Source organism: Rhinolophus hipposideros (assembly GCF_964194185.1).
Source record: "Rhinolophus hipposideros genome assembly, chromosome: 1".
NCBI classification, from domain to species: domain Eukaryota; kingdom Metazoa; phylum Chordata; class Mammalia; order Chiroptera; family Rhinolophidae; genus Rhinolophus; species Rhinolophus hipposideros.
The window spans coordinates 31,909,366-32,053,544 of NC_138047.1; the positions used below are offsets into that span (position 1 = coordinate 31,909,366).

General features: G+C 35.7%; 1 protein-coding gene across 1 annotated transcript; it reads left to right on the forward strand.

Annotated features, from left to right (window-relative positions):
• Positions 1-34,208: 34,208 nt before the first annotated feature.
• On the forward strand, positions 34,209-103,288 carry GABRA4 (gamma-aminobutyric acid type A receptor subunit alpha4). The gene is made up of 9 exons (XM_081062297.1): positions 34,209-34,763; positions 35,143-35,261; positions 50,672-50,739; positions 51,838-52,058; positions 52,256-52,338; positions 55,784-55,927; positions 57,580-57,732; positions 63,704-63,963; positions 100,598-103,288. Exons 1-9 carry the CDS (start codon positions 34,678-34,680, stop codon positions 101,126-101,128), a joined length of 1,665 nt encoding a protein of 554 aa, XP_080918423.1. The 5' UTR covers positions 34,209-34,677; the 3' UTR covers positions 101,129-103,288.
• The last annotated feature ends 40,891 nt before the right edge of the window (positions 103,289-144,179 follow it).

Sequence of the window (144,179 nt, forward strand, 5' to 3'; positions counted from 1 at the left end):
AAAGACAGCATAGAGTCCCTTTCCAAATGGAATTTGTCAATTGATCCATTTATTGTAGTTTGCAAATTGCCAACCTTGCTAGCCAAATTCAATTCACGTAAGAAGTATTTAGTTTGGTGTTTACTATGTTTGTTTACCTTATATAGCTTTTATTGAGATGTATGTTTTCCAGTTGACCATAAATCTCAAAAATTATGTTTGAATAACAACCAGGATTTTAATTAACAGTTTCTGATAAAGAACCAATATTTTAATTAGAATTAAGGAAGACTATCGCTGACTTTGTATACTTGAATTCGAATGTTTAGCATGTCCCAATTCAAATCAATTTCACTGAATTTGGCTTTTAAATCATGCCTTCCACTTACATGGAAAGATATTACAAGAAGTCATAATATATTCATTGTCACATCTATTATTGGGATACTATCATGGGTAAAGCCCATGGTATCACTCAGTATCTTATATGTAAAGACCTGTGGGAGAAAATTTTTTCCCAGACCCTAGGACTCTGAAAATTGTTTCATTTCCTGAATAGCTTATATCTTATGGTCAATAGAAATCATAAAATTCATTAATTTCCTTATATGTTTTGGTCACTGGGAATCTTAGATGTATAGGTACAATTCAGTTTTAACTATTATATAACATCTTAATGACCTGCATTTTGATATGTTACATTTCTCCCTGATGCCTTGCAATTCTAAATTTAATTTTCCTTTGTCACACTTTACTTATTTAAAAACAGTTATGTTGCACTGAATATATATAATGTGTAAGCTGTCTTGGATAATTTTAGCCACTAATTAGGAAATAAGTAAATTTAAAATAATAAAAAAAAAAGTAAATAACTGATTTTTTTTTTTTTAATCATCAGATCCAGACACAGTGTGGGGCTTTTATCGCTTGAAAAAGTCAACACTTACTTCCTCTGTGAAGTTGCTTATTTCTTTCCCAAACTAATCCTCTTAATTAAGACCTTCTCTCCTTTAAGGTTCAAGTCAATTTCCATTTTTTGTTAAAGCTGCCCCTGAGAGCCATTAGTCACACCTAGTCCTATTTATTATCTTCTGATAACTTTTGGGGGGACCAAAACAGTATCATAAAATTTATCATCCAATTAGGATGAAAGTGTCTTAAGATAAAAATACCTTACAATACATATTCTTAGTGAAGATTCTTATTGTTTAGAATATAGAGCAAGCAGCTTTAATTGTTGCTTAATTGGGATCAAACTTGAAAATGATAGTTTCACTTCCAAATTAGTCCTGCTTATTTATTTATTCTTATAAATATTGAATTCAAGCAAATAATGTACAAGCTAAAGCTGTCAGAGACACTATGTAACTTTAATGTAGATGGCACACTTTAAGGGGAGGACTAATAGAGATTCCATTAAAACAAAATAATAAATATTTCAATTCATAGTTTAAGAATATAACTAAAGTTCATCTCCATTCAGTCTTGCTTTTATTTATTGAACATCTATTATTTGCCTAGCAAGTATGAAACTCTGCAGTCATAATTAGTCCATTATTATCTGTCCTCAAGTTGGCTTAAAATCTTATGTGAATGGATATATGAGGTTGGATATGTGTGAAAGAAAGTTGATAATAATTATTTGGAAGTACTATAAAGCAGCTTCCTTACCATAACTAAAGAATAAATAAATGCCCACCTTAACTCTATCCTCCAGTCCCCAGAAACCTCAGGACAAAAAAGTAAGCATATTGTCAAATTAATATTTCAAATTAGTGAATAAATCACAAGTTTTCCAATAAATAATACGAAAATTATCTCTTTGGAAAATAATAGTGTACGAGTATAAGCATTTCCTTATACTTTTCACTAAAATAAGTTTCAGCTGAGCTAAAAACTTAAAGATAAAAAATGAAATCATAGAAATAATAGAAAGATACATACAATATAATCATTCAACATGTAGTAAATGAATATTGAACATCTTTTCTCTTTGATATATGCTGGCCAAAGAAGAAAAATTCAAGGAAAATATTGATAGATATGAATACATAATTGTAAAGTTATTTTTAAAATATATACTTAAAAAGTAATTAATTGTTATACTTAGGAGTCACTACCATTAAAGTATGAATATTCAACATTTTACCAAAGGTGGGACATTACAATGAGATAATTAAAAATGGAGGAAAAAAGAGAGGAGATCCAAGATGGCAGAATAAACACTGTGCTTGCCTCATCTCATGAAAAAATCAAAATTACAATTAAATCATAGAATAATCTACCTGGAGAACCATCTGAAGTTTAGCTGAACAGAAATTTTATAACTAAGGATATAAGAAGAACCACATTGAGATGGGTAGAGGGTGGTGATGTGAAACGGGCTGGTCCCACAGCCCTGTATGGCAGTTGAAAACTGGGAGAGGTATCTTGGCCACGGAGGTCCCGCAGCAAAAGAGCTAGGGACCCCAACCCCCACACCATGTTCCCTGTTATGGAGACTGGTGCCAGGAAGAGGAGCCCCCACAACTTCTGGCTGTGAAAAACAGTGAGCATTCTGAACATTTGGTGGGAAGGAAGGCATGGGAAACACAGACGTTATCTTAAAGGGCCCAAGCAGGAACTCACCTGGGCTCCGGTGGAGAAACTGTTACTCTGAGGAAGTTGGAGACATATGGGGAGAGACTGAGTTGTATAATCAGCGAGGACTAGAGGGACAGTCCTCATTTACCTTGTGTGGGCTTCTCCTCCCATACAGCCGGCAGATGTGTGCCATTTTTCTTGTGTTGAGCCCGCCCCCCACTGGCCAAATCTGAACCTGATTGGCCTCATGAGCTCTGCAGCTCCTTTCTGCTGACTCACTGAATCCCGGCTTCACCCAACTTGCTTACCACACTAGGCTTTATCAGTGGCTGAATCTTATGGGAGCTGGCAGATGGCAGCTGGCCTCAGCTGGCTTTTTGTGGAGCTACCCCAGACCCGGTACTGGTGGAGCCATCCTTGGTTTGCTGTGCTGCCTCTCTCATGCCTCCGGCTATAGCACAGGCAACGGCCAACTGCGGATTGCATTGTAGCTCCGACCAGGTAGTCTCGAGCCAGTCACAGGCAGTGGCTGACCTGGGCCTGAACCTGAGCACCTCCCAAAAGGCCCCAGAAATAACATACTTGGAGGTTGCCTTCAGATCACAGCAGAGTACCACCCAAATAGACCCACAAGAGGCACACAAAAACGATGATCTCATCAGACACCAGAATACACGGGTGAATCCCACTCCATGGGGTAAGCCCCCTGCACAGCAGCCCTGAGGCTGTGGACATGGCCAAATCCCACAGCCAGTCAGCCTGAGGGTCAATACCAGCCACAGACATGCCAATAGCAATCAAGGCTCTACTATAACAGGAGGGCACTACAACCCACACAAGGGACACACCTGGAGCACATGGCTCAGGTGACCAGGGAGACCCACTGGGCTCCACAGGACACCTACTACTTAAGGCCACCTGCAAGACTGAGAGACATAGCAGCCCTACCTAATACACAAAAACATATACAGAGAGGCAGTCAAAATGAGGAAACAAAGAAATAGGTCCCAAATGAAAGAACAGGAGAAAACTCCCAAAAAAGAATCAAGCAACATACCAGAGACAGAATTCAAAACAACGGTTATAAAGATGCTCAAGGAATGTAGTGAGAACTTCAACAAAGAGATAGCAAACATTAAAAAGAACATAAAAAAGAACCAGTCAGAAGTGAAGAATACAATAACTGAAATGCAGAATGCACTAGAAGGAATCACTAGCTGATTAGATGAAGCAGAAGATCAAATCAGTGATTTGGAAGACAAGGTAGTATAAACCATAAATTGGAACAGCAAAAAGTAAAAAAAGAATAAAAAAAAAAATGAGAATAGTTTAAGAGACCTCTGAGACACCATCAAGAGTAACAACATTCATATCACAGGGATACCTGAAGAAGAAGACAGAAAGCAAGGGATTCAGAACCTATTTGAAGAAACAATGACTGAAAACTTTCCTAACTTGGCAAAGGAAATAGATATACATGTCCAGGAAGCACAGAGAGTCCCAAACAAGATGAACCTAAACAGGCCCACACCAAGACACATTAAAGCTTGAATGTCTAAGGTTAAAGACAAAGAGAGAATCTTAAAAACAGTAAGAGAAAGACAACTAGTAACTTGTAAGTGAGCTCCCATAAGATTGTCAGCTGATTTTTCAACAGAAACTCTGCAGGCCAGAAGGGACTAGCATAAAATATTCAACACGATGAAAAGTAAGGACCTACCACCAACAATATTCTACCCAGCAAGGCTATCATTTGAAATCAAAGGACAGGTAAAGAGCTTCCCAGGCAAGGAAAAGGTAAAGCAGTTCATCGTTACCAAACCACTATTACAAGGAATGTTGGAAGGACTTATTTAGGATGGAAAAAAATATATCAAAATAATGAATAATAAAATGGCAATGGATACATATCTACAAACAATTACTTTCAATGTAAATGGAATAAATGCTCCAATCAAAAGACGTAAGGAGGTTGGATAGATAAGAAAACAAAACCCTTACGTAAGCTGCCTACAAGAGACTCAGTTCAGGTTGAAAGACACACACAGACAGAAAGTAAACGGATGGGAAAAGATATTTCATGAAAATAGAAAAGAAAAAACACACAAAAAACTCTGGGGTAGCAATACTTATAACACAAAAAATACACTTTAAAACAAAGGCTATAAGAAGAGACAATAAAGGACCCAGTAATCCCACTTCAGGGTATTTATTAAAAAAAAAATGCTTCTCTGAGGGGACGAGTGCATCCATATGTTCATTGCAGCATTGGTTACAATGGCCAAGATGTGGAGGTAGCCTTGGAGTCTGTTGATGGATGAACGGATAAAGAGTATGTGGTACATACGTACAATGGAATATTGCTGGGCCAGGGAAAGGAATGCATTCTTGCCATGTGTGGCAGCATGGATCGATCTGGAGGGAATTGTGCTGAGTAGAATATGTCAGTCAGAGAACGACAGTTGCAATGAGATTTCACTTATATGTGGAATCTAAAGAACAAGATAAACAAACAAAAGAGAAACAATCTCATAGATACAGAGAACATTTTGATGGTTGCCAGATGGGAGGGGATTGGAGGTGTGGGTGAAAAAAAAGAAAGGGATTAAGAAGTACAAATTGGTTGTTACAAAGTAATCATTGGTATGTAGGGTATAACATAAGGAATATAGTCAATAATATTGTAATAACTATGTATGGTGTTAGAAGAATACTAGATTTTTTAGGGTGATAGATGGGAGAGGGTTGGGGGCAGGGTGGAAAAGGTAAAGGGAGTAAGTACAAACTGATAGTTACAAAGTAGTCATGGGGATGTAGAGTAAAGCATAGGGAATATAGTCAATAATATGGTAATAACTATGTATAGTGCCAGGTGAGTAGTGGACTAGTCAGGGGGAATCATTTCTTAAATTATACAAATGCCTGATTACTATGTTGTACACCTGAAATTAATATAAAAATATTGAATGTCTACTGTAATTTAAAAATTTAAAAAGGGGGCAAAAGTGAAGGGGAATAAGAAGTCCAAATTTGCAAGTATAAAACAACTAAGTCACGGGGATGTACTATACAGCACAGGGAATATAATCAATAATATTGTGATAGTGTGATACCGTGTCAAATGGTTGCTGGACTTATCATGGTGATCACTTCTTTAGGTATGTAAATGTTGAATAACTAGGGTGTACAACTGAAACTAATATAATGTTGTATGTTAGCTATATTTAATAATCTTTTTAAAATACGGGGGAGAAAGAATAGAAAAAGGAAAGAACTAAACTTTCCTTGTTTCTGTAGTTAGTTTGTCTAGAAAGAAAATATAGCATCTCCAAACATATAAGAAAATAACAAGAGAGATAAACCAGCTTGCTGGATTCAAGATCAAACAACATATGGATATATGTTAGTAGTATTCCTATACATAGCAGTTACCAATAAAAAATTTAGTTCTGTTTTACAGATGAAGTAACTGAGACATAAAAAGTTCATAGGGAAACTTATTCCCTTACAATAATAGCAAAACCTCAAACATACCTAAGAATAACTGAAAAAGGGATGTGCAAGTGTTTTATAGAGAATCTATGTAATATTATTGAAGGACATAAAATAAGACCTAGATAAATGGAAAATGTACTATATTTGTGGCTGGGAAGTCTCTGTATTATCATCATGATAATTCTATACACTATAAGAAATATGATCAATTTCAAACAGAATTCCTACATCTGTAGTGGAAATTAAGAAACCAATCCTAAAATTCAAATACATAAACATTGTGAAATGCTTAATGTGATCAAATTAATTAACACGTCCATCACCTCACAGTTACCATTTGTGTATATGTGTGATGAGAACACTTAAGATCTACTCTCAGCAAATTTCAAGTATATAATACAATATTATTAACTAAAATCATCATGCTGTGCATTAGATCTAAAAACTTATTCATCTTATAACTGGTCAAAATACAAATTTTCGTTCATAACATGATATATTTTTATCAAAATCACTGTTAGTCAAGTTTGAATTTTGGTAAGGTAGTCAGACTATTATTACCTTTTAAAATATTTATATATCCTTTGTTGTGCTTTCACACTTTATTTTGTGGATTAAGTGCTGTATTAGTTTATTGATTATAAAAATCTTGTGTAAATCTGATTTTACAGTAAATCTACCAATTAAGTACTTGTGGGGACAAAACCCCCAAAAAGCAGTTTCCAGGCTCTCGGCCTCACATAGAAAGGTGCTGGCTCGGGTAGTAAATGGCCATCAACTGTGATCAGATGCCAGCAGCTGTGGCTAGTTGGCCGTCAGCTGTAACCCGTAGGCCATTGGCCACTAATATAACAGCTGTGGCTACGCTAGCAGGAAAAGGAATGGGGGCTAGCAAGAGGATGGTGGCTGGCAAGCACGGACTGCTGTTAGGCAGATTATGTAGATCCTGCTTCCTGTGTCTCCAGCCCAGCCGCCAGCGAGAATATATTGGTTTGACTCCCCTACTTATGGCTCCATGGGTGTTCCTTTTTGGCCTTACCGTGTCCTGCGTTCTTGGGCGGGGAGAGGGAGCTGAGACCCTGCACGACAAATGGCGCAGCGAGCAGGGTCCCCTGCGTGACACATGGCGTAGTCGGCAGGATACGGTGCTGGCCAAAGCTTTCCGAAGGGCAGTGGAGCAGTTTGTGCGTATGAAAGCTCAGTCTGAGGAAGACCAGGAGGAGCAGCTGCCGGAGAGCTCGATTCCCGTGGAGGGGTGGAAAGAGGTGGATGGTTCCCCAACCAGCAGAGGCCGGAGAAAGCGGAGAAAGTGAAGGTTGTTGCCGCCCTGTGGGCTGGGAACTGCTTGCTGAGGCAGCCCGGATGCGGGACTTGTCCCAGGAGGAAATGCAGGCTGAGTCCTCCGTGGGAGATGAGGGCGAGGTCAAGGTCATCCCTCACCCCCAGGACAGCCCTGACGAATGACTATGGACTATGGGGAATTGCCTTCTATCCCTGATTTAATGAACGCTTGACTGTTTGGGAACATACCACCATGTAGTGGGACTGGTTAGATGTTTGCTTTTGTGTCTTGACTGGCCACCATTGATAATATGTAAGCACCTTGATGTGAGCCACTGTTGTTCCAGCACAGTACCCCGAGAGGCCCAGAGAGAGAGTGGCAGTGCCCTGAGAGCCCTGGCTGTGTCCAGGAAGTCTGGCTGTGCCCAGAGAGAGTGGCAGTGCCCTGAGAGGCCCTGGCTGTGTCCAGGAAGTCTGGCTGTGTCCAGAGAGAGTGGCAGTGCCCTGAGGCCCTGGCTGTGTCCAGGAAGTCTGGTTGTGTCCAGAGAGAGTGGCAGTGCCCTGAGAGGCCCTGGCTGAGTCCAGGAAGTCTGGCTGTGTCCAGAGAGAGTGGCAGTGCCCTGAGAAACTCTGGCTGTGCCCGGGGAGACAGGTGGTACCCTAAGAAGCCCAGGAAGTCTGGCTGTGACCAGAAGTACTGTGGTGGTCCCCTGAGAAACCTGGCTGTGCCCGGGGAGACAGGTGGTACCCTAAGAAGCCCAGGATGTCTGGCTGTGCCCAGAAGTACTGGTGGTGCCCTGAGAAACCCTGGCTGTGCCCAGAGAGCCTGGCTGTGTTCAGGATAGTGCATTCACCTCCAGGCTCCTTGCACAGGGCCCCTCGCAGAAGACGCTTGTCGCGTAGATTGTGAGGCGAGACCCTGTAGGGGTGGAGTGTGGGGACAAAACCCCCAAAAAGCAGTTTCCAGGCTCTCGGCCTCACATAGAAAGGTGCTGGCTCGGGTAGTAAATGGCCATCAACTGTGATCAGATGCCAGCAGCTGTGGCTAGTTGGCCGTCAGCTGTAACCCGTAGGCCATTGGCCACTAATATAACAGCTGTGGCTACGCTAGCAGGAAAAGGAATGGGGGCTAGCAAGAGGATGGTGGCTGGCAAGCACGGACTGCTGTTAGGCAGATTATGTAGATCCTGCTTCCTGTGTCTCCAGCCCAGCCGCCAGCGAGAATATATTGGTTTGACTCCCCTACTTATGGCTCCATGGGTGTTCCTTTTTGGCCTTACCGTGTCCTGCGTTCTTGGGCGGGGAGAGGGAGCTGAGACCCTGCACGACAAATGGCGCAGCGAGCAGGGTCCCCTGCGTGACAGTACTATTTTTATCTGCTTATGGAAATGGTCTCACTTCGTTTTTTGCATATGATTTATTCTCTACGGGTTTATTGTTTTCTTTGAAAACATGTCTTGTGTTTCAGGCTATAAAATAAAAATAAAATAAAAGACAGTTAATTGACATATGTTTAGCTGCTAATATAAAAAATGTTGTGTTTTTCTTTTACTTTGTATTTTTTAGCTCTTCTGATTTGTATATTATAATGTGGACTTTTGAGGCTAAAATTTATATCATGTACTATGGCCATGTATATTTTTACCTCTTTTTATTTTTACTTTTTAATTATAATGCTATAACATTTTTATAAATTGTTATCTTAAATAAATTCATATTTTATTATTTTCTATATACTTCTTTTGAACTTCTCAAATTACTGTTTCTAGTATTTCTACTATTTCTAATATTTGGTGGTTATAAGGGCATTCTATTGTCTTAAGGAGAATTCTACCTAGATAAATATATAATTTCTCCTTTTAAAAATATATACCTATCTTATTTTATTAAGAGACATTTCCAGTTATTCCTTTTATTAAAAATACTAATATTACATTAGTAAGAATAGTTAACATTGTATAGGCTTATTATTTAGCAATACTTTTAGAAACACTTAACATATTTAGTGCTTATAATACCTTATGAAGTAATGATGCTATAATTAGTTCTGTTTTACAGATGAAGTAACTGAGAGATAGAAAGTTCATTAATTTATCGAAGGTCAAACAATTAAATGATAGAGACAAAATTCAAATTCAGGTAGTCTAATGACAGTCTATATTCTTTAACAGTCCATTATTAATTATGAAAATATCTTACCTTTATAAGATACTTTTCTAACCTCTATTGAGGTAATTGTATGATTTTTGCAAAGTCTCTTACGTAATTAGAAGCATTTAGGATTTATCCTGTATAATGAGTCATTTACATTTTTAAAAGAAGCCAGAATTAGAGAATTTTTTTTTAAAAAAAGCACTACAGACCTAAGCTCCCAAAGCAGAATCTTATCAAGGGTCACTCTGAAAACCGGAAGTGCTTTTAGTATTGTGACCTCTGGCTGACAAATGTGGTGCTGTGGGTAGGAGAAAATCAGAGAGAATGGTTATTAAGGTTGTAACCAGTGAGATACTGCTTTAGACTGTCTTTAAAAGTGTTGCCATTCATACCTCTGTAAATCTGTAGAGATTGTAATATGTTTTTTTTTTCAGTAGAAACTATGTACCCTTTTCATTTTACTTGTTTCTTAGGCTAAATTTTTAGTGCCTGTGGAAAGGTGCTGGCTTAGGTAGTAGATGGCCATCAGCTGTGACTAGTTAGCCGTTAGCCACTGATATAACTGCCATGGCTACGTTGGTGGGCTGGATGGCAGAGAAGCGGACTGTGGATTGCTGATCGTGTGGCTCCTGCTCCTGTATTTCCAACTCAGCCATCAGCAAGAATATAGTGCTATGAACCCCCTATCCATGGCTCTGTGGGTGTTCCTTTTTGGCCTTATCATATCCTGCATTCTTGTGTGGGGAGCGGGACCAGAGACCCTGCATGATAAGAACTTTCCATCTTAACCAGAAGTCAGGGAAGACTCCTTAAAAGAGTTGATATTTCCTGATAGACCTTGAATTCACAGAGCTAAGAACTTGGAGGAGTTAGGGTAGGTGGAAACACAACCAAAGGCTTCACATTATGCAGCCGATGGAGATAAAGAAAATGGTAGTATTTCAGAGAGAGCTGGATATACTCCTTGCAGTGGTGAAAGGAATGGGATGATGGGAGGAGGATAGAAAGCGAGTAAGATGAGGAGAAGAATACTCATATGTCCCAACTCATAACTAAATGAGAACCAGTCTAGAAAAAGATAGATTTGATTGGTAAATAAAACTTTTTTTCCGCTTCTGCCTTATATTAAATACATACTTACTATTACTAAGTAGAGATCAAGACATTACTAACCTATTATTTTTATTTTGTTGTCACTGAAATTCTTTCAATTATTTTAAGAGGAATTTGAAGGAAAGTTTGGAAAACCTAGACGTTTGGACTAATTAGTTAAATGATATACTAACAGTGTAATTTATTAATAAAAAATACTGTAATAATTTTCTTAGTAAAGAAATTAAATTTATAAAGCCATCCTCCCTGTTGGAGGTAAAACCTAAATCATCCAACGTTTTAAGCAGCAAAATATTTTCTTCAATCATAAAGTCACTTATATATATATTAAAGCTGAATGGGAATGGGGTGAAATATTTGAAAATTGCAAGCCTCCTTCCCTTCCTAAAATCAGAAATGTAGTAATTATACACATGAACAATTCTAATATGGATTTAAGAAATCAAATACTGTTTTATATGGAGATTTTATATATATAATATTATATATGTATATATGTATATATGTTATACATGTACATATATAATATTATACATATACAGATAATCAAAGGTAGCATATCTTTAAGGTAAATCAAAATCATGAAGCAAAAGGAATAAATTCCACAGATAGAAAACTAAATCCTCATAGAAAGTAAGACTATTTTAAAGCAAGTATAATAGCTTGTTTAAGAACATACAGAATACCCAATAAAAAGAACAAACTGTTAGGCAAAAACAAGTCAATAACAATGACAAAAGAACAACAACAACAAAAAGAAAACAAAACTGGGATTCTTGGAAATTGAAATATAATTGCAAATTTTAAGATAAAATTTGATACATGAATTGAATGACACAAATAAAAATTTTATTAGTGAGCCAGATGATAGAATCAAGTAATTATTAAGATTGCATCGCAAAAGACAAAATAGTCATTGAAAAGAGATCTAGAAATTTCATGAGAAAAGAAAAAGGAGGGGAGCAAATAATAAAAGAAATAGCAATGTCCCAGAAATGACAAAAGTTATTAGTTTTAACATTGAACAAGCTCACTGAATGTGAAACAGCATTAATTAGTCACATTATGGTGAATTTCCAAAACATCTTGGATAAAGAAAAAAAAATCCAAAATTCTTTTGAGAAAAATAAATCATGTTATCTACATAGAAAAGAGAATAGTATGTCATTCTTACAGCAAATTTAGTACCAGAAATTCTTTTTGAAAAGAGAAAAACAAACAGAAGTTTATTAACCTGTGCATCAGAAATTCTTACCAGCAAATTTAGTACCAGAAAGCAATGAAGCAATGTTTTTAAAATTCTGAGTGAAAATGACTTTGAAATGCTAATTCTATACTCTCAGAAACCAGCTTTCAGTTGTGTTGGCAATATAAAGTTATTAAAGGGCTGAGAATGGTTTGCTCTCCCCACAGATCCTTTCAGCAAGATTTACCTAAGGATTACTACAGCAAAACAGAACATCAATGCAAGAAAGAGGAAATTGATACACAAACTGAAGTGATAAGCAGATAAGCTAGTAAAACAAATTATTCTCTAATTTTTGTATTAAATGTAGTGAAATTGAAAGAATTTCAGAAATTATTCTGAAGGGATAGACAAAACGTACATAAGTTAAACATTATGAATTAGAGTAGATGAGGTGAGGTTGACGGGTTATAATGAAACAGGAAGGAGGAGATACTTTGAATAAGCCATACTTCTTAAGTAGAAATTATGAATTAAAAACAAAAGCTATGGTTTACTTGGTGCTTCCTATTTGCCAAGCACTGTTTTGAGTTTTTATTAAACATTAAGCCATTTATATGTAACATTTCTAAACACTGGTAATATTGTATTCATTTTTCAGATATTTTAAAAGAAGAAGTGGAAAAGACAACTTGCTATTGGCCACACAGGTTAGATGTGACAGATTCAGGGTTCAAGCTCACAAAGTCAACATCTAAAGCCAGTTTAATTAACCACTATGCTACCCTGCTTCTGAGAGAGAAAAGCTGGAGCATAGAAAGTGACCTCTCCAAGTGTTGGTTAACAGATAATGGAGAAATTCCCCAAGAAGACAAGACATAACTGGCATAATAGTTGAGTAATAACAGGGTGAAACACTTGAGAGAAGACCACACATGATTAGAGATCTCCACACCTGTAGAGGAGCCAACAATACAGCCATACTTGTGGGCTGCCATGACTGCCTTCCATTTCCATTTCCAATTTCATGATATTTGCTATTCTTAATGGTTCAGCATGTCCTGTGTCCCCACATAGCCAAGTATTGTGGCTGAGATTTCTGTGTTCTTTACCAGCACATGCATTCTTATAATAAAACCACTAAATTGAAGCTCTGTAAGGAAAAAAGAAAAAAATTTTTCTTTAACTCACCAATGCATATTCCTTATCTATTAGGTTGGTGCAAAAGTAATTGCAGTTTAAAAGGTTAAAAATAATTGCAAAAACCGCAGTTACTTTTGTACCAAACTAATATAATTATATTGGGCACAAAAATAGATATGCAAAGCATATTTGTTGAATTATTGGATAAATACATTAATACATTCAGCAATATTTATTGAATGTCTAATATGAACTAGGCACTATTCTAAATATTGAGCATACAGCTACAAACAAAACAGATAAAAATCCATTCTTGCTACCATGGAGTTTATATTCTAGTGAGGGAGCTGGACCATAAGCAAGGCAAATGCGTAAAGTATACACTATACTTAGTGGCAGGAGAATAAGAAGGCAAATAAGCAATGGAAATAGGAATCTGGGGAAGGATGTTCATTAAAACTTTAGAAAGAGTGGTCAGGGAAGACCTCATTGAAAAGGTGACATTTGAATAAAGGGCTATGGAGAGTGATGGAGTGAGCCATTTGGATCGAGTGAGGGAGACCATTGCCAACAGAAAACAGCAAGTGTGTATATACAGAAGCAGGAATGCGTCCAGTATGTTTAAGGAGACCAGTGAGGCTAGAGCAGAGTGAGAGAGAAAAAACAGCAGACGAGTTCGAAAGTTTCAGAATTTATCCTGAGTAAGATGAAAAGCCAGGGTGAGGATTTGATATGGTGAATAACATGATTGGACTTGCTTTTTAACCAAATCACTCTGATCCAAAATACAGACTGGCAGAGGGTAAGGATGGAAGGAGTTAGGTCACTAACCCAGGTGGAAAGTGAAGTAGTAAAGATGATGAGCAGAGGTCATTTTCTGGTTGTATTTTGAAGCCAGAGTTAATAGAGCTCTCTAACAGATTGGATATGGGGTGGGAGTGAGGGAAGGAAGAATTAGGGATGACTCTGAAGTCTCTGAGCTGAGCAGACGGAAAAGGTGCCGTTGTCGGAGATGGCAAGAATGTAGAGAAACAGTTTGGGAAAGGGGGTTTGTGTTGTCAGTCCGTTTTGGACATGCTAAATTGGATATATATGGATAATTCCATTTCAAGAAAGAGGTTTTGGCCAGAGATATAAAGTTGAAAGCCATTGGCATGTAGATGGTATTTGTTATGGACTTAATCGTATGTTCCCCAAATTTCATATGTTGAAGCCCTACCCTCAGTATGACTGTATGTGGAGATTGGCCCCTTAAGGAGGTAATTAATGCTAAATGAGGTTATAAGGGTGGAGCCCTGATCCAGTATGACTGGTGTCCTTATAAAAAGAGGATGAGACCCAGGAGCACTTGCACACAGAGCAAAGGTCACGTGCGGGTACAGCAAGAACAGGGCCATCTACAAGCCAAGGAGAAAGCCTGCAGGACCTTATTTTCTCACAGTTCTGGAAGCTGACATTTTGATCTTGGACTTCCAGATTCCAGAGCTAAGAGAAAATGAATTTCTATTGTTTAAGCCACCCAGTCTGGCATTTTGTTGTGGAAGCCCTCATAAACTAATACAGTATTTAATGTCATGAACTGCATAATTTCACCAATGTTATAAGTATAGGTAGAAAATGAAAGCAATTTAATGTGCCCTGGGGCTTTTCAACCTTTTGAGGTTGGGTATATAGAAAGGGACTAGAAAAAGAGACCAAGAAGGAAAAATAAGGAGAAAGAAAACCAAGGGAGAAAAATGTACTAAAAAAGAAAGGAAATGATCAACTGTATTGATTACTGGTAATAGGTCAACCAATCTGAGGACACAATGAGTCTTCCATTAGTCAGATGAGAAAGGTATTATTCTTTTGAAAACTAGTGAATTTATTTTTTTTTCCAAGTCAAGTCGTTGTCCTTTCAATCTTAGTTGTGGAGGGTGACATTCAGCTTCAAGTTGTTGTCCTTTCAGTTTTAGTTGTGGAGGGCGCAGCTCAGCTCCAGGTCCAGTTGCTGTTGCTAGTTGCAGGGGGCGGAGCCCACCATCCCTTGCAGGAGTGGAGGAATCAAACTGGGAACCTTGTGGTTGAGAGCCCACTGGCCCATGTGGGAATAGAACCAGCAGTCTTCAGAGTTGGGAGCACGAAGCTCCAACCACCTGAGCCACCAGGCCGGCCAAGTTTTAACTTTTTATCGGTATATTTCACTTAGTTGATTAATAGAAATATCACATAGATGATTTTTCTCTCTTTTATGTGTGATTTTTGATTTAGGATAAGATACAACTTTTAAGTGTTTCAGAGACAAGGGAGATGTAAGGATTATATTCGCCCATAGGTGCATTTCATAGGTCAAATCCAGTGGAAGGTAGTGGAGCCGAGTAGGGTAAAAAAAAGTGGAGAGTAAATAATTCCCCTTCAAGGTGTGCAATGGTGTGGGCGGTGGACAAAACAACAACAACAACAACAACAACAACAAAAAACAGTTTAGATCTTCGGTAATATCACATTATTTTGTTGTGGCATTTGTTTTATTGCAAGGAACTAGCAATACTAAAAATTCAACAATTGATTAGACAAAAAAATAATTTGTTGATGAAGAAAAGGCAGCTTACATTTCTAACAGGAGAAACTGAATGAAAACATGAATAAACAACAGGGAAAGTCATAAGAGACTCAATTTTGGAAGAGAAAAGTCAATAATTGAACTCTGAACTTAAACAAAAATTAATTACTTGAGTTCTGAGAGAGGATAACCTGTTATACTAACCTAATTTTGAACCTCTCCTTAGCAATCTGTGGACGAAAAAGCACAATCCAAAGGCTCCATAACAGTAAATATAACAGTGTGCAAAATTTTGATTGACAGATCAGTACATGCTATTTATAAAATAATTATGATGAGGGCATTAAGCCATTAAGAAGTTAAGTATTATGTTTTCCTTTAAAATTTATATCATGGTAAACAAGTACATATTGCTTTTATAATTTAAAAAATGAATAAAGAATACTTAAAATGGAAAAAAGAAGTCAAGTATCTTGCCAATATTCTGCAGTTAGTGATCAGACAAAAGCCTGTGTGTATGTGTATATAAAATAAATCATTAGATTTTGAAACTTTTTGTTTTTTGTTGTTTATAGTTTCTCTTTCCTATTTTATCTATTTCTGTTTCCAGTTGTTTCTTATTTCTTTCTTTGGGGTTAGCCCTTAGGTGGCTTCCTAAAGTAGCTGTCACAGTACAATTCTCCTAGAGGTCTATCTCATATTTTCTCAGGATTTCTCTGAAGTTATACTGCATGCAGTATTCAGTCAATTTTTAATCTTCCCAGTAATTTAAGTAAATATGTGAATAATACAATCATCAGCTAAGCATCATTGAAGGTGTGTATAATGTCACATGGTTGTCAGAGTCATAATACTTTTCCCTGACAGTTGTTATATCAAAAGCATGTTGCAAACACTCCTTTAAGGTTATTAAACGTTAACAGCAGCAGGAAATTTAACAATCTGACCCAACACTCTCATTTTAAGGTGAGAATCAGTGAGATACATAGAAACTATATGGTGTGTAGAAGGACAGACGTCTAGTAAAAGTAATTTCAGATCAGTTAACTCCAAATATCTCTCTTTCAAATAACTCATTATCCCTTTCTGCACTAAAAAAATGAAAGAATAACATTAATTCTGACATTCTCAATCTTTGCTTTTAAAATAGCCCATCTTATTTACTACAAGTTAAATTTTCTAATAACAGCATGAGGAGGATTTTAGCACCTAGTTTGAAAACTGATTCTAGTCTCATTTCAACCAAGGAACATCATTTTGTTCATTACATAGCCTGCATAATAGAAATTTTGTCACCTAGGGGACAGTAAAGAACATTTCTGGATTTGATTTTTCTATTCTTCAGAAACTAAGCAATTTTATAATTCACTAAAATGTGAATTATATCACTTTAGTAATCAACTCGAATGATTATAGTTTTTCCAAAAAACTCTATTAACTTATTATTAAAGAGCTAGAACATTTTTAATGATGGGAAAGAAAAAGTAATCAAAATAATGGGCTTGATTTTTTTTTTCCTTCAATACCCAAGAATATGAATTTTTATACGGCAAAGAGTGAGGCGTTTTTAAAGAATCTTTGATTTTTGCAACCTGATTTATATTTTACCCCTGGGGACATAAGGAAACACAAATCTATCTCTTACTGTTATTATTTCTATTGTTTTTTTCCTTCATTGAACCCCCTCCTCCATTACAATGTACTTGGTATATAATACTGAACAGCTCTGATTTTCTGTATAAACGGAAGCAAGCCTTTTAGTTGCTGGATTCTGTTTCTACCATGCTTCTCTGCCCATCTCATCCTTGGGAATGTCAAGGTGTAATTTTCTCTAATATTCCAGTTGCTGCAGAATTTGGTTAAAACCTCTATTTGAACATTTTCCCCATAGTCCTATAGTTAGCTGGATATATACACGATGTGGTCTGACAATTAAGTTTGCAAACTTGTTGCAATAATTTTGCTAACATTTTTTGATATCAGAGGAGTTATTCATTACGAATATATACCAACTAGACAGTTAACCAAGTTTACTATTTGGAAGTGCTGAAAGGCTGCGTGAAAAAGTTAGACCACCTGATCTTTTTGCCAACAATTCATGGCTCTTGCATCACAACAACGCACCAGCTGACATGGCACTGTCTGTGAGGGAATGTTTAGCCAGTAAACAAATCACTGTATTGGAACACCCTCCCTACTCACCTGATCTGGCTCCCAATGACTTCTTTCTTTACCTGAAGATAAAGGAAATATTGAAAGGTCTTTAACTGAAGATAAAGGAAATATTGAAAGGAAATATTTGATGACGTTCAGGACATCAAGGGTAATATGATGACAGCACTGATGGCCATTCCAGAAAAAGAGTTTCAAAATTGCTTTGAAGGGTGGACTAGGCACTGGCATCGGTGCATAGCTTCCCAAGGGAAGTACTTCAAAGGTGACTGTAGTGATATTCAGCAATGAGGTGTGTAGCACTTTTTCTAGGATAAGTTTGTTAACTTATTTGTCATACCTTTGCATTTTCCCTGCTAGGTTGTGTCCTCTTCTAGGAATAATATCTGTGACTGTATATAGCAAAAATCCTGGTACATTGTAGGAGATGAAAAAAACCAAAAAACATTTTGAATAAATGAAGAGTGGAGTGAATAAAGATACACAAAGGCTGTATGAATTAGTAGAAAAACTTTGATGTATTTTCCCATTAGTCAGAGAGTAAACATATTGCAAAACCAGCCCCTGTGTATGCATTGCTTATGTAGTACAGTGATGAACAGCAAACTAATCTCTACAAATTAAAGCAGACAATTAATGGCAACCCTTTCTAATCAATGCTATGAAATCATTTGTTGTTTTTTCATCTTAGTTAGTGTGATGGTGTAAAATGTTCTGAGCAGTAGAATGTCAACAGAAATATCATGAGTTCCTTTTTGGCCAAGATGGTTAAATCCTGATGTACTTTCCCTTCTTTTCATCTTTCTTTCTCTCCAGCAAGGCTAGGAGGACAGGAGTCTGAGTGGAGCATGGGAGGCAAGAAACTTGTATCTTGGTACATTGATACATTGATTCCTGAGTCAGCACCTCTAGGAATTCTAAGGATTTACCTGAATCAATGACATTGGGCCTTACATGAGGGAGAAATAAGCTTTTATCTAATTTTACTGATTGTTGCTTGTTGTAGAAACATAAAAATGTATAAAGATGAGTAATCTCAAAAACATAAAGTTAATATAAAAAGCAAATTGCATGATGATGCTATATATAAAAATATTAAAAGCATGTTACATAATGTTATTTAGTTTGAACACAGAATAATATATAAATATGCATGAAAAGAGAATGACCAAATTCAATATGATGGTTACTTTTAAAAATAGAAAGACAGTTGTGGTAGCATACTCAGGAAGTTTCAACTATATCTGTAAAGTTTTGCTTTTATTAAATTCTGAATCAATTTTGACAGATTTAGAATTTTACAAGTTTATTAAATTTATAATTTAATAAAGCTAAGTGTGGAGCATGTGGATATTTGTTATACCATTCTGTTTCTTTCTCCCCTGTAATTTGAAACATTAAAAATATCAACATTTAATGATTGGGAGGACTTTAGATAGAAGTCTATAAATCATGAATAGTTGGGGAGAACATTTAGATATATTCGTCAAATATGAAAACTAGATTTAAGCACAAATCATAAAACTTGAAAAAGGGAAGTTTTTTTCTCTTTAGAGAGAAGTGCATTTTACTTAGAGAGTATAAACATATGAGCTGCCCCAGAGTTGGAACAGTTTGAAAGAGACAAAGAGAAGCATGGATTAGTCATATTCATAAACCCCATCACAAGTTATTGGAACATACTCACCGTGGAGAGCAGGTATGCGTGTCCACAAGCCAATCTCCCTGGGAACAGTCTGGCCCATGTCTGGTACGTTATCTGCTTTCCATAAAGCATGACTATTTGGCCCCACTTACGACCTCACGCTCATCCATTTCTGCACCTGGTTTTTAGCCCCAGGCAAGCAGTACAAAATGTAGATGTCCTTGGCTCAGCCCCACATCCGTCTTGCTGCCAGTTTTCGTAGTATTTGCTGCCCAAGCAGTTCACAGCTGGGCTTAGTGTCTTTTGCAGCCCCCTCATCCTAAAGCAGGATCACAGTAGCAGTGTCACTGTGTGTCTGCAGGCAAGCAGGAAAGAAGTACTGTGATCATACAGTGGAGTTCTTTCCTGCTCCAGCAATGACAACGCGAGGTCTTTCTTTGACAAAATGGTTTTGGTTAGCAAACTGGCCCAGTCTTGTGAGCTGCAAGAAGAGTACATTTCTGCCCTTGCCTGTCAGAATCTTGCAAGTTTATATAGAGGACTTAGCAGGGTTTAGTCACCCTATTCCATCCAGAAAGTCTCAGCACCTTACTCTCTCAAGCCTATGTCCTTGAAATAGCTCCTAATATTATTGGTGGGCCTATACACCAATATATATAGTGTATATGGTGGGCCTTGGTACATTCCAAGGACAGGGAAAGGGGTGAGGAGCCTCCTAAAGCTTGATTCTACCCTAGCTCATGGGACAACTGGCAGTCACATCCTCTCCGCGACCTCCTCCAACAGATTGCAAAGTCTTTAAAGGTTGTCTCTGGGCCACTAGCCTCCGCTGTTGCTAACACTCCCCACTCAGTTGCACTTTCTTTCAAGATCAAGGTACTCCATCCACCATTGAAATTGCAAATTGTCTAATGCCCTCATTTTTCACATGGACTATAACTTATACCGAAGTGCTAACTCCTTAATGTTTTAACACTTCTAAGTTTTTTTTCTAGGTTTTTTACCTCAAGCTGTAGAAAGACTTTCTCTCCATCAGTGGCAATGAGTTAGAAAAAAAGTTTCAGGCTCAAAAATCTAATGTGTTAGTTATTAATATAGCTAACACTTTGTTAGGGCTCACTATGTTCCAGGCACTCTTCGAATTGTTTTAACATATATTCAACACATTTAATTCCTATAAACAATTCTATAAAATGGGCACTACCATTGACCTTACTTTGCAAATAATAAAAATGAAGCCCAGAGTAGAAAAGCAATGTTCCCAAGGAGAAACAGCTAAAAAATGTGGGAGCCAGGATTACATTAGGTGAGAGACAATAATATTCCAGCTTTGGGGAGAAAGACACAGGAACTTTGCTGCATTATAATTATAATATGGTGATGGTATAATAATCTCACAACAATAAATGGTGTCAGGGAAATGAGCCAACATTTCAATTGATCATGTTTACTTACAGTGACAAAATAGGTGCTTACCATATTGCCTTCATTAGTATGTGACACAATCAATACCATGAAACCTATATAATTTTATTAGCCAATGTCACCCCAACAAATGTAATAGAAAATATAAAGGATCATTTTAAAAGTTCTTTCTGCTCTAATCATTTGTGGTTAGTTTTTTGGCTATATTTTATTACAGCTGTTAACATGATCATCTGATTATGTATTAAACATTAAAAGAAGAAGAAGAAGAAGGAGAATAAGAAGGAGGAGAAAGAAGGGGAGGAAGAGGAGGAAAAAGGAAAGACTGTTTCTAATGGCCATTGTTCAGGTTCTTAGTTTTGAGCCCTATTATTCAGCTGATTGTGAGCTGACTTGTGAGTCCTCATACCTGTTGTCCACTTCAGAAGTGGACTCTATTGATGATTCCGGTCTGGAAACAACAGTATGTATTCAGATGTGAGGCAGATGGTAAAGTGGGAAGGGCTAAGAATAGCCCAATTGGCAGGAATGATGTGGCAAAGCCTAGAAGACAATGGGCAGTGGAAGTAAGCTTTGAGGCTGACATAGAAAGAAAGACTCCCAGATACTGGGAGGAGTACATGGAGATCAGGGAGTGTAAACAACAAATTTGTCTTAGTGATGACTGATACCAAATATCTTAGTGAAATCTAACATCAAGGACAGTGTGCTCAGACAGATGATCAGGGCACATCCTGGTGAGGATGAAGAGCAAGAAGCAGTCAAGGGCCCAAGTTGACATACCACAAGTTGTACCAGGAAACCTATAAAAATGAGAACTCTAATCCAGGAATTTGGAAATTATGCATAAGGGGATTTCACACCCTGCGCAAAGAGCATAACATCAGGATTCAGGTTCAGGTCTAAGCTATCAATGAGACTGAGTGTCAGGGAATAAGGCAGAACTGGGGAGCAAGTTCACAATCATATAAACTGGAAGGGTAAGTTGCACTCTAGTCCCAGAGCGTTTTGATGGAACTGCTTAAATAAATCCTGGCTTTGATATTGTTTCAAATGAGAAATTTTTGACCTCATCAATGCTTCCAGACCTAAGCATTCCTTTTTCTTCTAGTTCATCATGAGAGACCAGAAGTAATTGATTTTGGTAGTAGCCATCATATGCCAATGCAGTTCCTGCTATGTTGCCTTGCTACTTATCAAAGGGTGGTCAAGACTTTGTGCACCACTCAGCGAGAAAGCTTCCTTGAATATGCACCAAAGCTAAGACTGGCTGGGAATCTGGAATGGAATTTCCATCTTTATCCAGAGGTTAGCATAAGCCTGGTTGAAATATCACCTGTGGCAGGAAAATAATTCTTAGTTTATCTACAAGTGCTTGAGCAGCCCATCCAAATTTCTCATTGTGAGAACTGTTTGGCAAAGTCTTTTTAAAAACAGCTTTTAAGGTACAAACATTCATGTTTTAAAAATGCATGGAATTTGGATAAAATGTACAGTTGCTTACCAAATAGGAACCATCACTTCTCCTTTTTTTGCTTTCTTTTTCATCCAGCCTAGAGACCACTGAATGTTTTTGGCTCACTTGTCCTTATCTAAAGGACCAGCCTTGAAACCCTCCAACTTATATCACTTCAACCAATTAACTTCTACTTCTATAATCAAATTCTAGAACACCACTGGAGACATCCACAATTACATAGATTGGTATGCTTCCTGGCATATGACCTCTGACACCATCTGGATCCTCAGGGCCACCCACCTTATATGCCTCTTCTCAATCGTCTTAACCATAGCTTGTATAATTGGACCCATTAAATCTCAAATTGTATTTTTTTCTTCTTGAAAGAGTTTAAATTGATACTGTTTTGAACAGAGATATTTTAAGCTTAGTAGATGTCATTGATTAATAATGTTGAAATAATTTTAGGTGTTATTCCTAAAATTATATAAATAAACCTATTGAGTAAGGATATTATAATAGTGGTATTTTAAAAAGTCCAGATGTAAGGAAAACTAATTTATTTTTCCCAGATGATAGTTAATACCGGAAGTTTAAAAGTTGGCATTCTTTAGCTTGTACGTAGGCTTTCTTTTCCTATTTCCTTGTGCAATCTCATCTATTCACATGACTTTACCACTTATAATCTCAAATGTACACTTCATGTCCAGAACACTGTGTTGAAATAAAGTGACTACAACACCTCCGTTGGTTGTCTTGTTATCTTTATCCCCAATTTCCTGCCCTCAGACCTCCTGTGTTCTGTAGTAAATGGCACTATATCCCAGCATTTAACTCAGATAAAACCTAGGAGTCATTTCTTGTCAAAAAATACCAACAGTGTCTATCTTGCCACCTAAATATTTCTCTAATCTTTTCACTTTTTTTAAAAAAATCCCCACTGCCACTATTCCAGTTCAGGCAACCATCGTCACCTGTAATATTGTAAGGTTTGTTAACTGGCCCCTGCCTCTAAGATGTAGATTTACTCCAAACTATTTTTCTCTCAGTCTCACTTCCCTCACCCCACCATCACCACAGCTACAACCAGAATGACCTTTTTAAAATGCAAACTTAATTACATCAGTCCTCAGGTATATCCTTAATGTTCTCCCAATGCTGTTAGGATACAAATGCCTTAGTAGGGTTTAAGCCTCCCTCTGACCTAAATCCCACCTGTCTCTTTGACCTCTGTTCCATCTCTCTCAACTTTTCTCCATTCTTTAGAAGGACTTTATGGTTATCTATTTGTTATTAACTTCTACCTTAATTTCACCATGGTCAAAGAACACACTTGGTATGATTTCAATCCGTTGACATTTGTTTTCATTTGCTTTATACCCCAGCATGTGGTCAACTTGGGATAATGTTCCATGCCATTTGAAAAGAATATATACTCTGCAGTTGTTAGGTACAGCATTCCCCTATATTTTTTAGAGTATGTTAAAATCATCTACACATTTACAACATATTTTGTCTGATTTTGCCATTAGTTTTTGAGAAGGTGTGTTAAAAGCTTCCACTATGATTTTAGATCTTAGTTTTGTCAATGTTTTCTATAGTGTTTTTTTAGCTATTAATTGAAGTATAAACAAATTCAGAATTATTACATTATTCTAAAAGGTTCACATCTTTTTCAATATGCAACATTTACCTTTATCTCTAATAATGCTTCATGTAGATACAATTTACTTTATTTGATACTAATATAGTGACAACATGGGTTATACTTCACCTTAAAATTCTGTGTCTTTGCATTTAAAGTTAGTCTCTTTGAAGTGACATATACTTGAGCTTTATTTTCTTATTCAGTTTGACAATCTCTGTCTTTTAATTGTCATGTTTGCTTTTATATTTAATGTAACTATTGCATATTTGTGTTTAAATGGGTCATCTTACTACATTGACTATTTGTCCCATTTACTCTATATTTCTGTTGGGTTCACACATGGCAGAATTTTGTGTTACAAGCAAAGTCATATAAGTTGATAATGACAAATTAATTATAGAATCTTACGCCAACCCAACATATGTTTTTCAATGCTTTGTCACTTGGCACAATTATTTTATTGTTTATAAAATAGTCCCTTATTTTATAAACAGTTTGCCTACATAATACTTTATCATAATTCAAGTCATTGTAATCAAAGAAAGTGAAACAATTTGATTTTGGAGTGATTTTGTATTCATGATGTAAGACAAACTAGAGATATAATAGATGTACCAGACCCATAAAAATAAAGAGTTTTATCTTTATGATTATTATAAGGTAATCCTTTTAGATTTTTTCTTTTTTTTTTTTTTTTGTTATTGCCAACTATAGGAATATATACTCTGGAATAATGAAATAATATAATATGCTAAATATCTTTCCCAAGAGCCAGACTCTTTCAGTATAATGCAATGAGGGCTCTGTCTGTGAGCATTAGGCAGCCTTATGAAATTTTTGAAAGACAATCCCAACCTAAAATCAAAGTCTATGGTCATAATTCAATACGGAAGAGGAAAGGAAAAACACATTTTTCATCATAATTCTGTTGTAAACAACACAATTGAAGGGATTCCATTCTCAAAGAACATCAAAATGAGTACAAAAAAGAAGTTTAATTATGTCAAGCAAAGGGAAAACAAAACGAAATACTGCTTCTTTATTAGAAGACTTGAAAAAACATAGTATCAAACACCCCCCCCCCAAATACTTCAAAGTTTCAAGTAAATTAAAAACAGAACAATAGGAAAGAAAAAAAAGGGGAGAGGGAAGAAAACCTTTATATTCATTAAAAAGGGGCTAAAATGCTGAGTGTTCGCTGTAAATAAGACTGAATAAAGGGCAAGTTAAATGAAGATATTTAATGAAGTGAAGCTTCATATGTTGCAGCTTGCCTCTTATTTTCAGACTTCTGTGAAGAGTCATAGCAAAGCCATTTTTGCCCTGTTTTGTTTTTTTTTCATTAAAGTTTCTTGGGGTGACAGTTGTTAGTAAAGCTACATATATTTCAGGTGTACAATTCTGTATTACATCATCTACAAACACATTGTGTGTTCACCACCCAGAGTCAGTTCTCCTTCCATCACCATATATTTGATCCCCTTTATGCTCTTCTACTATCTCCCCTCCCCCTTACCCTCTGATAACCACTAAACTATTGTCTATGTCTATGAGTTTTTGTTTCTTTATTTGTTTGTCTTGTTCCTCTGTTGCTTTCAGTTGCCCAGTTTTAAAGAACTTGCAGAGGGAGAAGTAATGGTTTCAGTGACTGAAAAAAGGGGGGACATTTTTAGTGCTTGTATCCTCAGAAAGTTTTTAAAAGCTGACTATAAGTTAAGATAGACCATTGATAGTCTCTACAAATACGGAGATGTTTGCACTGCTTTACTATTTCCTCTTGAATTCCTATTCCTTTTAGCATCAAATGGTTTATTTTCAGATACTGTGCTCAAACCTCAAGTTTGTGACATTTTCAGCATTCGCTGAAATTTAAAAGCTAACCGAGCGGTTATTTCTTTACCAAGAACCACTTTTTCTTTTTTCCCCCTCTTAATAACTTCAGGAGACTACCTGCGGGTGGGACATTACGCTGGGAACCACAAAGCCATATTGTGTTTGGCCTCAGCCAGACCTGCCTTTGGCTTAGTCTCTCTCTAGCTAAGTGACTGGCTCTGCCTGCTCTCTGGCTTCTCAGCACCCACTATTTATATTTATGCCTTAGCATAAATTACAAATCGCTACATGCCAGCAACCCATGGGAAATGCCAAAACTATGGAAACTATAAATGTTAAGGCTGCAAATGCCAAAAGCATTTTTTCCCCCCTGAAGTATAATTTCTAAAGCTGAAAAAGCTGGATTGATATAGCATCAAATACACATTCGCAGAAGATAACTGGTTCTGGATTTTAACCAACATATCCTATTAAAAATGAATTTCAAAAGACTGTATCATCTGTTTTTATAGTGATATCCACGGGTTTGGCCTCACACATAAGTGGAATAAACGGTTAAAAAAACAAGGTGTGTTTGGAGCATCTCAAAAGCTTCTCACTCAGCCCTAAAGTATAACCAAAGATGCTTAATAACCAAAGATGCTAGAAATTATATCAGAGTATATTCTTTTTGGAAAAAGTGTTAATAATGATGTCCCATCACTCACTGTGTTCAGAATCTTAACGTGCACGCCTTGTATCTGCTTAGGGTAAATTTCTAGAACTGCTGGCACAAAATTCAAGCACTTAAAAATTTAAACATATTCTCATATTGCACTATAACATAATGAATGAGTTCCTAATTCGCTTGTAAATAAGTGTAGGCTGGGTCATGAATCAACCAGAAGATTCAAATCCCTAAAAGGGCATTTCATTTTTAGATTCAAAATCCAATGACCTAGAACTAAGTTTTCTCTTAAAATAAATTAGGGATTAAATTAGCAGAATGAAAAGCTCACTGATGAAGTGTCAGAAGACAGGGATTCAAATCCTGATTCTGGTAGTTATTAGCTGTAGAAACTTGAGGAAGTCATATATTCTTTCTGAGCCTCAGTCTCATACTTAAAATTATGTAGGAAAACTAGGTGATTTCTCTGGTTCTACTGGGGCTTTGCGATTCTATGATGGAAGAGGTCACTGAACATTTAATGTCTCCAAAAGGTCACTGAACATTTAATTTCTCCAAAATCTAACTCATTGTTTCAGTCTGTTAAGCCTAAAATGTGAGAGGTTTCCTGTTATTTAAATTTCCTAAGTGCAATAAATTTCCTGGATTTATTCCTTACATAAATATATATTAAATGCTTAGAACTTGGGTCTTAAAAGAATAAATAAGGCACTATCCCTGACCTTGAGAAACTCAGTCAAAAAAAAGCCCTATGCAAATTATCTGCAGACATTACAACAATAGTTTATTTAAACTAAAATTTAAAAGATAAATTAATACTTGCCAGGTAGGTAAAGTGGAAAAGGGTGTTTCTTTGGCAAACAGCATGTGAAGATACATAGATGACTGAAAGACTTAATAAATTCAGAGAAATGGTTACATATAATTTATCACTAAAAGAAAAAAAATTGTTATGGTGTGTGTGTGTGTGTGTGTGTGTGTGTGTGTGTATGTGTGTGTGTGTGTTGTAAAACAAACAGGTACGATGTAGACGTCAAGCTATTCAGAAATTCAGGCATTTATCAGACATTCAATTTTTGTCTATTGTGAATTGTTCCCGATAAGCACTTTTCATTGTATAATTCTTTATTGCAAAGAAAGTCCCAAATTCTTCTTTGGTTTTTACCCTCACACATTTTTTATTTAATCAATAATAACAAAGTTCTTCTCTGTGTTCTTCAGTATGACATTCAGTTCCTTTAACTCTCTTTTAAAATAATGGTTAATGCCACTCCATGCAGTAGCCACCAGATGGTAATGAAGAGCAGTCTGGCTTCGTGGTCTTTTGAGGATCGAGTACATCACCATTGTTATCATGTTGATTCTGCACAGGTTTGCATGGAAAATTTAATTCCAAATGCTGTGTAGGTTGGATGGCAGGCTGGTCTACACCTGTAATACTTGATTATGTACTTTGTGTGAATCTGAAATGGGAATCTGTATTGAGATTTTTAAAATATTGAAAAAAAAAACATATAAATACCAGCAATCTGCTTTTCTTTTAAGGTTTTTGTTATGTAAATAACTTGAAGGGCTAAAATATATATGTGTAGAATGATTAATAAAAATAAATACATCCATTAGGCTAATTCAATGTCTTCTGTTTATAAACATATTTGAAGTGGGAATCTCTTCATATCGCTAGTAAAAATACTAATACAATGAAAATATAAACAATAAAATTGCATAAAATACACAGTACATTCCCCACCTTTGCTTCTTGGTCTTCTTTAATTGCCAAATATGTTCACTTACTAATATTTTCTCCAAAGCTTATAAAGCAAATGGTAATATTTATGTTAATATTTCTTCAAAGGCTTAGGCTATTTTTTTAAAAGAAAGTTAAATAATGTTTTATTTGAATAATTGCACTGTATGTAATTTGTTTCATTTTTTGCTAGTGTTTTGTAATCTCCAAAATTTCTATAATGAGCGTATATCATTTGACTGATTCAAAAGTGAAAAGGATAAAATTCAAATATAGTGATTAATTTAGAACCAAAATGATGGCTCACATATGATAACTTTTATAAATGCTCACATATCATGAGTCCTTACCTCTGTCACAATAAAAACTGTTCATACTAAGAGCAACAATGACAAGATTCTGTAATAATTTCATACCACTTTTTTGGGAATGATTCCATGGCATTTGAAAGGCAAGACAAATTTTAACTTGTTGAATGAACACAGCCATTAAATGTTATTTGTACCCAAAAGATTCAATAAACATTTAATCTTGTATCCCCATCCACTTGTGGTAGATTAGGGTTCTCCAAAGGAACTGAATGAATAGGAGCAAGGGAGGGTAAAAAGGAGGGAGGGAGGGATCCAGGGTGGGAGGGAGGGAGAGACAGAGAGAGAGAGAGAGAAAGAGAGAGAGAGAGAGAGAGAGAGAGAGAGAGAGAGAGAGAGAGAAGGTCAGCAGGCTGGCAACCCAGGGAAGAGTTATGGTTCTTGTCTAAGGGTCCTCTGCTAGCAGAGCTCCCTCCTCCTTTGGGGAGGTTAGTCTTTTTTCTATTAAGACTTTCAAGTGATTGGATGAGGCCCTGTGCACATTACGGAGGATAATCTATTTTATTTAAAGTCTTCTCAAATGTTAACCTCCTCTAAAAAAAAATAATACCTTCACAGAAACATCTAGAATAATGTCTCACCAAATATCTTGGTACTGTGGCCAAGTCAAGTTGACACATAAAATTAACCATCATATCACTGTTACAAAATGTTATTCGAATTTTCTACAAAATATTTCAGTCATACAAAAAGTATATAAGAGGGCTAGTCTTTCAAGATAACCACTCAATGAGCCATGTTCTCCAATTGATTATATCTTTGTGCATCTCCTCCGCACAAATTTGGTTTGGTCCTGTAACTTCATTTGACCAGTAGAATTTAGTAGTGGTGTCACTCTATGACTTATTCTTAAGAAGTCTTGTAGCTTCAGCTGAACTCTTAAAATGCTTGCTTTGGGGAAGCCAGCTGCCATGTAAAAAGGCAGACTATGCTAAGACCATCATGTTTTGAGGAAACCAAGCTAACTAAATAAGGAGGGAGAGAAAGAGAAAGGGAGAGCGTTTTAGCCAACCTTCCAATGGTTCTACATATCCCAGCTGAGGCACCAATCTTATGAAGCAATAAGCTATCTTCAATGGCCAGTTCTGTCAAATCTTCAGATGATTGAACCCCCAGCCACATCTAATCTCTACAGGGTGAGTCATTTCTAGGGAGAATCACCAGATGTGCCTGTCAAACCATGAAAACTGAGAGATCATCATAAATTGTTTCAAGCCAACAAGTTTTGTATTGATTTGTTATACAGCAATAGATAACCAGAATACAAAAAGTAACATAATAAACACGCAAGTCGTTGTCACCAGATTTGTCAAGATTTAACATTTTGTCATTTTTGCTTCATATTTTTTAATGAAATCAAGTGTTACGTAGTATGCTTCTCCAAAAATAAGACTTAGCTGGACAATCAGCTCTAATGCGTCCTTTGGAGCAAAAATTAATATAAGACCCGGTCTTATAGTAAAATAAGACCGGGTCTTATAGTATATTTTATAAGACACAAAGACACATTAGAGCCGATTGTCTAGGTAAATCTTATTTTCGGTGAAAAAGGGTTAATAGTTGTAGTAGCCAATGTTCCTTTCTCTTATTCCATTCCTCTTTCTTTCTCTCCACAGACACCCATTATCTTTAATTTGGTGTTAATTTTTCATGCAGCTTTCATATCATATCACTGCAGATATACCAATAAACAATGTATATTATTTTTCATGTTTTAAAGGTCCTATGAATAATATTTTCCTGAAGGTATCATTTCACCCTTTGTATGTTGTTTACATTGTATTCTTGACATATATTCATATTGATGCTTATACCTGATTTCCTTAATTTTAATTGCATTATAGTACTCCATTTACATACACTACAATAAAATATATCCATTTTCCTGTTTAAAAAAACATTTAATTTGTTTTTAATTCCCCACTACAATGTACTGTTTTTTTAGGTTCCTCCTTATGAATATATTTGGGAGTTTCTGTAGCCTATAAAACAGGCGTGGGATGGCTTAATTATGGCATATCATCATAATCAACTTTAATATATTGCCAAATGGCTTTCCAAATTGGTGATGTTAGTCCCATACCACTCTGGAAACAAGATACAACACAGACAGAGAATGACAACTACTGCATGATCTCACTTATATGTGTAATCTGAAAAAGTCAAACTCATAGAAACAGAGTAATTGGTGGTTTCCAGGGGGTGGAGATGAGGGAACTGTGGAGATGTTGGTCAAAGGGTACACATTTTCAATTTTAAGATGAATAAATTTTAGGGATCTAAAGTACATCATGGTGACTATAGGTAACAATACTGTAGTGTATACTTGAAATTCGCTGAGAGAGTAGATCTTAAATTTACTCAAAAGATAAGTATTTTATGTGATAGATGTGTTAACTAACCTTATTGGGGCAATCATTTCACAATATATACATATATCAAATTGAAAACAAATGATAAAGAAAAAGAAAATTTCTCAAAGTAGTTCTCCAGGGAAATGGAATAAAATTTTGACCTTTCCGTTTTCTGGTCATGTAACCATGAGCAAATTACTTAACATTTTTAACCTTCAGTTTCCTTATCTGTAAAATGCAGGAATTCATATCTAATCACAGATGTGTTTTTCTGAAATTTTAAGTGATATTAGCTATTAATGAAGGATAATAGGTATTCTTCTTATAATAAAGATTATCATCATCATCATCAATATTACTGTTGTATGCCTTTATGGCTTAATGGAATTTACAAACTCATTGTATGTATATTACTTTCATTTTGTTTCCTATATCACCACTGTTACAGGCTCAAATGTGGCCCCTGCCCCAAATTCATAGTTTGAAGTCCTAACCCGCAGTGCCTCAGAATGTGACTCTATTTGGAAATAAGGATTTAAAAAAGATAATTGAGTTAAAATGAGATCTTTAGGGTGGGCCCAAATCCAATACGACTGGTGTCCTCATAAAAAGAGGAAATATGGACACAGACTGACATACATGCATAAAGAAAAAAGAGCATGTGAGGACACAGTGAGAAGACACCATTAATAAGCTGTGGAGAGAGGCCTTAGAAGGAACAACCCAGCTGAACCTTGATCTTGGATTTCTAGGCTCCAGAATAGTGAGAAAATTCACTTTTGTTATTCAAACTAAAAAAATAAAAGAAAGAAAGAATAAGATATAATACAATGTATTTATCACAAAGTAGGCACTTAGCAACAAATTTACAATAAGTTTAATTTGGGACACTATTGGAAATGCATAAATTGACCTTATCAGATGCTGAAAAAAAAATCTATCACTTGATAATAGTATTTTTTCCCCAAATGAAAATACACACACATATAAACAAACACAATCAAGGGAACATCCCTTCTAATACTTAATACTTACTGTATAATACTTAATATATACTGTATAAATACAGTATAAAGTTTATAGGACATTATCTCTCTCTCTCTCTCTCTCTCTCTCTCTCTTTCTCTCTCTCTCTCTCTCTCTCTCTCTCTCTCTCTCTCTCACACACACACACACACACACACACACACACACACATCATGGCTCTTTGAAATAGGCTATAAAGTAATCCTTCTGAAATTACTCTGAGAACTCATTTCAGAATTTAAAGTCTAAATAAAATAACACTTCACACATTATTAGCCATTTGCAAATGAGCCTACAAAGTATTTATAAATTAATTACTTGGATTCCAGGCCCTTAAAATATATATTTTTTCTACTTATTATAAAACATTGGACTTTCAAATAAAACAAAAGCTGATATTAGAGAGCTAGTATTTCTTATTCTAATTTAAATTAATGAGGGATTTTGAAGACTATTAACTATGGATATACTTTCTTCAATGTCTAACTTGATCATAGGCAATTATAAAAACATTTAATTAATTAGGTAATAAAAATACCTACTATAATAAGTAACTTTCAAAACTTTCCAAATTTTATGCACAGAAATTATTCAGATAGGATACAAATACTGTCCAGATGTTAGTCTCTTTCAAATAATCACATTGACATAACTAAATCTGCCTTAACTATATGGCAAAGAAAAACAATTACGTATTTTGGAAGCAGTATCAACTGATATTATGAAATGTTTAATCAAATAGAATCTGTTAAATTACCTCAGATTATTATTTTTACGTAGTAACCATTAACAATAGACACAGTTTCGAGATGTCTTAAGAATAAATATAAAAGTCTTTAACTAGACAATGATAATATGCCAGCATACAGGTAAAATTTCAGTGGAAGCATTGTTTTAATAGCAATAAGGAAAGTCATGACTGAAGAGCATCAAATCAATTCTTCTCCTATCTTGAATATATGGGACAAAGAAATGCATTAACATAAAAACAGTTGATAGCTTCTATATTCCTGAAACCAAAATCTTTCAACTGGTCTATATCCACAAACCTCCAGAATTTAAAGCAGTAAATCACATCATTACCTTCTTCAAATGGTTAAAAATGGTTCAATATTTACCAGAATAATTAAAGGAAAGAAAAAAAAAAACAGGTTAAACCCTTTCAAAATATCCATTTTATTACCACACAAAATTTTTGTGTATCAAGCTAGTTGGTCATTTGATAAGTTGACAATAAATACCCTCAAAGGAAACTCAGTATCTACATAATAGTTGATAAAAACTGCCAAAGGGAAGGTTATCAAATAGGATAGAGGTGATTGTCACACATTAGTTACAAATGTTTGTTCACCTGTTTGGTTGAGTGTTCTATTATATGTGTCATCTTTTACATTAAAACATTAGTCCATACTATAGTTGTCCATGGTCTTTGGGAATCTAATGAAAGTTATAAACAGTCCCACAGAAAAAAAGCACATATTTACATGAATACAACATTTTGTATTCATTTTCAGGGAATTTCATAGTCATTGTGGACCCTGAAGATACCATCCTAAGACTATCTGTATTATTTGCATCCAACCATAACAGATATAAACCTTTATGATAAATTTATAATATGTGTCTGGCTTAACATAATGATGTTTGGGGTAGTACACTTGGACCCAACTCAAATTATACTAAAAACAGCAATCAAAGACTTATGTTAAACTTAAAGAATTTGGAAATATAATTCTCTCTCCTCTCTCTCTCTTTCTCTTTCTCTCTTACATACACACTCAGACCATTTTTTTTTCTTTTTCCTGTATCTCTCCTCTCCCTCTCCTATCCATCCTGTCCCCCTCCCTAAAGCAGTCAACCTCTGGAATTCAGTCTGCTCTATTATGAAATAAAAGAGTGTCTGTCGAGTGTCACAAGAAGTAAAAATGATTTTGTCTCCACCGCTCCCCTCCTCTCCAGAAAAGGATGGAGCAGCAAAGCGGAAGGCCTGTGTGTGCGGGGCGCAGGGTGGGGGGGGACGTGTGGGGGGGAGTAGTAAAGGAATTGGATATCTTCACAGCAACAGCTTGGGAAATGCGTTGACTACAGCGTCAAGTCCACTTCCTAACAGTTTGCGACAGACCGCTCAGCGAGTTGCAACCCCTTTTACCAGGAAGAATCCTGTTTCGCCATCCCCCATCCCCGCCACGCAGCACCCGAAGAGGATGGTCTCAGAGAATGTTTCTGTCTAGACTTGATCCCTTCTCCTCATCATGGTCTCCCACCCCTCCGCCCAGTAATCGCTGACATCCTACCCTTTCTCCACCTCCAGCCTTGAAAATGGGTACAAACAAGTCCTCCAACAACCTAGGGAGGGAGGAGCTTGATTGGTTGGATCCAAATCCCAGCGGGAGGGAGGGGGACCAGGAGGGAGAAGTGGAAGCCAGGCAATGCTGTGGAAGGGACGCACCTGGGGTGGGGGTGCCGCGGACCAGAGGAGGGGTGGGAGACCCCGGTGCTGCACCCCAAAGTTAAAGGTCTGAAAGAGCTTGCTCAGCCTCTCGGTGAAAGCGCTCCACTGTTAACCCCGGAGGCTTCAGAGTGCGGGCACGAAAGGGTGGGGAGCGGTATATATAGCTCTCCATAGACACTGAGAGCTCCGCGAGGAAAAGGAGGGGGCGAGGCAAGGCAGGTTCCGCCTCCCCCTGGCCCGCGTGCACACACGCGCCCACCGCGGCTCGGGCTGGCTGAGCGCGGGCGAGTGTGAGCGCGAGTGTGCGCACGCCGCGGAGAGCCTCTGCCCTCGCCTCGCACCCTTCTCAGGGCATCTGGAGAGCCTGGAAACGTGAACAGTCTTAAAGTATGGCATGTTGCAAAGATGGTTTCTGCCAAAAAGGTACCCGCGATCGCCACGTCCTTCGGGGTCAGTTTCGCCCTCCTGCACGTCCTGTGCCTGGCGACTTGGTGAGTTCTGTGGGGTCCTGGGGGCCAGGAGAAGGTGGAGAAGTGGCCGGTTCCTGCCCCCCTCCGGCCAACCGCCCCTGCCAGGGCAAACCAGACCCTCTTGTTCCCCCCGGGAAGGGTAGGGGCCGGAGCCAGGCTTTTCTGTGACGGCGTAGACGAGGAGAGTAGAAAGGCCACCGGGTGCAAGAAGAGTGTGTGTGTCCGCTGGGATGAGTGTGCGCGGGGTGCGTCTTTCCTGACAGTTCCTTTTCCTCATCCCTCAGCTCTGCCGCTTTTAGCTTGGGGCAAGCGACTCTTTCACTAGGGCATAAACCTGTTTCCACCTGTTCTGTGAATCTTAAAATAATCCCCATCCACCCTCATCTTTTTGCGTTCGCAGTTTAAACGAATCCCCAGGACAGAACCAAAAGGAGGAGAAATTATGCCCGGAAAATTTTACCCGCATTCTGGACAGTTTACTCGATGGTTATGACAACAGGCTGCGTCCTGGATTTGGGGGTATGAACGATTTCAAACGCTCAAGTGTGTCCTGTCTGTCCCTCTCTCGGTCTGCCTGTCTGTCTGTCTGTGGGAAAATCATTAGGTATGCCTCGCGTGTAAAAATGAAAAATCAATCTATTTCTCTCTCTCTCTCTCTCTCTCTCTCTCTCTCTCTCTCTCTCTCTCTCTCTCTCTCTCCCCCCTCCTTTGCTCCTCCCTCCCTCTCTCCCCCTTCTCCCTCCCTCCTTCTCTCCCTTCCTCCCCTCCTCCCCTCTCTTGATATGATCTCTGACAGGAAGACCGCCCCCAACCATACTTTTCCTTTTCCCTGCCCCCTCAGAATCTGTGCTTCTCCCCCACACTAATTACCTCCCGAGACCTGACTGCTGGGTGGGGGAGGTTGGAGAGGGAGAGTCAAAAATGGGAACTCAGGGCTCAGGTACCCTGCCACTCTGTGCCTGAGAATGGGGTTCCCCTGAACTTGGCCATTTAGCTCAGAACAGGTTGCACTTGAGGCATCTGATCCGAAGTCCCCAGTCCTCCCACGTGGTGTCTGTCCTTCTGCCAAAACCTCGGCCTTGTTCTACCTAGGACATGAAACTGGGGCAGGAAGCTGCCAGCTCTGTTAGAGAACCCAGTCCTCCCTCTTCTCTTCTACAGTGGGATGAAATTTTATTTGGGGAGTGGCATTTACTTCCCTCCTAAGACTTTGGAGTCAGTGGTTTTTCAGCCTTATTTCTTACTTCAACAAATATTTATAAAAAGTCTAATAGAAGCGCATCCGTAACAGTATTGTTGCTCTTTTTCATATTCATATTCCCTTTGCTTGCATAATGAGAATCTGTGTTGCAAGCATTGTGCTAGGCACTAGGTTCACAGAAATCTCAAGATAACAATTCTTAACCTCAAACATCTTCTCAGTACAATTCAAAGACAAGTAACTTCACCAGATTTGTGGGCCCAGGTCTTCTGATCCACAAGTCCCTGTTCTTTCCACTACATTGAGCTTGATAGGCCTCAGAATTAAATTGAAGATATAAGCTCTGTTTTACAGGAGGTTATACTCTAGTAGTAGTAATAGTAACATTAATGACAACTAATATTGTATTTATTTAAATTTCCATATATACCAAGCATTTTATAGATATTACTGTTTAACCCTAACAACCCTGAGAGAAAGCTATTTCTATCCCCATTTTACAGATGAAGAAATTGAGGCTTGGGTAGTTAAGTAAGAGGTCCAAGTTCACAGTTAGTAAGGGGCGTGGGCAGGATGTGAACCCAGGTCACGTTGTGCATTGAAAAGTCAAACCCATGCAGATTGGGAGGATATCAGATGCTATAATATAACATAGTATATATCATAATAGAGTATAATATATAATGTAATATAATATATAATAATAGAGTGTATAACATAAAAGAGTATAATATAATATATAATATGTAATCCTACACATCCTCAATGGGAAGCTTAAATATCTCTGTGTCTAATATTATGTGATATTATACTCTATTCTTTTATATACTCTATTATTATATTATATTATATAATATATAATAATTATATAATATAATATATAATATATTATATAATATGTAATATATTATATTATATAATATATAATATAATGTAATATATAATGTAATGTAATATATAATGTAATATATAATATATAATGTAATATATAATATAATGTAATATAATGTAATATAATAATAGAGTATATAAAAGAATAGAGTATAATATCACATAATATTAGACACAGAGATATTTAAGCTTTCCATTGAGGATGTGTAGGAGATAAGATGTTGATGGGAGAATGGAGGGAGTGAAAAGGGAGCAGGACATTCCTGTGAAAGAGGACAGAATTAGGCATGATTTAGGAGTGTGGTCCTGGGTTACAAAGAAATGTTGGAGATAAAATAAAATTGGATAGAGTAGAGCTGAAGTAGAGCTGGATGGAGTCTATCTAGTCTTGGTCTTCTCATTTAACAAATGAAGACACTGAGGATTAGAAATGGAAAGCGATTTATACAGGGACACGTAGCGTATCAATGATAGGCTGGGATCAGGTCAGGTCTCCTGATCCAAACCACTCTTTTGTGGATTTTATTGAGGTTATGGTGAGCCACTGAGGGTAGCAATTGAGTCTTTGTGTATTGACAGTGGTAAAGATGAATGAGAAGGATGAAAGATGCTCCTGGTTCTTTTCACATTGCCTCTCCAGGGAAGCATGGTCAGCACTGCATTGGCTTTTATGCAAATCGAAAAAGAGGCTTTCTTACAGAAGTGAATCATTTATCAATGCACAATCGTTCATAAGTGACTGGAAAATTATTACTTTAGAGCAAACATAATTTTGTGGAGAATGTTTCAGATAATATGATACCATTTAAATCTATATTTTGTCAATAAAAGAGGATTTATCTGCTCATAAAGGTTTTAAACTTGACATTTCAAGTAAAGACAAAATAACAAGAGTCACAAACTACATGTTGTTTAAATATTCATTAAAGAGTTGATGTACCTGAACATAAATTAAAGTGAAAATTTATAATTGAAACTACATCGTTTATTATTAAATATTGAAAGCTAAAATAATCTCAGCCCAGTTGGTGATGATGCAAGTTATAATTCAGAAGAAAGAAGGGATCCATTGTACATGGGTCCTTTTTAGGAACTACCCTCTCTCATAATATTATATAGACAATAAAATGAGTGAAATCAATCTATGTAAGCCATCACTGGATTTTGGTTAGTACTGAAGTACAGCCAAAATGTCTCAAAGGCATTATTAACATCTCAGTTGTCACTGCTCAGTGATCTACATTACCCTCCTGAAGATACTTTTATAGCTTTATGGGATGAGGTTAAATTCACCTTACTTCAAGTGTTAGCAGTTAATTAATAATTAAAAATTTACTATAGAACAATTTTTGGGGGGCTATAAATATTTGCGGCTATAAATATTCGCTCATAAATATTTGCGGTAAATGTGATTCATTTTTTAGAAGTGGGTCATTCTCTCTAAGTGTGTAGTATTCCAAATGTGACAGAGGAATAGTAATTCTCACCTGCAGAAAACGTGTAATCTGTTTATAGGATGTTGTAAATGAAATATGATTAACAGAAAATAATAGGAGAATTCATTCTTAGCATAGACTCTTGGATGCCACAAGTTTGTACCGTTCTTTGACATTTTATACTTTGTGGAAAATTTGGAATTTTAAAAATAAAATGAAAACAGTTCATATTTTGACCAGTATGCTATAAATACATAGGATTTACTTCCTGGTTCCTTTTATCCTATCTACACCCTTTGTGGAGCATTTACTTTCTATCTGTTTATACTACTTAGCTGTGTTCCATTTAAAATAAAGCTAAAAGCAAAGATTTGAATTGAAATTGGATGGTTTGTGATTGCTCAGTAGGCCAGGAAGGGGTTGAAATAGATTTGGAAACTAAATTACATATTTTTAACTTAGCGGCACAGCTTGCAATGGGGGGAATAAAAGGAACGGAAATAGTTCTCTTCTTTTTATCCCTCCAGGATCTCCTCTCCCTTGTTTCCCACATTCTCCAATTGGAGAAGAAAAGGGGGAAAGGTGAGAAGAGAAGGAAGGAGACATGGTGAGAAAAGCTAGATTGGGACTTCTGAAGGGGTAAAGTTCTTTCAGCCTCTGACAAATCAGTCTGCCAGCAACCTGAAGTAGCCTAGCACCTGCTTAGAAGTGGTGCACAAGTAAACCCTTCTACAAAGGAGGTAGAAAATCACCCCCTTGTGCTCTTACCCACTTTTAACACTGTTATACACCTTCTTAAAAATGCATAGCTAGAGTACCAACCACCAGGAGATAGTTTAGGAAGCCAGCCCTTACCCTTTTTTCGCTTACCGAAGGGTTACACAACCTTTTGTTCATCTCAGCTTTTAGAGGCACAAGATTTGGAATCATAAACACTTCAAATATAGATGACTGTCTTAGATCATCTTTCACAATGTCTTTGAAATTGGAATGGAGCATTAAGGTGAATTTTGCAAGCTTGATCACTAACATAGTAGGATTTCACATTAGTGGAGTTGTTCACAATATCTACAATTAGATATTGTCCTTCACATATAGTATCTACTAAGATTATTACAACAACAAAAAAAGATAAGCAGGGCAGGCATCATTTCTCTGTTAGAAAGGAGGCAGAGAAAAGCTCCAATGAATTGCTCAAGAACCCTAGTAACTGACAGGGCCACAACTCACACTTCCATCTTGAAACCCTTAGTCAGGTAGCTGGTCTATTGCTACGTGTACTTCTAAGGCTTCCTTGCACCCTTCTGTTTATCAAGAGTCTAATTTTCATTAACATTTCTTCATGTTACTAAGTAAGTAGGTCACTAAAATAAGCAAAACTACATTTTCCCCAAAGGAGTGAAATGGGAACTTTTATTTTAAAGCTTTAATAACATTTTAAATGGAAAAGCAAACATGGAGAAGTGTATATACACTTAGGTAAATTTGGATTAATTTTTTTCACACACATGAAAATATCCTTGCAATGTTTTCAATTAACCTATATCACAACGTAAAAATTAAATTTAGGTGCAATTCATTAGCTTTAATATTTGAATGTCAACAGAGACTATATTTTAAAAAATATATAGATGAAAAGGACTCTTTAAATCCACAGGGCAACAGAAAAATAAAGCTTCGTTCTCTTCTGATTTGTCATAGTCACCCATTTATTTGCTGAAGCAATAGCTATTTAGAGACTACTATGTATCAGGAACAGTGTTAGGTTGTGAAGATATAATTTTGAATCAGGACACAGGCGCTCATGAACTGTACAACTAAACAGTGTAGAGAGATAAAAATGACAAATAAACAAATAACAAAATAATTAAAGATAACGCTATGGGACAATTCAATAACATTGCAAGACAGAGGATAAATAGGGTGAGGGATCTATTTCAGATGCAGTGGTCAAGGAAGTCTTTTAAGCAGAGACCTCAAAGTGCCAGACCAGGACATGGTAAAAAAAGCTGTCCTTATGCAGGAAAAAAAAAAAAAAAAGTAAGTGCAGAAATCCTAAGGCAGCTAATAGATTAGTGTGATTTAGACAGTGAAGGGAGTTCAGTGTGCCTTAGCCAGAAAGCCAGAGGAAGAATTTCACAGGACTAGCTTGGCGTAGTGAGCTGAGGCCAGACCAGGCAAGATCTTTGAGGAGCCTATAAAGGAGCTTAGATTATTCTTTTAGTGAACTTGGAAACAGTTGGAGTTTTTTTAGGTGGAGGGAATGACATTGTGTGACTTAGATGGCAGGGTGCCACCTCTGGCTGGATAAAGAAAAACTTAGATAAAGAGGTGGGGCAATATTGGAAGCTAGGTGACAAATGAAGGAGCTCTTTTTTGGTCCTCTCCATTAAGTAATGGTGGCTTGGAATAAGGTGATAGATATAGTAAAGATGGGTATAAGTGGATAAAAGTAAGATATATTTTGGAGGCACAATTCAACAAAGAATTGGTGATGGATTACATATGGATGGTAAAGGAAAGGGATGAAATAAAAAAAAATGACTGCTGGATTTTTATTTTGAGAAGCTGGGAAGAGGACAGTGCTATCTAAACTGGGGAGGACTGGAGGAGGAACACTAAGGGTGGGGGTAAAATCAAGAATATATGTTTGGATGTATGAAGTTTAGGATACCCGTGTGACATCCTAGCAGTTGTACTTGTCTGGATATCAGAGGAGAGTTTTGTTTGGAAATATACAAGAGAGTCATCAGCATAGGAGGTCAGACAACTAAGTTCATGAACTTGTTGCAACGATATTGCTAACCTTTTTTGATATCAGAGGGATTATTCATTATGAATTTGTACCAACTGGACAAACAGTTAACCAAATTTACTATTTGGAAGTGCTCAAAAGGCTGTGTGAAAAAGTTAGACGACCTGAACTTTTCTCTAACAATTCATGGCTCTTGCATCACGATAATGCACCAGCTCATAAGATACTGTCTGTGAGGGAGTTTTTAGCCAGTAAACAAATAACTGTATTGGAACACCCTCCCTACTCACCTGATCTGGTCCCCAATGACTTCTTTCTTTACCTGAAGATAAAAGAAATATTGAAAGGGAGACATTTGGATGACATTCAGGACATCAAGGTTAATACGACAACTCTTATGGCCATTCCAGAAAGAGTTCCAAAATTGCTTTGAAGGGTGGACTAGGTGCTGGCATCAGTGCATAGCTTCCCAAAGGGAGTACTTTGAAGGTGACCATAGTGATATTCAGTAATGAGGTATGTAGCAATTTTTTTAGGATGAGTTCGTGAACTTAATTGTCCAACCTTGTATAATGCTGTGATTATAGATATCTAGATAAGAGTGTAGAAAACAGCAGAGAAAAGAGCCCAGGATCAAGCTTCAAGGAATGTTATCAAAAAAGAAGGGCAGAAAATGTATGTAAAATTATCAAAGGAGAATGAAAAAGAGTAGAAGGTGATATAGGTGGGTACTAGGAGAGTATGAAATTATAGAATTCAAGAAAATGGAATGTCTTAAGAAGGAGGGAAGGGACACCTCTCAAATTCTTCCAAGATATTAAGTAAGATGAAGACTGGCCACATGGAGATATTTCATTTCATTAACTTTTCATCAAAAATTCATTAAATCTTATGCACCAGGCTCTGTTAAGTATGGCCCTGGCAATGCGTTGGTGAGCAAAGGAGACACAATTCCCTGACCTCATGAGCTGGCATTCTACAAAATAAGCAACATAAATAAGTAAAATATAGAATGTGTCAGATGTTGACCATGCCTATAGAGTAATAAAAGGTAGGGGAGGAGGTTGCAGTTTTAACTAGGTTGGTTAGAGAAGATTCCAATGAGAAGGGGATATTTGAACAATGATCCAAAATAGGTAAGAGCTTAAGCCACAGTTGGGTGGAGTTTTCTGGTAAGGAGCTCTAGGTGCAAACACACTAAGCTTGGAAGTCAGTGTCACTGCAATGAAATGTGACAGGGCTCAGGAGTAAGAAGGTGTCAGTGTGATACTAGGATGAGGTCCTGTAAAGCTTTGCAGGCTGGTAAGAACTTTGCCTTGACTCTGAGTAATATCAGTGATTGGAAGGATTCCAACAGGGCAAAGACCTGCACTGGCTAATATTCAAAGGCTCATCTTGGTTGCTGTATTGAGAACAGGCAGTCAGGGTCAAGGGCAAATGCAGAGATGATGGCCGTTTTGACCAAGTGGATGGCAGAGAAATCTGTAAGGTTGTAAGAAATGGTCGGCTTCTTTATATTTTAAAGCTCTAGTGCACTGGTGTCAGCTAGAATGTGGGATGTGAGAAAAAGAGAGGTGTCAAGTCTGACTCCAAAGTTTTTGACTTAAATACCAAGAAAATGGAGTTGCCAAGACTGTGGCAGAAGTAGATTAGGGATGTGGATGAACAATTTACATGTGGATGTGTTATGCTTGAGATCCATATTAGATATCAAGAGGAGGTGAGCTTGAATGCAGAGAAGATGGGTATGTCAATATATATGGAATTTAATGCCGTAAGACTAAAGGGTTCATCAAGGGATTAAAGGTGATAAAAAGGAGGTACAAATATTGAGCTCTGAAGTCTCCAACATTAAGAGGTGGGGAAAGAGGAGGAGGAAAATAAAGAGTGGCTATTTGAGGAAAATCTCAAATAGAGTGAGCATACTGGATGTTAAGTTAAAAAAAATTCCTTTTTCAAAGAGGAGACAGTTTTGATCAATTACATCTAGTTGTCTTGACAGATTAAGAAAGATTAGAATATAATATTGACCATTAGATTTAGCAACATCTATGACTTCAGTGATTTTGACAAAAGCAGCTTTGGTGGTGTGTAGTGTGGGGGTGTGAATTTCTAATTGGGTGGTTGGGTTCAAGAGAGAATGGGAGGCATTTTTCCTCTGAGCATTTGCACAGGGCAGCAGAGAAATTGGATGGTAAATGGATATAGAAGTAAAATTGAAAGAGCTTTTTTTAAGTTTTCATTTATTATTCATTTTAAAACTTGTCATTTTATTCAGGTTTGCTTTTAACAAACGTGTCAGGGAGAGAGCCCACAGGAAAAGGTGAAGTCCATGGGTGCACAGCCTTCCCAGAGGCCTGAGGTTGGGCCAGTTCCACTTCCCCAAAAGAGGTTTTCTTAAAATGGGAGAAATAAGATTTTTTTTTTAAGTTTGTGGGAACAGTGGAAAAACTAATGAAAAACTAATGCTATAGACAAAAAGAATTTTAGTGAATCCTGAGCATGAAACCCAGGTTACAATGGATGATGGAGTGAATAAAAAGGGAAGACTTAGAGGCAGTCTATATATAGTTTTGTTCCCCCCCCCCCAGTGGTTTACATGTGAAAGCAAAGAGAAAGAGGGAAGATTGCCTTTTTTTGTTTTTCAGATTAGAAATATAGTAAATTTATATACTACTAGAATAATTTGTTAGATGATAATTTAATATTTGAGTGGAGGGAATGGATAATTGAAACAAAGATGTCCTTGAGAAAACAAGAGACTATAGAACCAAAAACACAAATTTGCTTTCTTATGGTCTCAGTTTAACCAAAAAGATATACTAGTGCCATCATATATTACATTTTCTTTAGGGCAAGGATATGCAAAATGCATTTGGTTTTTCCTGAAATAGGCACTATAAATTCTTGATATAGGCAGTTAGTAACTTGTGGATGTTTAGATAATACTTCACTAGGTTGTTAGTTTTCTTTTAGATGAAAAGATACATCAATTTGTATTTGTGTATCATTCTCTAGGCCTTTTAAATATATTTATTTTTAAAAAGACTGTAGTGCACAGAATCTGATTCTGGATTAATAATCATTGTTTCATGACATACTTTCATTATTAGTCCACACATAACCTTTTAATCCACCCATCCATCTATTCATTCATTTATTATTATATAATAAAAATACCAGTTAAATCATCAAACAGCACAACCTTGACAACTTTTATTCTGCTGTGTGGTTTCCCTCATCTTATTTTCCTGTCTTCCCCACCTGAAGTAACCAACCATTCTGAGTCTTTTCAAAATTATTTCGTAGCTTTTCTTTGACTATCATTAACTCAATTTTGGTTTTCAATAAATAAATTTAAATTTAATTGTTTTGAAATGACATATCATCATTGGATGCTTTGTTCACTTCACTGTGTCTTGCTAAAATTCATTCTTCTTGCTGCATATTGCCATCGATCATTCGTTGTGAATGCTGTGTGATATTCCCATTGCATAGAATCCAGTTTGTTCATCTGCTCTGTTGGCAGTAGGCATTTTGCTTGTTTCCAAGATTGTATTGCTGTGAATATTCTGGCCCAAACTTCCTGCTTTAAATGTGCAAGAGTTTCTCTTGCATATATATCCAGGAATGAATTTTTCTGGATCTTAGTGTAAGTGGGAGCTCAACTTGATGAGGTAATGCCAAACTGTTTTCTGTGATGGTTTTACAAACTCAAACTCTCATTTACAGTGAATATGAGATTCAAGATCCACAAGCCCTTCAACTCTTAAGAGAGCGAAAGATATCCATAGAATCCTTGAAATGATATTTTATTTTTAAATGGTTTTGAAGTATTCTGATTTCTATTGTGGTTGAACATCTTTTCAAATCTTTACTGCCTATAAGAAATTTCCTTATGTGAATTGCATTTTATTTTTTGCTCATATATTTTATTGTTTTTTAAATGTTTCTCATATTTATTTAATTATTTAAAAAGTTGACCTGGACTGATAGAAGGATTATAAAGCACTGTTCTTTAATGTTATCTAAGTAAAACCATAGTTTTCTGCTTTCTTTGTGATATCCATGGATATCTGTTGCTTTTTAATATGCAGGAAGCCTAGTATTTCTATATTTTTTAAATGACAAACAAAATTAGAGGTTTCCTTAACTATTTCATTCAAGATTCTTTGTTGTTGTTGTACCTCTTAAATACTTCACCTCTTATTTCTCAGACACATCAGTAGTATTCTGTAAGATGTAGCTGGATGCATGGATTTAGGTGGCTGTAAAACCAGAAATATCTTCTCAAGTGCATACGTGGTGAGGCAATATGGAGAACAAAGATTCACTAGTTTTAATATCAGCAAAAAAGATTAGGTCTTTCTCCTGGTGTGACAGAAAATTGGACACTGTTATTGGAAAAGAAATTAAATGGGGTTATTCTTTAACCATGTCTATACAACTAAAGTAGTTAACAGTGGAACTTATTGGATAACATTGTTAATTTTGTTTCTACTTTGATTCATTAATAAGATGGGAGTAGTCCCCTGGATTTGATCTTGGTAGCTTTGTCTCTTTGAAAGGCTTTTGAAGGTCACTTTGTTTGCTTTACAAACTGCCCACCATATTTTGGAGATTAAAAAACATGTCCCTATTACCAAAAGAGTAGAATTTCAAAAATAAAACAAGTCTTTGATGTTATACAAATGCATATAAAATTATGAGAGGAAGTCCTTCCAAGCTCAAAATTATCTGGTTTCTATGTAATTATGCTCTTAGTAAGGTTGATTTGAACATCCTAAACAGTAGTGTTAGAAGAAGCATCTCTAAGAATTATTCTTAATTGCATAGCGACCATTATTCTTTGAAAAATGGTTTATTGGAAACTTACTACATTTAAGGCCTGGGATTAGTTATGCGAGAGGATACAAATATAAATAAGACACAGTTTCTGCTTTATTAATCAGGAAATATTTTTAGCTTAATTGACATAACAAATGACTTCGAGTAATATTTCTTTTTGGGATGTTTTTAAATCATCACTGAGATGATGTTAGGAACACAATCAAACACATAGTATTCACCCCCTAGTATGTGCAAAGCTCTATGCCAGTTGGGTACTTCAAAGAGGATTAAGATTTTTGTCTTTGTTGTTAAGGGGAAGAAGACTCAAGCAGGCTGTAATAATAATAAGAGCAAAACATAGAAAGAGCAGCAGGAACATAGCTCAGAACCTACTCTTGAACAGAACAGGAAATGTAGGTGTGGCATGTTATGTACTAGATATCAAATTATATACATAATTAATTACTGATTTATTATTTACTCATATAATTAGTATAGTAAAGCTAGAACATACTTTGGAGATCAATACAAGGGGGATTTAAGTCTGACTCGGGCACATAGTATTGAATCTCTGTGAGCTCAGTTTCCATATCCATAAAATTCTCATCAGAATATCATCTTTGGAAGTTGTTGTGAGGATTACATGAAATAGTATATGGAAAGACCCTAGTATCCCACCTGGCGCGTACTAGGCCTTCAATAAATAGAACTATTATATCCCTGCTTATTGCTTTTCGGAAAAAAAACCCCATTTCCTGTGATCAGTTACACACATACATGCCCCTTGCTCTCTTCACTCTCCATCCCCTCTGCTATATCCCTAAACCACCATCATTTCACAAGTGGACTAGTATGGCAGCCTCTTATAAGAGCTCTTCTCTTACTCTTACCTCCCTACAATTTGCTGTCCATAAACTGCCAGAGGGATTTTGTAAAAAAATACAATTCAGATCATATAATTTCCTTACTTCAAATCCCTGATGATTAAGGGATACGAATTAAGCTTCTTACGCCAACCTATATGCAGAGGCAGAGCTGTGCTGAATACGAGAGGAAGAAAACCTGGGGAAAGAACATAGGAAAAATGATTAACTTCTGTATTCATTTGCTTGGGCTGCCATAACAAAGTACCATAGACTGGGTAGTTTAAATAACAGCAAGGTTATTTTCTCACAAGATCAAGTTGTCATCAGGGTTGGTTTCTTCTACGTCCTATCTCTTTTGTTTGTAGATGGTCTTCTCTCTGTGTCTTTATGGTCTTTCTTCTGTATGTTCCTGTGTCCTAATCTTTTCTTATAAGGACACAAGTCACATGGATTAAGTCCTACCTTAGTGACCTCATTTTAATTTAATTACCTTTTAAAGGCCCTAACTCCAAATATATAGTCATATTCTGTGGTACCTGGGGTTGGAACTTCAACATATGAATTTGGGAGGACCATAATTCAGCCTATAACAACCTCTTCATGCGTCACTCTGTCTGTCACTGGGATTTCTACAAGTTCTTTTCCATATATTTTTAACAACCATCACTATAATATATAAATATGTTGTTTAAAAAATGCTTCTTTCATCATATCAGCTCAGGGGTAGGTCTCTATCCACTAACCCTGGTTTTCATTCTTTCTATGTGGCTTTCATTTCTTATCATTAGCTTCCTCCCTTGCTTTGCTCCAGCCCCTCTGGCCTCTTTTCTAGCCCCTGAACACACGAAGGTCTTTCTTGACTGTGAACTTTTTACCTGAAGTTCTCTATACCCGGAATGCAGTTTTCTCAGCTCTTCCAATGGCCCATGCTCATCCTCCACGTCTCAGTTTAAAAGTCACTGCTTTAAAGAGTGGCTAAAAAAATATGGAGTGGCTTTCACTCTCACTCAGTTGCCAGCCTGTTTTGTCACTCTTAAGAATTACAGTATTCTTCCATTTAATTTATTTCTGAATTATCCTCTGACTCCTCCAATAGCATGTTAACACCACGAGGCAGGGCGCTCATGAATCTTGCTTACCACTTTGAACTCCAAGGCCGGGCATGGAACCTAGCACACAGCAGGTACTCATTCAGTAAATGTTTATTGAATGAGTGTCTGAATGAAATCTCTTTACCAATCTTGTTTCTAGGATCTCACTCAATCTCAAAATCCATAAGGTCATATGAAGCAAATACTGAATAATGTCTAAAAGAAATACTAAAGTTGAGATTCTGAACTAAAAACATCTTTCAAGAATCATTTATTTTTAAATTAAAATTTATTGGGGTGACAATGGTTAGTAAAATTATAAAGGTTTCAAGTGTACAATTCTGTAATACATCATCTATATATCACGTTGTGTGTTCACCACCCAGAGTCAGTTCTCCTTCCATCACCATACATTTGACCCCATTTACCCTCTTCTACTATCCCCTCTCCACCCTTTCTCTCTGGTAACCACTAAACTATTGTCTGTGTCTATGAGTTTTTGTTTATGTGTTTGTCTTGTACCTTTCTTTGTGGCTTTCAGTTTTGTATCCCACATATCAATAATCATTGAAAAAGTAGTATGTTATATAAGATTTGAAAATACTCTTTATTATCATGGAATCATTATATCTATGAGAATTAGCATAAACCCACACGCCTTAAAATAAAGTTATAAGGAACTATTGGCCTAGTTCCTTCCTCTCCTACACTTGCCCCACTCCCGTATGACACTTATGATATTAATATTTTATAGGACCCAGTTTGGTAAATGTTGTTCTAGAAAAACACTGTCTTTAAACTGGGATAAAATTAACATTATCACCTAGGAACTTGTTAGAAATGCAAGTAGTCAGACTCCACCTTGGACCTTCTGAATCAGCAACGCTGGAGGTGGGGTCCAACACAAATCTTCTGGAATTCTGATCCAGTTAAAGTTTGAGAACCACTGCCCTAAATCGATCTTCAAAGTAACCTTTGATTTCTCAAGAATCTTGTCAAACAGTCCAGTTGTGAAGACACACTCAACCTTAATTATTCTAAGTAACTTGTCTCTTCTTGTCCTGACTTGCCATGTGACATAGTGCTTGTAATATTTTAATACACAGCACAATTGTCCTTAATAAACCAGCAGAGTGATTACTCCCACTCTTGAACCACTTTGAGTAAAATCTCTATCTAATGTTCAACATACATTACCTGCTTCCTGGATTACCTATCTATTCCTGGAAAAATTTGGCTTTAATGAACTTATTACTACCATATTTTTGTTGTTTCAAATTTATCACTCAAATAAAAGTTGAATTAACTTCTCATACTTACTTGGTCTGTTTTTCAAAGGTGTTATTTTTTAAAAATGAGAACTCATGACAGACCAGCCTGATCTATGCTTTTTCTCTCACTATAATTCCAAAGGATATGTTTCTTAGGGTACTAATTCAAGAAAGAATTTTCTCATTCGCCTCCAAACCATTTTTCTTTCTGTGGCTTAGTTTTCATCCTATAGAGGGAGAAAAACTCTGATAGATTTTTATGAGGATAACTTTAGACCTAAGGTATTAAGCTATATCAACTGGTCTTTGTCTTTTTTGCCATAAATCCAATTGCTCAACCACTATTCAAGGGAAATAGTTCATCTTGATAGCAGATGTTATTTTTTCCAATATGAAGTATCTAGCCCCTAACCATACAGTGTTATAAACCATCATTTACGGAAATGATGTTCAAGAGGGCAACAATCTTTATTTTTATTAGAAATAAAATGCTATATTATATATACCAATAACTATTATCATTATTGAGCACATTATATTCTAGAGATTGGCACAAGTGGTTTACATGTATTATTTCCATTAATACATGTTAAAACCTTTACCTATGAAAACACATGACTTGACCAAGATCAAATAATTAAAAAGTGTTAGAGATAAATTTGAATTCCAGAATTCTTAATTTTAAGCAACATCCTAAACCCAGATTGTGGCAATCTTACTTTGTCTAAAAATCTGTGTCAGCCCACTCTCATGAGGCTCCCACTTTTCTCTCTGCCAAACACACACATATATTTGTTCTTGAACCAGTCTTATTTAGGCCTGGGAAAGAATCTCAGTAGTGGTCACTGTAAGCAGCAAAGAGAAACTCATACTTCCATGAAAGAGTCACTGTGTTCAGAGTCTTATATGAGAGTTTCCTTTCATTTGATCCTATCAACAGTCTTGCCTTATATGTATGGTTGCTACTATTGAGAGGTTAACTAACTTGCCAAAGGTCACACAGCTTGTAGGTGTCAGAGGATGCATAGGTCTGATTCATAGGAGGGCTTGTTTTTGATCCCAATTGCCAATGGATGGTTTGCCAGTTGTTAAAGGTAACATGAATCATTTTTGTGCTGCAGCTATTTACCAGTATTCTCAACTCTCCAAAGATGCATTCCTTGCAGCCATTATGGTTTTTCTCCTCATCTTGTGGCTAAGTTCCCTCTTTTTAACAGCTCACTTCTTTACACAAGGCCAATCAGATGATGGACTATAAAAAAAAAAATCACAAAGGCTAAAAAGCTTTTGTTCCCTGCACTGCCTGTCTTTACAGTGCCTGGGGTTGACGTATCTTTGAAGAAACAAGGTTTCCGGTAAGTAATTGGGTATTTTTAATTTTTTTATTTTTTTCTCCTGTAAGTAACACTGTTTTCTGGTTTTATTTTTCTTTTATCTACATTTTTTTTTGTAGAGATGAATTATCTTACTGAAAATTTAAGATGCTTGTAAAAATAGATATACCATAGCTGTATTTACTCTTTAATTATCAAAACCCACCTTGCTTGTGAAATTGGTAATTATTTTTTCACACTTATTACTATACTAGGTCCTGTTACAGAAGTGAAAACTGACATATATGTCACCAGCTTTGGACCTGTTTCTGATGTTGAAATGGTAGGTATTTGGAAAATTTAATGTACCTTTTGAGGTTTGAAGAAAACAAACAGAAAAGAGGGTAATTTGTATGTATTTTGCTGTCAATCACACAGCTAGAAAGTCATAAAACAGCCTAATTAGACTGAAACCTTTATCAGGAATAAGACATTAAATTTGCTTTTCAGCTCTAACATTTGAGGAATTTTTGGCATAGAGTCATTCTCAACAAAGAAAAGAACATTGCTATTACTAGTGTCTATAACGCAATCTCATATGTAGTATTTTATTCCTTAGAAATGTATCAAAGAGGAGAAAATTAGAGAGTGTAATTAGTTTTGGTATGAAACTTTATACTGTAGTCATCATTGCATTTAGTGTTCCGTGTTGACTCAATTGCTCACTCTCCATCCCCACCCCTTCTCTCCTTTGCTCTCTCTGTCATGTTTAAAGAACTTAGAATACCAAACAGTGGTCAGGATGAATTCATCCATTAGGTTGTGCTCTCTAATATTAAATATGTTTCATTTCAAGGTCAAATAGCCCACTTTACTTTTTTCCTTGACTCTGAGCTCCTAGGCTAATTTTAATAAAGTTTATGAACATGAAGTTTCTTTTTCACATATTTTATTTTGTCTTAAAGAGATGCTTATAGTTTTATGATTCTTTATGCAATGATATTTGTTACACATTAACTAATTTTGCTCCCTGGTCTAAAGTAAAGTATTAGGTTGGTACAAAAGTTATTGTGGTTTTTGCAACTGAAAATAATTGCAAAACCCACGATTACTTTGGTACCAACCTAATACTACAACTGTAATTACCTGGTACTGGCAGTTTTATTAAATTATAGTAATTACTTTTGAATGATTACTATATACGGTAATGTATTTGTCTAATAAATGTAGAAGATTAAAGTATCAAGATGGACATGCTTTAATTGCTGAGACTTTTTGTTCCATTGATTTAAGAAAATTTCTGCTCCAATTAATTTAGTTTTTATTTGGAGGTTGTCTTTTTTTATTATGAGTGGGAAAGAGGTTAGAATTTAATGCATTTTTCTGCATATTTATGTGTAGTCATCTGTGATTTGAGTATGTCACAAACTAATTTCCTTAGGAATACACAATGGATGTGTTCTTCAGACAAACATGGATTGACAAAAGACTGAAATATGACGGCCCCATTGAAATTTTGAGATTGAACAATATGATGGTAACAAAAGTATGGACCCCTGATACTTTCTTCAGGAATGGAAAGAAATCTGTCTCACATAATATGACAGCTCCAAATAAGCTTTTTAGAATTATGAGAAATGGCACTATTTTATACACAATGAGGTAGTCATTTTTTTCTTTTTCCTTCTTCCTTGTTAATTTCCTTCCTTCCTTTCTTCCTTCCTTCCTTCCTTCCTTCCTTCCTTCCTTCCTTCCTTCCTTCCTTCCTTCCTTCCTTCTTTCCTTTTTTCCTTCCTTAATGGATCTATAAATTTATTTTTAGAGAAAGAGTTGATTCTAATTGAATTTTTCCATCATAGACTCACCATAAGTGCAGAGTGTCCCATGAGATTGGTGGATTTCCCCATGGATGGTCATGCATGTCCTTTGAAATTTGGGAGTTGTAAGTTACAATAAAAATATTAGAATTTATGATTATCTCATTTAAGCTGACATTTATATAGTATGTGCATGTTTTTCCATAATTCAACATTAAATCATTGTCTGTGACAATAATTGCCCAAAATTTGACTTTTAGGAGACTTTTTTATCTAATATATTTAAATAAAGAAATAAAAATAACGCTGTTTTTCAAAAAATACTCAAAAACCAATTTCTACAGATAGCCTAGGTAGAGTGACTCATAAAGAATAGGTTGGTGGTCAGAGGTGAAATTTAAGGACCTCTGATCTCCATGTGTTGGTGGTCCCCATAGCAAGTGTGGGGACAGAGTCCCAGAGAGCAGTTTCCAGGCTCTCGGCCTCATATGGAAAGGTGCTGTCTCGGTTATTAGATGGCCATCAGCTGTAATCAGATGGCCATCTGCTGTGTCTGGGTGGCCATTCGCTGCTACTGGTTAGCCATTAGCCACTAATATAACTGCCATGGCTAAGCTATGTTGGTTGGTTTGTTGCTTGGCAGAGAGGCGGACTGCGGATTGCGGCTAGCAAGTGGGGTTAGCAAGCATGAACAGCAGACTGTGGGTCGGATGGCTCCTGCTTCCCGTGTCTCCAACTCAACCGCTAGCGAAAATATAGTAGTATACGCCCCATCCATGGCTTCATTGGTGTTCCTTTTTGGCCTCACCATATCCTGCGTTCTTGTGCGGGGAGCGGGAGCTGAGACTCCACATTACAACAAGTATAAATTATTTTGTTTTGTTTTATTTTTGTAATTTAACAGAGTCCTTCATGGCAGACTTGAAAAAGGCCAAAGAAGGTTCAAGGCTTCTTGACATGACATAGGTTAGAATAATATAAGCAGCACTATTAGTTTCAAAGTCGCTGAAGTATGACAAAAGCACAGTAGGAGGTATAGTCTGATTTGTAGACAGAGCCAGGTAGTATGGTACCTTGCAGACCACAATTAAGGAGTTTGGATTCTATTCTAAATGCTGTAGGAAGCCTTTAGAAAGTTTTATTAAAGGATGTGGCATTCTTGGCCTGACATTTCACTTCAGCTTTTCTACAGAGAATGGATTGTAGAAAGGCTAGAGTAGAAGTAGAGAAAAGTTGGAAGCTATTGCTTTAGTAAAATCAAAGATGGTGGTGGCTTAGAGTAGGACGGTACCAGAGGAGAAAGTGTGGGATGGATGGATTTAGGATAGCTTGTGGAGGAGAAAGCAAGAGGATGAAATGAACTGGTAGGAAAGAATATGGAATTCCTTTCTGCTAAGCTCCCTTCTCTGAGATGGCAGCAAAATTTGATTGCCTTTTCTAATGTCTGCCTCAAATACTTGATTTAATCAGAATCTACCAAAAATAGATGCTGGCTTTTACTATTGCTTCAGATTCTTAGTTGCACTGATTGTGAAACTGTTGCCTGCTGTTATCATTGCTCATTGCTTAACTTAATGAGAATCAGCAGTCACCATTCTTTTTATAATCCCTAGTAAGCACAGTATTCAGTAGGCTGAGTTAAAGTTAAAGAGAGTCATTTGCTCCCTGACCAGTGACTTAATGAGAGAAGATAAAAACAGAAAAATACATACATAGAAAAAATGATCTCACTAGGGCCAGAATTAAAATCCATTAATGCTGTAATAATTTAAATTTTACCCAGTTAGTTCTAATCTAGGTTTATCTTTCCAACCCATCCCCCTCTAGTTCTCATAGAAAGCTCTTTAGAGTGACTTCAACATAGTTGGTGCTCAATCAGGGCTTGTACAAAATGATTACATCACTCCTTGGAAGCTGATGTTTTTGGGTTGGGATTTAAAGAGAGGCACATCTTTTGATCACCTTCACCTATTTTGTCAGCCCTCACCCCCAGCTTCAAATATTGAATCGTTAACAAAAAGGTTATTCTTGCAAGGTAGGCTAGCCAAGAGAGGAATACCTGATTTAAAATATCATGGTCAGGAACATAGTATTTGGGGGTTTTAGATGTATGTTAAACATGAATGTACTTCAGCAGATCAATGTTGACATACCTGTATACTGCTAAATGACAACACTACCTCATAGTTTGTTTTACAAAGTGATTTGTAAAGATTATCTCCCTAGGTATCAACGCTGTTTGTAGAATTAAACAATTCCACTGAGGACTTACTGTACTCTAGCATTTTTAGGAAAGTTTGTGGAGGGTAGTACACAATTTATCTTGGTTCTTTGAAACTAATTTGTGTGTGAGCCAAGCTATCTGTTCTGGGGAGACTGGTAAGCAAGCAGCTGGTTTCCATTTGCATTGAACACCAAATAATAGGAAATAAGCTTAAATTGCTGCTGGGAGGGATTTGTTGAAGGTGGAAGGGAAAATGTTCTGATTTTAAGAGTTTAAAGGTAGTGGAACTGGTTATATATTTATATTCCCTGGAGAGCTTTACAAACAGCATAGTTGGTTGTCACTGCAATGATTCCCAAACAGCATGGGTATTCCCAAAGGCAGAGTCTGAAATAGGTTATTCCAGGAGAATTCTCCCATCAGTAGGATTTGTTTTTGTTTTTGTTGTTGTATTATTATAGGCAGCATTTGGTATGTTTCTAATTGGCAGAGCTGCATTAGGATGAAAGAAGTCAATATTGGTCAAGCACTGGAAGTGAGTTGGAGTGGAAAGAAGTAGCGGTATGACAGGTTGTTTTTTTGGGGGGTTATTATTTCTGTGTTTCAACTGCGTATCCTATTTGTATGGAAACATGTCCAAGGGCATTAATGCATACATATGTAGCATTTTAGTACTTTAATTTCAGTGTCTCTTCCTCCAATTCTTTGGCATAAAAACAAGAAATATGCAAGGCTGTCTAATGCAGGGACTCAGCTCCTGCTTCCCACACAAGAATGCAGGACATGGTGAGGCCAAAAAGGAACAACAATGGAGCCATAGATAGGGGAGCCATACCACTATATTCTCGATGGCGGCTGGTTGAGACACAAAAGCAAACATCCGCCAGTACCCCAGCAAGGGGTTTTCCTGCACTCCAGTCTCTCTGGCAGCTGGGTGAGACACAGGAAGTAGGATCAACAGGATCCGCAATCCACAATCCGCTTGCTAACCACTTGCTCGCCTCAATCCACGCCTGCTAGGGCAGCCCTGGAAGCTATATCAATGGCCAGTGGCTAACTGGTAACAGCTGACGGCCAACCAACCACAGCAGATGGCCATCTAACAACTGAACCAGCACCTTTCTACGTGAGGCTGAGAGCCTGGAAACTGCTTTCTGGGAGTCTGTCCCTACAAACTGCTTAATCTCTACAGTTTTCTGAATATTGAACATGTTTAAATAAATTATAACGATTATTATTTTTATTTATTCCATCTTTCTTGAACATGTCTAATATTCTTTAGTGTTGACCATCAATGCTGACCAAAAGGGACACGGACTCTAACCACATTCTTTGCTCTCATTCAGATGCTTATCCAAAGAGTGAGATGATTTATACTTGGACAAAAGGTCCTGAGAAATCAGTAGAAGTTCCAAAGGAGTCCTCAAGCTTAGTGCAGTATGACTTGGTTGGTCAAACTGTATCAAGTGAAACTATCAAATCCATTACAGGTGAGATGTTTAACGATTAAATCAATATACTACTTGGCATTAACAATGGAGTGTTGTCCTAGCTTTTTCACGGTAATATCTAGTGTTTTCAAGGGACAGCAAAAAGATTCCAGAAATAGTTGATGCCTAAATCACTGTTCAGATTTTTCAAATATATAATCTTGTTTTGGTTTAAAGTAAAATCTGAGTTTATGAGATGTGAGTTGGTTTTCTTATTCAGAAACAAAAGTCTGTAACCAAATATATTAAAATTATTTTCAACAGAATTCTGAGACAGGAAGTCTGACCACTGATTTTTGGAAACTGGATTTCCCTCTTTTTTTTGATGCTTTCCCCAGATCTTTTTTTTTCTTGACCAATTTTGTGGTGCCACCTTCTCCCTCTTTTCAAAGTAAAAACAAAATATAAAGCTGAATTACAAAATATATTAAGAGTATACATTAAGGTGTTACATGAGTAGATGGATGATTATTATTGACAATACTTGGTCTGTATTTGCTTTCAGAAGGTGAGTGGAATCATCATTGGATGCAGTTTTTATCGTACTTAATGGGAAATTTGACTGATTATTGCTGGTTCTAATATGATTCCTTACATACAGATATTTCTATGGAAAAAGTATTTTTTGAAAAAGTTTATTTCCTAGCCTGCAAGTGAGATTGAAAACAAATGGGATTTGACGCTTCTGAATCTTGGGTTTTATAGTATGAGAATAAGACTACTGCTTCCTAAGTAACTCTCTTGATATGTTCCTGTCAGATGTAACATTAAAAATATTTATCAACAACTACCGTGTTTCCGGGAAAATAAGACCCAGCTGGACAATCAGCTCGAATGTGTCTTTTGGAGCAAAAATTAATATAAGACCCGATATGATATGATATGATATGATATGATATGATATGATATTAAAGACCCGGTCTTATATTATAGTAGAATAAGACTGGGTCTTATATTAATTTTAGCTCCAAAGATGCTTTAGAGCTGATTGTCTGGCTAAGTCTTATTTTCAGGGAAACAAGGTACCAGAAATCTTGTGGTTTGTTTTCTTATTAGCTTATTAGGTTTTTATCTAAATGCCAATAAAAGATGGTTGAACTCAGGGATATTATATATATATCTCTTTTTATTTTTCTTCATATATATAACATTTAGAAATACAGCTCTTTCCTAAAACTAAGGCAATAAGGCAAGCTCTTCCTAAGTATATGCGTATATGTAATGTTTATCTGTGTATTACGGTTCTTTCTAAAATTAAGCTCTGCGTGTGTGTGTATTTCCATTTTTCTAGTGATTTTCTATTAAACTTAGGTCTAAATTTCTCTCAAAAGATGCTGAAAATGAAGGCAAAGTGCTCCCACAGTACTAGAACTTTAAAATAGAAAAAGCACTGTAAGAATTTCTTTAGTTATAGCTTAATTTATTAAATTGCTTAATCACGACATTGAACCAAAGTATTTTTCTGTATAATGGTATTCAATATCATTTCCCCTCCCCTAATTAGGAACTACATATTTCTCAATTTGTTTGCTATGCACAACAGATAACTTCTTTGCCTAGAACGCTTTTTACTAGTCTGAAGTATGATTATGAAGCCATTCGATAATTGTCTGTAGAACCAATAACACATTTTCCTCATGCTTTATTTGTAGGTGAATATATCGTTATGACGGTTTACTTCCACCTCAGACGGAAGATGGGTTATTTTATGATACAGACGTACATCCCATGCATTATGACAGTGATTCTTTCGCAAGTCTCATTCTGGATAAATAAGGAATCAGTTCCAGCTAGGACCGTATTTGGTAATTGCAATTCATTTCTTGGGTATTTTTGTTCATGTTACATTTTGCTCATGATTTCATGGGAATAGCTCTTAGATATTATTTCTAAGAAAATATTAAACAGTAATATGTCAGGCTGTACTGAATAAAGAATCATATAAGCTTTCATTTTCATCTAGCCAATACAAAGTAATAAGTCTTGAGGGGATATGGGCAGTTCATCCCTTCCTTCAAGGCTGCGTCAGATTTTCCTTATTGAGGTCAGGCTGATAAAGACCAAGCATGAATCTGGATAATAAATGTACTTTTGATGGTATTCTTGGGCTCCTAGCTTAATGCTATACAACTAAATTAAAATCATATTTAGGTGTTAAAATGAAATGCACTGGGAGCTTAAAATAAAACAAATAAAAGTCATGGCTGAATGAATATGAAAGCCTTAGAATAATTTGGCTTTTAATGAAGAGGAACAAAATGCAAATGGTTTAAATGCATTGAGTTGGAAGGTATTATATGTTTAGTTTATTAGCATATTGTTATATTCTATCTACTTTTCTTTTCTGAACGCAACATGTATTTTTTTCTCTTTGTTTTTATAGCGGCTTTCTACATATCACATTTTAAACTATATACGAAGTCCAGAACATATGTGTTTTAAATTTTTATAGCTGTTAAGTAAGCCTTTTACATATCCAGTCATGCTTTTAAATAATGAAATTTGTTATAATGATATTTACTTAATTTATTATAGTTCTCCATGCGTTTTCTGTTGACTGTGAGTAGCAAAAACATTCAGTAGTAGGATAAAAAGGAAAATGATCAGAATGATCGGGAATGGAGGTACACTCCTTATAGGAGATGTCAATCTCCCTCTGCTTTTTCTACCTGGTAGGATCAGAGTACTGGTACAATAGTCCTTATCACACAGAGCTGAAGGGATGCTGGTGAGAAGAAACTGTGGGTAGCTGAAGCTTCTCATCCCACTTCCCCACCTTTTTAGAGAACTGATGATAAGGGTATCTTAGTGTCTTCATTGGACTTGGATGTGGGGATATTTTCCATAGAAACCCCCTCCCCCCCACCTTTTAATCTTAGAGAAGATATTGGAATCCTACTGGTGAAATTTACAGAAGGATCAGTGCTGGGGGGACAGGGGGGTGGGGGGGATTAGGGTGTGACCTCAGGAAGACAATGAGTATGTATAATGCCACAAATTACTTCACAGAGTTATGAGAGTTCAATTAAAAAATAACTACATATTGCAAGTATTGAGTAAGTTTTTACTTTTAAAAATAGTTGTGAAAGAGAGAAAACAACAAATCTAAGTTTGGGACTACAATAGATTAGGATATAAAACCAGACTCTGTGACTTATTTTCTCCATAAAACTGTGAGGATATATCATTTCTTCATAGACTAGTGAGAATTTAGATGTATATGCAGCACTTATTACAGGAACACTTAGGACATGTTAGCTATTCTCTCCCATACTTCTCTACGTAGTGATTTATTTTGTTCTGACTTGATTTCCTTGATTTTTAATTGTTTTTTAAAGAAAACATAGTTCTATTGTGTAATACCAGGCACTCTGCTATTATCTCATTTAGTGCTCACACGAATGTCAGGTCTTTTATGCATCTTGTTCAGAAGCAACCTGAATGGGCAGGAAGTGTCTGCTGAGGCTGAGATCCAAGTCACTTCATTTTTCCTAGTACAAACAATACAAATATTTCAGGAACTATCAATATTGAAAATACAATCACTGGTACACATATTATCATCTTTATTGTCCTAAAGAATTTCTAGAACAGAAAACACTGGCCCATCTTGGTGCCTCTGAAGTGGAGGTAATATAGTGTGATAGGGCAGATTCTGGAGCGAGGCAGCCTAAGTTCTAACCCCAAGGTCTACCGCTTATTAGCTGTGAACCTTCAATGAGTGACTTCTTCCTGTTTCCTCATGTGTAAAAACAGGATGAAATCCTCATAATTGCCATGAGGATTAAATGAGTTAATTTGGATAAAGCACTTGGAACAATGCCTACCAGACAGTAAATACTATTTGAGTGTCATTTATTATTATGGCGTTCATGCTGCCATCTACCTCGTTTGAGAATCACTATTTGATGCTATAATGTAAATGTCCTCTGTATTTTATTGTTATTGAGATTGCTGGTAGCTGCTATTCTGTTTCACATGTACCCAAATAATAGAAATGTCCAGTGCTGTGGAGAGGGATAGCATTGATTACAGCTGAACCCACCCAACATTCCTATCCAGATAAGGACATTAAGTAGCATATAGTAAAGACACTGGTAATGTTATTAATGATGATGATAAGATTTGCCATTGGCTGATCGGGGTCATCTTATTTAATCTTTACAATAACTCAATGAGGTAGGCATCGTTAATATTTATGGGTAATGACTCAAAGTGATTAAGAAACTTGTATAAATTCACATACTTCAGAGTGATATACCCAAGACAATTTCTGTCTGACTTTGGGAACTCTGCCATTTCTACTCTGCCATTCTGCCTTCACAGGGGGTATGAAGATGTGGGGGCTTGTGGAAAACTCCAGAGCTGCTGAGTGAGAGTGGATGTATGTACTGAAGATAATTTGTGGGTAGCTTTTTCCACTAGAAATGTGACATTTGCCTCTGTTTTGTGCTCATGTGCTGAGATACTGGCTTTGATAGACCAGGTAAATTATGCCCAATAATGAAGTCTTCAAAGACCTGAGATATGTCAAAATGGTAATAATTAACTGTTCAGTGAGGCTCCAGGATAGTATTTTCCTAAGGAAGTTAAGTTTTAAGTATTTGAGGGGCATTAGCAATCTATTTCATGTGAGATTTAGGTAAAATTTAATTCTGGGCTAGTATTTATTTATCTTTCCTAATTCTCATTTTCCTCTTCCTCAAGAAGAGAATTTTCTAGGTCAGGTATTCACTAGAGATCATGCAAAAACAAAACAAAACAAAAATCTGTGTAAATATGGGAGAGTGAGCTAAATTCTCTCCAAAGGCTTTCTGTCTCCAAAGTTGTATGCCTCTAAGTTTTGTAATTATTCCAGTATAGTAAAACAGTAAACCTGAGTAAATGCCAGCTGGCATATCTAAATCATTACTTGTTCGTTTTCTAGGAGTGGGCAGCCAAAATTTTACTCTTGTGTACAGTCTTAGCCTATTCTTACATGTCCTCTCCCAGCTCCAGGGCCAGCATATTCAGCATTCTAAAAACAGGGACTGGCATCAATATTTGAATGTGTCAAAAATATTCTGTGGTTATTGAAATGTTTTCAAGGGTAGATGCCAGCTAAGCCATTTACAACAGATGCACTGTCTTCCTAGATGCAGAGGAAGCATGGCTTCTTGTTTGAAGGGTTGGCTTCTGTTTGCTATTCTGTTGGTATTTATTTAACAAAATACTCCACCTAAAACAGGTGGAATGAGCACATTCCTGTCATGCCAGAAGTTTTTTTTTTAAAAATTTGAACTCTAGGCAGGTAACTTTTTAATGTCTAAAGGTATGGTCACTTCAAACTGTTAGTCAGCGGTTTATAGCAGTTACTTTCCTAATTTGCTGACAGTCATAAAATATGAACCATGATTTCTGGCGGGGTACTTCACACACTTTAAAATCAAATTGACTCTAAACAATGAGAGAAATGGAAAGTGGCTACAGCTCCAACATCTTTTGCATTGATATCCATGGCATCAGTTAACATCTTCATGATCCTGGTGATGGACCCCTTGACAATCAAAAAGTAATATCTGGATTCATGGCTCAATAATTTGCATTGATATTCTGCTTACTCAACATTAATAAGGTAATTTCTTCATATGACAGCAGGAAAAGATGAAGAGCACTACTTCTGATCCTGAGAATAAATCATGTTATTACAAAAAAATAAATCATGTTATCGAATAAAATCGTGTTATTCAAAGCAACCTGGGGAATCAATCCTAAATTGCTTATATTTGAGTTTGAGTTTCTTTGTTGGGTATCACATTTTGTTCTTTGTAGAATTTTCTGAGTTCTGAGTGATATTCTTATTTAGTCTGTTTATATTTTATTTCCAAGTACTTACAACATAATTTCTATGTTATTGGAGAAAATATACCTAAGAAAGTTGCAGAACATTTTTGAATATTTACTAGGCCATTAAACTTAAATCAGTTTTTCTTCTTATTCATAATGACTTATTTTCAAACTTTGTAGCTAAAATTTTTCAAAATTAATTTAGGGTTTATTCAATACATCTTACAGCATGGAAATGATACCATTTTTCTGAGATTTAAAATGGAGGCCTTCAAGTTATAAAGTCTTTTTTCTGAAACAAAGTCTAATAAATTCACAACATTACATTTTCATAGATATTTAGGTATCTATATGTTTGACCAAATAAACACATTTTATATCTATTTTTATACAACTAAATTGCTAACTATATCACAAACTTTTTTAAAAATGGGAATACAACCAAATTCTCATATTTCTTTTTCTGTGTAGTTTATGGAATGTTTTTAAAAGATCTATAGCTCATACACTGTGCAGTTGCTCTAATTTTTCATGTTCTACACATTGACAATTCAGAAGGGACTGTAGAGAAAATGGATTGGTGAAGAGCTGGGAAAAAAAATGAGTTTTTATTTACTGTGCATTCATCATTTGCCTGGCACTATGTGATATATTATGGTAAATTCTGAAGCAATGTTAGACACGTCTGACTTCACAGAGGCTACACCTAATCAAGTTGTGGAAACAAGGCTTGCATACGTGGAACAATTAGGAAACAATGCAAGGCAGAATATGATGAAATGCTGAGTTGAGGAGACAATATGATTTCTCCCTAAATCAAAATATTTTTTTTCCTTTTTGTTGCGTGAGGCTCATTATCTCTTTAGCTTAACATGTATTGTTTGGCTTTCAGCTAGGAAATGGCATAGATTGGAATACATAGTTTCGATGCCTTCATCATCTTCCTCATCATTGTTGGAATTATATAGAATGAGTTTAAATGGATATAGTAAATCCCCACAAAAATTTCCAAGCTTAACTAGATAACATGGATATAGATAAGCAAAGATGCAGAAAGGGACAACTATACAAATATTAGCATCCTCAAATAATTCATTTCTCTATAGTTCTAGTGGCAAGTGGAATTTTTGCATTGAAAATGGGAACTAATCTTTTTCCGGGCTGAGAAGGCGTTCCTGTAGGCGATATGCTTCAGAATCCTATTGATGGAATAGAAGTACCTCTATTGCAAATACTTTCCTTCCAACTATAAATTGATGGGCGGTAGATTGTCTACTATTTTTCAAGCCAAATTGTTGTAGAAATCTATTTTTCAGGATTATACCTATATTATTTTATATAAATTAAGGTCTTTTACAACTAGTAAATTTGTTATTTTAATGCAGTAGGTAATATTCAGTTGAAGATTGTAAGTATCTATAATTTGTGCTTTTTCTGGTAGTGATTCTCAATAGCCAGGGGCCATGTCTATCCCAGAAATTCTGATAATCCAATTTTCAGTACTGCTAATTTTCCACTCCTGGTTGAGAATCATTGTTTCAATAAGTAGCCCTTTCTGTTAGGTGTGTGTGTGAGTTTCTTAGGTATGTTGGCTCAGATACTAGTAACGGCCCAATGTATGCTAGCTGTCTAACATACTTACAACTTTTATCGCAAACCCATATGTAGGTAGGTATCAAATGAAGACCAGTGAGTTTTCATAACTTAATCCAATTCACACTGAGCCAGCAACAGAAAAGCCAGGATTTGAACCATGTCTGTCTCACGCCAAAGGCTGTGCTAATTTCATCGAACTACTAGGATTAGAATCTTCCATCAAAGATGGTTTGGTTTGAGTTATTATAAACTTTGTTACCCCCACCTTGTCAAATCCGTAGGGTGTTTTTTTTTTTTTTTTCTGCATAGAAGTAATGGTAAAGTATTTTGACTCTTGGCTCTTTTGTTTTGAAGGAATAACCACAGTCCTCACCATGACGACACTGAGCATCAGTGCGCGGCATTCTTTGCCCAAAGTGTCCTATGCTACTGCCATGGATTGGTTCATAGCTGTCTGCTTTGCTTTCGTATTTTCGGCCCTGATTGAGTTTGCTGCTGTCAACTATTTTACCAATATTCAAATGGAAAAAGCCAAAAGGAAGACATCAAAAGCCCTCCAGGAATTGCCAGCTGCCCCCATGCTGAGAGAAAAGCATCCTGAAGCACCACTGCAGGTATTTGACTTAATCTTCTTCAATTTAAGATTTCAGTTTCTTGATCAAATTTACATTGTCAGGGGAAAAACTGAGAACTTGAAAGTCCCAATGACAATTTGTGAGTCATTTAAAAATCCAGAAAAATTTGAAAGTATGATCATAAATTTAAACTTTAGAACTGTGATTAAGGGCTTAAAAATTAAACAGCTCTGGATGAGCCAGATGGAGCCGGTTGTTTGAAAGTTCCTTTCGGATTTGAAAGTTTTTGACAGAAACGGGCAAAATCTTGTGTACACTATTAGGAGAAACCTGTGGACATCTTTGAGTGGGTTTTAGTAGAGTTCATTGAACAAAATAAAGCAGTGGGTTCTTAACATGGCTGCACATTAGAACTACCCCATGGGGCTGGGTGGGGCCTGTGCCCTTGTATTCAAGAAGAAAATCAATAAACAAGAACACCCACAGTTGTAGTTGATGCATATCTAAGATTGAGAATTCTTGTTCTAAAGGGCCAGATCTGAAAGGATGTGGAAGCCTAATAAGAGCTACTGTAATTTACACTGGGCACTTAAAGGATTCTTTGATTTAGTGATTCTGTGATTTAGAAAAAAGAAAAAACTGTGAGTTTTTCTATGGACTCTAGTTGTACAAAAAGAGCAAGATAATTATGAAAATGAGAAAGCAAACAGGCAGCCTCCCTTCCTCTTCCTCTTTTTCCTCCTTCTCCTCCTCAGATATTCTGCTCTCTCCTTCTCTTTATCACTCTCACTTTACTCAGCTCCTTTCTTGAACCAACAAGGTGTCTAGTCACTTATACACAGCTTTATTGTTGCCACATAACACTCTAACACTCCTTTTGTCTGCATGTCCCCAAATCAAAGTTTATACAAATAATCAACTTTATTCTCCATACTAGGTGATAACGCATTCCCTTACTTCTTCATCTTTTCTTTCTTTTTTTCATTCACTTCACAAATATACACATTCAATACAAACTATGTGCCAGATCCTGGTTATGGTCTGACAATCAAGAATATACACCCCCACCCTGGACAAAATATTCTACTCTGTGGAGCTTACATTTAAATATATAGGGAGAACAAGGAAAGGGAGACAGACAATTTTTAAAAACATAAATAATAAAATTCTCAGTGTGTTAGATGGTGATAGTGCTATGAGAATGCTGAAGTATCAAAGGGGATATAAGAAGTCCTAGGGCTGTGTGAGAGGGATGGGATTCCAATCAGAACACAGGTGGTCAAGGAAGACCTCCCATAGAAGATGACAGTTGAACAAATGAGGTTAGGTGTTCACCCTGGCAGGAATTAAAAATTTCGGGTCCTACAGTTTATAGTTCTCCTCCTACATGGCTCTGGGCACTGGTTCTCCTAGAATGGCATGTGAACAGGTAGGAAAATTGTGACTTTTCCATTAAGCAAGTTTGAATAGTTTACATTTTCCTCTAAAGGAATCCTTTTAATTAGATTTGCGAAATTATTAGAATGGATTTTGTATCATATTTTCAGTTAAAAAACTGATCTGCAGTTTAATTCTCTTTCCCATTCCCCATTGGTAGCCCTCTGTGCCTTTTATTGTTGTTTTAGTTGCTTTGCTTTGCTGTGTTGTGGCCTTGGTACACGTAGAAGAATTTTACATACTATCCCTTTAAGAAAAAAATCAAGTCTTGGATATATTTATATATTTATTTCCGTTTTCTAATTTATGATTTATTTTAATTCCACCTTTTGGCAGGTTATTTTATTTTTGTTCTTTTTCTACCTCCTTGAGTTTAATTCTTACTAATTTATTTTCACTGTTTCTTATTTAATAATAAAGTTTCCTTTATTACAATGAAATTTCCTTTGCATATAACTTTGGCCATAACTCATTACTTTTGAAATATGATATTATCATAATTATTTGCTAAACATTTTGCTATTATATTGCTGTTTTTCTCTATAAGCTAAGAATTATTTGAACGATAATATTAAAATTTCCAAGTAAGATTTTGTTTGCTTATTTAACTTCACTGTTTATTTTTAAGTGTATCAAATTGTGTTCAGAAATGTTACTTGTACAGATTTGAATCCTATAGACATTTTTATTATGCCCTGAATTATGCTGAAAGCTTATAAATGTTTGATGGCAATTTAAAAGGAATTGATTTTTAGTTATTAAATCAATTTTACTTAAAACATTATTATTTCACCCTCTTAATCAGTCACCTCTTCCCTTCTTAATCTTTAAAATATCAAAAATGATATGAAAAATTCTCTCAGTAGTTTTGAGATTGTGTTAATTTGTTTTGCATTTTAACAATTTTTGTTTAATATACTTTGAAGCTATGATAGTCAGCATGTAAAGATTCATAACAGCTCCAATTCCGTATCAGTCTATGCATGTAATCATAAAATAACCTTTTTTTTTGTCCCATGAAATGTGTTTTTCCTTTAATTCTATTTGGTCTGATTATAATATTTTTGAATATTATTTTTGAATGTTAAGTTTTGTAATACACTTTTATTGCTAAATTTTCATTAGTCTTTTCTCATGTACTGTGGAAGCTGTATGTCATACTTTTATATCACTACTGGCTAACTTTAAGCTTTAAAGCAATGTATTTTTTAAAAAATCTAATACTATAGTTGAGAAAAAAATGTTGACCAAAGTGCCATCTATGAAGTCATTTTTATTAAATCATACCTAATAATAATAATAATGGAGAAATATTCCCAATTTTGTGTAAGTCAACACAAATCAACAAAGAAAATAACACAATGTATTTCTACTTATGATTTTCTAATAATGTTGAAATTATAGAATATATATACTGACTCTCCCACATAGCTATTAACTCCCTCCCAACCCAGGATTACTCTTGTCTGAATAATCTGGATGTAGAGACATATTTCTGTTCATAGTGAATTGCTGTAGTTCTTTTTCCGTTTTTGCAAAGTGATGAGATTCCTTGTACTAGTGTTACAGTGGAATATTATATATACTTGAAAGTACCACTTAATCAGAACAACACTATTCTTCAGAACGTCAAAAGGTGGGAAGAGAACCAATAATCTTCTCTTTGTTCCTTGAAGTATATCTCTTGACTATAGCAATTGTTGTCACTGGTGAATGCTTGGGTGAGAAGATCCAATTGGCTAAGTCCACTCTGATTCAGTAACTCCGGTTGGCAGCATGGGCCATGTGCTGTGTGCAAATGGCATAATCAAGATCAAGAAAATGAAATTTATTTGTGAAGGGCATAGAGTCATAGCATTTAAGGATTGAGAAGGAACTTTCTAATAAATATAGTCAAAACATGCATCATTTGCTTTATGTCCTCTATAATGTGTAACTGTGTGTGTGTGTGTGTGTGTGTGTGTGTGTGTGAGAGAGAGAGAAATAACTTATATCACTACAGCAGTCTACTTGAAGAATATCTGTGTACTGAAGACAGTGATGAATGGGTTGGCCTACCCACTCTTCTGACTCCAGACTGCTGCCAGAGCACAGCTGGCTTTGGAGTGTCAGTTATCATTGAGTGGCTTCAATATCAAGTTTACTGTTGAAGGCTGAGGACACATTAAAATTAAGGGTGAAAGAGAGGAGAAAGATAAATAGGAAAATCAAAAAGGGGAGAGTATTAAAAGCAAAATTTTAAAACATATTACTGGAAAGAAATATAAGAATCTTAGGAGGTTTGCAATTTCAGTAGAGATTCTAATCAGGCAGGTGAAATTTGCTTATTCAGCTATGTGTTCTAATGTGTATGGCTATTTACTTATTTGACTGATGCTACCATTGTTTAAAACATATTTAAACTCCTCCTTTGGAATTGCCTTCAGAGTCTACATGACGTGGAAATTCAATAGTCCTTTGGGTAAGCTCAGTAGTGGTTTGAGTCATTGTTACCATATGTGACCTATGGACTGTTAATGGCTTGGCAGAGGTTTATAGTGACCATGTCTATTCTTTGGGAATTGAAAAGCTTTCGGTTTCTGCAATATTCATGGAGGAAGAAGAAAAGGTCAATGGGCAGAATCTAAGAGCAGCTTTGGGCAGCTTGAGTATGTCTTTGGGCATCTCGGGAGGCAGAGCAGCTGTTGTTTTGGCTCAGCATTACCTTGATGCTTTGACTCTATCTATCCTTTTTGTATTGGAGTTGAGGTCCATTCTCATGGTTCTATCCTTCCATACACTTACCACTTCTTAAAGTAGCTATTCTCTCACTGTTGCAGGTGATTTTAACTAATAGGATGTTTTGGAAAATAAATAACTATAGAAAAAAAAGGGAAGATTTCTTTAAAAAAATCATTTGAGAATATATTCTATAGTCCTTGTTTAGTCAGAAAGTATGCATTAATGTGTGCATATTATTATATCCTGTGAAAAAATCCAGTGATATAATAACTAATATTACTTAAGCTCTTAAATTGTATAAGGTACTATGAAATATGCTTTACATGTATTACTTAATTTCCTGCTCACAATGACTATTTTATGACTATAGATGATAAAACTGAAGCTTACAGTTAACTGCTATCTTCAAGAAATGGCAAACATTTCTTGAATGATAAATGGTACATTCTTAAATGGTAAAAAATATTTAAATTAATTCAGCTGTCTGAGTGCAGAACTTCTTCTCTTAAAATGTATTTTACAGTATTATAATATGTCTATTAGGAATAGGCATTAGAATATATATATATGTATATATATATATATATACCCTATATATATACATATATATAGGTTATATATATATATATATATATATATATCAACCTAACAGTCTTTTGTTCTGTGAATAGATAACAATGACAAAATATTCTAAATGTTTTATATTTGCCAATAATAATTTTTACAAATATTGTATATATAATTTAATCCTAAAATCTTATAAAGTATGTTATATTTTTTATCCATGTTTTAACTAGTAAGGATATTGATAATAAGGGATCAAGTAATCTGCCTAAAGTCACTTATCTGGTAAGTGGCTGGGCCACATCAGCAAACTCTATACTTTTAAGCCTCAAACCTTAATGAATGATTAGAGATTTTGGGTGAGGGAAATGGAAGATGAGATGGATGGTGCTGGCAGCATTCACTAGGATAGAGAAGAGAAATGAAGCACGTTTAATGATGAAACTAATTACTTCAAGTTTAGATAGGTGAAAATTTCCATAGTAGAACATTTTCTCCTATCCCACGATAATAATGACTTTATTTTTTCAAACTACAGATACATACTTCACTGCTTACCTTTCCTTTCCCATCTACCTAATTTCTATTTCCCTTTAACTATTCTTTGTGGATTTTTCAATTTTAAAGTGTTCATAGATTCTTACGAGGATATTTCTAAAATTAAAGAGATATTGGCTCTGCTTAGGGTTTTTTAAGAAAAAAAGGCAATATAAAAAAAGAATATATAAATAATTCAAGATACACTTTGGATTCCATAATTCAAGAGCACTCATGAGAATCTTCTTTTTAACTATCCATTCTTCAAAGTCAAACTCTAGCCTTATTTTCCACATTTGGCTCATTCTGACCGATCTCAAGGATCTCAAGGATATGGTCTCAGGGATCCACATTTACAAACGGAGAGTAATAATAGAACCTATCAGAAAAGCTTACAGTATGGATTAAATTACATCATGCATATAAAGTACAGAGCATAGTGCTTAGTACCCGGTAAATAACAGCTATGATTATTGTTATTCCTTATTTCTTTAAACATATTCAACATTTAAAGTATGCATTACAGAATTTATCATTTATAATATCCTGAAGTATTTTGCATGAACTGTTTCTGATGTAATTTTGTATTCACCTAGCTAATTGTCAAGTTCTTTAATAACATTGATCATAGCTTCATTCTTTTTTCTCATAGAGCAGATAGCAGTGTTGAATAGTTACGGTTGTTTAGTAATGGATTATAATGAGCTAACTATAGGAATCAGACAACAGGAAATGTGATGCCTCTAAAAACCAATAGACAGAGAGTGCCAAAAACATGTATGCACATTTTAAGAAAGGAAAACCATTACTCAATATATACGCATAACAACAGATGAATACAAGTCACGTTTGATTTCTACAATTGCAAGAGGTGCTCAAAGTGATTACCATCAGTATCCAGACACTTCTGATTACAGTAAACTGCTGCTTGAGCAACATGACCAACGTGTCCACTTATATACATTTTTTTTGGCACCCCCGGTATTCATCACCAATTTCCCCAAACATTTGTCTTTCACGTAAACTCTTTGTAACTGGAGTAAATGTGAACATAAGGCAGGTGTTAAGTAGGGAGGTAGAGCGGGGTCATTGAGAGCATCTAGAGCAGCAGGTGATCATTCTTAGCGTTCTGAGACGCACCATCCACAATTGGACTTAGGTAGCAGGCAGCGGGAGAGACCTGTAGTGGATGCGTTGAAAACAAAAGGCCTCAGTAAAACTAGAGGTGCAGCTGTGCATTACGAGGAAAGGGTGGTTACTGTCCTTTGGTCTTTTAGTCATATCATTTGCTCAGGTATTAGTGATGGTAGGAGACATCAGTGTTAAATACGATGATTTCCCAGAAATTAGTAATACGTAAGCTTCATTCCATTCCAACAGGGTGTACAAACTAGGTCAGTTTCAGATTTTCATTTCAATCATTCTCAAAGCTCCTCTTAGAAATGCTGTTTTTTGAATAGTTGAAACTAGCATGCAAAAAACTTTCATTTTTTCCCCATGTGTTCTTATTTCTTTCATGTCTTAACTTAGTTTAAAATCTCTTTCCTCAGCCTTTTGAAAAAGGACATGAAGCAGTACTGTCAGGTCACCTAACAGTTAGTGTGTTTGTGACAGTAGTTTAATGACATTCTTTAAATATGATATAAATTGTACCTCGCCAAACGCATACCTTTTTCAGTACAGAATGTTCTGTAGTTAGTAATGCTCTTTAGGCAATGAGTGATTATGTAACTGCACAACTCTTAAACTATATGATTTAAGTGTCAAAAATATCAGAATTGTTTTATCTCCAGCCATGTTTTTGATCTATTAGTTTTCATGTGCTGATTCATGGGAAATTGTTATATTAATGTATGAGAACAAATCTCAGCTAGGCATTTAACAAGCATTTAACAAGCAACTATTATGCATCAGTCACCATCCACGGCACTGAGGATTCAAAGACAAAATCTAGGAACTTAGTCTCATGAAGGAGACAGGCTATTAATCTTGTGATTGACTGTATTTAGTTTATAGAAGTATAATCTGAGTCTTGGGTTTAGAATAATTCAAACATGCTCATGGTAGTGTAAACGTACTCTCAAATCTCACTGCTACCTTAAAACGATCTGCTGCAATACTGATCTATATATCCAATTACGTACTGGGAACTTAGGTTTGTTGAATCTTTAGTAAGTGCCAGTGTGCTAGGAAAACTGTGCTCACTCCCTTTGTAGATTTGAGGATAGAGGGGTGGGAGACATTCAATAAATAATTTCAAATATTAAATAAAGATAAATGTGCAAAATACTGTGAAGGAGAGGTATAAAGAGGATCATGATAAATTATATCAGAGTTAAGCTGAGACTTCAAATTAGTCTGATAAATGAAAAAAATGACAAGGGATATCATTCAAAATGACAAAGGGAGGAGAAGCAATCAATTTTAGTAGCTTATTGAAACAATATTGTGCATATTTTGGTAATTATTGGCAATAACATCACCAGGGAAGAAAAATGCCAACATTAGCATTATAATTGGAAATTTAGGCTATTTCCTACTCTAGAAGTGAAATGCCATAATTGTAATGCAACATTAGGAAAGCTAGATATATTAGCTAGTGTTCAAGGAAGGAGCAAGGCATCTTGTAAATCTACTTGTAAATCTCGTAAAAATACAGTGTAAGGTGTGTTTGTGTGTTTGTGCATGTGTGTATGGTACAGATACAGATTATTAGTAAATGTGTTCATTTATTTTTACGTATTATCTGTTTATAAATATGGCAAAGGAATAAGCTGTGAAGTGTGTTTATATAGTACATAGAATTTGGAGAGGCAGCAGGTTGCCATCATCATCATCATCTTCTTCTTCATCATCATCATCATTTACTGAGTGTCTATGTGCCACACACACACACACACACACACACACACACACACACACGTATATATATATGTATATATATACATATATATGTATGTATGTATATTTAGTGGTAGTTGCTTTAACCATATATGCATATGAGTTGTATGTACATGTATGTATGTGTATACATATACAACCCAGGATGAATTGTTCTGTTGCTATACACATAACTTTATGGTTGAGAGATGAGCCTTGGTGAAGTATTTTGGATACTCTCAGATGCATGATGTTCCTTCTATCCTAGAGAAAACAGGCAGGCAGGTAAAAAGAGGATTTTACATCTATCTACTCTCACTTCTCCAGTGTAGCTTTGATCATATAACCCAATATTTGGGTTTGCATTTCTCTCTCTGTTAGATGATGAAGTTAGGCAAGATTATATCTAAATTCCCTTCTAATTTAAAAATCTGTGTTACTACAAACTCATCCGCTCTCTATAACTAATGTCAGTTCGCTTTATTCTCTTTAACACGTGCTTACTTTAGTAAAAACTGATTAGGGAGATGATGGTTCCTTTTGGGTTCACTGACATCAAATTAAATATTCATGTTATCTTAAAAGTATTACTGTTATTTTTGGTTTGAAATCACCTATTTTGCATACATTATTATATTAAATTAATAATTTTTTACAACATAAACTCAGAAGAATTGTTTTATAGATTGTGGGGGAAATTTGAAAGAAATTCAAGACATAGTTTTTGCCCTAATTGAATTTATATAATGTCAGAAGGCAGTATAATGATGAAATAATCAAGTGGAGCAAATGTTCTGTAGGGACTAAGAGATGATGTACAGAAATGTGCTAAACTTTGGGATGGGCTAGTAGGGAACTCAGCCTGGAGATGAGGTATCTTTTATTGCTTGTAAGCAGATGAAAGAGTAGCAAGGAAATGAGCCAGCTCATTACCGTAAATATCATTAGTTGGTTTGTGATATTTATGGACTAGCTTTAGAATCATTCTAGCATTGCTATATAATTAATAAACTGTTACTGTATTGTTGGAATTTCAATTACTCCTCCAGCACATATGGCACAAATTTTCTAAGAACCTAGAAGGTGCTCAAGAAATACCTACTGATTGATTTCATTCCTCACACAACTGAGAGGGAGGCTCAATTGTTGGGTATAGTAATATATGAAAGAACCATACATTTCCCCTGGTGAAATTTCATCAAAAGTGTTTTTGGGGTGTTTCAAAATTTTATTAATTTGGTGATCCTCTTCTATAATAGCAATGAGTGGGCTAGCACTTCTCTTTAAAATAAAAAAAATTCAGTCTGCTTCAAAAATATATAATCACTTGAAGCAAATTCCCTCAATATTTAGCTACATTTTCCAGCATGTTCACTTCTCTAAACTACTGAGTAAGATTGTTCATTCCTTCTGGTTTATTTGGCTAAGCTGCCAATTTCCCTCTTGGCATTTTTAGGGGCTAATTTTCCCACAACATAATATACATAGCTAAATCTTCAGCTTTTCCCTCAGCCTCCGATGATTTAGAAGTTTCAAGAAACATCAGTTTGGGTATTACTTATTTTATTTTACTTAAATGAATTAGAGAATATTATGCACCAAAAATGACTTTGGTAGAAGAATATTATTATGTATTTTGGTTAATTTAAGGATGGGGCACTTTCTACTTAGATTTTATGGCATGATACATTTTTCTTAATATTTTCTAGTGTGTATTCTCACTGTGACTAGTTTCTTTGCTTGAATAATACATTCTATTCTTTTCCAAGGTCTCTTTCACTGCCCTTATTAGTGATCCTGAATTTTCACATTCCTCTTAGTTATTCTGTAGCATTCTTTCTGTTTCTGTCAGTTTCTCTCTTCAAATTTGACTTCAATTCTTATAATTCTATTATTTTTTGTTTTGTGTTTCTTTTTTCTTTTTTTAAAGATTTTTATAAAAAATGTAGCTGACATACAATATCATATTAGTTTCAGGGATACACCATACTTATTCAGCATTTATATACCTAACGAAGTGATCACCATGATAAGTCCAGCAACCATCTGACACGGTACCACACTATCACAATATTATTGACTATGGTCCTTATGTTGTACATTACATCCCCATGACTGATTTGTTTTATACCTGGAAATTTGGACCTCTCATTCTCTTTCCCCCCTTTTTAAATTTATCAATTACAGTTGACATTCAATTTTATTTTACATTAATTTCAGGTGTACATCCTATGGTTAGACATTTATATAATTTAAGACATTATGCCCTTGATTAGTTTAGTACTCACCTAGCACTATACATATTTATTACCATATTATTGACTACAGTCCCTGTGTTTTATCTTACATCCCCATGACTATTTTGTAACTACTAATTTGTAGTTTTTAATCCCTTTACCTTTTCACCCTGCTCTCAACCCCCTCCCATCTCTCACCCCAACAAGTGCAGTACCCCTCTGACACCATACATAATTATTAAAATATTATTGACTATGTTCCTTATATTATATCCTGCATCCCTTCCATGGCCGAGCAATATTCCTTTGCATATATGTACCACCTCCTCTTTATCCATTCTTCCACTGATGGACACCCAGGCTGCCTCCACATCTTGACCATTGTAAACAATGCTGGAATGAACATATGGATGTACATGTCCCTTACAAGTAGCATTTTGGGTTTCTTTGGATAAATACCCTGAATTGGGATTACTGGGTCCTTCTTTGTCTCTTCTTATATATAGTCTTTGTTATAAAGCCTATTTTGTGGGGTATAAGTATTGTTACCCCAGCTTTTTCAGTGCTTTTTTTTTATTTCCATTTTCATGAAATATATTTTTTCAACCCTTTACTTTTTGTCTGTGTGTATCTTTCAATCTGAAGTGAGTCTCTTGTAGGCAGCATATGTAAGGGTTTTGTTTTCTTATCCATTCAGCCCTTCTATGTCTTTTGAGTGGAGCATTTATTGCATTTACATTGAGAATAATTGTTGATAGATATGTAGCTATTACCATTTTATTATTCATAACTTGATTTTTTTTCCAACTTAAAGAAGTCCCTCTAACATTCTTTGAAATATAGGTTTGCTGATTATAAATCCCTTTAGCTTTTTCTTGTCTGAGAAGCTCTCTATCTGTCCTTCAGTTTTAAATGATAGCTTTGCTGGGTAGAGTAAATTCTTGCTTTTCATCACATTGAATATTTTATGCCAATCCCTTCTGGCCTGCAAAGTTTCTGTTGAGAATCAGCAGACAGTCATATGGGAGCTCCCTTATAAGTTACTAGTTGCCTTTCTCTTGCTGCTTTTAGGATTCTCTCATTGTCTTTAACCTTTGTCATTTTGATTGTAATGTGTCTAGGTGTGGGCCTGTTTGGGTTCATCCTGTTTGGGACTTTCTGCACTTACTGGACTTGTATGTCTATTTTCTTCACAAAGTTAGGAAAGTTTTCAGTCATTACTTCTTCAGATAGGTTCTCAAACTCTTGCTTTCACTTTTGTTCTTCTGGTATCCCTATGATATGAATGTTGTCATGCTTGATGCTGTCCCAGAGGTCTCTTAAACTATCCTTGTTGTTTTTTTTGGATTCTTTTTTTTTTTTTTTTGATGTTCCTATTAGATGTTTTCTACTACCTTGTCTTCCAAATCACTGATTCAATCCTCTGCTTCATCTAGTCTGCTGGTAATTCCTTCTAGTGCATTCTTCATTTCAGTCATTATATTCTTCACTTATGAATGGTTCTTTTTTTATGGTTTCTGTGTCCTATTTTATGCTTGCTATCTCTTTATTTAAGTTCTCACTAAGTTCCTTGAGCATCCTTATAACCATTGTTTTGAACTCTGTCTCTGATAGGTTGCTTACCTTCATTTTGTTTAATCTTTTTCTGGAGTTTTCGCCTTTTGTTTCATCATTCTTTTGGCTGCCTGTCTGTGTTTGTTTCTATGTATGAAGTAGAACTGCTACGTCTCCCAGTCTTGGCCAGGTGGCCTTATGTAGTATATGTCCTGTGGGGCCCAGTGGCACAGTCTCCCTGGTCACCTGAGCCAGGAGCTCCAGGAGTGTCCCTTGTGTGGGTTGTGTGTGCCCTCCTGTTATAGTTGAGCCTTGATTGCTTTTGGCACATCAGTGGGTGTGATTGACCCTCAGGCTGACTGGCTGTGGGTTTAGCCACATCCACAACCTATGGGCTGCTGTGTGGGAGGCTTATCCCTCTGAGCAGGATTTGTCCCAGTGGTCTCTCATGCCTGTTGAGACCATCCTTGTGGTGTGCTATTTGTGGGGCTAATTGAGCTGTGCTCTGCTGTGGTCTGAAGTCAACCTATAAGTATAATACGTTGGTTTTGGGTCCTCTTGGGAGGGGATCTGCTGCAGGCCCAGGTCAGCCAGTGCCTGTGAGTGGCTGGGGACTACCTGGTAGGAGCTACAAAGCAATCCATAGTTGTTTGCTGCCTTTGCTAACCCTATAGGTGTGTGGGAGAGGTCATTCTGCAAATTGAGCTTGGAGAGACTCAGGAAAAGTCTCAGAGCACACTGAGACCATTTCCCCTCCTCCTGGAGCCTGTGGACTCCAATAGTTTTCAAGAAAGAGTGCAATATGGCTGGCTGCTTGACGAGGATGTGCCTCCAACAGTGCATGAATTGGTAGAGCAGGATCCTACCTGAGTCAGCAGGGTGAGCAGCAGAGCTCACCAGACCAATCAGATTCAGATTTGGCTCAACATAGGAATAGATGACACTTGTCTGATGGCTGCATGAGAGAAGGACCCCCTCACCATGAAAATGCTGACTGTCCTCCAGTCCTCCTCCTGAAACCATGCACCTCAGTCTGCTCCCTTTATGTCTCTGAGGCCCTGTGACTTATTACCCCTCTGCTGGAGCCCAAGGTGAGTGCCTGCGAGTGAGTGAATCTGTTTAAGAGGACATCTGGGTTTCCTGCAGCTTTCCATCCCACCTAAAAACTGTTTTTCACAGCCAGGTGTTGTGGGGGCTCCCCTTCCTGGCACCAGTACTCCAGGCTGGGGAGCCTGATGTGGGGCGCTGGAGTCCCTCACTCCTCCAGGGGAACCTCCTCAGCTGAGATATTCCTCCCGATTCTCAATCACCACAGGAGGTTTGGGGCCTTTTCTGCACCTCCACCCCTCCTACAAGTCTCGACATGGCTTCTTCTTTATATTTAACATTTTTAGTTATGAGTTCTGTTTGGCTAGACGTCAGGTGGTTCTCCAGGTTGTCTGTTCTATGATTTAGTTGTAATTTTAATATGTTCATGAAAGCACAGGGGCACAGTGTTTATCTACTCTGCCATCTTGGATCTCTAATATCTTCACATAGATGGGGATTTCCTTATTCTGTCAAGTCTTATGATTCTCCAACAGGGTATTCCAGTGAATTATTCTTCTTTCTTAAAATCGCTCTCAAATTCTCTCTCTGTCTTTTTCTTGGGGATAGGTTAGCTAGGACAAACTTTCTTAATTAATTTCACTTAGCTTTTGTTTGGCTAATTGAAAACAGTTGTGGATTCCATAGTCAGAAAAAAGGCTGTTTTTAGAGGATTCAGAGAAGGGCATGGGAGTGTGAGGATGAGGTTAGGGTTTAGTTTTTCTGGGAGCACTTTCTATTTTTGCCTCCCTAGAAATTTTTTCAAAGCCCAGTCAGCTTAATGTGGATATCAAAGGGTCCCTTGAAAGTAAAAAAAAATAAAAAAGAAAAAAAAATTGTAGGATGAAAATATTAGATAAAGGGAGGAAGTACAGAGGAAGACAAACTTCACCATTTAGCACATCTTTACTCTCTCTTTGGCCAGGACTTTGGCAAAGGCAGATTGACATTTTCAAAGAGAACTTGGCAAAAGGTGGTGAGGATTCTGTATCCAAAGAACAGAATGTCAACTCTTCTTATACAATATGAGTATACTATTATCTGTAGCTTAACCACTTGAGCACTTGTGAACATCTAGGATTAGTATCTTGGACAGATTTGAAAAAAAAAAAAATTTTTTTTTTTTTGAAGAATGCTAACTGTAAGACCAATGTTTAGCACAGGCCCTAGTGCCCAGTAAATAAATGCTCATCCAATTTGTTGACTGAGTCAGTGAAAGAGTAAATGAATGCAATATGGTCTCTACAAAATATTATTAATAATATTAATGGCAAAGGGAATGAGAAGTTCTGGATGACAACAATAAGAGGGAAAACTTTCATAAACACATTCCAGCATTGCATTTTTACTTTTTGAGGCCCACATAGAGTTCTGGGGTTACTAAAGGACATGTGTATAACTTTTTTCTTGACCCGTAGCCCCCTTGTTTCTTTGGAACTCTCCCATGTGAAGCAACGCCTACCCCTGTATGTGCTTTCATTGGCTGTGCCTTTGATGCTTCATTTTGTTGTTTGGTCTGTCTTTGTCTCCTAATGTAGATGGGCTACTTGATAGGAGGTGAGAGTCATGCTCACCTCTGCTGTTCAGGCTGGCTATACCTGGAACACAAGGAAAAGTTCTGTGGGTTTATGTGGGGAAACAAAAAGGATCTAATCAATACCCTTCTGAGAGTTGGTTTGAAGGGAGAAGTTCTGATGAGGTCATCCTCCTTGCAAGAAGAGAAGAGACCTCCTTGGTACTTGAAAGGTGCTTCTCTGGAAAGTACACAATAGCTGGAGAACCATATAGTAACTGGATAGTTATATTCTTAGAGCAGATCCTAAATTTAAAAAAAAATGTGGGGGCAGTGATGAGTGGAAAGCATGGGCTGGGTACTTGACCTCCACTAGATGCTGCTTCCACAAAGAAATGAGCCTGTGATTTGTTTTGAGAAAAGCCAAGTTTTGTTAGGTTGGACCATATTGAAAACACCAGTTTTGCTTGTCAAAACTGGTTTTATAAAAGCTCAAAAATACTCTTTTGAAAGTGATGATGACTCGTGCATCTGACTTAAAATTGCCTTCATCAGGGGTGTCTTTTTGACAACAAACAGGTAATTAGTAAGAAATTGCCCTAGTAATTATAGTGATGATTATCATTCTACAATTTGTTCTTAGTTTATTTGTTTTCAAGACAAAGATTTAGGTTGGAGCGGAGAGTGTCAAATCCTTGGAGCTATTATTGGTGTGCCTGGGGCTGATGGGGACACGTCCTCTGTGGTCATCTTAATGCTCTCAGTAGGATTGTTCAGTTAGTTTATTGTATTTTGTTTGACTTGAAGCAGTTGAGGCTTGTACAGACGCAGAGCTTCAACAGGCTCTCTCCCCTGTGCCTAGCTCACTAATGCTGCTTCTGCAAGCAAGAAAACCTCTTTACTAAAACCTTAGCTGATCCTGAAAAATGTTAACATGCTTTCTGCTTAATGTTTGCCAACGGGCTGATCTAAAAATGGCACCAAGGAGGTTACCTATTATCCACAGAACAAGAATACATTTTCTGGACTGAAATAGATTATGTTCAATGGGGACTTGATCTGCTGACAGAGTTATATTAGTATCCCTGAGCAAATCATAAAAATAGAATGAGATTTTATATGGTGAATCCTGTTTATTTATTAATTCAAAAAAATAAATCTCTCCTGTAGTAGCATTCAATATTTAAGTTGTTTTTCTCTTATACTTATTTTTCTAGGTGCTTCTTTATGAAATGCATTTATAGTTCAAAACTCCATAAATCATTCATTTTTTGCACATTTGCAATAGGTAATAGCCCTTTACCATAGCCACATTTATTTTATCAGCTACATTACTACATATATTTTAAAGCAGTGTTGTGATGCATCATTAAGATAGAATATGGAAAGATTTAACAATCATTTTTTTTTCAGTGAAACATGAATATTTTTTCTGTGATCGTCAAATTCCCAGCACATTGGAAATCATTATTTTTTTTCAGATACTGTATAATGGATAGGTTTACTTAGTCCTTTTTTACTGCAACTGACAGAGTTTATGCCTATTGTCCTTGTAACCTACCCAGTTTAGCAGATACTTTTGTTCTGGACAAAAGTATCCAATCTTGACCAATCGACTAGATAGTTCCCCTTTGATGAAGCAAATGTAAAAAAAGCAGTCTTCTTTTAGCATTGAAAATTTGTTAAAGTATTTAAGGTAAATGTTTCCAAATAGCAATTTAGATATATATAACAGTAATAGGCATGGTATAATGGAGTTAAAGGTTAAAATTACAATCAATAGAGGGTTTCAGACTCTCCTGAGATAATTATTGGCTACAATTAACTTCCTTGTTACTCTCTAAGTCATTTTGTAGCCATTAAGTGGGACTAGCTACTCACAGTATTAGAAATCGTAACATTATAAAGTATCAAAGTTCCAAGACACAGAAAACTGAAGAAAACAAAGAAGTGAAAAGTATCTCAGGTCTTCTTGTGCTACAATGTTAGTAAAAGGTACAGGCCAACTTTTATTTTTTATTTTTTTATAATGTAAGACAGATAGATACTGTTGCTTTGCTCTCAGGGATTTTATCAGACTTCGTCATTTTGGGAAAAAAAATATACAAGATACAAAAAGATGTAGAATTTGGAGCTGAACCATGTAAGGTGAAATCAGAATATGAAAGTGAGAAGAGAAATACTGAGTAAGGTGTCCTTTCTTCTGTGTCACTTGCAGGGATCTGATTTATGCATTACTTAAGCACTTTAATTTTTAAGATTTTTTTTTCTGAAACACCAATTGAGGATATCCTAAAGTTTCATCACAGGTGTTGGCCTGATTGACAATAGACGCTGGACCTGTACTGGGAAGTGAGAGGTACAAATATAATTGTTACATCTGGATAGACCACTGCTATTATTTGGAATTATGGTATTCTGCTTGATAGAACTGATTTAGCACTGGGTAGAACAGCCTGATTCATTATAGAGCTGTTCATCTCAGAAATAGCTACATTAAATATGAACAGTATATATATATATATATATATATTTATTCCAGGACAATCTGCCAGCACAGTAGAGTGAGCACAATCATACACTCTCAGCAAGTCAAGCAATGAGATGGAATTTGTGGTTGGTTGCTTTTTCACTAGCTCACCGTAATATTCTTCCCCAGTTTGAAAGCTTTCCTCAATCTGATTATTGTATGTACACCATCACATTCTTTGTGTCATTAATATCCTATTTTCTGTCTGAGGTTCCCTTTATTTATGGTAATAGCTTGATAGAGCTCCAAAGGATATACAAATGGGATTATTTTAATGGTTAAAGTACAAACTGAATGCTCAATGGAGGTCTTATGGCTGTTTCAGTTCAGCGGGAAGGGTTCGTGGACTAGGCCTAAGTAGGTTCACATTAGAACCACTTTAAAGAGTGCAGCAGCCTCCTGACGTATTGATGGCAGGTGATAGATGAGGATAACGAGAACATAGCTCCAAGTAGGCTGTTACCTCTGTAACAGCAGTTTTCTTGGTGTTGCCATTTCTGCATATGGATGCCCCATGCTGAGCAGGTATGTAGGAAATCCTGTTTATCCAGGTACCCGAAGATCCAAAAAGCTCAATTATACAAAAGCATAGCTTTTTGTAATATTACATAGCGTAACTTATATATGCATATGATATGATATAGTTTTAGTGCTAAGTTAGTTTCTATGATTTCCAGATACTTTGAAAAGTGACAATGAGTATGTAAAAAGGGATTCTGTGAAGCACACAAAAAATTTAATCAGAAACTCATTACAAAGTTTAATGTCAATGTTCAGTTTCCTCACAAACCACCAAGCTGACATTAAGTGTTGTCCCATTCTTCTTTTTAGAGTGATCATTTTAACTTCCGTCCTCAATTACTCCACCAAGCAGACAAAGAGAGCCTATGAAACCTGAATCTCAGGCTTTCTGAGGCATTACTGAATATTGCCAAAAATGTGTTGTACAAGAAAACATTTTTGAAGGTGGCTGTCATAAGACCCCTTCTCCCACTGGTTATCCACATGTATTTCTTACAACGTGAGGCGGATTCTATGTTCCCTCACCCTTGAATGGGGGTAGGCCTGGGGCCACAGTTGAAGTGGTGCTATATGACTTTGAGGCCTGCCCTCTCGGAATCCTTTTCTTGGACCCAGTCTCATACTGTAAGGAAGCCCAGGCCACAGGGAGGAACCAAATGGAAGGAATTTCGACTGACAGCCCCAGTGTCAAGTGCCAGGCCTGTGAGTAAGGATGCCTTCAAGGTCACTCGAGCCCCAGGTGCTCTGACTGAAACTACATGAAAGAGCCTGAATGAGAGCCACTTAGCTGAGTCCAGCCAACCTCCAAACCCATGGAAGATAAGTGTGAAGGATTGTTGTTGCTTCAAGTCGCCGTCGTTTAGGGTATTTCTTATACAGCACTAGGTACCTGGAAAATACATGCTTTTCAGTCAGACATACTCAAGTTCAAATACTACTTACCCAAACTCTTGCTAGTAGGATGATATCAACCACCTGAATTATCTTTCTTTACCTTACAGATGTTTGATTTGGAATATTGTAGGTGCTCCATAAATAGGAGTTTCCCCACTTCCCTCCCTCCTTTCCCATTTCCTTCTTTCTTTCTTTTCTCCCATCCTTGCTTCTTTCCCTCTTTTGCTTGCTTACTCCTTTCCTTCCTATGTAATTTCAGTTGAGTGCAGCTGCTTTTGTGGTGGGCCATTTTAAACTGGAATGTTAGTGCCAGGTGTGGGTTTAATTGAACTTTTACTTAGAACACAAGTAGACAGAAATCAGGATGCGTTTTTTTTCCCCCAGTGAAAACTGCTGAATCACTGGTTCCAAAATCGGCATAAAATATGCTCAGACCTTCCACAGACAGCATGTGTGATGTGATCAAGTGCTTTGGGAAATGGCCTAAACACATTTTTAAAAAAGGAATGTTTCCATCAGTTCACAGCGAACGTTATCTGGATTCAGTTCAGGCGCAGAAAGTCTTAAAAAGCTAGATAAAGGAAATGAAGGCATGAACAACATGTTATTTGTGGGAATGACATACATTATCTCCTTGGCAACGGCAGCGTGGCATGCGGGTTGGAAATCTATGTTGTGTCATCTTGGATGCCTGGAAGTCACTGTTTCCTATGGAAACAAAGGAAAGAACAACACGAGGAAGAAAGTTCTGATTTTAGTATGCTGGAAAGTATTTTAAAACAGGTACGAGCAGTCTTCTACAGCATAACTAGAACTCAAAATGGCATTAAGTTTTCATTTATTAATTACACAATGCTTTAGAGTATGGATTAGATCCAGAAAACAAATTGGGGGGTAGTTTTTATTCATGCTTGACGGTCAAATGATGACTCAAGAAATTGGAGTGGAACTTACAACACACAAGTGTTTAGTAAATGTTTCATAGACATCAGGATTTCAGCTTAGGCATGTTCGTTTATTTATTCATGCAGCAAAAGTTTGTCTAGTGTCTAATTTGTGCCAGACATTGTGCTGTGTAGCCCCCTTGCCTTACAATAATCTTGTCATATCCATGGGGGCATTGCAGCATTTCTTTATTTGAAGTGAATCGGTAATTTAGCAAGCAGTCATTTAGCCCAAGCCTGGAAAGCTCATTATATCGGGAGCTAAAAGATAATAGAAGTGAACCATATTGCTACACAATACTAGGTGGAGCACAGAACAGTGCTCATCATGGCTTTTCTTTGCTCAGTGATTTCGTGAACTTTCTTAGGTATAGTCAGTCAGCTGGTTTTCATCAGCAACCTACAAGTGAATGGCTACGAAGTATGATAGTGACTCATGCTCAGTGTTATTTCATTTGGTAGGTAATTTGATGAAATTGAATGTCTTAAATGAAGGAAACTCAGATTGCAAGGTAGCTGGCAAGAGTCTAAGAGTTTCCACTTTGATGAAATTCAAAGAAGTTGCAACATTATAAAATGCCACAAAGGCAGTCTAAACAGTTGCAATGGGATTGCTTGATCACAGCAGGAGAATGATATGGTTGGTTACGTGAGATGAAAGCATGACATTAGTGTTGCCTGGCTCACCAATGGGCCACTGGGAATTCTTCCACAATAATGCTGGAGATATGGACTTGAGATTTACTGTGGAGCAGAAACTTGGATTCAAAAGTCAGTTTTTCCCCAGGATGATCTTGCCTCCTATTGATCTGTGTCTCCAAAGCATTGTCTTTACTGCTTGCTTATTCTACATTCACTTCCAACCTCATCCCAGCAGAAGGTACAGCATGTATCCGCATTTCTGAGGCCTATTAAAGAATGATTCCATAAGGGAATATAATCAATAGTGTTGTAAAGATTTTGTAGGGCTTTAGATGGGCATTTATTAGGGAGACCACTTCGTGGACTATATAGATGCCTGACCACTGTGCTGTACACTCGAAGCTGAAGCTGAATAATATTGAATGACGACTATAATTAAATAGATATGCACACACACACACACACACACACACACACATATATATACATATACATATACATATATATATATATGTATATATACACATATAGTCACTGGATATGGGCTGTAACATAGGGAATAGAGTCGATGGAATATATACAATGTCAGAGGGGTAGTAGATTGGGGGAGAGGGGTTATCAGTTTGTGAGGGGTGTAATTGTCTAACTATTACATTGTTTTGTACACCTAAAACTAATAAAACAGAAAAAAGAAATCCTCACAAAAGAATGACTCCAAGGCAGACTGCTGATGTCTGCCAAAGGGTCTCAGAAAAGAGCCTTCTAAGCTGACCTTGTAAATTGGGATTTCAGGTGTTTTTCTACCATGGAGGAACAGAAGCCATAGGCCTGATTTTGTAATTTCAGTATTAAAATTAATGGCCAGATTCCACTTCCTGGATTTTTCTCTCATAGGGTTTTATTTTACCATGTCCTTTCTAAGAGCAGTATTTCAGATTCAGATTTTCTTGGATTTGTGGGTATATTCATGGAAGATTTAAATAGCATTGCAGCTGTACAGAAAAGCTGTTCTAGTGTGTGCTTTGAAAATCAGCTTTTCAATAACTGATAGCTTTGGAACTATGATTGAGAGGGAAAAAAATCCAGTCCTTGTTGAACAAGCTATTTCAGCCACAGGCTTTGTGCTTCAAGCAATTTGAAGGAGAAGCGCCCGTTTCTCATCACTCCTCCGTTCCTGGAGAGGCAGGTTGGTGCCCTGGGCCTCATGCTTTTCCTTGTGTATCAGGAGGGGCACGAGAAAGGCAGAGGTTGATCTAGGAGGTGACTCTCTTCTGCTCAATAGCAATCATTCAGTCATACTTTTAAATAGGCAGATGTATGAAATAGGACAGGAGAGGCATTTAATTCCGGTTATCAGTTGATATTGCAGGATTGACTCATTAAACAGTCCATTAAGCACTGTAGTGGCCCAGGAAGTATAATCTGGATAGAATAAACGACTGTCATCTGGCTTTCAAGTGGATTTAAAAGAGCTGCTTTTGGCTATATAGCTTTGCCAACTACTTATCTCCTGAGACACATTGTGTGAGACTCATTTTTGCTGTTGTTGAGTGTACAAGAGGGAATGATTTTGTTGGTGATTTATTTCACTACAGTTTACTCATCATTTATTTATTTGTTTGTTTATTATTCATTTGACTTATTTTTATTGAATACTTCTTAGTGCTTGGCCCTGTGCTGGTCAGTGGGGAAAGGAAAGCAGTAAGACTCTATGGCAGCCCTTCAGAAATTCAGTCAGGAGGTTCACTCAGACAGCAGGCTGCGTGATGGGCTAGGAAAAAGCATACGAAGCTGTGTGAAGATGTAACACTGGGTTACAGTCTCTGATGGGGGTGGTGTGGGTGCCACATTCAACTTCTCAGAAGAAGCAATGGCTAAGTACTATTTTAGAGAACATAAAAGGGTGGCAAAGAAGATGGGGGTAAGAAGGTAGTATGAAGGGAATGTGCAAAGACCTGGAAGCATGACAGTACAGCGCACACTTATAGAACTAAATGAAGATACTTTGGCTAGAATCCAGGCATTTTCATTGGGTTTCTCCCCAAGCCGACTCTGTTGCAAAGATTTGTGTGCAAGCAGTTTGTTTTTGAGGTGATCTCAAGAAGCGCTGTGAGGGAAGTGGGATAGAAAGGAAGAAAATCCAGTAAAGTATGATTCATGAGCAGATTTACCACTGTGTGCTCATCATGCTTAACTCTCTCATGCATCACAATTGTTTCACTGGGTGGCAGAGAAGTCAGGGGTACTTATTTACCAACTCTTATCTCTCATTGCTTAGGGTTTACTCAGGAGATGTTAACTTGCTGCCCTTCTGGTCTAACCCTCTTCCCCACTCCAGTCAAGCTCATATAGACAGAGTATGCTTTAGGCAGAGAAAGACAATAAACTATCAGCCTGTCTAGTGTAACATCCTTGGGAAAACAAACAAGTACAAACCAGGCACTGAGAGCATATGCCACGCTAGGGTACCTGGGATACTCATGAGCAGGGCTTGGGAAGAAAAGGGGGATGAGGCTAGATTGGGAGGCAGGATCCAGATCATACCGATTGCTGTGTCATATAAGTGTTTTTTTGTTTGTTTGTTTTCGTTCTAATAACATTGAAGTACCAACTGAAAGAATTTAATCAAGAAAGTGATATGTTCAGATATACAATCCATAAATATTATTTTAGAGAAGAGTACAGAGAGAAAAGTCTCATAAGGATGTTAGGTTTGGGAATGTTAATAGCCTGTGCAGTAAATAGCCAATAAGAAAGTTTGAATGCCTTTACAATGGTTGTGGAGAAAAATAGATAAGATGGGAAAGTATGAGTGGGAAAGAATAAGGCAGAAGGAAGCAAGGACTGCTGAAAATTTGTGGCTTTGAAAACTAGCTAGTTATTGTGCTGGTCTCTAAGATCAAGAGTGCAGCAGGATGGATGTATTTATTTGGATAAATATATTGGGTTCATTGAATATGAATATATTTGTACATAAATTAGGTTTTGGACAGGGGCAAGAATGTAAGTTTCATAAGGGTAGAAATGTTGGAGTTTTACCCCACATTTGTATCACCAGAGCCAAGAACAGTGCCTGCCATATAAATAGGCACTTAATAAATATTTATTGAATAACGGAATGAATAAGTGGGTAGATGGATGAATGAACAAATTAATAGTTTTGTATCCCTCTAGTACATCTGAATGATGTCCTGCTGGATATATGGGTCTACAAGCTGAAGGAAAAATTGGGAAGCAGACATTGATTTTTATGATATTGACATAAGGAGGGTAATCCAAGCCACTGGAAAGGTTTATTCACTGAAAAAATGAGAAAACTGAGATGTCCAATAGTTTTGTATCCCTCTAGTACATCTGAATGATGTCCTGCTGGATATATGGATCTACAAGCTGAAGGAAAAATTGGGAAGCAGACATTGATTTTTATGATATTGACATAAGGAGGGTAATCCAAGCCACTGGAAAGGTTTATTCACTGAAAAAATGAGAAAACTGAGATGTCCAAGAGTTTCCTACAGAAAGATCACATTTTAAGGTTAGGTAGAGGAAAAGCATCCCACACTAGAGACTGAGAAAGGTAAGGGGAACATTACTAGATTGTGGAATTTATGGGAAAAATTGAAAGAAGGAAGAAGTGATCAATAGTTTTAGATATTACTAAGATATGTGTAACACAGAGATTTTGAAAAGAGCCTATTGGAATAATTCGCAAAGAGTTTCAAGGGAAAGATGGCAGAAGAAATAAAATAATGGGTTGAAGAATAAATGACAGATGAAGAAGTCGAGACAGCATGTGTAGATAATTTCCCCCCAAATTGGCAGTGATAGAGAATAGTAACTGGAAGGGGTCAAAGGTTCAAGGAGTTGTTGGAGTTGACATTTTCACTTGCTTCTTTATAATCTGAGGGAAATTTTAGTACGTTATATGTTGTGAAAGTACAAATACCTTAAACATTTCTAATATAATTAAGTAGAACGATACCCACAGGATTCTTGATTTTATGCCTCTTCAAGCATCCATCAGCCCAGAAGGAAAACCTTTTAAATGGGAGCCCTTAATTGTCTCTTCCTACAATTGGCAGATCTGGACAAATGGGTTTAAGCTAGTTCTTAGCATTGCTCCAAAGAATGGAACTGATTATCTCTACCTAGGAGTAGGAAATAAGATGAATTTTGAACAGCACAGAAAATGTAGGGTTCCTATATAGTCCAACATTTTCTGAGATGAATGCGTTATTCATTTAACATTTCGCTCTCTTGAAAAAAATACAGTGAATCCCAGTACAGAAATCATGGAAAATTCTACATTAATACTTTAGATCATATTAGATCAATATTTTAGATCAGGGACTATCATATTGTTAGCTCATAGGGACTCATATATTATCATATTGTTATCATTTCATATTCTAAGACAGGAATAGTCAGAATATGAAATGATAACAATATGATAATATTTGACAAATATTGACCACCTACTGTATTTTAGTCAGTTTGTTAAGTGCTTTATGAATACTACTCCATCAGCAACTCTAAGAAGTAGTATCATTATTATCTTCATTTTACTCAAGAGAAATCTGAAGCACAGAGAGGCTAAATAAGTTCTTCACAGTTACACAGGTAATACTTAGCAGAGTCCAAATCTTGAATCTACCTGATTTCAGAATGTTCTGATTTTCTTTAATATACTCCTATATAAGAATGATAACGAAGGTAGATATTTGGCAGATTTTGGCTTTAAGATTCATTTTATATGTATTTATAGAGGGCATAGGTTCCTTGCTACCAACCAGATATTTGGGTCTTTTAGTTTCTGGTCTTCTTGGCTGAAGTGGTTATCTTGGTGGGATTCATTAATGTGCTAATGAGCTACTTACCATAAATTGCAATTCAGCTACTGGTTCAATTCATGCTAAATTGGCAATTTGCCTCTACTGAAGTGCAAAATCCTCTTTTTTGTTATAAAGTGGTAGAACAAGCAAAATAGTCTAATACCTTATTTTCTTGCTTAGGTAAAATTACCTAAGCTCAGAGAAAGTTTTAAAATGTTTACTTTGGATGAACAGCTGTTTCAGCATGAGAGCCTTGTAAAATGTTGAATGGTTTTGATAATGCCCCATTGGAAATTATATTTGATGGAATGATACTTACTCCTCAGGACAAATCAAATTATTACCTGGAGCAAAACCAAAGTGGCTTCAGCTATTTAGGGGTAGAGGGTTGTCTGTTAGACAATGTAAAAGCTACCAACCCATGTCATAGTAGAATATCAATTTGTTCCGCTGATTTCATGCACTGTTTTACTGTAGATGGAGTAGGTTTGTAATGAATTGTGGTAACAGGATAATTCAACTATGCTTTATGATCAATTGACTGTGCTTCCATTTGTAAAGACTAGGGAAGGAGATTGATTTTGAAAATATAAGAGCGTATACAATAGTTGGCTTTTTGAATCCTCTTGTGTTAGGAAAAGTATACACACATTTACTTTATACATAATTTGTCACATGCGTTGTTGAACTTCATTAATTTTAATTATCTGTAGATAATGATGTGTTTGAAGAATCATTCTCAGCCAGAAACTAGAACTAGTGCTTATGTTGATACTGTCCCTGGGTTACAATTAAAGTTGAAATTGCAGTGTACTGTGCATTAGGTGTGTGTGTGTGGGGGGGAATGTTTCAGTTTTATCATATATTTGAATATAAATTTTTAAATATCTTTGAAAGTGCTATATTCAAACTTAAGGGAAAGTTTGTAAAATAAATTTGGGGCACAGCTTTTTTCTTGCAGAAGATCATACAATTTTTTTTGTCGTATAGAAGATGCAGATTTTGAGTGATGATGTAGATTAATTTTTTGAAACCACTCAAAGAGAAGGTTTCTTCAGTTAAAGATAAAAACTTTGCGCAGCTAGATTGCATTTGTTGTTAAGATAAAATTTTCTGTACAATAAATCATCTAAATGTGGACCTATTTACAAATATTTATTTAGGCCTGAATATGGAAAATATCTGGGATACAACATAGTATCTATAAGCACATTATGACAACCAAGCACCAAAGAAATGGGAAGAATGGGAGCAAGAACAGTCCACAAAAACTAGAAAAATGTTCACTGGGAAATAAGGATTAATGAGAACAACATTTTTTTGTTGTTGTCGTTGTTAATGTGGGTCAAAAAATAATACAGTGTTTGGCTTACAATAGAAACTAAATAAATGTAAATCAAGTCCAAATCTGAAAAATCAAGCTGTTTATAAATATCATTTACCTGATTTGGGTTGTTGTAGACATATTTCAGGAAGTTATTTTCTGCTTTCTTTCAATCATATGAATATATCTATCTGTTGTTGTAGGCAGCTTCCTGAAGTAGTTAAAAGTGAGTTTGGAATTCAAGTCATGACTCTAACACATTTTAATCGTCTGACCTTAGAAGAAGTACCCAACTTTTATAAGCGTCAGTGTCCTCATTGGAAAAATTAGAATATTAATATTATCTCCTGGGTGGTTGTCAGAAACATGTGAGGTTATTTTTGAAAACCATTTGGTGTAGTGCTTAGTTCGCAGTAAATGATCAGTACATTGTAGAGAGGTTAATACAGATTCAAGATTTCCGTCTGGCAAGTACTAGTATCAGACATTTATTATGTTAGAGTAGTTCCTGAATGTAAAGCATTGCTTTAATCTTCTATGTCAGAAGGAAATAAGAGTAAGGTGAGGAGTATTTTGGAGCACTTTAATTGACAAGAAAGCTCATTGATCCTCCTTGTCTTTATACCACTGAGAGAAATCTTTGAAAATTGTTCCCTCTACTACGAGACACTTTCTAGCTGTCCTCCACTGTCTATCTTTTACTCATAAGACTTACTTATCCCTAATGTTTCTGTTGATGTGTTACTTTTACAAAGGAGCTTTCCCAGCAATCAAGCTAGGTAAAGTACTCCTTAATTCCTCTAATTTTCCTCAATAGCATTTTTTGCATATGAATATTTCTTGTGAAAAATCTCAAGGACTATTTTTTTCACCCCTGTTCTCCTAATGGCCAGCAAAATAACTTGAGAAGTGAAACACTCAATATGTATTTGTTGAATGAACCATTTAGTTGGGTGAATTAATACCTTTAATATGTCCTTTATTGCTTATGAGTTTAATTGTGGACCTTCTATTACTCACTTCCAATAAAAGGTGAAACAGTAAGATTTGAGTTTTTCACAAAATACTTCTTCATGCTGTATAGCTGTGATTTTAAAAGGTTTATGGCTGATAATGCTTGATCTATGGAATCTGCCCTCCCCCACCCCAGAGAAGTATACTAAGGATGTGGTTTTGATAAATTGTTGCTTTTTAGACAGTGCCCCTGTTGCTTTGCTGATGCAGATGAAATTGTGACTCAGACTACTTGCTATGCCAGCTTCCTATAAAGTTGGCATGGATCCGAATCTTTCTGGATGGCTATTTATCATAGCACAGTTACATTATGATGAAATCATATCAAGTCTATATTAAGGAAAAAAGCATTGTACAAATATTTTCTAAGTTTAAATGTAATTCTCTGACTATTTTGAAACTGAAACAAATCATTTCCTCATGATGATGTGGATGCTTTAAAAAATGAATTTATTTGGCCTACCCAAGTTAGGAATTGAAAAACCTGGTAAGATTCCTTTTATAATGTTTTATCAGATATTTACATATATTAACTCTACTTTTAAGGATTAAAGAAATACTCTTAATATAAAATGTGAAAAAAATGATAAATTATGTTATTAATTACATCTTCCCAATATTTAAATAAATGCATGATCTGAATCCCATAATACATGTACATACATAAACACACATACACACACACACACACACACACAGAATCACACATAAAGGCCATAACCTGAAGGGAGGCAAAATATTTAGGGAAAAATATTGGATAGTTAAAGAAGTTCTGAAGCTAAGTCCAAACTAGAAGGTTAAACTAAAGCCCCATTTGACTGAATTCCTCTGGTTTGGGTGAAGAGAAGCTAAATGAAGTATCCTGGAGGAATCTTATATCCAGACAACTTGGGCAGTTTAGGCAGAGGCTGTAGATGCCCCTGGAGGATATAAAAATATTTTCATTAATGAAGCACAAGTAAAAATATTACAAATAAATCAATATTTAATTCTTGTCAAAAGCATCTCAGTTTCTCTACTTGTCTTTTATCTTGACTCTACACATGGCTTGGGGTTACCAAAAAAGTATATTCACTCAGTAGAGAAGGAAGGACAGAGCAGATTAGAAACAAAGAGAATATCTGAAAAGAGAAAGCTACAACAAGTTTGTTTTGAATTTATTTTCCCTATAAAAGTTTAATTAACATACACTATTTTTAAAGAATCTTAAAATCTGTGTCTTAATTTTAATTTTTAAACTTTTATTTATTTTCAGTGTGTTTTTTGAGGACCCATCAGCTCCAAGTCAAGTAGTTGTTTCAATCTAGTTGTGGAGGGCTCAGCTCACAGTGGCTCATGTGGGGAATGAACCAGCAACCTTGTTTTTAAGAGCACCGTGCTCTAACCAACTGAGCTAACTGGCTGCCCCTCTTGATTTTAATTTTCTTGAAGTTAGATGATTGTCTTAGTTGGCTAATCCTTCCATAACAAAATAACATAGATTCGATTTCTTAAAACAGGCAAAGTTATAAGCCTCTATCATTTTAGAGGCTAGGAAGTCCAAGATTCAAGATTCCAGCAGGTTTTGGATTCTGGTGAGGGCTCTTTTCCTGGCTTGAAGATGGTTGCCTTCCTGCTATGACCATATGTGACCCAGAAAAAGTGCTCTCTGATGTCTCTTCCTCTTTCATGAACACACCAGTTGTGTCTAATCGGGGCTCCATCCCTATGAGCTTATTTAACCTAAGTCACTTCCTTAAAGGCCTTATCTTCAACATAGTCACATGGGGGTAGTTAGGACTTCAACATATGAATTTTGAATGGACAAAATGTAGTCCATAGCAGTGATTAAAACCTCTTAGTATTTCAATTTTTTAACCTTTTGACATTTGTTGCTTTCTACTATCCCAGTTTGATACTCTTCATTGCCCTATTTCCTGCTTCCAATTTATATGTGGAAGAAAGTCATTTTGACCACAGTAATTGAAATAGATTAAAAAAAAAAAGATTGATGCAATAGTGCCAGACCAATATATTCACAGATACAATTCTCTTTAATATCCCATTATATTTAAAAAGTATGCCAGCCAAACTGGGTTGCCAAAGTTCTAATTGTGAGCCAATGTTCTGGGTATGTCTTTCACAGCATAATGAGGTGTGAATATTTTCCTGTACGTTGGATTGCAATAGTTCTTCCAGTCTTTGTTGTTTCCCTGATTACCAGTTTCTCGACTTCACTGATAGTTGGAAAAAAAATCTCGGAGAGAAGCCAGTGATCTGATACAATGATACATGAGATTCCCTTCTTATATAATTCATATCTCTTTTTTCTTGGACATTGAAATACTTGTGGCTGTAGTTTTACCTCGTACATGGCACATGACATACAGTTGTGGCAGCTAGTTAGTTAAATGATGTTAGCTGAGTGCCGGGTGCAGAACCACTCAGTACAAGTTAGCCATTGTTATTGCTGTTGTTGCTATTGCTGTTTTTTCCTATAAGAGATTTTTATATTTGTCTTACACATAAGTTATAGGACTTACTCTAGTGTTAATTCTCACCTTTACTGTGTCCAACATATGTTTTAACTTTGCTGTTGCATTTTGTATGTCATCATATTTATTTTCCTTTTAACCAGCAACATCCTTTTCATAGCTGACTTCACCACAGACTGTCATTTGCTTCAGTGGTCCTCTACCTTTCTGATTATTGGAAATGGTGACCATATTTTTATAGATATATAGAAAATGTCTTCCAAACTTTTATTTTCTGTGTTGATTTATGAGTCATATACCTTTTTCTTTTGGGAGCAGAATCTTATTATCAGCCCTCTGCTGGATTGTTTCTATATAATGGTCATTTGATGCCTACGATGTCCTGGACATTGTGTTAACTTTTTATATGCATTGTCTTCCTTTTTATGAGGATGATACTATTATTACCCCTTTTAGAACAAGGTCTTTAAGGTTTCCAGAGGTTAAATAACTTGTCAACTATTGCACAGCTGGTAAATGGCAAATTCAGTATTTGAGTTCAGGTCTGGCTGATTTGGGGGCCCACAGTCCTAACCATTTAGGCAATATTTTACAATTTCTGATTCCTGATCACTGGCAATAACATAGCTAATGAATAAGATTTCCTGCAAATAGGGCCCGAGACTGAGTGTTTAACTGGTTCCCAGTATTTATTCTTATAAACACTTAGAATGACTATAATGTTGCTTTTCATTATTGAGCAAGAAAAGATTCATCCAGCTTAGTGTTTGCGCTTGGAGAGAGTGAGTGGAGTGTCCTTTGCCCTCCACCCTTTCCAGTGTTATGTTGGTGGCAATGGTGAACACAGCTCCAGTGAAATGCCAGGTAGCAATCTGGACAAGTCCACTCCATCAAGCTTAGAACTTCTGCCTTGGCCAGTGAAGTCTCTGACAAAGAGATTTCCTCTACTAGAGACACATATTTAATATGCAAAGTATTGACAAATAAAAAGAAGCACTAGGAATCACTATGAAGTAAAATTAACCACAAAATCACATATCTTCAAGAAATCCTAATATTTTAAAGTTTCAACTTCTAAGTATGTACATACAAAATGAATGAACTCTTTAAGATCCTGTTCTCTAGTAATTCCAAATTGAAGACATTCATTTCTTATCCCAGTGCCTGATATTGAAGTAGTATTTCTATAGGTTATGGAAATATAAGCATTAAATTAAATGCTAACATTGGGAGGAAATGAAATACAATAAATAGGAAACTCAACATTTTCATTACTACATTTTGTTGTTCATTGTACGATAGAGTCCCCTGCTAACTATTTATGAAATATTTAGCATGTTTGTTTGGAGGAGATGTTTTTCATATCTGTTTTCTAAAAACACGACTGATAGTCCCTAGTAAATCATTACCTTGGGGTTTAGTTTCAGCGGTTCTACCATACTTGTTTATTTCCTTGTTAAATCAGATGTGTGGCTAACCCCTGAAGCCCTGTTGAAATGGCCTTGAATAAATGTCTTTACATTATTGAATTTCTGTGTGTGTGACTCATTGATATTCTAGAAGATAAACCTGTTCATTATTGGCCTTGTTTGTTTTTTAATTTAGAAGGGTTAAATTACATTTTATCAAACTTTATTAGCTTCTCAAGCAAGCCATATGAATGTAGCTTTCATTCTGCAAGCCTCGTCTTAGTCACTTTATCTCATGGTTGCTAGAGTAATAAGTTGAGATGAATTCTTTTTGCAGTTGATGGTACTTCTTTAGAAATTGTGTCAGATCCCAGTCAGGATTGACGAATTGCTTGGATTTACTCCTGTTTGCCTGTTGCTGCTTTAATTTGTTGGCAATGTTTGAATCTGCCACCTCGCATCTCTATCCCACCAGTTTCCTAGCTTCGGGCTATTGTGACTAATGACAAAATGATTTCAAACTAAATCATTTTTTAAAATTCAAATGACGCTTAGGTGCTTTTCTTGTTTGTAACCACTGTGTGTCTGCTGAATACTGATGGAGCCACTCAGTCTCCCTACACACTGTAGGGAACATAACATCACTCTGACTGACACATTAGTTGTTCCATAACTTGAGGGTTGTGTGAATATTATTCCCAGTGAGTCTTGTGCCAGGTAGGTCAGCAGATTTCTCAATCCTTTTGTGGTTTGTCATCTTGGAAAATGACAATGACTTTTTACATAGTAGACCTTGTGATATCAGTACAAAATAACTTGAGTTTCCTTTGGCTGCTTGGCAGAAAGCAAAGATTTAAGCCTCAAGTAAGTCTTACTCTGCTTTCCTTTTTGTAAATTCTGATCTATAGATTATTGAGAGACTTCTTAGGTATTCTTAGTCACACTTGAGATTGAGTCAAGATAATTTCTCTGTTTTAGGCACTATCTGCAATATTCTAGAAATTCACCTGGTAAATAAAGAAGTGTTAATCTGGGGATCAGTTAGAAAGCTTTTTACCTTCTCTCTTTAACTTCCTTAATTTGAACAAGAATCTTGATTCTGAACTATATCCATTTCATTAAAATTTATTAAAAAATGAACTAGGTGTTTCCTGTGTTCATTAGCCTACGGTGATTAATATCATAGTCTTTATGCTGTAGAAGTTCACTAATAATTTAAAGCTGGGCATAAAAAGATTTGGTTTTGTTTTCCAGTGGTAATCCTAGTGACACACTTTGTGCTGCTCTGTTTTCATAAAGTCTCTAGCTTCATTGATTCTTGTTTCCAATCACCATAGATGGATCCTATCTCTTTGGCCTGGACTCACTTTGTTTTTCCAGGCATGTTTCTTAAGTCTATGCTTACATTTCTTTGTATTTATAATTTGGATAATTATGTTTAGTAGATGTTTCAGAATATGTTTTTCAAATCGTCAAAAACAGGAGTTTTACAAATATGGAGTGGATGTATATCAATGTTTTATTCAACTCATTAATTAATGAGAGAAGCACTTAAATGGTTAAACTTGCTCAAAATCTGTTTGAGGAATACCTATAAGTAACTTTAAGAAAGGAATACTAGAATAAGGTTGTTAAGTTAAATACAAAAGTAATTGATATCCTTCAGGGCAACAAAACTGTAACTTTTGGTGGTCTTTTCTACTGGATAGGAATCTACAAGTTAACATGCAACTTCACAGTGTTTGGGCTCAAATCCAGTATTAAATAGCAAAATCAAACTCAAGTAAATTCTTCTATACACTAAATAATCCTTGGGTGGACTTGTTGAACAATGCTCCATTATGACTTTGAAAGGACACACTGTAATCATTTCTGATTTTCAAGTCTTGAATAATTTTTTAACAATATACTTGACAATTACAAATACTTGACTGACTCAAATGGATGAGAGTAGTTTATTAAGTTCTTTAATGCCTTCTCCACATTTGTGCATTGAGAGGCCGTGCAAGGCAGAACATTCAGTAAGTAACTCACTGTATGACTTCCAGCCAATCATGACCTTTCTGCTCTGTTGTAAAATAAAGAACTGAAATAAGTTTATCACTAAAATTTCTCCCACTTTTAAAATATTGTTTTACTTTAGGAATGGGGTTATAAAAGACAAAATAGCTTGAACTAATGTATGGAGTTAGGCAACAGGGCCCCCTAATGGTCTTCAATGAATTCTGGCCAGGCCAGCCTTCTCATTGTCCCAGAATGTTTGAGGAACTGCTCCCAATAGGTTTGGCAATATCTGCTATTAGGACCCTTGATTTAATTCGTATATATGTGTTATCCAGTGTCACAAGGATGCTGCCTAACAAACAACTACAAAACCTCAGTGGCATACAATAAACGTTCATTTTTGTCCTTAAGTCGATGAGTCAATTGGAAAGTTCTGTTGTTCTTGATTAGGCTTGACTGGCCAATTTCTCATCTCTTAGCTGAGACCAACATGTGTCTAACAGCAGCTAGCTGTTGGATTCTAGGATAGTTTCACTGGGATGAATGGTTCTGATCCAAAGGATCTCTCTAACAGAATAGCTCAAATTTGTTCTTGTGGTGTTGGTGCTAGTGTTTTGAGGGGGAGTAGAATCAAGGAATTTTAAGGCTAAAGCTCGAAAATGACATGCCATCACTTCCACCACATACTGTTGGCCAAAGAAAGTCATAAGGAAGCCTATAGGGAAATGAACTCCATCTCTTGATGAGGGAGAAGTGGGAAACTTACATTACAAGGGTCATAAATATGGAGAGGCAGGACAAATTGGTGCCCTTTTTGTATCCAATCAAGCATATAGAACATGAATCACAACTGGAATTTCAGGAAGTTCCAGAAAGATACTGACCTAGAGAGAAAGACAATTGAGCCCTAAAAATGTTTTTGTGATTTCTTCTAGGATGCAGTTAAGTTATTAGAGTTAGTTTCACACTTTCAGGTCTTACTTTAAAAATTCATTAGGCAAGATTAGATCAGTATTTGGGACTAATTAGTCCATATTACTGAGGGAAGGCCTTCTGAGTACTCTACCAAGTGCTATATGAATGCTGATGTTTTCCAGTCTGGCTGCTGAGAATGTGCACAATTCCTGGCTTTGTGTATGTCAAGTCCTACTTCTCATTTTTTCAGGGGGTTCATTTTGCAGCCTTGGGTAATTCCTCACACTCAAAAATTTATCTGTGCTTAGCAAAATACTCAATGAGGACTCTTCACATATTTGGAATTTTCCCTTTTTTCAGCATATACTTGCTTCTATGTTACTTTTTCCTGTGAACTCTAGCCACCTTGATTTCCCCAGATTCTCAGGTCCATCTCCTCAATTCAGGGAGTCTATCAGATTTTTCCCAGATTCTCCTTTCCTGCACCACAGCATGGAAATTCAAGTTTGTTTCTTTTCCTTTCGGTGATTATAGTTCTATGTTCTCTAATGCATATGTCTTCAAAAAACCAGTTTTTTCACTTATTTTGTTCTTTTTTTTTTTCTTTTGTTATTTCATGCAGAAGAGTAAATTCAGTTCTTGTTACTCCATTTTAGCCAGAAGTAGAAGTCTCCAATTCTAATGATTTATTTTTAGGAAAAAGATGGGTTTCTAAAGATTATGGGCAACCTAACTTTTGGTAGAAGAAGGCACTATGCAAAATATCGGATTACATTTGAAAATATATATTTCTATCCTGCTTGTCCAGTTGGTCCTTTATTACTCTCTTCCTTTCTCTTCTTAGTATATTTAGCATTTTGCCATAGTTTGATCCTGCATTATGTTTTACTTTTTTGTTATATTTTTTGTTATATTTTTGTGTGTTGGTGTACATATTATCTTACCAATGATAGTGTATGCTCTTTAGATATTGTGGATATACCTTATACTTTATATACTTTACATGTGTATAACATTTTAGAATTAATGCTAATCAATTACCAGTTATTCCTTTCTGTAAAAAAGAACTCAAAATCTGAGGATTTATTAAATAATGTTTATAATGTGCTTTGTAGAGGAAAAGTACAAGGTAAACAATGGTAATTTAGCTTTTAGGTGGATGTAAATTTAGTTTCAATTGTCTCTACCCAAATTAGGTGCCATATGTAGACTACAATTTCTCATGAGTTCAACTGCAACTTACTTAGAAGAATACTCCAGGCTGACATAAAGAATACTTTCTAAACCTCTCAGATTCTGTTTTGGTTCCCATTTTGTGAGGCTTATTTTTTTTCCTGTACTCAGAAAACTTGAAGTCATAATTCACAAGTATATAAGATTTAGATTAAACACTTTCAACCTGCTTGATGAGTGTGGTATTGAAAAAACATTATACTTGTAGAATAAATATTTCTTTGTAAAGTGAGCTCTCCGTTAATTGTATATAATATTATCTGTGAAATTTCTTTTAGGCCTTCTTCTAATTAAACAGCTGTGAGCTGTTCTTTCCCCTTCCTCTCTCCTCTACTTCTCTATCTCCTCATCCATCATTTATTTCATAAAATGGTAGGGGGAGAAGGTATAGAAAGTATTAATTACCTACCCTTAATATAACTTAGAATAAATATAATTAAAGAGCAAAAATTGTTGCAAAAAGTCATACTGTATTTTGAGGACAGACATGATTGTTTGTAGAATCACTTGAGCAATTGCTGTCCTTTATTAATATGGACAATTTAAAATTGGCTACACAGTTATTTATCATGCCAGTACAGATGCACAGAGAATCAATTTTAATATTTTCCATGCATCTGCACTCAAATGTAGTCTTGTTCTATACATAATATAATTTGATGGAAAATACTGAATTCCATTTTGATTTAAACATTTTTATTGATAAATAATTTGAACTCAAATATTTATGCAATGATATGGAGATGCTGTTTATATGTCTAATGCACTATTTTATTAAAATAAATTTTTCTTTGTATTTTCATTATTAATTGTGGTAAAAACCAAAAATGTATAAGGATTTCTAGATTATTAATGTGTATGATTGCCTACATAAGATTATGAAGATCAATTCCAGGGATTTAGAAATGAAAGCTTTTGGAATTTTTTTTTAAGGAATATCATGCACATATGGATGGTTATTATTATTTTTATTTTATGCATGAGAATAGGTCAAGTGTTTACTTCTTATAAAGCAAACATATACAAAACTCATTGAACAGTATACAACATATCACAAAATATTAAAACTGAGTGAATAAGTTGTGTAAGTATCATCATGAACTCCTAAAATAAAATCAAGTATAACTATAGTTTATAGTCCTAACAGCCTAATCTTCTTTCTATAGATTTAAATTCTAATTATTTATAAGAAGGGATCATATTTTGAAATAGATTTTGATTTTGAGATTCAAATATATACATGTTTCTTTTGATAAGCTTTTCTATCAAGTTGAGTGGCTATAGCATCTTAATAAAGGTTTATTTCATGGAAATAGTTAATTTTAATTATTTGATCCATTTAAATTTTATACAAATCTACATAAAATGACATACCAATATAATTTTTAATATAATATACCTTTTCAGAGCACAAATGCCAATCTGAACATGAGGAAAAGAACAAATGCCTTGGTGCACTCTGAATCTGATGTTGGCATCAGAACCGAGGTAGGAAATCATTCAAGCAGATCTTCCATGGCTGTTCAAGGATCTTCTGAAGCCTCGCCACAGTCTTACTTAGCTTCTAGTCCAAACCCCTTCAGCCATGCAAACGCCGCTGAAACTATATCTGCTGCAAGAGCACTTCCATCTGCTTCTTCTACTCCTAGTAGAACTGGGTATGCACCCCGACAAGCTTCAGTTGGATCTGCTTCTACCCACCATGTGTTTGGATCGAGACTGGAGCGAATAAAGACCACAGTTAACACCATAGGGGCTTCTGGGAAGTTGTCAGTCACCACTCCTCCCACTGCAGCACCACCTTCTGGATCTGGCACAAGTAAAATAGACAAATATGCCCGCATTCTCTTTCCAGTCACATTTGGGGCATTTAACATGGTCTATTGGGTTGTTTACTTATCTAAGGACACTATGGAGAAATCAGAAAGTCTTATGTAATTTTTTTCTTTTTTTTTTGCTCTCGTAGTTTCCTAAAACATGATAAACTTAATGCAGAAGGTCTTTTTAAATTTTTTAAAGATAAACAGTTGCTCTTTAAGAAAATAAAAATTCTGTGTAATTTTTCCATTTAAAAAATTCAAGCCAGTTATTGGGAGAGTTAATTAATTCCTCAGTGAAGAGAACGTGAGCCAATTTTCATTTCAGAAAAACGATTTAAATAGAATCAATTCAGCATTAAAATTAGATGGAATACAGACCATCTTGGAAAGTTGGGACAAGAGAACTAGGGCTATTAGAAATACTTGGTGCAGATTTATGGATTGCAATTTGAAAACAGACTATGCCATTTTGAATATACACTCTGAATATCAACCAACCACCCTAAATTTCCCAGTGGCACTGCCCTAAATCAGAATTGTTTATCGGATATCATATGCAGTGACCTTTGGACATCCTCTTCCCTAGTATCTGCAAGAAAAGGACTTTTCCTGCTAAATGAAACATTTTTAAAAGGAAAATGGAACAAAACAAATACTTACTAATAGAGTGAAACCTCTGCTGCATCAAAAACAAAGACAGAGACCAGGGAAAATATGTTCCCTGTTGTATGTTGTCCAAACAGGACTTAACAGTTGACTTGAAAAATTGTGCTTTGAGCCAAAGTTTAATGCATTGTATAAATTCTTTTTGATAGCAGTTCATTCAGTTATGTATTCTTTCAATGTATATTTATTCAGAGCCTACCTTGTCCCAGGCACTATGTTAGACATTGTCTCTCTAGGAAAGCTCCTTCACCTTTATCTACAGTATTACTTAAATGGTAAAAGTCAGTGCATGCTAATGAACCATAAACTAGCAGAAGCCATTGCATTCTTTACTGGAGGAAAATTATTTAGAGTCTGAAGACATATTCGAAATATTTCTGTCTCCTCTATTGGTAGAGGACAACAGGTGCATTGTTCACATAACCACTTTTGAGATAAGTACACCTTAGTACAACTCCAGCAATTGACTTCAAAATATAATGAAAATGTGGTACAGATTTTTCTGTAAGTGAAAATCACTGTGTACCTGAAATTAGAAATCTGCACACTGTAAGACCTGATGGATCACCTGTCTCAAATTTGATCAGAATCACAGAACAGATTTTGATCAGAATCACAGAATCATCAGAATTGGGAACTCAATACAAGCTCTTTTAGCTGCTTTCCCAACATACATAGGTCTATATTAGCTGGTGAAATGCTAACCTTTTGGGAAGTTTTTGTGTCCATAGTTCTGTATTTCTGGGCAGTTTTGTGTTTATTTTGGGGGGAGTTTTGGTACAGTTTGATAACTAAGGTGAGTATTTTAAAATTAGAAGAGCAGCAAAGGAATGGAGTAAAGGGAAAAAAAATCATAGCCAAGGGGTAGGATGCCGCTGACTCTGTTATGCAATTTATCAGGATTTTCATGTACTGACGTTTCTTTTTCATTAGGTAGGCTTAACAACTTAATTGAATTTCTTGCAGCTGTCTTATACTGCTAAATCCAGGTCGAGGTTTTTGTTGTGTTGCTTCCAGATTTTTCTTCTATAATTCTCTCTTTCTGAGCTAGGTTGTGTGATTAATGTGTTCTGGAGAACAATTTTGATAGAAATGGCTTCCTTACAAATAGGCTCTCTTGTTTTTTAGAAAATAAATGATATTAATTAATTGCTATTAGTTTTTTATTTATTGCTTTGCCTTGCAATGGTCACATATGAGACCTGTAAAATGTGCAAATGCCAAATATTAATTGTCAGTCATATAAGAGAAAAGTCTTGCTGATTATCTCTCTAGGTATTTCCTAGAATAATCAACAGTTTTAAGGTTTTAAAGATGCTTTAGAAATTATCCAATCCAAACCCCTTTTTTTATAAATTGATGGGAGTTAAGAGGCCCAGTGAAATTGGTATAAATGTATATATTTAATAAAGAGTACTTGTACAAAAAGTTTATCAAACATTATTTCATGAATGTGAGCAGATTTCTATCCTTGAAGACAATGCTTGAAATTGTGGTTAGAAGCTATGATTGTTCATTATTCCAACAAAATGATCTTATTTCTTTGGTGAGGAACATAGTCCTTGCTTATCTATTGGTCTATTCTTAAGAAATATTTCATTGGATTCCTTTTTAAAAAAAAAAAAATTTTCCCTATATTTTACAGGTATTAAAGGAATAAAAATAAATGATTTTCAATTTGTAGTCCAGGATCCAAATGAACTCATAGTTATTTTTCTTACCTTTGTATATGAAGAAGATTTTAAATAAATCAGATGGCCAAATAAAGAGAAAGGGCAAAATTAACCAAGGATTCTTAATTATTAATTTGAAGAGTAAATTAACCAGAAAATCTGATCATTAATACAAAAAGGAATTATTTCATTTGTATACAATGTTAATAAAATGTATAGTTTATTTTCCTTTAGTTCCATCAAATTAATTCAAGGCAAACTTTTTTTATTACAGTCATCATTTCTGTCTTCCCAATAACTCGGAGCTACATTAAACAGGACCCTTTTGTGAAGAACCAGTCACTTTTCACCACTAGAAAAATCTCATACGTGTCATTAGGAAAGCTGAGAGGCCTGGCAGTTTGTAAAGAAGAATAATTATAGCTGAGAATAGTACCTTTGTATGTCTCTATCTTTTAAATGTGAAATTCAGAATTGCTTTATTTAGTACCAGTATCTATAGTCTATCTTTCAATCCCACATTAGCCACTAACTGCTACATAATACTTCTAATTTCCTCCAGGCATGACTAGACATATGACATATGTACATGATTAATCCACAGTTAAAAATGACTTGTATTTGTGCATATACAAGATTATTTGAATGGTGGATATTTTAAATTGGACCTCAAAAATCTTGAATTAGAGTAAGCAGAGAGTAGAGTCACCTTCTTTTATAGATGGAAATGAATCATACAGAAGTTAGAGATTAAGATAAAAGCACAGGGCTGGAATAAACTTTGAAAGGTCATTTTTCAATCACCTCATCTTAGCAGTGACCATGTTTCAAGCAATACATAAAAATTTTGTGGTTTATTTTTCCCATGAACTGGTAATTGTGTCTGGCTTAGAAAAAAATCTCACTTCCCACTCCCCTGTTTACCATTGTTTCCCTTTTCTAGATTTGTGAAAAACCTCTAGAGGAAAAGTGCCAGGTGATGGCAGGGAAATGGAGGATCTGATTTCAAGTTCTGACTTTATTGTGGTTTTAGCCAAGTCACTTAACCTCTCAGGCTTGATTCCTTATTTATAAGAGAAATATATTATATTAAATAATATCTAAGATTTCTTTCAATTTTAATGTTCCCTGGTTCTCATTTAGACTAATTACAAGCTTATTCTTGGAATATGAGGTGTGATCAACGAATACGGTGAGTGTTTAAGTAAAGAAAAACATTTATTATATTAAAAGACACATTAAAAACAATCCCCTTCAAAATACTCCCCGTCGCTTCAAACACACTTATCCCATGATTCTTCCCACTTTCTGAAGCAGTTCTGGAAGTCCTCTTTCATGAGTGTCTTTAGCTGAGCTGTTGTGGTTGCCTCAATGTCCTCAATCGATTCAAAATTCTTCCTTTCATGGTCATTTTGACTTTTGGGAAGAGCAAGAAGTTGCACGGTACTAGATCTGGTGAATAAGGTGGATGAGGACACGGTAATGTTTTTATTTGACAGAAATTGCTGTACCAGAAGCGATGTGTCACATGGAGTGTTGTCACAATGGAGGATGAAGTAAAGACACTCACGAAAGAGGATTTCCAGAGCTGCTTCGGAAAGTGGCAAGAACAATGATGGGAAGGGTGTGTTCGAAGTGAGGGAGCCTGTTGGAGGAGGTGGTGGTTAATGGCAATGTAGGTGTCTTTTACTGTAATATATATTTTTAAATGTAAACATTCATGATATTTTTTGATCATACCTTGTAAATACACTGAATACTTTGTGCCACAAATAGATGTTTTGGGGGAAATACCCAATTTTAGTTTGACTGCTTAATTACTTTTAGCTCATGACTTGCCTCAAACTAAGATTTCCCTACCTTGAAATAAATAATGTCTCTCCATTTAGGTTAGGTATTTTCTTCCCTGTAGAAGATTTTATTCTTTAAAGACTGAAGAATTTTGGTGATTTTTTTTTTCTGGGTTTTAATTCTTCTTTACTAACTCAGTTCCTGCTTCATGTTTGGTACTGTGCTGATTTTTAAATGCACACAGGTAAAACCAGTTACTTTCCTACAGATGGTCATCGTCTGGTCTTGATGATAGATGTGTAGACAAATAATTAAGGAGTGTAATAAGTGTGTCAATAGTATAGATTAGAGTGAAGACTAGGTGATACAAGTGAACACTTATCTCAGGCACTAAAAAAATATATGGGGACACCTAAAACCTCAATAATCAAATAAATAATATTTTGAAAGAATACTTTAAAAATATCAAAATCCATGCAAAATCCATGATGAGCCAAATACTCATACTTTAAATAAAGGTGGAATCAGTATTGATAATATTTCCTTTTGCCTCAGGCTCTGATATTATTTGTTTTTGCACGGATGCACTTAATTTTATAACTTTGTTGATGGGGAAGAAGAAAGATATTGATAGTGAACTGAATTTTGCACAATAATTTGGAGTTCTAGCCCCTCTATTTACTCCACAAATAAAAAACAAAACACATTTTTAGCACCACCTGAAGCATGAAAAGAGATGTAGATTTGGAACATCAGGGGAAACTCTGACTACAAATAGCTCAGGGTAGTGGGACGGAAGAATGAATATGGGAAGTAAGAGTTGTTGATGTTGGAAGGACTTGCTGGGGCTGGATTAGAGATAATTTTGTATAAATTACTAAAGAGATTGGATTTGATTTTGGATTAGTAGTGATTTATTGAAAATCTTGCAGGATAATGAGATGAAGATGAACTGCCATGCTTCTGTTTTAGAGAAATCACCTGATTGCTGTATGAGTTATGGAAGGGAGGGCCATGAATCTTAAGGTAGTACAAGAATTGAGATGTCTTATTCTTGTTTTCCCTCTCAATTAATCTCTGCCTTCCATTTTAAAACATTTTTATTAAATTTATTGAGGTGGCGTTGGTTAGTAAAATTATATAGGTTTCAACTGCACAATTCTATAATCCATCATCTATATATTGCATTGTGTGTTCACCACCCAGGGTCAGTTACCATATGTTTGACCCCCTGTATCCTCTTCCACCAACCCCCTCCCTTTACCCACTGGTAACCACTAAACTATTGTTTGTGTCTATGAGTTTTTATTTGTTTGTCTTGTTCATTTGTTGCTTTCAGTTTTATATCCCACATATGAGTGAAATTACATGGTTCTCGACTTTTTCTGTCTGACTTATTCTGCTTAGCATGATAATCTTAAAATCCATCCATGTTGCCGCAAATGGCAGTATTTCATCTTTTCTTATGAGCAAGTAATATTCCATTGTATGTATGTACGACATATTCTTTATCCAATCATCTATCAAATGAAACTTCAGTTGTTTCCATGTCTTGGCCAACACGAATAATGCTGCAATGAACATAGGGGCACGTATATCTTCACAGATAAATATTTTCAGAGTTTTGGGGAATCTACCCCCAATTTTTTTTAATCTGAATGATTTTATGGTCATTTGTAAAAATGATACATGACTGTTAAAAATAAAGACAGATATTGCAGAAATTTAAAAACAATCTAAAAAATTCCACCACTAACAATTTGTTAATATTTTATGAATATCATGGCAGATACTTTTGTATAAATAGATAGGTTTGTATAGAAGAGTAGACTTATTGATTGATTAAAAAACAGAATTTTATAAATTTAGAAGCCAAATATCCCGTATATAAATATTGTTGCTAAATAATAAAAATTAACTTTATCTCAATTAAAAAAAAAAAAAAACTAAACTGAAGAGATTGTCGAAATGTAGATAGTGTTTAATTAAAGCAAGACATTTTGGGGATTGTTTATCCCAGATTTCAATCTTTAATTTCAAGAGAGTTTTTTTCCTATTATGTGTCTAAATAATTTTTTTCTTACAGAATGCTGATTATGTTAAATCTCTTGCATCTATAACTTATTTATAATATTCTCCATAATCACTTCTGTATGTTTTAATTTGTCGTCAACTTTTGCCAACCATAACCCAAGTGAGTTTTCAATTGCATGCTATTTTGTAACCTACAGTACAATTTTTAGTTTCATAATGGTTTTATTCTCCATTATTTCTTGGTCTTTGCCATTTCATTTTTTCATTTCTTCTGTTTTTATAATCACTGTTGAAAATGATATCTTTTTTTGAGTATCTCGGTTAATGAGATCATACCTATAATTTGTTTGAAACTACAGAGAACAATCTATATCAACTTTTCCTTTGTTTCCTAAAAAAAACTATTTCACTGGTAAAAACTCTGTTTTATCTTGTCTTTTTGCCCCCTTTATCTATGTTCCATGCTGGTTTCTTTTTATTGATCACTGAATGAAGCTAGCCATTCACTGAATGAATCAGATCAGCCCACAGCAGCTATTTATTTTATTTTATTTTATTTATTTTTTCTTTCTTTTTATTAGTTTCAGGTGCACAAGACAAGGTAATACTTAGACATGCATCATTTATATCCCTCACACCGTGGACCCCCTTCCCCCCATCCTCCCATCCACTATCCCCCGACATCGCACCGAGCCATTACATTATATATATAAAATTATAGTTGGCATTCATTATTGTTTCGCTTCCCGTGTACAGTGCCGTGATCAGGCAACACAGCAGCGATTTAAATGTCAGGTTTTAAGCCCATCTCCCCAAATCTGTTTTGTCTTCTGCCCAGGGAACCATATTTTTTTTCTATTTTTGGCTTTCAGGTGGCCTATGTGGCTCACAGTGTAAAACTGTCTCAGTTTTACTTTCTATGTGTTGTTAGTACTCTAATAATTATCATCTCTTTCTCTGGCTTTCCCACTATAATGCTAGCAGTCTATGTTATCCAGCAGGCTGCTTCATAACTGTCAAGTATAATCTATCAGCAATTGTTTCTTTACTCCCATATTCTACCATTTGGGAATATATAACTGGAACTCTATGAAGACAATTTTTGTTTTCTTTTGCCTGTCTACGTTCCTCCTCATGGCAGTCTTTGGAGGATGTCTCAGTACCATGACACTCAGTGAAATCTATATCCTATCCAAGACATGTGCCAGTCAATTTTCTTTCTCCATTTAATACAAATGTCTCTGTATTTGGAAGCTACTTATCATCGTTAGTTATCAATTAGTTTTGATTACAGATGTGGTTTTCATTTTGTTTTTCCGAGTTTTTTCACTATTTCTGTTACTGTTGGAAGGATTTCATAGGAAAGGAGTGAATTATAAATGCTTTTATTTCACCATTTTAAATTGAACCACCATCTATCATTTGCATTTCATTTAGTTCAACAGATTACTTGTTGATTAGAGTATCTATTACTGATATCATTCATTGACAACGAGAGCTATGTGTTTTTTCCTTTCTGTATAACAAGTGTCATTGGAATCAGGTATTATACCTGTATTAAATCAGTGATAACACAGTTGATGGAGAACACTTCCCTTTGAGGGAAGGAAAAGAAACTATAATAGAAAATAAATATTATTTTTGTTAACTTTTGACTGACTTATTCTTTTTTAGTGTTTTGTATTTGTGAATAGTAGTCTGCATTTTATCCTTGCAGATGTTTGCTCATATAGTGGAACATGTTTGTTGTCATTTTGATGATGTATACTGTTTCCTAGCTTAAATATACAATAAATCAGACTTCATTTTTCAAGATACATACAAATTATTGTTGGTTAATGAGGTCAGTTTTTATGATTTTAAGGAAATTTCACTGTAAAATGAATTAAAACCCAGTTTTCATGCAGTCATGCTCTATGCTGTAAGTCACTGAATGGCCATAGTAAATAGGAAGTTACATTTTTCCACTGGTTTATCTTCATGATAAAAATTCCTTAACAATTTTACACTAAAAAATGTTGAGAACTGAAGAAGAAACAAAAATAAAGTATTCTGTTTGGTTTTTCAGTTGGAGTGTTACACAAACCAAGAAATAAAAGCTTATCTGCTTGCCCTCTGAATAATTTTAAATTGTTTGTTTAATTGTGCAGTTGAAAATATTCTTTATTATGGAAGAAGAGAAAACTAATAATGTGTATTTATCATATCATAAAAAATAAATGTGTTATCTTTGGAGCTTCATTATTCTTGCTCAACCAGAATAACAAATAATAAAGTGTAACATTTAAAACATTTCAAAATTTGGTAAGGGATACAGGTGTTTTGATTTTTATGGGAATACCAGTTTTCTTTTTGTTTTGTTTTGTGCTTTTTTTTACAAAGTACATATTTCTGGAGCTTATAGTAATCACACTTGACCGCCTGAAAGTGATGATTTTATTCTATGTAAGAGTATTACCATGGTATATTAGCGTGAAGAACACATAGTCATTATAATTTTTTCGCAAATTTGTTTTTGAAAAAATGAGTATTATTAAATGTTTGCTTAGTATTTTAAAATTATTCGTAATGAAATATTTTTTTCAATGCTGTTTCTTTAAGCAAACTTTTTGGTTCTCAAAGCTAAACTTATTACTTATGGTAAGAAACATCCTTCGCTTCTTAAAATATATACTTGAGCATAGCATTGTGAAATAATTCAGGTTTCAATTTCCCACTGGAGAATGAATATTTAAATTTAAGATTTTAAATTTCTATAAAATTTGTTCTTAGATAATTATATTTTAAGATTTGTTGGAGCTAAACTCTGGAATCATTAAACTACAAACATTGTATCTATCTAATGTATTTTTTTCTATTTAAATTTAAAACAATAAACAAATATCTTTGGAATATTTTTTGTTTAAAATTTTTTTCTCTTTATAGAAATTATTTATTTAAGTTGGTCACAGTATTTTTTTCTGACATTATATGTCACTTTTGAAGCCCTAGCCTTATCATGAGTATTCCTAGTTTTCACTTACTTCGAATTCTTTTCATGACCAATATCATCATCTAGATTATAGTTTTGCCAAGTTGTTATGGCTGGAAAATATCTTTGTGGGTGACATAGATGAAGAAAAGTTATAGAGCCCATGACATCTGATGCATCACAATAAAAACCTTTTAACTATGTGGTTTTGATTAACTAAAGCGGTATATGTCTTCTGATGAGTCAAAATTAATAAAGTATAGCAACCTGTAATTTAATTCTAACTTGTAAGACTAAAGTAAATTTCTGAGAAACTGAATGAAGTTAACTTATAAAAATATGTGACCTTATGCCTTTTAATATCTAGCTCAGAATATTACCTATAATTATTTTGATGAAAGGAAGCACTTTGAACACTCTGTCATTAAAAGACTTTAATAAAAGTCTTTTAAAATTTTATAATATATCATGAAACATTCTGAATGTAACCCTCCTTGTTCTGAAACAACTGAAGAGAGATTCAGGCTTTTGATTTATACCTTTTAAAAAAAAAGAGAATGTACTTGAGAGAAAAATAGTTGACCACAGATTTTCCATAACATGCACATATACGCCACACATTCCTATATGAATACATACTAATAAAATACATAGTATATTATTTTTTGTTTGGTTTAATGACATTAATTAAGTCTCCTCCATATTTAATTGTATTTGTTCAGTTAAATATAATTCTTGTTATGGACTGAACGTGTTTCCTCAACATGCATATGTTGAAATCCCATCTCACCATGAAATGGAATTAGGAGATGGAGACTTTGGGAGGTAAGGATGGGGCCTTTAGGATTACATGAGGTCAGGAGGGTGGAGCACTCATGAATGGGGGTAGTGCCCTTATAAGAGTTAGGGGATTTCAGGTGTACAATTCTGTCTTACATCGTCAATTGTCACCCCAATAAATTTAATTAAAAAAAAAAAAAAGAAAGAAATGTATCACCTAAAGGAAAAAAAAAGCTAAATAATTTATAATAATAAAAAATAATCTCAATAAGAAAAAGTGAAAATATTCAAAATATCTACTGTACTATGTTGTTTCAAATAAATATCCAGTTTTTTAATTTTCCCTCAAAAAAAAAAAAAGAGTTAGGGGAGATTGCTTCCTCCCTCTGTTCTCTACTACATGAAGACACGAGAAGTCAACAGTTTGTAACCTGGCGGAACCCAACTGTGCTGGCACTCTGATTTTGGCACTTCCAGCCCCCAGAACTGTGAGAAATACTTTTCTGTTGTTTAAGCACCCAGTCTATGGTACTCTGTTATAGCAGCCCAGACTGACTAAAGCAATTCCCTATCCTTGTGAGAACATTTCTATTAGAAACTTAATATTTAAATAATGGACCCTTTATTGTGTAGGGTTTGTGCTATGTTTTTTAAAAAAATCTTTGATTTTTCAGGTGTACAAATTAACATAATAGTTACATATCTGATAAAGGACTGGTATCCAAAACATACAATAAACTCTTAAAACTCAACAATAAGAAAACAAACAACCCATAATATTGTATTAACTATGTACAGTGTCAGATGGGTAATAGACTTATTAAGGTTATCACTTTGTGAAGTATATAAATGTCTAACTACTGTTTTGTTTTGTGCACTTGAAACTAATATAATATAGTATATCAATGGTAATTGAAAAATAAATTTTTAAAAAATTAAAAAAAATTGAAGTTCTCATTGATCACCAGATCCTGTCTCCAACTGTACTGAATACTAGTTAGAAAGTGTCTGCCTGTTGTTTTCGATATTGATAATAGAGAAGCACAGCTAATGGAGAAGAAAGTGGAAGTCAAAATCAAACAACCCAATTGCTCCCAAACACAAGCTTAAATAGAGAGGTAGGAAAAATAAGTTAATGGAGCACGTAAAAGTATTATAACTTTTCAAACTGATTCCATCAATTGTTTAAATTTTGCCATTTCCATTTGTCTTAATCTATAAATAATTTCTCCATAGCTTATTTTTGGAGTATAATAGTAAAAGGTTAATTTTTTCCCCCAATTAATTGGAAGCCAAAGCTCAATACTGTCCACTTGGTTATGAAAATACACACTGAGGTGGTTCAGTAATTGCGTACTTGTTTACAGTGATACCTAATCTGTATTATCACCCTCTGTGCATGCTGAAAATTAATCTCTCTCACAAGAAAAATTACATGAAATTCTTGCTATTATAGTCAGTATGTTTTCTTTATGTCAAATAGGAATCCATCATGTGAATTCTTAAAACTATCCCTCATTTCATTCTGCAGAATGTAAAATAATGTCATCCATTTAACATTGTTTTGGATTATGTTCTCATTTGAAAATTCTTCAGGGTAACATTCATCAACTTGGTATTCTAGGCAAACAGATTCGTGAATCTGTATCATTAGCATTAAGATAAATGCTAATCAGTAGCATCATTTATTAAGTAAGACCCATATGTCTGCTTGTAGAATCATATTGTCAAGTTGCCTCATGTTCATTTATCAGTTGAAAACTAAACAGATTGATACATGGGTGCTTTTAACAGAGGGATAAATCTCAGTTGACAAGTTACTCTAACATTCTGATAATATTTCCATTTTTTCCTTTACTCCAGTTTCTTGCATTTTGCCTACGCTCTTTTTGTGTAAACATAATGTAGTACAGTGCCCAAACGACTTCCCTCCATAGTTTATGGTGTCCCTGCCAGTGCCACGAAGAGATGAGAACAAAAATCCCTTTCTTTTCTGCATGCAAAATGAAAAGGGTAAAGGCATCATTCCATTTTTGTGTATGTTTAAGTGCATAATTTTCTAACCCATAAATCATGTAATATATAATACTCCATAAATGAGAACAATATATTCTTTACTTATTGTAGGACTACGTCTAATGTTTCTTTTATCAAGAAAAGCAACAGTGAGGGAAAAGGCTATTGCTCTTTATTTTGAAAAAGATTGCATTGTGAATAGACTAAAACCTTCCGGCCACTCTAAGAATAAACCATACATAGAATTGAAAATGCCCTGTAGAGACAGTGCTAACTGAATTATTCAAATACATCTCTTAAAGAACAGATCTAAAATCCTGGCATCCATCAGAAAGGTTGAGTGGTATGTAATCTGTTTTCCATTACACAATTACTCCTTGAGCTTCTGCTCAAATGGTGGCCTAATTTCCGGCTCTTTCCAACCCCACTTATTCTTCCTGCTGATATCATAATAGTGCTGTTCACTTTCACACGTGCCTTAAAGTTTCTGTTGGTTCTCTATCACTTTTGGGATAAATATGAATTCCTTACCATGGCATTCAGGGCCCAACACAATCCAACTCTAATGTCACCTTCATCCTCTCCTTGCACCTATTCTATGATCTAGCCACCCAGGACTACATGGAATTTTCTAAAACATAACCTGCATGATCATATTTTCGTGTCTTTTCAAGTTAATCTTTTACTTAATTGCCTTTATCTTGCTCTTGTCTGCTGACAACCTCCTATAAATCACAACACTAATATCCCCATTCACTGGAGCCATCTCTGATACTTCTTAGTATAATTAATTGGTAACGTATATTTTTTATTTGTGAAGTGACTATATTTGGATAAAGGGTGAATAGGCAATGATCATAAGTTCACAATTTTGTCTTGTAAGTTTAGTAAGATTAAAACCAATGTGCCCATTGTCTGATGACAAACCGAGGATCCTATCATAGTGCTTGGCAATTTTCAGGTTTAGTTAATTGGATAATTTGAATTTAGTTGATTGCCAAAGAGGACAGTATGCTAATAGTTTTCACTTTATTTATACATTTTGATAATATACTACTTAATTACTTAAAAGAAGGCAAAACAGATTACTTCATACAATTCCAATTTAAAGTTGTAGACTATGACTAAAACAACCATTTTTAATGCTCTCAACTAAATGTATTACTATGGGTCCATAATCATAATTCTGACATTTACTTGATAGCAATTGGAGGCGGATTCAGATGTATATATTTCAAAGTTGTTGCAAAATTGTATATTTTCATTGAATAATAAATATAACTTTACTGTTCTTGACTGTCTTTTCCTCACCTGTCAGCTAGTAGGAGAATATATATAGAAAATTGAAAGGATCAGCTTTACACTCATATCATTGTTGAAAATTCTTTTTCTCTTTATACCTGAGCATTTTTGCCAGTTAAATGCTCAAATAAATTTGTGATTCTTTGAAAATCATAGTGGTTTAAATTATATAACACACCTTTATTCAGACAATACAAATTTTTTTTAAATAGATGTTCTGATAAGAAGTTGTAGGATAGCATTGGTTCCACTGGTTTCAGAAGTAGAACATTGACATTTGATTGTTGTTCTATGAAAACCTCATTTTAGTAATAACATTTTAGTGCGCTGCTATGTCTTGCTATCATATACCAAAGTCTTTCCTACAGTGAGAATAGGAAGAAAAACGTGGTATCAAGGAAATAAAAGAGTGAGAAAAATTAAAAATAGTGGTAAGGAGTATTTTGAGAGGAGTTTCACAAGGTTTTTAAAGTTGGCCAGGAGCAGAACGAAATTACATACTTTACAAAGCAGGGATACCACTCCCCTCTTTTTAGATCAATTTTCAAATCTTGTGCAATTAAAAGTTAACTGTGGGCCACAACAAATAAGCTTAGGTAGTGGAAAGGACAAAACAAGAAGTGTTTTTCAATTAATATAATACGTATGTTTAAGCTTGTTCTTCTTCTTCTTTCTGAGTTATTCACACAGATACATAGATGTTTATTATGATACTATTGTGGACACACTCAGATTGTTGTTGCTGATCTAGCCACCTGTATTACATATTGTTTTTGTGGCTGCAAATACAACACTAAATCAGTCATTTCTCCTACCTGATGACTAATTGGCAAGAAATTAATTCCTTAGAACAAAAATTGATCTTCATATTATGTAAGAATAAATTAAAGATAGAGGAGAAGCTATGGAAATGGAAATAGAGTAAGGGCAGAAATACACTGAGGATATAAGATTTATAAAAGCAAAATTAATACTTTTAATATTAAAAAGTTATTTGTTGTACCATTTGTATTAACATGGCTTCCTCTTTGGGAATTCCTAACTACTCCTGGCTATATACACTTCAAGAACAGATTACATGTGATTTAGTATTTTATTTTACTTTCAATATTTTAATGTTACTCTCAAGTTACATGGTATATGTTGGTAATATTGTATGGATGGAAGATTATATACAAGTGACTCTTATTGAAGAGTTAGTATTTCTTTTTCTCTGTTGAGGGAAGAAGTATGTCTAATACTATATTAGTACTTGAGTCATATGTTTATGATATTGATATATTTTATATTATCGGTATTGGTTTTATTTTCAAATTTTGTCTTTATAGTGTTTTCACAGTTTATATACATCTTGCCACCTGATATGATGAAGCTGAAAATATTTTTGATGAGTTTAATGAATGTTGGCATGAATTATTAAGGAGGCAAATGCACACAATATTGTAAATGGGAGACTACAGACTGAGATATGTAAGATGACAATAAGGTGCCTCACTTATTACCTAGAGGTAGGTCAGCGTAGTGATAGCCCACGGGCTACAGATTCATGTATCACTTAATACCGGGTGATTTTAGACATTTAATTTAATGCCACTGCTGTTCAGTTTCCTCATTACGCACATAAAGACACTTATCTCAAGAGTTGTTTTGATGTTTAAATGAGTTGATTTATTTGAATAGGTTTTGAAAAGTACCTGGCACACAGTTAAGTGCTAAATAAATGTTGGGTGCTATCCCATTTATCTAAAGTTTATTAAGATAAGCTTTCCCCAGATTTGGTGTTTTAAAACAACAATTTATTGGTTTATTTTTCATTGTTCTGTTGGCTCATCTGAGTGGTTCTCACTTGGAGTATCTTTTGCAGTTTCAGTCCAATAGCAGGCAAAGATGGAGTCACAGGAATGTTTTTATTCACAGGCCTAATGCCTGGACTTAGAGGGCTTCCATCATGGTGGCTATTCGAGGAATTCTCTCTTTATGTGGCTACCTTGTGCTTTCTTATAGCACTGCAGCCTCATAAATCAGATTTCTTACAGGGAAGCTAGCTTTCCCCAGAGCAAGCATTCTAAGAGACAGGAAGTGAAAGCAGCAAGTCTATTAATGCCCATGTTACAAACTGGCACAAAAATGGCACTTGTGCCATATTCTGCAGGGCACAGTAGTTAGAGTCCCCTCAGATTCAAGGAGAGTGGACATAGACTTTACTTTTCAATTGGAGGGGTGTCAAAGAATTGCAGCCATCTTTGATCTGTCACATATATTAACATTATTCAATGACCTATTTAGTGAATGCCGACATTTCACACCTTTTTGGCAGTTGATAAACCTCTATGAAATTTATATATGTTAACCCTAGACTCTCCACATTGAGACATTAAAAAAAACACACAAAACCAAAACATGGTGTTTGAATAATTAGCTTTATAATCAGTACAGAACTGCAGAGTATGAAAAATAACCCAAGCTATTATTTCTATTTGACCTGTGACACCAATATAGAAGAGAGCATGTAGAGGAAGAATCATTCATCCTTCAATAAAATCCAGAGAAAACATGTATCTCTACATTTATAACACACGAAACAAAACTGTGAGAGAAATGGGTCACGTATGTTTCTCTCAGCAGGGTGTCAAAATTAGAGGTCATTCAGATTGCAGGGAAAAGAATTACCAGAGCAGAGTGATTTCTTCCTCAAACTTAGCTAAAAATAACAGCACAATTAAGTAAAAGGACTCTGAGCTTTGGGATTGTGACACTGAAGATGTCATATCATTTTGTTGATATTATACCAGCCCATTAATTGTTCCTTTATTTAGTTAATTGACTTCAGACCAAATGGTGGGCTGGCAATTGAACCAATTTGAAACAAGGAAAATTTTAAATCAGTTTTTGAAATTTAAATAGTCTACAAAACAAGCAGTTCGTATGATCTAAATAAATGGAGATGTCAGTTCTGTAAAATTACCCAAAAGCCGTTAATTAAAAAAAATAATAATAAAAGGAAAAACTTACCAGGAAGCATAAAGTACAGCTTCTCACAAAATCATGTGTGTACTCAGGTTATACGTTATGTAGTCTGGTATCATAGATGTAACACAGAAGTGCTAGTATAGCTAGGTAATTATTTTAGACTTGAAACACTTTTTTTAATCAAGGCATTATTTTATGAAAATTTCTCCTAAATTCCATTGGTTGTTCTATTTTTTTGTCCTTTTGAAATCATAGGGTTATGCTCTATTGGTCATATAATCATCACAGCAATCAAAAATCAACTTCCAAGTGAATTAATGTATTTACCTGGACTTCTTAAACTCCAAGAAGTGCATACATATAATACCAATGAACACTTTTTAAAATCCCCTTTTATGTCCCATCAGTTTTCCCACATTCCATATCCCTCCTCGAAAAGTCTCCACAAATGCCTCCCTTAGACCTATACCATGCACTTCTCAACTTTTTGCCCTGACTGTTTTCCTCCTAGCTGTTGAGTTTAATTTTTCATCATGTTCCATTACGAAGAAAAGAACCAACTGGCAATTGACAAAAATCTTCTTTAGAGCATTCCAATCACCCCTTCTCCCCAACTTGGATTTCTGAATGAGATCTAAATGGAGAAGTGGGATAAGATAGTATTCAGAGACAGAAGAGACAAAGAGTTATGGGAAAATAAGACAGGTAAATGCAATGTTCCCCTGCTCAATTCTGAGATTAAGCTCTGTGAGTGAACAAAACAAAATGTATGTAATTAGAAGTAAGTACAAGGTGAGAGAATTAAAAAAAAAAATACATGTAGTTGGATTAGAAAAGATCTTCTCAGAGGGGACTTGCTTCCACTCCTTACCTGGAGAGTTCTGAAGGTGTCAGACTCACAGAAACATACCACACAAAGTAATGTATATCTTATTTCCTGGCATCTGTCCAACATAGTATTTAAACCAGATTTTAAATTTTTGTTGAAAATTTAGTATTTATATTTTCATTAAAGTAATTCAGGGTGGGTTTGTCATATCTTGACCTCAAGTTTCTTGCTTCTGCCATGATCTCATTTTGAAACGTTTGCAGTGTGTGTAGTAAACAAAATTCTGATGTAACACAGTCAACACTGAAAGAATCAACAATAGATTGTCTCTTGTCTTGATCTTTACAGATCCAACATAACTAACATATTTCTCTTATGAAAATTATACAAGACATTTACTAATAAAGCAAAGTGATCTGGGACCCTCGCAGCTCAGGAACAGGTAGGAAGCTAAGTCCTTCTGATCTTAATTTAGGAGGTGATGTCAAAGTATCTGATGCTATTCCCTTTGCTGTCCACTTGGGGTACCATCCAAATTTTTGGATGTGGCCTGGTTCATGTATAGGCCTGAAATATGCAGGGGGCCTCCATGCTCAAGACGTCAAAAGGTGGGCTCAGTGGAACATTATAGATAAAGGTACACAAAATCTGCCTGGGCAACTGAGGCTCACTCATGCTGCTCTTGAGCACATACAGTAGTAGTGGAATGTTCTTGTGATAGTTCTGTGATTTGCTATGTATTATAAATATATAAGTATTTTACATATTTAGCAAAACTTTTAATTTTTCAATAAACCTTTTCAGGAGCAATGAACTTAAAAGAAGAAAAGTACAATGAACTTAACAGAAGAAAAGAATATTTTAAAATTAAATTCCTGTTTTCAAAAAAGCTGATAAATCATATGTAAAGTATATGCAACATGTGCCAATACTTATCACCCACCATGAGAACATTCATAATATTATTGTGAAAACCAGAAGACATAAACTTGATGAAGAATCATCAACATCTACTTGAATGGTTAATCCAGCAGGTCCTCCAATAACATTGTTTCATTCAACATCATTTCCTTACAACATTGATGAGATGCCATAGGAACTTAATTCTTGTTTATGTTAGTTAGCCTATGGTAAGACTGGTTTCATTACACATTGTTTCCCTTAAAGTAGCAAAACCTATTGACAATGTTGAGAACTGACCAGTTATTTTACGTAGACTGAACTGGAAGATAAAATATTAACACATGGCTGCAGATGGCACATGTACATATAAAACTGTGAAATAGAAATTTTCCTTTAGAATAAATGATTATTATTCTAATTAGATTTTCTTATTTTTAAGAATAAGTTTTTTAGTGTATGTTGAGACATGTTTGTTGCTACATAAATCCAGTTTTACATATTGTTATCAGACACTTCAAATGGAAAACCAGTTAAATAATTTCCAATTTCTTTTTCTGTTCAATTTATGAAGTCAAAACCAAACTTGAAAATGTGTTCTTCAAAAGTAAAATGTGTTATTATGTTATTTTACATTCAGTTAAAGGATTATATTTAAGATAAAATTATCCCCAGTATAGTATGAATTTATATTGGGCAGAGCACAAGTTTGTAGTAAAAAAATAAAAATTCTTATTGAGAAAGCTTTGGAATAACTATATCCTTGGAATTGGCTGTGGTGTGCATATAATTCACAAATGCATCCAAACTGCGACTGACATAGAATCTACAATTGTCAAAATTCACGAATATAGTTATGTATAACAATTTGATGAATGAAAACTACAAAACTGTGATAAAGCTAGAAAATTGAGTACCAAAACAAAAGATTCAAACATAATAGCACATTTCCTCTCTTTGTTGTCCCTAAACAGGATTTTACAAATATTCTTTAAAAACACACTTTGTAAATAAATTCAAATGATCTATAAAGGTGTTGAACTTTTTATGAACAAAAATTTTAATAAAATTTTGTTGCATTTTGTGAAAAATCTTTTAGAAATTTTTACTCAAACAACTCAAAAATTATTGTTAATAGAAGTCAAATTTGAAGATTTTGCAGATTGCAGTTATTGAAAACAAAGCTTATGACACAAGCAACCATTTAAATTAACTGCTACAAAATCAAGGAATAACCTAAAGAGATTAATTGGATTTCAATTTTGAAATTCTATAATTGTACTTTGGAACATATTAAACCTATATGTTGGAACTCCTATTATAATTGAATATGTTCACATTCTTAGAGAAATAAAATGAAATATAAAATGCTTTCCAATGTGCAGCATCTAACTTTGGCAAAACCTTCAAAAGATTCATAAATTATGGAAAACTTATTTTTATGAAGCTTGTGTCATACAAAGATTTGAAGACTGGTATTCTGAATGGAGACAAAAAAGGACAGTACTTGTGAAAAGACTTTGGCTGAAAAATTTACATATTTCAATATAAAATATACAAATGATATTTTTCTTTAGTATAATTTTTTCCTAGCTTATTTTGTTAATTTAAAATATTATTATCTACAGTGAGGTGTTCAAATTTCCCATCTATCAATCATAAAATAATCATAAAATACATATTTGAGAAGACACTAGGCAATTAAAAAATTTAAAAACTAATACCACATTGAATTTTTTTCTTCAGAAAAAAAAACATTAGTGACCCAGTTGGAAACACTAATTTTAATACATCAACATGTGCCAAGAATTTTCATTCTGTTATTTTTAATGTTTATCAATATAAGGACATTTACTAACAATTGTCACCCCAATAAATTTAATTAAAAAAAACAAAAAAAAAGTTTTTGCTTAGTTGTTTTAATTTTTAGAAATAATTTAACAACATGAACTTTGAATTGCACTTTTTATAAATTCACCAATGTAACTTCTCACATATTTTTATAATTTGAATTAATTTAATTGCACCCTTTGACTTTCAATGGTCCTCGTTTGGACAATATATTATATGGTTACCATAATTAACAACAGGGCATGCTTAGATGTCAGACACACTGTGAGAGACTTGTAGCTCCCCTTGCGGTCACAGGCAATCTCAAAGTTCTCTTGTGACCAAGTGGGATGAAGATGTAACTGAGAGGAAGAGTCAGTGAATTTGCCAAAAGGTTGCTGCATCATGTAAGGAAAAGATCTCAACATGAGAGACTGCAGTATGTTGAGGAGTAGGAACCTTTATTCTCCCAATGGTGTTTCCTTCACTGTGGAGGGACATATAAAAGAACAACACCCCTAACAATGCTCGGTTTCTTATTTCTTCCGGTGCATGTGGCAATCAGTGATCTGATTGGTCAATTTGGGAAGAGAAAGTTGGCATGGCCCACCCCTTCCTTTCCTCTGAGGGAGGAGCTACCCGTAGGAAGTGACAGTTTTTATCCGCTGCTTCAGGCTGTGAAGTTGGCTGCTCCGGAATTGACCTCTGCGCCATCTTCCGTTGGATGTTGCCTGTGATCCTGCAGCTGGTAAGTCCGTCTCATTCTGGGCTTGCCCAGCAGTAAGCCTGCAGTTATAAGCCACGGCCTTCAGTGTCATCTCTATCGGTTATGAGAAAATATTTTAGTTTTCCTGCTGCTTTACTTCTTTTATATCTCTCAGGGAAAAACTGACATTACTTCTTAGACCCTCCTCACACCCCAACATCTAGGAAATAGAGTGGGAATAAAGAGAAAGTGAAAAAGAGAGGAATTCTGTGTTGTAGAGTGTGGACTAAAACTTTCCGCGTGCTTCTGGCATGGCTAACCTTGGACAGTAGTGGGCTAGGCATTGACCTCATCTTTTCAGCTGTAGTGGGTTGTTGCAGCTCAGGGCGATTTTGTCCACGGGAGAGTGGTTCTTAGCAAACGCCCACTGCTGTAGAGGCAAGTCTGCATACTTCAGGCTGTAAGCAAAGATAGGCAAGTTTTGAAGGGCTCAGCAAGCAATATCTGACCAGGAGTGCTGAGATACCCTTATTAAATGGCCCTAGCCAAATAATTGCTGCTGCTTGACCTGGTACTCTGCATACGTGGGTTTTTCTAAGTAGCCTTGATGGGACAAGCATTTGTGTATAGAGAGAGTCTTTTCATGTACCATCCTTTCATAGGGCTCAAAGTGTTTCTGCTATACCCAGCAGTACCTGCAAGAACTATTTAGTGCCAGGCCTATGTTGGTGGCATAGAACATCTGCTCAAATTCTGTGTTGATTGAATTGTTTTGATTCCCCTTTAGAATGAAAAGAGGGAACATTAAGGGGACAAGTCTAGGGGTCATGTGACTTGTCCATAGGTTTAAAAGTTGCTACTTCTTGATCTCAAGTGCCTCTGAATTTGATAATTCGGTATGGTCTGATCATGACTTTGATCACTGAGATTCAAACAGACTCCACCCATAGGAGGGTTAGTGGATATCAAACTAAAAAAAAGAATGAGAGAGCTTACTATAAAGAGCATATATCTTCTCAAATTGAAGATGAGAAACAACTCAATAAAATTATTGCAAAAACAGTGGCTAAGAAACCAAGTAAAAAAAGGCTTGTGCGTGGAATGCTCTGGTTCTAATGATTTTGCTTAGGAGTTCAAGGTGTTAGAGTAGTTTGAAACTTCTGTTTCAGGGTTAATGTAGAAAAAATGGGAACAAAAGAAAAAACAGGACAGAAAAGGGATGTAAAAGACATTAAAACAGCATCTTAAAGATTGGGAAAGATTAGGAAGATCTGTTGACTACACAAAGAAGTATCATTAAGTGATTTTCAAGGTCAAATAGTCATTGTAGATTTGTATGGAGGTATAGTTGTGCCTTGAAGGAACATGCTCAAGAATTAGGACTCAAGACATGGCTCAGCAAAACATGAGGCATATTGAAAGGAGCCAGGCAAGAAGAAGAGTTAAAGACTAAGCTTGGAGGGGCTTGATGATGTTCTGATGGTAGAACAGTTCCTCCATAGAACTATCCATCCCAAGAGAAGAACATATTTGTTTAAACAGTAGATGTTTTTAGTAAACTCACAATTTAGTTACTTTATTATTGGTGGTAGAGATGATTCTGGAATTTAAGAAACAGAGGACTAATGTCTAGAAAAGAGAAGAAGGAAAGCATGTATCCATTTCCACCAAACAGCAATAATTTTATTTGGAGAAGAGCCCAACTTAATACACAGTTTAGGCAGTTGGAAACTCAATTTCTAAACATATTAGTTAATGTAGTTGAAGGATAGAAGAAAATAAAAACTAGAGGCATATTTCATTGCTGCAGAAAAATCTGTAGCAGAAAAAAAATACTATTCAAGATCTGAACAATTCAGTGATGAAAGACAGTGCCTAAAGGAGAACATGGAGGAGGTATTCATTCTTATTGGGCCTCTAGGGCGTCAGGCTTCAGAAGCATCAATTGCAGCTTCAGTTCAGGAATCTGTTGAGAGTGATTTTCCAGCCATAGCAAATGTGATAAGAGAGAAACCCTTCCTAACAGGCAGGTTTCACCGGCTTAGCAATTCCATAACAAGAGGTGGTGGAAGAGCCACTGTGGTATGTATAGGATTGAAAATATCTGCTTATAGGAGATAGTAGCCCCTGTTTCATAAGATAGAGTCTCCATTTTCAGCAGTACCAGAGTACCAGAAATGGGGGCTTAAACGAGGGAACAGAAATGAAGAGGATTTTAAAACATATTGCAGAGGAAAAAAATATACATCAAAGAAAATTTGTTAATCTGGATTGCAAATTTTTAAACTTTTCTGGAAGGAAGGAATGTCTCAAATGTCATTCTTTGAGAGAGGCAACAGTATGCTAAGTGCATTTTGCTCCCATCTATGATGAATTCATTGTGTCAAAATTAATATATTAATAGACGTTTTCTGGACCATATGTTACACAAACTGAAAAACATCCTGGTGAAGCTGAAACCAAGAATATTTCCAGATTCCCTTCTTCCTTTAGTTGCCACTCAATTCTGGTTTCTAAGAACATGGATTTTTTGGGGGGATAACTATGCTGGGATCTGGAAGTGGCTTGTTTTTAAATTTCATGGGTGTGCGGCCAGTTTTAAGTTTATGTATTAATTTACTGTTGTTTTTGAATTGCACATCCAAAACTAAAAACGTCATAGTTTACAAACTAAAGTGATGTAAAAAAAGTGTACAATAAGAAATCTTATTTCTATCCCCTGCAGGTTTTACTTATTTAATTGTTTTTTTTAACAAACACTTAAGTACATGTTACTATCCTACGTACTTTGCAAATGTTAACTCATTTATTTTCATATATCAACCCTGTAAGGTAAGAATTCATATAATTTCCATTTTGTAGATAGGCTCGCAGGGTTAATTAATTTGTAAGTGACAGAGACAGACCCAAGGCAGTCTGGCTCTAGTCAAACTAACTGGGAGAACTATTTCGTAGGTCCTATACTACGTTCACCTCCTGTGTCATTTTTTAAAATGCAAATGCCTGCAAATCTGAATATATATTTTTATCTTTTCCTTTTTTTCTAGAAAAGAAAGCAAATTATACACTGCTCTGCACCTTGTTTATTTGTTTGTTGGTTTAACCACGTATTCTGGAAATATTTCCTTATCAGTATGTAGAGAGCTTCTCATTCTTTTTACAGCTGTGTAGTAGTAACATGTTTTTGTGTGAATGTATCGTTTATTTAAACTGTCCACTGTTGATGACACTTGAGTGATTTCCATTCTTTTGCAATTACAAATAGTATGTAATAAGTAAACTTTGTATGCTGGTCATTTTTGACTGGTATATCTGTAATATAAAGTTTTAGATGTTGAATTGCTGGAACAAAAGATAAATCCACATTTAGTGTCGTTCATATGTTGCCAAATTCCATAAATCTTTTACGATTTTGCATTCTTCTTACATGAAAGCTCTGCTTCATCATAGCGTCATCAACAGAATATTGTGAAATGTTTAGATTTTGCCAGTCTCATAGGTGATAGATGTTATTTTAGTGTTGTTTTAATTTTTATTTATTATTTAACTATAAGAATGAATTGAATATCTTTGTGTAAGAGGTATTGGAATTTCTTTTTCTGTGAACTGGCTGTCATGTTCTTTGCCCATTTTCTAGGGAGCTTTTAGTATTTGATTTCTGTTTGATACCTTGCTGCTCTTTTTAGATTAGATGGACTTTTTGCCTGTGATATTAGTTTCAAATAGTTTTTCCCAGGTGGATCTCTTGTCTTTTGTCTGTGCTTATTTTTTTTAATGTAGTAAAATATATCAGCACTATATTTTCTTTTTTAATTTAAATTTAAATTTTGTTGTGGTATGAAATAACATAAGATCTACTCTCATAACAGATTTTTAGGTATAAGATACAATTTTGTTAATTATAGATACAGTGTTGTACAGAATATGTCTAGAACTTATTTCTCTTGCATTCCTGAAACATTATACTATTGATTAGCACTTCCCATATGCCCATGCCCCTATTCCTGGCAACAGTGGTTCTGCTCTCTGATCCCATGAGTTTGGCTATTTTTTAAATTAATTAATTAACTTATTAATTAATTTATTTATATGTTGAACTTTTATTTATTTTTAAAAATTATTTTTAAAAATTATTTCTTTCACTTGTAGTTGGCGTCAGTATTATTTCATATTAGTTTCAGGTGTACTGCGTACTGGTTAGACATTTATATAATTTCTGCAGTGATTCCCCATGATTAGCCTAGTACCCATGTGGCATTATACATAGTTGTTGCAACATTATTGGCTATATTCTCTGTGCTGTACTTTGCATCCTATGACTGTCTTGTAACTACCAATTTGTGTGTTTTAATCTCTTGACCTTTTTCACCCAGCTCCCCAGTACTGTATTTTCTTTTATGGGTTTTGCATCATATTGAGAAATGTCTTTCTCACTCCAAGTGTTGACCCGGAGAAAGATAGTACCTACTAAGATGGGTTCCTGGTGCCTAAGTGGGCTCAAATTTAAAACAGAGCCCAGCATTTATTGACAAATAGATAGGAGAGCAAGCCGTGCTTCGTGGAGAAAGAAGCCAGCACTAAACTACCTGATGCCTGCACTGACCTGCCTGCCTACATTGCATTCCAGCTGGCTGGGCCAACCCTTATAAAGTTGCTCCTGGAATTGTACTTCCACCAATAGGACTGAGACTTTCTCCATCCAAAGGGAGCTGTGTAGCTATATCCTCATTAGTATTTTCACTAACCAATAAGAGCAGGTTCACTCCTACGAATCAGGACAGTGCTTTTTGGACCACTCAACCTGTGAGGATTTGGAGACCTCATATGTACGAGAATGGATCAATTAGAGACTAGGGATGGGGACTTCTTTCTATGTAAGTCAGCTCCTCTCTGACTTGGGGAGTGCACTTTTCCTTTCCACAAAAGACTGCAGACTGCATTTCCCCTGCTGGAGCTGAAACACTGAAGACGTTCTCGCAGGACCAGAGCAGAGCAGAACAGAGTAGGCCTCGTGGACTAGAGCAAAGTGGAGCAGAGCAGAGCTGCATCTCCTGAAGGTTGCCTGCCTCGGAGCCCTGCTGTTCTACTGCCCTGTGGTATCACAGTTGAGCCGTTTGCATTGAAGGGTTTCTTTCTTCAACACACCCCAAATTGGAGATTCCTGTTGGCGTTGAATTGGTGCCATTGGTTGACAAAAGGAATTTTTCTGTTTTCTTTTAGTACTTAACATGGTTTCATTTTTCTTCCCTTTTTACATTTAAATATTTGATTCTTTTTGAGTTTATTAATGTGGAATATGATATAGATTCAACTTCATCTTTCCAGATTCTTTGGACTAAAAGGTAGCTAGTAAAAACTTATATTTGACATATCATTTCTGAATCTCTAAAGAAACTATACCCATTCCAGACTTTGAGAATGCCTCTGAGTGAGAGGAAGTAAAAGAAGACACTTGTCATGTGGGGGACCCTGCTCGCTACGCCATTTGTCGTGCGGGGCGTCCGGCGGGGTCTCTGCTCCCGCTCCCCACACAAGAACGCAGGACACGGTAAGGCCAAAAAGGAACACCCACAGAGCCATAGATAGGGGAGTCAAACCAATATATTCTCGCTGGCGGCTGGGCTGGAGACACAGGAAGCAGGATCTGCATAATCTGCCTAACAGCAATCCGCGCTTGCTAGCCCCCACCTTTTGCTAGCATAGCCACAGCCATTATATTAGTGGCCAATGGCTTACGGGTTACATCTGACGGCCAACTAGCCACAGCTGATGGACATCTGATCTCAGTTGATGGCCATTTACTCCCCGAGCCAGCACCTTTCTATGTGAGGCTGAGAGCCTGGAAACCGTTTTTTGGGGCTTTGTCCCCACAACACTCATCAGGATGGGTTTTGGACTTTCATTAAACAGTCTGATTTTAAGGTCTTTGACCTGTATAGCTCACAAGGGCATGAGAATTTCACTGTATAGACTTTAATTCCTTTGAAACTTATGTTTTTTTTTTTTTTTTTTTGTATTTGAACTTCCATGGCAATTTAATCTTTGGACTTCAATTTTTTCTTGGGAATTTAATAATTTAAAGAAGTTATTTTCATATTTGGGATGTCTCTTTAATATTAGAATTTTATTCTTAGAATTTAAGTCATCTGATTTAATGGCAGGGCTGCTGATAGAAATGCTGGATAATATGCTGGCCATAAATTAGGATAAGAAATAGAATTGGGAATAAAATTTTAGCTTTAGATATAGAATGTGTACAGAGTTCATTAATGTAGTTTTTTACTCTTTTGGTGGATTCTGGGTTCAAAAATCTAAACTGTGAACAGCAGTCCCAGAAGGATACCCAAAGTCCTAGGTGGGGTAGGTGACTGATTAAGGTAGGAGCAGGAATGTCATGATAGGCTGCTGATCCTTTGTCTGGGAGGAAGCCACTCCCCTGGCTGAGCTGAAGCTTAATGATTAAGCCCAGTGGAGAATATCAGTGTGTGGGAGGGATTGTAGAACACTTCCTCCCACTTCTGATGTTTCCTTTAATGTGTAAGATTCACCATAGCATGTCTGGACTCTCAACCTAATTTCTACCTAAGTAGTTCAGGGAGTTATTTGATTATTGAATTGAGAAGAAGAAACTGAGAGCCCCTTCTTCTCCCCTTGTTCTTAGGATTGAGAAGACAGGGGAGAGGGAGAGGGCCTGGGGTTCTGCTTTTGTTGGGATTAAGTTTGGGGGCCTAAGGTTTTGAGGGCCCTCTCTTTATTGGTGAATTTAAAAGTTAAGAGCAGGAATTTAAAGTGTGGGAAGAGGAAAAACAAGCAGCCCAAATGGTTAGTTATCTAAATCAATCAAGATTTCTAAAACAAAGGAAGCTAGAATGTGGCCTGGCTCTTTATCTACTCCTGTGGATGGCAGGTGTTTATACTAGAGAGCCATCTTAGAAGTGGATGCCTTTTTGAAGTGGGTGCCTTGGCAATCAAAGGTTAAATCTGTCACTTACATTATAAAAAAGAGAAAATCCAGCTGTCAGGGCCTACACTGCAAGTGGTTAGCTACGTCAAATTTTGATGTGAGGTAAAAGAAAATGAGGCCTGAGAAATCCTCATTATCTTTCTGGTTTAAAGTCATACCCAAGGTGGGGTGGGTTGTGAAATGGGGATGCCTGTACTCATCCATTCATGTAAATTTGCGCATTAAATCACTGTCTCCTATTAGTACAGAATGATTTGTCAGCTAAATTGTGAGTAAATTTGAGCAGTGGAGAGAGAGGAGGGATAGGGAGGGTGGTGATGGGATAGAGCAGTGCTGAGTTGGGGTATCCGGAGGAGGGGTTGGGAAATCAGAACACTTGAGAGACGGGTGATAATTTGTTGGTTCCTGAACTAGTGTCTTCTGGTACTACTGGGAGCAACTTACTACTCTGTATCTTAGCAGATGCCCAAGTGATGTTTATCTGGTGGGGGGATAAAGTACGGGTGACAGAGAAAGACAGCTTTTCCTAACATTCAAGAGGGTAAATGCTCAGCATTCTGTTACAAAGAGAAAGACTCCAACTGAACTCATATTGGATTGATCTTTTTTTACATGGATAAAACTGAGAATACATCTGGAGAGTTATCAACTCCTTTTCTGTCTAAAGACTTGAAACAAGAGTGGTGGTAGGGGAATGGAGGGGGAGAAGGGAGTTGGAACCAATTTTTACAGAAGAGCTAGCAGTTCATGACAGGTTCCATGGCCCAAGTGACCTGTATTTCCAGACAATTGTCCCTGTCTTGACCCTGTTTGTTTCTGGTTCTATAGTCTGTGCCCCTGGGGTGAGGCTAAGGACAAAGGACAATTGGGAAGCCAGCCATGGCCTACAAAATAGGCCTTCAGTTGTCATTGTAATGGTTCTACCATTTCACCTTAATTTAATTTCCCTACCTCTAAGAATATATCTTGTTTTGTAAGTTCACAAGCTGACACATCATCCAGAGAGACTATTTATTTTCCCTATCTTCTTCACACAAAGGCTAAGATTATTCTTGCAACAGTAATCAAGATCTTCTGTCTTTGGGTTGCAAAGAAAATTCATTCAACTGTACTTGAAAGAGAAAATTGAAATTTGTCTACAGATGATAAAGCACAGATGATCCTTCTCTATCAATTCTGTCTCCTCATATCAGCTGAACTATATTAATAAAAACAAAAAGTGTCGATTGCTTGCTATTGGCAAAAAATACAAAATTCTGTTTCCCGAAACTGTATTAGGTGTGCTGAGGTTTACTCCTGTTATAGAACCCTGGTTTTTTTATGTTTTTAGTCCCTCTCTCTCTTTCTCTCTGCCAGTGCTAGTAGCGTGATACAAAATGAGCCAGGAAAATAGTCTCTAGGGGAAGGTTTTCCCACTAGCTTTAATAGCAGAGTAACTGTGAATTTTCAGAAAAATGATCAAATCTCTAGTGTGATTAGCTTGCCTGTCTGCCTGTTGTAACCTTTTTACATTACTAATGTAATTGTCTTAGGAAACAATTCTGTAGACTTATTAGCATGCCTAATGCTAGCTTTAATTATTTATTACATTTATTGGGTATGCAAGTCATGAAATTGCCACTGGGTGTGTTTATCAATAGCACAATCACCACAATAATACAAGACATCTAAAAATAAAAGTAGGTTGGTACCTCTGAGATAGAGATTTCCATAAACCAAGGGAGTACTGCAGATTTTTCTTTTTTCCAATCAGACAATTTCATGGGCATGCTGATTGTGAAACCATAGTCAAATTTATAGAAATCAAGACTAAGTACAAAATAAAAGTTCATACTCATGTACACCCAATAAATAATTCTTTTTAGCCAGCCCTATAACAGGAAGCCAGTGGCACAAGTCTAGGCAAAATTGTGAAGTAGCGATAGTTTATCTTTAGGTACCTCTAACCTCTTCTTTGTATGCTTAATAATAGCCTCTTCTCCAGAAGCCTCGTTGATTTTCTCTCCCCTTGAAAGTTATTTATTCTGAAGAGGAGATAAATTCATTCACACTGAGGGTTAATTGATGATGGTGCTATAGAAAGAACTCTTTGAGACCAAAGAGGCCTAACTTTGAGTCCACTTTTAATTGTTGCCCCAGCTATCTGGTTTTAATGAATAATTTTTACATCAGGGAGATGTATGTTTGGTGCATCCTGGAGCTTATATAATGTTGCGATCCCTTTAAAAAATACAAAACTAGGTGTATAAATTTAGGTAACACAGTGAATATTTATAATTACGCATTAAAAATGATAAATACTACAAAATCACCAAAGTAAATTTAACTGGCATTCTCCAGACTTATTCGTCTAAAAGTAATTCCATCACGGATAATAGAAATAAAGATACATGACAGTGATTAAAAGATGTCCACTTATACTGTCTACCTATATTAACTCCTGTGACATTCCTGAGAGTCTTGTCCCACTGACATTAGCAAAAATATCAGTGAAGTCTGATAAACAACATGTGTGATACTAATTTTCTTTTATTTTTAGTGTATATTATAATCTATAACAGTAATACCAAATAGTTTCTGCAGTTGATATCAAAATCAGGAAGACTCACCGGTGACTGGAGTTAGTAAGGAGTCCTTGTCTCTCCTGGGAGGAAAGGTGTTCTTTGACGTTGACGTGTTAAGTAAGATGTTCTTTGAAATCTTGGGGTTATACTTGATTATGGTACTTAGTGTTTCCCTCCCCTGAAGGATGCCCAACAATAGCTAAAAATGAATTTAACTGAATAAGGTGAAAGTAAGGAAATAAGTAAATACATAAGAAGTCCATTGCACAGAACTGGAACAAAAGAAACCTACTTAACATGAGCCCCATTTTCTCTTCACTGCATCAGAATAACATGCCCGCAATTTAATTTGGTTTTTAGGATTTAATTTGGTTTACAGTGCTCACAATCAAGCTCAGCTTTCAAGATGTGTTACTCTGAAAATCTGTGGTCTCTTCAGCTTTTGCTGAATCCAGTGTCATTCCCTGGTGACATAGGCTAGAGGAAAAGGGGAAAAAGCAAGAGTGGGCTCAGGGCTAAACAAACTAACCCGTAATAGGATGGTATATTCACTAGTCTACAACGTAGATTTCAGAGATGGGGAAAACTTAAATTTAATGTAAGCTGATGTCTTGCTCCTGGGCTCTGAGGTCAGAGACAGGAAACTTGACATAACTGTGTTGCTCAAAGTACATTCTCGTAGACGCTGTTCAGTTGGCTTTGGCGCATCTTTTCTCTCATCTCCTTTTTATTGCTTCTCCCTTTCAGTCCTTTCTGCTGATCCTCTTCCTCATTCTGACCTTAAATGTTGAAGTGATCCAGGACTCTGTCCCTGGACCTCTTCTCTTCTTTAGATACATTCATTCCCTAGGTGATCTTCTAATTACCGTCCTTACACTGAAGGTTCCCCTGGTTCCCTGTCTGGCCAGAATATTTCCTCTGAACTTGAGACACATATCTAACTGCCTGCCTAAATCTAACATCCAAACTTGAATTCTTGATTTTTCTCTACCAAATCTGTTTCTCCCATAGTGTTCCCCTTCAAATAAATGTAACATCTAGTCGCTCAAGTAAAAAATTTTAGCATCAACCCTGATGTCACTCTTCATTTCCCATGTCACATCGGCAAAACTGTTGGTTCTACATTTTTGAAACTTATTCTGAATCTGACCGCCTCTCTCCATTTCTATTGTCACCGCTTTTATTCAAGCCATCATCACCTTTACTCAGACTCTTTATCTTCTTACCTCCTGTGTCTAGATTCTTATCTCCATTTAGTTATACTTCACCCATGGCCAGAAAGAGCCATTTGAAATGTAAATATGCTGTGCCTCTCTGAATGAAACCCTCTAGTGATTTTCTATCACACTCAATACAGTAAAAAATCCTTAAACTATGACCTAAAGGTCTACATTATCTGACTTCAGACTACTAGTTGCTATCCTTACTTGCTGTTCCCCAGCTGTTCTGCTACCCAACGCTGGAAGGCCTCTCCCTCAAAGTCTTTGTACTTGCTGTTGCCTCTGCCCAGAATGATCTTCTTCCCCATCTCCACATGGTTTGCTCTTTTACTTCTTTCAGTCTGTTTGTCAGGTTGTCAGAGAACCCTTTACTGCCTGCACTGCTCAAAGTAGCACCCTTCTCCTGCTTTATTTATTTATTTATTTATTTATTTATTTATTTATTTATTAACCTTGTTTGTTGCCTACATCTCCCAGTAGGATGTGAAGTCTGTGTGGGAAGTGGCCTGGTCTGATTCATCCTCTTTTATCTGCCCAGACTCTAAAATGTTCTGGCATAAGGTAGACATGGAGTAAATATTTAGGGTCTGAATGGATAAAGCATCATTAATGTTCTAGGGGCTCCATTTGCTTTAGAGCAGGTAAGGGACAGTAGCCATAGTCAGATCCATTGTAATTCCCAGCCAGTTGCCAGACCCAGCTTCTAGCAGCTAATATGTATTAGAATAGAAGCCAAATCCTTGTGATTATGAAAACATGGCATGTCCTAAGGAAGGCCCAGACTGAGGCTGCTTTTCTAGTCAGACACAGAATAACATAAAGCTCCAGGACTTACTGCAGGTTCTGCTTCATAGGGGTTTCAGTCTGTGTCCTGCTGCCTTCAGCTAAAGCCATTGTTTCTGGAGCAGCACTCGGCTGGCTGTGCTGGTTAGAGGTTTCTGGTCAGGTGAGTTCACTAGCATTCATGACGCTGGCGTTTATTTCTTTGTATGGATCATTTCTTCTCTGAAAGTAAAAGTAACACAGACTAAATTCATGAAGAAACATTAGGAAAAACAATTAGGAAAAAGAAGTAATTATTCACATTTCTCCTCAGAAGCAACCATTGCTAACATTTTGATGTATTTCTTACCAGTTTTATTTGTGTGTGTGTGTGTGTGTGTGTGTGTGTGTGTGTGCTTACATATTTGGGGTAAGCCAGTGATATATACTGATAACTATTTGTGTTCAGAACCCTTTGTTCCTGTCCTAAGTAACCTTAATAAAAAAGATAAGGGGCTTGACTTTCTCATTATGAACTGCTCCTCAGAAGGCATCCTTTTGCATGATAATAGACTTTGCCCTTTCCATGTTGCCATTACCCTGTGCTTGAATGAACGTTTGTCCTTTCTGTCATCGCTATGTATCGTGCCCATGCGACACACCAGAGTGACGCTGGAAGACAGTTCAGTCTGTGAAAACATGAGAGTTCAAGTGTGTGAAAGTATCCCGGACTTGAAGAAGAGCGAAGTAGTACTGTGGAATCAGGCTTCGTGCCCATCGGGCAAAAGTAGAATGCTAAGACTGTTTGTGACAGAATCTAAATCCGTGGAGCAGATGGCAGGTCACTAGGACCACACTTCTAGGTCGAAGGCCAGACCTAACAAGAAAGACATTAAGTCTTAGCCAGACAGAATGCAGAAAATAAGCATAGCAGGTGATGGAAATGTGGAAATACTTTATAAGGTCGGTTTGACTAGTTCTACCAAATGGATCTTTCTCCCTGGGTTTGTTTAATTAGTACATGGTCATTGTAGGAACACTAGAAAGTACAGATAAGTAGCTGCCCACTTAGCATATGTATATCTTTTGGTGCTTGCTTTGTGGTTTTGCTAGTATCTAGGGTAGGAGGTTAGGGGAAGAGATAGAATTGGGAATTGGAGGAAATATAAACAAGGCACAAATAGGGAAGATACATCATTGCAATATAATCATTAAAGAAGAAATATAGTAATCTGTCATCTTTAGAAATATAGTGCTCTATCCATCACGGTTACATGACTTGCTATGTATTACTTTTGTAATCTGAAACAAAGCTATTTACAACAATACTTAAGTTCTTAAGTTGGCATTAACAAGCTGGAAATAGACCAGGATTTAAATGTCACTTATTTCCTATAATCCCAGAGTAATTCATTGAAGTCTTGGTGGAATGCAGTCTATTACCCAAAGGCACCTCTCCGAGATACCAAAGTCTTCGTTTCAAAGGAAAGCGCTAAGCTCTTGTGGCACCTTCTAAGGGACATCACTTTGCTACTCCTGTTGTTCTCCCAAAGCATAGTGAGCAGCATGTGGCTTACTGCTTATCAGGGAAGTTCTGATCGTCACTGTTAAATGTTGTTCTCCAGATGTTTGAGTCATTAGGAGTGGTGTCAGCACAGCAAGCAGGCCTTTCGTTTTAGGCACCAATGCCTTTGGCAGGGGTTGGCAGCCTACCGGTTCTGGCCTGATTAATAGCTCCAGATAGAAGTGCACCATATCCAGGAAGTGGCAAAGAAATCCCTGCACTAGGCCAAGTCCTGCCTTTATTTTCATTCTCCAAGCTTCCTGCAGGGGTCAGTAGCTAAGTCTGCTGTGAGGTGATTGGGGAAGAGTGGGGTGGAAAGACTGCTTGGTCTGTTTCCAGTGAATTGTCAAAGAAGATTTGATTGTCTTATATCTACCGTATTTCCCGGAAAATAAGATCTAGTCGGACAATCAGCTCTAATGTGTCTTTTGGAACAAAAATTAATATAAGACCAGGTCTTATTTTACTATAATATAAGGCAGGGTCTTATATTAATTTTTACTCCAAAAGACGCATTAGAGCTGATTGTCCGGCTAGGTCTTATTTTCGGGAAACACAGTATACGGGATATTTATGTTGTAAACTAGTTTTACCTACATGAGCTTAGATGAAACCTCTGACCTCTGCATACTAGGGAATGTGCAGATGAAGGACATAAGGCAACCTTTTCCTGTTTTCTCACTGACATCAAATTGGCTAGGACTGGAATGAAGTTTTGCCTCTTAATTGAGTGGTTTTTTGTTGTTATTGTTGCTAATATCCTTAGGGTAGGAGGACATAATATCTTTCTATGGAAAATGCATATGAAAATCTATTCCTTGTGTGAAATGCTTCTCAGGAAAAATAAAATGAACAAAAAGAAATAGGAAGATTAGAAAAAAGAGATGCAATTAATTCCCTCCCTCCTTCCCTTCTTCCCTTCCCTCTCCTTTAGATTTGATTTGTATTAAGCATGTCTGGATGTGAGGCACATCTAATGGTCCTGCCTCTTGTTAGACTTGTAATGCTAATTGTTAAAAAAAAAAAAAAAAGCCCATTATATTTCCAGTTGCAGAGAAGATTTCTGCATAAAGTATAAAACACCTGTTTGTGATGTTTTTTCCACACCAATTAACAGTTCTGTCCAGTAGGTGGACTCCTTTAGGTACATATAGGGGTTGGTTTTTGTTTTTCCTTTAATCAAGTGTTGTTACATCTGTGAAAAGGCATTTCCTCATATTGAACTTTTGGTTTCACCTATTTATATTGTGAAAAGCTGAAATTAGATTCCGGAATACTGCCTATTCCTGTGTGAGAAATTAACTTTATTTACTTTTTTCTTTTGTTTTATTTCATTTTTGTTTTAGTTTATATCTTGACGTTTTTATTTATAAATCAGGGCTCATTTGCAGTAACTAAACTTACTACCTGCTTTGGATCCTTTTAAAACAAACTGCATTTCTGCGCTTATACTCATCACAATGTACAAATATGTGAATAATTAATGTAATTATATATTGACACCAAGGACTAATAATTAATTTGTTTTAAAAATAAATCTTTTGATAGTCTCCATAGTTGTTTTCTTCATATTGTTCTGGAGTAAATGTTTTTTGTAATGCGTTTTTTTTAAAAGAAGGAATACAGCACATGAATCATTTTTAAGGCCTTTGAGTTACTTTAAGATCCCTGCAACTTACACTAGTTATATATCCCTAGGCTCACCTGCAGTCGGTATCTCTGGGAGTTTCTTTATGGCCACTTGGACAAGTGCAGATTCTCATTCTAGAGAATGAATTAGTCTTCCTTTGTCCCTGAATCCTTACCTTTCACCCCTTTTCTTCATGAGATGAAAATCTCATCTCACCGTGAGCTTACAGACACTGAGATGTTGTCTGCATGGTGAAGTTTCCATTAGTTGATTCAATACATTTATTCCAACATGAAAAATAAATGTCTTGACCTGGAAACCCAATTTTGAAAAAGACTGAAACATTTAGGTAACCTCTATGTGCCGTTTCTCTGTGAGTGGGTCAATGATGATAGTATGTGACCCAAACCCAAATTTCTCTAAAAATTTATTGTTTTCTCATATGTTACAGGTTCCACCTCCAGTGGGAGATTTAAATGCCAAGATAAGTGAGGAAAGAAAAGGATAACCTCTTTATAAAATTAATGAAGCCGGATTTTGCTCTTTTTATTCTAAACTGTAAATTTATTGAAGGAAAGGGTTGTGTCTTACTCCGCTTTGTATTTATCCTAGTATCTGATATCAAATATGAGGCATAGCTGAACAGAATGTATTCTATTACTTCAAAAATTTAGAAAACTTGGATTTGAACCTTCTAGTAAGCAGTATAATTAATGTCATTATAGAACAGAAAATCAGAAAATACAAACACGTATATTTAGGACAGGCATATATAGTTTTGAATCACAACTCTTTTTGTTATCTCTCTGGCTTTGGGCTAGTTTTTGAACCTCCTGCAGCTTCAGGTTGCTCAGTTTCTGAAATGGGAATAGCAATACTTAGAAACAATTGAGGACAGCACATTTTATAATTTATCCAAAAATATGTTATGGAAAGTGAACACTCAAACCCAGCTCTTCTGATTTCTATTATATAACACTGACATTGTCATTCCATACTTTAGGTACTTATAAAGTAAGGACAAGAATTAGAAAACTCTCCATACTAGTGAGGATAATTCTGTTCCAGTATGACCTAGGGAGAAGAAAAAATATAATGCTGGAAACTTCATTTTGAAAGCAGATTTAAAATTTGAGATCCTACTATGTGGTCTTACTATTTGTATCCGCTCCAGATTCATGTTAAATCCTAATGCCAAATGTGAAGGTATTTAAGAGGTGAGGCTTTTGGGAGTGCTTAGGTAACGAGGGTGGAGTTCATGAATTAGATTAGTGCTTTTATGAAAGAGAGCCCACAGAGTTCCCTAGCCCCTTCTAACATGTGAAGATACAGTAAGTCTACAGCCTGGAAGACATGCCTCACCCAACTATGCTGCCACCTCGATCTTGGACTTCCAGCCTCCAGAGCTGTGAGAAATTAATTTTTGTTGTTTACAAACCCCCAGTTTATGGTGTTCGGTTGTAATAGCCTGAATGGACTAAGGCAGACACTGACAAGAATTTTAAAAATTGATATTCAGACAATGTAATTAAATATTTAATACTGTATCAGTTAGGAGATAAGAATTAATTTTAGAAAACATTTTAGTGTAAAATAAATATGGAAAGATGGGGGATTCGGAAAGGGCCAAATCAGAGAGATTGTTTTCTAATTTTAAATCAAATGACCAAGACATATACCAAATATCAAATCTATGAATTAATTTCAAGAAAGTATGAACAAAATAAGTGATTGGAAATGTGAAAGCAATTGAAAACAATTTATAATGTCCTTCACATGGTTAAACATTTTTTTCTAGAATTAAAAAATTTAATCCAGATGTAATGTCAATTTAATTATACTCAGGATTGGTACTAGCCTTACCTAGGATTCAACCAACCTTGAGTTTGAAAATATAATGCACATTGATTTTTTAATTAATAGTTTAAGGTAGAAATTTTATTTTTTACTGCTTATCAAAAATTAGAGGAACTTGACTTTATTTTATATAAAATAATGTTCAAATTAAATTACCCAAGAATCCAGATGAAGGATATTCTCTTCATTAAATGTGTCTTCCCCATTGCAAAATTCATCACAGATAATGAGGAATAATGAGGAATAGTACAGCTATGCAGTAATAATAATTGTTGAAGACAACAAGGGTTAAGAATCATGGCCATAGTACTATTTAAGAAAATAACCAGGGTCTCCTATTTGATTCTTACTCTACTCTGCAGGCCACTATATCAAATGGCATTCAAAAGAGTGCTTTCTTTTAGGCTCTAAATATTCTTTGGGTCTTTGCCAATCTGCATGCTATTTTGCAAAGAGCTATGCTTACAAGATGTCCTGTTCAAATTGTACCATAAAAGGAGAGAAAGTAGCAGCCCCAAGCTCTCTGTCTTTGTCAGGACTCTTCTTGAGATATTAATGAATACGTTTACTTGAGACATTAATGTAAAAGTTTACTAAATTAAAAGTTCAGTTATAGCCCATGTTCAATTGGACCCATTAAAATGGTTTATGGTAATTTATCAAATTGATCTATTGGCAGACTTTATATAGTGTCACATAGACCACATACGGTGGAGCTGAGTAAAGAAATCATCAATCAATCCCTTAGTCTCTTTTATCTTTTAGATGTGGCAGGGGGTAGTGATGAAGAAAACCCAGGCAGGCTGGGAATCCATTTATTGTTTTAGATTTGGGATAACAGCTCTTAATTCTCACAAAGGTGGTATTGATAACATATAGAATTTATAAAGAAGATAGCTTTAGTTGTCAAAGAGATTATTTTTGCCATCCTGTAATACATATATCTAAAATTCTGGAAGTTTCAGTACAATTTTTCTGCATAGCTTTCAGTCAGTTGTACCAGTGATTTCTTCAGGACCTGTCTTGATCAATACTGCCGATGACTCTAGAAAGAGAAGAGATAAACTTTCTACACAGTAGGAGTGGAATCTTTGTTAAAAGAGATTTGCTGGCTCAAATTTTTGAACTACTCCATCTTTTCTAATGTTTCTTGTTAGATCAAGAATGTATTTTTATGGTAGTATTTATTAAAAAATGTATGACTCTTCTGGTTAGCAAGGGCAAAATCAGTCCACCATATTTGAACTTCAGCCAGTCATTACTAAGGTAGACAACTGCCTATCTGAGGTGATTTTTATGAAACAGATTTGGAACAACCAAAGTTTGACTAATATCATCAGTTGTATTCAATATTACTTAGGTGTAGCAACTCTTCATAGTAAAAAATAATGGCAGATATGTTTTCAGCTTAGATAAAACTACGCATTTCTTTTTGTTACTTGCATCAATCTTCCCTCCTCTAGTTTATTTTATAAATATGTGAGTTTATATTGACATATTTTAACACATTTTAATGATTTTCAAAATATTTATTTTAATGATTTTCTTACAGAATCCCAGACTTACAGAAAAATTGGAAGCCCCGTACAAAGAATATTTCTCCTGATCCATTTGTAAGTTACTGATTTGATTCCCTATCATTCCTAGATACTAGTTTAATCTTTAAACCCTATAAACAAGGACAGTCTCCCGACATAATCATGATGTTACCATCAAAACCAAGAAACAACTTTGATACATTTAGAGAAATCTCAAATTCTGTTCAAGTTTTGCCATTTGTCCCAAATGCATTCTTTATAGCAAGAGGATCCAGCTCAAAAGCATGTATCACATTTTGTTGTTTGGTCTCTCTTGACTTCTTTAGTCTGGAAAATTGCCACAATTTTTTTCTTTGACTTTCATGACCTTGACACTTTTGAAGATTGCAGGCTAGTTATTTTGTACAATGTTTCCTCAGTATGAATTTGTGTGATGTTTCCTTAGGATTTCATTCAGATTAGGCATCTTTGTCAGGAAACCATAGGAGGAATGTTTTCTTTTTTTATTGCGTCTTTTCATTGCATCAGGTGGTGCAAGATTTCAGTTTGCCCTATTACTAATGATATTCACTTTGATTACTTGATTAAGGTGGTGTTTGCTTTAAATAATTCTTTTCCCTATTGGAAGTAATAAATGTATTGTGGAAGGGAACTTTGGAACTGTGTAAATATCCTGTTCCTCAGAAATTTGTTGCTTAATTTTTATCTATATAAACTAAAACCTTGATTTTATTTCTGTGCTCAAATTGTTCCCAATTTGGCAAATAGTAGCCCACTTAAACTGGCTTGTCTGTTCTTTGCCTAATGAAAATTGTATATATTTAAGGTGTACAACATGATGATTTGGTGTACATGTACATTGTAAAGTGATTACCACAGTCAATCTAATTAATATATCATGACATCACAGTTAACTTTTTTTTTCTTTTTCTTTTTTTTTGTTGTGAGACTTAAGATATACTCTCTTAGCAAATTTCAAGTATACAATACATTGTTATTAACTATCAGTAGATCTTCAGAACCTATCAGTGTTGGCTTTTCCCCAGTCATTAGAACCACAGAAAGATCTTGAACAATACTGTGTCATGATGAAAATGGTGTTTTAGGAAATTTAATCTAGAGGATGTTTATAGTGTGGATGGAGGAAAGGTGGAGAAAAACATCATTTAGGTAGTTAAAAATGAGCTGTAAGTGTTTGGGGCCTGGAATTGAGCTATGAATCTGAGGATTAAACAGATAGAATAAGTCTGAGCTCTTTCTAGGGACAACTGAGAGCACAATGAAACAAACAAACAAAAAAAGGAAGATTAAAAGTGGCTACAGAAGATAGGCAAAATAAATGGGCAATATATTCTCTGAAAGAAACACTAATATCTAATAGTTTGCACTTGCTATTGAATTTAAAATGCCTTTCTTTATTTCTTTGTTTAGTAATTATTTTGTTCCATGACATCTAAAAATCTAAAAAATGCCCAATAAAAAAGCAAAACAGAGAGACAAATTAAAAAGAATTATAATGAATGGTTAGAAACACACACATGTGAGAAGATATCTCTATATGTAGTGTAGTAGTTACCGATAGGCAGGTACATATTTTGGATACGTTATACAGCCTTAGTTACCAGCCATAGTCCTGGAAGCAAAGGGGAAATGTGAAGTATTTTTAATAAGTGATATTAGAAAGCAGGAATGAGCCTGTAATTTTCAGAGAACACTTAGGAGACCAGCTGGTAACCACAGATATATATCAGGCAGGGAGCACTTCAGATAAACATTACAGATAAACATTACTATGGTTATACTATCTATGTATAAGCAAACACATAACAGAGGAAGCAACCAGCATAGAACTGCCATGTGTCTTTCTTACAAAATACACAAACATATCAGTGTTGAGAGATTTCCAGAAAATATCAGCTAGGTTTGCAGGTATTTCACCAAGTTTATATTTTTCCTGGCATTTTTAAAGCATCATATCTATTATAGGTCTACCTAGACAAAAAAACATACTCTGCTTTCAAAATGCATCAGGGACTAAATAAAACCTACATATCAAAGCAAAAACTTAATTTTGAAACATGATTAATATAGCTGAGGATACATTCTGCTCTCGGAACAAAAAAACCACAAAATGATCAATATGAATAGCCATATGTTCTTTGGTAGTTAAAGAAATGAAATGTGAAAGAAGACCAGGTAGTGCGCAGTTCAGCACGTAGAAGAATGCTAATACTGGAATGACACAGAGAAGGATAACATGGTGCCACCCCAGCGCAAGCATGACATGCAAATGCGTGAAGTGGTCCATATTTTTGAGGAAACATTTGATTTGAGACTTAAAAGTAATTATTATCAAAAACGAAAACATTAATTTGTAAGCAGCTGGCATCATTTCAGTACTTGTTTTTCTTGCACGTGCAGGTGAGACAGTGAATAAAGTAGTTTTTAAATGGAAACAACAAAAAAAATGAAGACCAGATAGATTTCAGCTTGCTGCTTTTTAGTTTTATACATTAGATGTTGCCACTGAAAAAGTACTTTGCCAGTGAAAATTTCAGGGGTATAATTGTATTCACCACTTCATTCCTTTGGGATGTTCTTGTATCTTCAGTGGAACTGAAAACACCCAAGCTTTGCCTTTAGTATATTTTGTGAATCCTAAAAGTATCATAAATTTAAGCAAATTCTGACTTTTTACCCCTCCCAGCTATGTTGCTCTTACTTGAATAAAACATAAAGTTGAATGTTGGATTTTGGCCATATGTTGTAAATTATGCATTGAATTTAGATTTCACAGAAATCTGAGCCAAATGTCCACGCTAAAAAAAAAAAAAATAGATGAATAAGCTGATATTCACAGACTGAGAAGCCTTGCGTCAATTTGATTCGAGATACAATGTGGATTGTAATCTGAAAGCAAATATGTTTTTTTTCTCTAGGGTACTTAATATTTTAGCCCATTTACCCACTAAACATAATTTCATTTCAGTCCCCTGATAATTTGATCAGCAGAATTTAAATAAAGAAGGAAATGATAACACCTGTACTAACAAATAATAGCAAAATATATATAGCTCCTACCATATTCTAAGTGCTTTTTACTTTATTTAATTTCTATTTAATTAACACTAAAGCCCTACGAGTTTGGTAGCACTGCTGTTCCCATTTTAGACACGGAGTGAGTCAGTAAATTGTTTAAGTTTATACAGCTAGAAAGCTGTGAAGACATGAACTCAAACTCTGGCATTGTCATCTGAGTTCATTTCCTTAACCTTATGCTATAGAACTGCTCTATTGACATAATTTGTGAAGAATTGCCTTCCTGAGGTAGAAATAAGAAAAAAAAAAGATGTGTATTCCTGAAAGCCAGATGAAGGAGTTGAGGGTACAAAAATACCATTACACACATAAAATATCATACCATTAGCTACCACACAGACCCCTTAGGTTATCATATTTAATTAAGAGTTCTTCACTTATTTCCCTTCCCCAGCACCATTTTCCAGATGAAGAAACTAGAGCTCAGAGACTTTAAATACCTCCTCCAGGATCACAGAGCTTGTGGATGTCAGATTCAGAATTAGAAAACAGATCTGTGGCTTCTAAAATCTGTGTTCCTCTTGATAGGAACCTGGGAGTCAAAAAAGAGGGAGTGGAAGGAGGATTTGAATCAGGATTGGAAGGAATGGAAGAAGCTGTACCTTTGGCTAAGGCAGTGAGAAAAAGAAGGAAGCTTAGCAGGGCTGGGGTCTGGGTGTTAATTAAGGTGGAGACAACCCCACTAGTGGGAAGAGACCACATTTCTGGTGAGAGACAGAGGCTTTCAGCAGTCTCAACCCTTTTATGGAGCTTGTTCATTTAATGCTGTATTATTCCTCATCCCAATTATCCACATACGTTAAAAACACGCTACTATCCCTGAAAGTATATTTTTTCCACTTTAAGTCAGCAGATCTAAATTTGAAGTTCTGGCTCTGCCAGCTACTGGATGAATAATCAGTGGAATTTCACATAAACAGTCTGAGCAGTCAGCAGCATTCATTTCTCAAGGTTGTGATAAGGAAGACTCAAAGATGTTTCTGAAATGGTTTATAAAAGTGATCAACCCTGTCCTACACAGTTACTGTTTTGATTAGTTAACCTTGATTCCCAGCCTATTTCTTTCCTCGTATGTCTGATGAGTAAGATGCTTCGAAGTCAAATTGCTGAAGGTTAGGGCTGTGATTGTCGATCTTTACAACCCCTGGAACCCAGACAAATGTACAAATGAGCGCGTGCATGTGCACACACACACACACACACACACAGCACCTATCTTCAGCAATTACGTGAAGCAGAGCTGCATTGCTGAAAAAGTCTCCTTTACAGGACTGTATTCTAATACAGTCCTGAGGTGTGCCAGTCTACACTGAACCAAAAAATTAGGCCAGATTCAACTTTGAGATGCAGTGTTTTAAAGCTCTAGAATATTCTCTGTATCTTTCCTCCTCCTCTCTAATATTTAAAATGTATTTAATATCCAGCTAATCTTTTCATGATTAAAAATATGGCCTGAAACCCACATCCTGCTTGAGTTAGTATATTAAAACATCTTAAAATGTA

Bases quoted from the DNA above. Each gene is read 5' to 3' on its own strand.
- GABRA4 (XM_081062297.1), top strand. From the start codon at position 34,678: ATGGTTTCTGCCAAAAAGGTACCCGCGATCGCCACGTCCTTCGGGGTC. The intron at 57,733-63,703 runs GTAATTGCAATT...TTTGTTTTGAAG, and splicing joins TCCAGCTAGGACCGTATTTG to GAATAACCACAGTCCTCACC. The intron at 63,964-100,597 runs GTATTTGACTTA...ATACCTTTTCAG, and splicing joins ATCCTGAAGCACCACTGCAG to AGCACAAATGCCAATCTGAA.